General features: G+C 37.5%; 1 protein-coding gene across 20 annotated transcripts; it reads left to right on the forward strand.

Annotated features, from left to right (window-relative positions):
• Nucleotides 1–8,032: 8,032 nt before the first annotated feature.
• On the forward strand, nucleotides 8,033–84,849 carry LOC129771617 (titin-like). Of its 20 annotated transcripts, XM_055775432.1 has the most exons (14): nucleotides 11,226–12,291; nucleotides 12,410–12,494; nucleotides 12,713–13,358; nucleotides 13,585–13,698; nucleotides 21,191–21,330; nucleotides 48,137–48,274; nucleotides 48,400–48,526; nucleotides 53,965–54,603; nucleotides 54,781–60,260; nucleotides 67,171–67,473; nucleotides 67,534–67,677; nucleotides 67,739–67,885; nucleotides 83,809–83,878; nucleotides 83,946–84,849. In XM_055775432.1, the coding sequence occupies exons 3-14, from the start codon at nucleotides 13,175–13,177 to the stop codon at nucleotides 84,038–84,040; spliced, it is 7,581 nt and encodes a 2,526-aa protein (XP_055631407.1). In that variant the 5' UTR covers nucleotides 11,226–12,291; nucleotides 12,410–12,494; nucleotides 12,713–13,174; the 3' UTR covers nucleotides 84,041–84,849. The 20 variants fall into 20 exon arrangements, with proteins under 20 accessions (XP_055631408.1, XP_055631403.1, XP_055631401.1 ...); XM_055775433.1 differs by lacking the exons at nucleotides 11,226–12,291; nucleotides 12,410–12,494 and adding an exon at nucleotides 8,033–8,127; XM_055775428.1 differs by lacking the exons at nucleotides 11,226–12,291; nucleotides 12,410–12,494 and adding an exon at nucleotides 8,058–8,322.
• The last annotated feature ends 59,330 nt before the right edge of the window (nucleotides 84,850–144,179 follow it).

A 144,179-nucleotide genomic window follows, 5' to 3' on the forward strand; every position in this document is an offset into this window, starting at 1 on the left:
ACAATTTCCACGATGTGCTCGATTTTCGATTTTCAATTTGTACCCCAATATGTTCAAGAAAGACGTAGTCCTACGTCAAAAACATGATTACTTCTAAGGAAGAATATATGGGTAACACAATATTAATATCGCGACTACTTAAGCTATTATGATCTGACACACTTACTGTTCAGTCCGTCAAACGTACTGAAGAGAGAAAGAGAGAGGGGAAAAAGTTAAATCGTAAGTCCCCACTCCTTTTCCTGTTCGGGTTCAGCACTACACACAAATATAGCTTCCCGACCGAGGACGAGTCGTTATTCAACCGTCGAGCAAGTAGCAAGTGCAAAGTGCAAATCCAGAGCAAATAGCAAGAGTAGCAACTTATTGCAAAAGTAGCCATAACATCAGCAGCATATTTTCTACAGGAGTGCAATTCTACCAGCAAGAGAATAATGGCGCATTCGCATGCGCATTAATCGCATAAGTGTAAATATAGTGTATATATTAGTATTCAGTGATTATGATTATAATGAATAAAGTGTAAATAGTACTCAAACACCATGTGTTCATTCTGCACTGCTCAAACCCTTTCCGAAGCACATCCCAAAAGGTTAGGCCTTTCACAGCACGGAGCGGAGCCACAAGGGATCCCACCCGTCGAATAAAGCGTGAGAAACACGAGGGTTTCTTCCACGCACCCGTTGTCTCCATGAGTGGAACAACATAACAAAAATACAGTCCACCCCACAGTTACCAGCAGACGGAACACTTACACTATACGTACACACTTTCAAACCACTAAATCAGCAGCCAGTTAAATTCATTAATTGCATTTTTTTACATTACCAAAGAACATGCTCGATACACGATAAAAATGAAATCGAGCACGAAATGATTGGACAACAGCCTGAACATCAATCTGATAAAATATTTATCAACGTTAAACCTTTTGAGCCAGGCTTTCACCAATTTTTTGGGGAGAATAGAGTAAAATTATCCAAGATCATCTCCAAGATCATTCCGAGATCATCTCTCCATTGATTCTGCCAATTAAATTGCCTATTTTTGGCAAATGGAGGATAATTCATAATACTCACATTGTGAGCTATCAGCCGAAATGTAGGCAAAAACATTGCTTGCTTGCTTGTAATAAAATCGAAATAACATACCCATTTTAATTGTCAAATTGTTCACTTTTTTAGTATATTCATTGTTCATGTTTTAAGCAAAAAATACTGGATAAATTTCCTGTCTAATGGTATACAACGATTTTGCGTAATATGAGTTGAAATCCCTCAATGAATCGTTACATGCCTCATTTTCAATTCCGTAGAGTGACCTCTGAAGACGTAGTACTACGTCAAAAACTGTCGCAGTCATCTAACAGTATGATTAGTCTCCGCAATACAGTGGTCGTTCCATAACTGGGCTGGAAAGGCGAATTCCACCAACTGGACTGACATGTTAAGCGTCAACTAAATTCGAGGGGAATTTAATTAATGGTTTGATTTTGGCATCGAAAAAAATGGGTAGGTTATATCTATGATATAACTGCAAGGTTGACGTGGGACTACCTCATTTGTTTGTATTGATTAAAATTTTGATTGAAAGAAACAATTTCCGAAATCAATTGAGTTCAATATATTTTCTTTGTGACTAAAAAGATTGTATAAAGCCATGTAAGGTCAATTCATGCAATAGATTATGTTCTCCGTTACAAGTAAATTTAATGACAGTCCTTTTACGTTTGGTATGATGACATCTTGATTTTGATTGTCTGTGTTAGGAAAACACATTTCAGTCAGAACAAAAATGACCCCGATTTGCATGTATTTGCAATGCCGATTTCCCCACGTTCCATGGATTTGAAGTCTGTGTTAGGGAAACACATTTCAGTCGGAACAAAAATACCCCCGACTTTAATGTATTTGCAATGCTGATTTCTCTAACGCTGCTTTGTTTTGAAGTCTGTGTTAGGGAACACATTTCGGTGCGAGCAAAAGTCCCCATACTTTCATGTGATTGCAATACCGATTTCTCCAGGGCTGCTTGGTTTTGATGCCTATGTTGGGGAAACTGTAATTCAGGCCAATTAAAACGAGGTAGTTAGGGCGTTTAGATAACGCTAAACATTTTACAGTTAATCAATTGTTTATGTAATGAAAAATAACATTTTATTAATTGCGATAGAAGCGTAGAAATATTCCGTATCAATTGATGCAAACATCTTTCCGATCCAGTAAGAAATGTTCGAGTTATAAGCATTCGGAATCTTTCATTTTTTCCTGCATGTTCTATGTTTAGGTTTTCATTTTACCCCCCATATACTCTGGTTAGACGTAGTCCCACGTCAAAAGGCGCCAAATGAACGTTCCAATTTGGCCTTATAGATAGTTGAAGGCACAGTGTAACGTTTATAATAACATTTTATCAGCAAAAAATACAAATAGTTTCCGCTAAAAATTCATCTGGTTTCATCAGATGTTTTTGTTATGCGAGAATAATGTCAATTATTATAATATCTCAAATTATATTCGAATGCCCCTCACATCTGTTGACAGCAATTGAATATGGCGTCTATTATTATATAAATAGCTTCCTTTTAAGGCAGTATTCTAGTCCAGAAACTTGAAAAAAAACTTTTTTTTGTCTTCATACTTCCGAAGTTCATTCAAGAATATACAATAGAAAGAACTTTTCGAAAATCCTTTTATTTTCCGAGGTAGACCAATTTTAGTGATGCGGTATCTAATGTAGTTCGGGAATAACAATTTACTTCAAACGCGTATTTTTCAAGATTGGCCCACTAAAAAAGTTCGAATATTCGCTTCAATCTCATGGATGTTACTTTGAGTAAAGTATAAGATTTATATCGAATTTTCCTTGCCTTTATACAGGACATCTCGAGGTATCGAAACATTGTTCATCGAATTACAATAGTTTCAATCTCTTGCAGTCACATGCATCCAAAGCATTACGATGTGCACAACATGAACTGCTCATGCCTTGGTAAGTCGCCGGTCCCGTATTGCTTCACATGTATACAAAACATATGGTTATAATGTGATGCTACAGTCACTTGCACTATCTGTCAAACAGGTAAAAGAGATCGATTCATTCTATGAGGATTCGTGCGCAGAATCCTGCCGTCGGGAGGCTATGCATCTTGCCCTTATCTGTTTAGTAATGTTTTTCGATTCGTGAGGCGTGTTCTCATAAAATAGGATAATCATTCGTTCCATACCAGCGAAAAAGATTCGTGAAAGTTTTTGTGTTGATTTATTCTTCACGTGGATTATGAAACAGTGCCTGTGATGGCATCAAAATTTGAAATAGATATTTTATCTTCGCAGAGCCATTACTTTGAGTGATAACTATGTAACTAAATCTGAAATAGATATTTTACTTTGGCAGAGCCATTACTTTGAGTGATAACTATGAAGATCTGAGAAGAGTAAAGATACTAGATTGCAAACAACATAGCTGAAAAAATACCAATGTTTGATCACAATTGCAAAAGTGTTGTTGATTTTGAAATAGCATTATTTTCCTGGAGGGATATTTATGCCACTAGGGTCAATATTAGATAGCCGTTGTTGCGAGAGCGTGTGTTGCTATCACATGACAAACAATTCCGAAATAAATCGCTCCGAATAATATCGTATTACTATATTGTGGATGAATGTAAAGCCTGTAATCTTAGAAAGTGGGCTCGTGTCGCTTAATCAACATACTTTGTTTATTTCGATAACAGTACTGGGTAACGTTTGTTGCTTTTCTGATTAAAATAAATGCCATTCACAGTGTCCCCTACACTAGATATTTGCACTCGGAGAGATCGAAGGAAAGGTGTTAAGTTCTTGTGAATTTCGAGAAAACGCTGCAGAATCAAGTTAATTTTGGAATCCAGCAGCACAAACGTCTTTGAATATCGACAAATTAATGTTTGACGAGGACATTGGAGAAACGATCCGTTCCTAGTTTCATTTCTGAACTTTGACCGCTCGGTTATTTACACTTACCGTAGCGTAGTTGACGTGATATTATTAAGAAGTTGAGAAGCGTAGTTGAAAAACAATTATTTTGGTTTTAAAAGCAGCAACTTCAACTGCTTTTAAATCCAAAATAACAACAAGCAACTTTAACTGCTTTTAAATCTAAAATAATAGTTTTTCAACTACGCCTCTCAACTTCTTAATAAAAAAAACCGCATTGGAAAACTTGATATTATAGCATTAATCTGCCGTTGTACGCATGGTTGTCCCATGTTAGAAAAAACAGCAACTGATAAAAATGCTATCAAAGTTAGTCTACCAGATGGTTTAAAAACATAGTTTTATGAAGAAGGTAGTGATCTGCAACACCTTTGCAGAATATAAATCTCATTGTAACATTGTGTAACAAGGTGTACAAGTGGTCTGTTGAACTTTTTTTATGTGTTTGAGAATTAGTTAGTTCTTCCAAACATAAAATGACATAAAATTCTTGTATTTGAACCGATTAATTTATTATGGATCTACACAAATAACATGGTGGGACAGTTATGCCTAGAATATCAACATGGGACAATTGAGCTTGATGTTGTTTTTTTTAAGCTCCGAACAAACAAAAACTATTTTGTGTTTTTCCTTAAGATAAGACATAAAAACATCATTTTATGAAGAAAACTGAAAATTGTCAAAATGTAAAATAGAACACATGGGACAATGCGTAGAACGGCAGTAATCATATTTGTTTGAATTGTGATTTCGGACAAATTGCTTTTTGCATTTGGCTTTGCTTTTCGCAGTTCTAAGTACTCCAAGATTTTCTTGACATAAATTATTGGGCCTATTCCAGAAAACGAGACGAGCAGACGAGCGCTCGTCTCGTTTGTTTTTATATTCCAGAAGCCGAGCTCGACTAAAAACAGACGAGTAGCTCGTCTGGCTCGCCGAACGTTTGGCCGCGCTCGACGATGAATCAGTCGAATCGTCTAGTTTGTTTGATGTGTTTGTTCACCTTGTTTATTGAAAGCATTGGTAATTGCAAGATTTTACAGAATTTCAAAAGGACCTCTTCCAAACATGGTTGTGTTGTTGTAATTGTAAATGTAAACATTGAACACATATCCAGGGATGCTAGATGACTGTTTTGAATGTAACGCGGCACGAAAAGGGTCTTCACATATTGAACGAAAATGAGTAATTCAAAACAACTACTTTATTGGAAATACGTATATATATAGATTTAAAGCTTTTCTTGATAAATCGTTGATTAGGTGAACAAACATTGCTCCCAATAAATCCATAATAACAAAATGGCTGAGTGATTTGCAATTCTACCAGCAAGAGAATAATGGCGCATTCGCATGCGCATTAATCGCATAAGTGTAAATATAGTGTATATATTAGTATTCAGTGATTATGATTATAATGAATAAAGTGTAAATAGTACTCAAACACCATGTGTTCATTCTGCACTGCTCAAACCCTTTCCGAAGCACATCCCAAAAGGTTAGGCCTTTCACAGCACGGAGCGGAGCCACAAGGGATCCCACCCGTCGAATAAAGCGTGAGAAACACGAGGGTTTCTTCCACGCACCCGTTGTCTCCATGAGTGGAACAACATAACAAAAATACAGTCCACCCCACAGTTACCAGCAGACGGAACACTTACACTATACGTACACACTTTCAAACCACTAAATCAGCAGCCAGTTAAATTCATTAATTGCATTTTTTTACATTACCAAAGAACATGCTCGATACACGATAAAAATGAAATCGAGCACGAAATGATTGGACAACAGCCTGAACATCAATCTGATAAAATATTTATCAACGTTAAACCTTTTGAGCCAGGCTTTCACCAATTTTTTGGGGAGAATAGAGTAAAATTATCCAAGATCATCTCCAAGATCATTCCGAGATCATCTCTCCATTGATTCTGCCAATTAAATTGCCTATTTTTGGCAAATGGAGGATAATTCATAATACTCACATTGTGAGCTATCAGCCGAAATGTAGGCAAAAACATTGCTTGCTTGCTTGTAATAAAATCGAAATAACATACCCATTTTAATTGTCAAATTGTTCACTTTTTTAGTATATTCATTGTTCATGTTTTAAGCAAAAAATACTGGATAAATTTCCTGTCTAATGGTATACAACGATTTTGCGTAATATGAGTTGAAATCCCTCAATGAATCGTTACATGCCTCATTTTCAATTCCGTAGAGTGACCTCTGAAGACGTAGTACTACGTCAAAAACTGTCGCAGTCATCTAACAGTATGATTAGTCTCCGCAATACAGTGGTCGTTCCATAACTGGGCTGGAAAGGCGAATTCCACCAACTGGACTGACATGTTAAGCGTCAACTAAATTCGAGGGGAATTTAATTAATGGTTTGATTTTGGCATCGAAAAAAAATGGGTAGGTTATATCTATGATATAACTGCAAGGTTGACGTGGGACTACCTCATTTGTTTGTATTGATTAAAATTTTGATTGAAAGAAACAATTTCCGAAATCAATTGAGTTCAATATATTTTCTTTGTGACTAAAAAGATTGTATAAAGCCATGTAAGGTCAATTCATGCAATAGATTATGTTCTCCGTTACAAGTAAATTTAATGACAGTCCTTTTACGTTTGGTATGATGACATCTTGATTTTGATTGTCTGTGTTAGGAAAACACATTTCAGTCAGAACAAAAATGACCCCGATTTGCATGTATTTGCAATGCCGATTTCCCCACGTTCCATGGATTTGAAGTCTGTGTTAGGGAAACACATTTCAGTCGGAACAAAAATACCCCCGACTTTAATGTATTTGCAATGCTGATTTCTCTAACGCTGCTTTGTTTTGAAGTCTGTGTTAGGGAACACATTTCGGTGCGAGCAAAAGTCCCCATACTTTCATGTGATTGCAATACCGATTTCTCCAGGGCTGCTTGGTTTTGATGCCTATGTTGGGGAAACTGTAATTCAGGCCAATTAAAACGAGGTAGTTAGGGCGTTTAGATAACGCTAAACATTTTACAGTTAATCAATTGTTTATGTAATGAAAAATAACATTTTATTAATTGCGATAGAAGCGTAGAAATATTCCGTATCAATTGATGCAAACATCTTTCCGATCCAGTAAGAAATGTTCGAGTTATAAGCATTCGGAATCTTTCATTTTTTCCTGCATGTTCTATGTTTAGGTTTTCATTTTACCCCCCATATACTCTGGTTAGACGTAGTCCCACGTCAAAAGGCGCCAAATGAACGTTCCAATTTGGCCTTATAGATAGTTGAAGGCACAGTGTAACGTTTATAATAACATTTTATCAGCAAAAAATACAAATAGTTTCCGCTAAAAATTCATCTGGTTTCATCAGATGTTTTTGTTATGCGAGAATAATGTCAATTATTATAATATCTCAAATTATATTCGAATGCCCCTCACATCTGTTGACAGCAATTGAATATGGCGTCTATTATTATATAAATAGCTTCCTTTTAAGGCAGTATTCTAGTCCAGAAACTTGAAAAAAAACTTTTTTTTGTCTTCATACTTCCGAAGTTCATTCAAGAATATACAATAGAAAGAACTTTTCGAAAATCCTTTTATTTTCCGAGGTAGACCAATTTTAGTGATGCGGTATCTAATGTAGTTCGGGAATAACAATTTACTTCAAACGCGTATTTTTCAAGATTGGCCCACTAAAAAAGTTCGAATATTCGCTTCAATCTCATGGATGTTACTTTGAGTAAAGTATAAGATTTATATCGAATTTTCCTTGCCTTTATACAGGACATCTCGAGGTATCGAAACATTGTTCATCGAATTACAATAGTTTCAATCTCTTGCAGTCACATGCATCCAAAGCATTACGATGTGCACAACATGAACTGCTCATGCCTTGGTAAGTCGCCGGTCCCGTATTGCTTCACATGTATACAAAACATATGGTTATAATGTGACGCTACAGTCACTTGCACTATCTGTCAAACAGGTAAAAGAGATCGATTCATTCTATGAGGATTCGTGCGCAGAATCCTGCCGTCGGGAGGCTATGCATCTTGCCCTTATCTGTTTAGTAATGTTTTTCGATTCGTGAGGCGTGTTCTCATAAAATAGGATAATCATTCGTTCCATACCAGCGAAAAAGATTCGTGAAAGTTTTTGTGTTGATTTATTCTTCACGTGGATTATGAAACAGTGCCTGTGATGGCATCAAAATTTGAAATAGATATTTTATCTTCGCAGAGCCATTACTTTGAGTGATAACTATGTAACTAAATCTGAAATAGATATTTTACTTTGGCAGAGCCATTACTTTGAGTGATAACTATGAAGATCTGAGAAGAGTAAAGATACTAGATTGCAAACAACATAGCTGAAAAAATACCAATGTTTGATCACAATTGCAAAAGTGTTGTTGATTTTGAAATAGCATTATTTTCCTGGAGGGATATTTATGCCACTAGGGTCAATATTAGATAGCCGTTGTTGCGAGAGCGTGTGTTGCTATCACATGACAAACAATTCCGAAATAAATCGCTCCGAATAATATCGTATTACTATATTGTGGATGAATGTAAAGCCTGTAATCTTAGAAAGTGGGCTCGTGTCGCTTAATCAACATACTTTGTTTATTTCGATAACAGTACTGGGTAACGTTTGTTGCTTTTCTGATTAAAATAAATGCCATTCACAGTGTCCCCTACACTAGATATTTGCACTCGGAGAGATCGAAGGAAAGGTGTTAAGTTCTTGTGAATTTCGAGAAAACGCTGCAGAATCAAGTTAATTTTGGAATCCAGCAGCACAAACGTCTTTGAATATCGACAAATTAATGTTTGACGAGGACATTGGAGAAACGATCCGTTCCTAGTTTCATTTCTGAACTTTGACCGCTCGGTTATTTACACTTACCGTAGCGTAGTTGACGTGATATTATTAAGAAGTTGAGAAGCGTAGTTGAAAAACAATTATTTTGGTTTTAAAAGCAGCAACTTCAACTGCTTTTAAATCCAAAATAACAACAAGCAACTTTAACTGCTTTTAAATCTAAAATAATAGTTTTTCAACTACGCCTCTCAACTTCTTAATAAAAAAAACCGCATTGGAAAACTTGATATTATAGCATTAATCTGCCGTTGTACGCATGGTTGTCCCATGTTAGAAAAAACAGCAACTGATAAAAATGCTATCAAAGTTAGTCTACCAGATGGTTTAAAAACATAGTTTTATGAAGAAGGTAGTGATCTGCAACACCTTTGCAGAATATAAATCTCATTGTAACATTGTGTAACAAGGTGTACAAGTGGTCTGTTGAACTTTTTTTATGTGTTTGAGAATTAGTTAGTTCTTCCAAACATAAAATGACATAAAATTCTTGTATTTGAACCGATTAATTTATTATGGATCTACACAAATAACATGGTGGGACAGTTATGCCTAGAATATCAACATGGGACAATTGAGCTTGATGTTGTTTTTTTTAAGCTCCGAACAAACAAAAACTATTTTGTGTTTTTCCTTAAGATAAGACATAAAAACATCATTTTATGAAGAAAACTGAAAATTGTCAAAATGTAAAATAGAACACATGGGACAATGCGTAGAACGGCAGTAATCATATTTGTTTGAATTGTGATTTCGGACAAATTGCTTTTTGCATTTGGCTTTGCTTTTCGCAGTTCTAAGTACTCCAAGATTTTCTTGACATAAATTATTGGGCCTATTCCAGAAAACGAGACGAGCAGACGAGCGCTCGTCTCGTTTGTTTTTATATTCCAGAAGCCGAGCTCGACTAAAAACAGACGAGTAGCTCGTCTGGCTCGCCGAACGTTTGGCCGCGCTCGACGATGAATCAGTCGAATCGTCTAGTTTGTTTGATGTGTTTGTTCACCTTGTTTATTGAAAGCATTGGTAATTGCAAGATTTTACAGAATTTCAAAAGGACCTCTTCCAAACATGGTTGTGTTGTTGTAATTGTAAATGTAAACATTGAACACATATCCAGGGATGCTAGATGACTGTTTTGAATGTAACGCGGCACGAAAAGGGTCTTCACATATTGAACGAAAATGAGTAATTCAAAACAACTACTTTATTGGAAATACGTATATATATAGATTTAAAGCTTTTCTTGATAAATCGTTGATTAGGTGAACAAACATTGCTCCCAATAAATCCATAATAACAAAATGGCTGAGTGATAAAATCATATGCTCGAGGAAAAATATCAATCAAACCGAAAGATATATGAAACTTATTCCTTTTTGTTATGTTTTCTTTAATATTTTGGCACTGTGAAAAGAGTATCGATTGATCAATTTTAAAACTGTTTGTTGTTTTTCTCAAATCAAAAACATGTCTTCACATCTGACATCAAACCGAGAAAAACTGACTGAAGTCTCTCCAGTCTACCAAATAAAACATTTCAATGAAACTCACAGTTTCAGTCACAGTGACTGAAGCCGAGACGAGACGAGACGAATTGCTCGTCTCGTTTTCTGGAATAGGGTCCATTATAAGGTAGGGGAAAAGCGGTTAAAATGAACACCCTAAGGAATATGCCCATTTACTTCGTCCACATACTGCTACAATTTCCGTTCTTCGAAGAATATTATAGCTTCACTAACTGTTGTTCATGATATCAGACGGTTTTTATTATAAAAAATAAAAATAGTACATGTTTCATTAAAAGAAAATAAGATGTAAAACCGAGCATTTTTTATCGTGCGGTTAAAATGATCACATGGTGGTGGTAAAATGAACAAAAACACATATCATGCTAAATGGGATAGATTTATGCGTTGTTCCTTATCTAAATTTGTTTAAATCATTATTGAAATAGTAGGTACATGTATGAATCAAGCTGAGCTTATTCACCTAGGTTAGTAATTGGAATTTACTCATACGTGCGAAAAAGTAGTAAGAGACAAATGTTAGTCGTTATCCAGTGGTGGCTCATTTTGCCCCACACAACTAAGTAATTTCGAATGCGAATTAATCACTGAAACCAAACAAAACCAAACATTTACCTCTCATTGAATATGTGAACAGTTGTCCAAACTGATGATTTGTCGAAGATATCAGGTCGAATAATTTAAATTTCACGGGATATTCCTTAAATACGATGTGCACAAAATCACATCAAAATGGCTACCGTGAGAGAACATTTCTGTTTTATTTTTTTTACATTTGTCAGTTTCATGCATAACATGGTGTCTTAAACAGCTTCAAATGTTCTAAGAATAGGATGTTGTATCGAGTGCTGTTTCGTTTATTGCTGAATAAATCTGTAAACACATGAGAATGCAAATATTAATTCTTTTTTTTTGTCTTGGGTAGACTTTTTAATTTGTGGTTGTTTGTTCTCCGTGATTGATATGAATCAGCGAAATTTTAGGAAAAACATACTAAACTCCATTTGTGAGCAGTAATCCATATTTCTTACTTACTTTTGTTCTGGTGATTCGTACTATGAGTAGTCAACAATGTTACTATCCACGTCTTTACCAGGAAAGAAAATCTTGTCGCAAAAATGTTCACGATCTAATACAGTAGCGATTCTGAGCTCACAAATTGAGAATATTTTCAAAAGATCGGTAGTCAAACAAGACAAATCTAATATTATTTGTTATGCGGCGAATATATTTCTGTTAGTTTTTTTACGCTTTAAATAAGAGAGGACAAGTAGACATCTCATTCAAGATCGAGAAATTGTTTACTTTCGAATGACCGATTCATCAATGGGAAACGACAGCGGTGTGGGGAGCATACTTGTTGGATTTGGATTGAACATCCCTGAACTGTTATTCTTATTTTATGGTTGTTTCCTGTTGTTGCTGAAATTTAGCGTTCTTATTTAACCAAACTCGGTTACAAACAATGGCATTTCGTAATGGCCATTTGTACGAATTTGCCTTCATAGAAAAAGGTCATCGTCACTCGCATTCATTTGTCGGTCATATTTTGATGAAGTATCAACTAGAGGAACTCATCGTGGGGCCAACTGCTGTTCGAAAGGGATAAAACGGTCTGTGGCGTCCGCTGAAATTGAAACCAAGTAGAATATTTATCTTTCGTACTCGCTCTCCGCTGCGGCTTGAAATTGGCTCTCCACACTCAGCTAGCACCAATGTCGTCAGACGAAAACGTTTTCCCGTTTATGAAAATTTTAATCTTCGGGCAGTAATTTTAGTCTGTCGGGTTAGCTTGTCCCATCCGAATCACCCATCTAGCGAGAGCGAACATTTTCCTTTCAGTTTCATTCCTTCACTCCTGTTCTCCGGTCATTTCCATAATCATTTGCATTTAATTCGGTAATTGATAATTATGCGTAGTGTGTTGTGATATTCCTTCGGATTAGTAGTCTTCAAGTGATCGATATTGTTTTCGAAAAATATTGCGTTTTTAACGAATTATTCGTTTTTTGTGTAGCTCATTAGCTCTTTTTGTGAAGAAAAGTTATTAGTGACGAATTTCGACGTCAAATTATGGCAACCTAATTATAGAATACGAAAATGTATATACGTAACAACATTACACGTTTGCTGATATGTTTTTCATATTGTGACTTACTAGTTGTTCAGCCAACTGTGTGAATTTACTAATTTAACATTTAGTCGCAATTATTTGGCGATGGGATCATAAGCTACTTTTTTCTATTTATACCTTCTTGAGAACAACGTGTTAATTTGGATTTTTTTTTATTCCCCGTAAATATGTTGAAAACGAAAATAGCCAATCATTCGCTTACGTGATGAGACAAAAAAATAAATAAACGAAGAAGTGACTATGGGAAGTGACATGAAAGAATGTGATCGATTAGTATATTAAGAAGTTCATTTTGTCACACTTCAAACGAGAACCGGATCATGCATCAATTGCTGGTGAAACGGAGAAAATAGGCTGTACCGAAACAGTGAAGTGTGAAGAAAAGGTTATTGAATGTGCAAAAAACAAGCGGCAATAACCCAGTCATTTCGGTCAGTGGTGCGGGAAAAGAAAATAGAGAAATAAGTGAAAATCGTCGAAACACTGCGGTCGGTGCATCTCTTCGGTGAGGTGAGAAGCAAAACTAGAGGTGAAAACCAAAAGTATTTTTTTTTGTGTTGTTCACGAGTGCCGTGTTCTCTTAACTTGCGGAAGGCAGTGAAGGAACTGGAGAAAATTCGAACCTAAAAGGCCAGCATAACCGCCAAAATGGCAACGACCAGCAGTCGGAATGAGTCAAGCGGGGGTTTTCTAGGGCCCCGCAAGACGATGATCATTATGGTGACGGTGGTAGGCTGCGTAGCGATCCTGTGGCCTAAAGTGTTCTACCCAATGATGGCTGGCCCTGGACAGACCAAGAGCGTCATCAAAGATCATCGCGGACCAGGTGAGGGTATGAGTATTTTTGTCTCCTACATGTGCTGTTGATGTGACGTGCATACGATTAGTTATGACCATATGAATAGAAATGAGCATTCAGTAAACACAATGAGATTAATATTCGAGGTATATTACTACATAGAACAATGCATTTAAAACAGCAAATCTGTATGGCAGACTTTTCGCGTTCATTTATAAATTATGGATTTTTCTCTCTAAATTTTCTCGACAACGAGTAGGTTGTTGCGATGTTGTGTTGGATCAGGAAACTTTCGCCAACGCATCGATAAATCTCTCCAAGCAACAGAATTTGTTTCGTAAGCGGAACACAGGACCGGCGACTGAAGACTGCAGTAGGTGTTACATCCTGTTTGTGATGATAACTAACAAGAGAGTTTGAAGGAATAATTTTTTTTTCGGCTACTAACATTTGGAATTTATAAGCGAAACTTAAACCTCATCTCTATTATGTACAATTTGAAAGTAATGCACATTCGAAAATCGATCTAATAACTTGTAATAGTTGAAATACTAACTTCTATTTTCATCAAATCATCATGAACACTTTGGCGTCCGGCGACACCACAGTGGTTACGTGCGCATAGTATCTTAGTGGCCCGCAACAGTATTGTTTAGTATTGTTTGCATTCTGTTGGGGTTTTGTTGAGGTAAGAATAACTTACACACGTCACCAAGTTTTATGTTGTTATAAGTAGGGGAGGTGGGGAAATACGGACATATTAAGAAGAACTTCAATTATTTCTTTCGAAATTCATGTTTCTCCAAACCTGAATGCAATTTCTTGTATTTCAATATACTGTTTTTTGAATGAATCGGCTGAATGTTTTTCAATGTTTTCACTAAAAGTCGTATGACTAAAATTAAAACAGACGTATTCACGTATGTATATCTTCGAAATTTCATGAAAGTAGGGGAATGCTTGAGAACTTATGAAAACTAACGATGAGATTAGTAAAACTTCATAATTTATAATTTCCCGATAATGTCAATAACGGGCGGCGACAAACCAAGTAATCCGAATTAGCGCTGCCGGTGGCAAGCGAATATTTTTTGACGAAACGTGCGGACGTCAAAGTGTTAAGCTTGGTATTGAGTCCTTCAAGATGAATTATGACGTATTGTTGAATTGATATTAAAGAGAGGGTGTAGTAATCCGATTTTAAAACAATTGTTATTTTTGTTGCGAATGGGATGTTTCCGATTCTTGTAATTTTGTAATCAAATTCATTATTTGTCAGAAATAATTTGGAGATTGTCCAGAAAATATTAACCAAACATAAAACATTGTATTCTGTTAAGGGTGTTACGATATAAATTTGGTGAAACAAGAATTACATCCACAACATTTTCAATGTTATGACGTTATTTTTTTATTGATTACTTTAATAAAAAAATATATTTGTCGACCTGGAAACGAGATCCCCATTCAAACTTTCCACGCTTCTTCCGGTTTTGGGTCTTCTTCAGGCTCCGCTTGACAATGGCCCAATGTTACTCGATTGAGTGAAGCTCTGGTGTGATGGACCTGGTGTGATCTTGTCCTTAAGTACACTCTGCATGTTGTTGGTGACATACTAATCCATGTCCTTTGTTCTGTAAATACAGCGCGGAATAATCGTGTTGGCTAATCTTTTTATCTCCGCTGCGACTAATGGCTTCCAATTTTCCCCGATTCAGGATTCCTGGTTGTTTACAAATATTCCCCGATCACTTTTATCACGATGCGAACAATCGATCGTTAACTAGAAGAGCGGTGTGAATTTTTGCGAAGTGTGGAATTTTTTGCAATGTTGAATGAATGCCATTTTGATAACTGAAGAGCAAATGTCAACATCGAAATAGAAGCATAGTGTTATATGAAAACATCTACAAAATTAGGAGTGTTTAGTGTTTAGGCTTTTTGAATACACGATTGAAATAATTCTGCCAAGTTTGAGTTGTTGGAATTTTAATTGTAGCACATGTTTTATAGCTTTATGTTTGCTTGGTAAAAGCAACAGAATTACTTTCCAATCCCCAAAAACAGAGCATGTCTTTCTTGGGATGAAGAGCGACTTTGGGGAGTAGCTAACAGGGGTTCATTTTGCTAACCTCAAATTTATTCTTTAAACTTTGTTGTAAATGATCCATTTGTCATTATACGTCACGATTTGCTCCAATACGGAGTTTTTTGATGCGTTCATAAGGCAAACGCTTATGGGGATGCGATTTATTAAACGTACTTTGGTGAAATTGTGTGGAACCCATATATCGTAGCGATTGACGTCACCTGGCTTCAACAGATGCTCATGAACGGTGATCTGTAGTGAATATGCTAATGAACAGATGATCATACCTAATCAGCGTTTTCGATTGGTCATCAGTGGCGGCACGAGCACTCCAGACAAAACAGCCGTAATATGAGCAAAGCACAAAAATATGATTTATTACATAAATAATACAGACAGTCTGAATGAATTTGATGGAGATGGAGATGAATTTTCAGTTAATTCTGGAAGTAGTACACTGTGCTGGCATTGACATGCTTTCAATTACACTTTTCAAAGTAAAATTGAACAGACACCAAAATAATCTATTCAAATATCTACGTCCAGACCACAGCTTCAATTTTTTCAGAACTTAATCAGAACATTGTTCCTTGCTGGGGCGGATCTTGGCGTTATCTTGTTGAAAATGAGATTCGCTACTGACTTTCAGTCAATTACCGGTTGATTACTGGGTTTAAGGACATTTGTACAGTTGAAAATTCCTATTTCATGTGCGAAACAAATCTAGATTTTCATAATTACAATTTGTACCCAAATTATTACAGACCAGCCCTAAAGCTTGGTGTTGCTGGATTTGATTTTCGTTGAATAAGATTCTATTTTATTTCTGCATTTTATTCTTTCGTACTTCCTGTCCTTTTTCTTTTTTTCTTATTATTCTTGATCAGTGTCTTAGAATATCAACAAATATTCACGAGTAACGAATATGATTTTGTTCCAGTGCAAATGACTTTTTTTCAGCTTGAAACACACTGCCCTCATTATATTGATGACAATAACAAACGAGTTCATTTTGTTCATATCGCTGTTGCATGAACAAATTTGCAATAATGAATGAATGCGATATTGAGTGGGGTTCATAACTTCGCTGTTATTTATACTTTGGATATCAAAAGCAACAAATTGATATTCATCACATCCGAAACGATATTCGTTCTGGCAGTGAATTTAAGTTCAAAATAAATTTTATTTGGCGCGACGGTAGCAACGGCATATGCAGAATGGATACAACGAGTGGTTTTAGCTACCGTCAAGCCATTAGCGACATCGGGAATTTCATAAGGTATTTCCGAATACGGCATCCGGCAGCTGCCAAACCCAACCGCACACAGCAGGCTCAGGTTAGAAGTTAACAACAGTTGATATTCATTTAGCTGAAATGATATTCAGTTCTGACGTTTCCGACAATAAAGATGAAAATGAAACTGGGTGGAAAAAATAAACATCAAAACATATTAAAGGACAAAAGTTCATTTGCTCATATTCACTGGTTGCCTGGATCTGCAATTTTAATTTTCGTTTGGAATATATAGGTTTTCGATGCAACCTAGCCCGAACATCTATGCATTTGATCTTAGCGAAGATGATTTTTTCTTGATGTCTTGATTCATGTGGCTGATGTTTAATCGCGGGGGATGTTTCAAATTATAGAGGGTTGGAACTTTCTCAGTTCATTCGCCTATAGCCTTGAAGACCAGTTTGGAAAACGAAACCTAAACTCTCATATCCCGGCGTTTAGAAAAGCCATTCGGACACCAACTGCTGGCTGAATGCTTGTTGAATAGTGGATGTTTTGAAGAGAGAAAGAGAGATAGATAGAGAGAGAGAGAGAGAGCTTCTTTCTGAAAAAACTAATACCCACAGTATCGGTTTTACCCTGATTTCCCCTACATAAGCAAACGCCCGACTTGCATGGAAGAATGCTACTTGTTGCAATGTGGAAGAATGCGAGCGGCAAGTTGGATTAGAAAACCCTATTTCATTTGTTATATTATTTACTATATACAATACGCGTCATACCTTTTGAACAACTCGATTTTTTTGAGTTTCCAGAGATACGCAAGAGATCGATTGAAATGAAGTATATAGTGTATATATTGAAGTAGATACTATCTTCGTTTTCTAAGAATGGCTATTTGAACCTTATTGAATGGTTCAGGCGCGAAACATTCAGAAAAAAACACCAGTGTTTCATTTCAAAAATATACAGTATTACCAGTATTATCAGTACTTCTATGTATGAATCAAATTCTTTGTAGAGTCCAAACATGCCGAACTATTACTTAGCGTTTTTTAAATAAATGAATATAGGAAACCATTGAAACGCTGCTTTTATAATTATTATTCTATTACTATTCTATGATAGTACTATCATAGACTTGTAACAAATCCAGAGCAACTCTTCCAGACAGCAATCTCACTGAAACTATCGACGGTAATGTTTTAGCTATTGTCGTAAATACTAATAATACAGGCAAAGCAACCTGGTACCTACGTCAAGGTATGCGAACAAATCTTCATTGAAGCGATTGATTGTCAGTATATAGTGATGTAAGCATTTTCCAAATGAAATAAACATGTTTTGATTTACAAAATCTATGGACAGTTCATTTCATTGGAAATGTGTAGGGTTATGCTTGAAGGTGAAGGTGGAACGAAGGTACGTAAATAGATCAATTCACTTATCAGGCTGTGTGGCGTTTCACTGAAACCAGTCCTAGAATACATTTGAAAAAAAAAATAACAATTCAATACTGAAATAAAATGTATGAACGATGTGTTCCGATGAACAATTGCAAATATAAATATATATCGAAGGTGTATTTGCATATAAAGTAAGATCCTGATCATACGCGAGCGTATCATGAGCAAATTCAAAACACATGCGAATTGGGGATCTTTTGGAAGTGTATTCTTACTCATACTTTAGTCGTTGAGACTGAAAAAATGTTCCAGGGCATAAAAATAGCGAGGAAAGAATTGCGATCTTACCTTGTAGCAACGCCACGTGAAGTCACATGTTTAAACTTATTGTAATCAGTAAATTCAAAAAACCAAGGTGATTGAGGAGACCAAAGCAGACCATCTAACAAGTTGATTATTTTAACCATTTTAAAAACACTAAAAATGTTGTGCAAATCTGTGTTTGCACCTCATTCCTAGTTTTTTTTGATTATCTGCGATTTTTATAATCAACGATGACTTTGTTCCCGAACCTCATTGATAATTGAGGATCTACTATGTATGTTTTGCATAACGGGCGAGGGATGAGGGAGGGAGATGAAAGAAGTGAATGGCAGCCATTTGTGGCTTTGTTCCACCTTCACCTTAAATCATTCATTGCAATAATTTTCTATACATATCTTTCGATAGCAAATATACGGTACTAACAAGTTCTTCCGCACAGTAACTCGATGTTAATAATTCCTTAATATTTTCCTTCGTTGAGGCATTTTGATAGAATGTAATACTTTTCCTTTTACTATTTTCGACAGCGGAGGCAGTGTTCCGAGCTCTGCAATACAATTTTCTTAACCAATGTTGCTAAAACTTACATTATAGACCCATTGAACGTAAAAATAATGATTGTATTAATATCAACACAATTTAATTTTACTGATTTTCATGGTATGAAACGCTATGACTAAGGAATATCATTTTATCGAGCGGCTTCTATAGCTATTTCGATGATGTTGTCTGGCATCAGCGTCGAAAAAATAACGATACTCTCACCAATACCTACAAAACCATTGCGGAAAATTGAAGAATGAAAATTTAACTTTCAGAGCACTAGCTCGAGTTTTCCGACGTTTTTCATTATACATTGCGACGACAGATGAAAATTTAATACCTTGTGAGTACGATTAGAGTTTGGTTGATATTACTTGATGGGAAGTGTGCGAAAATTGTCATTTTCTACACACTGTTTCGCAAAATTATTGATGTTTTTGCATATCGGCGAGGAGGGGGGAGATGAAAGAAGTGAGTGACTGTGACTAGCAAAAAATTTTCAATGTTCAATTAACCATAACTCTTCCGAAAAAATATAATTATCTAGATGCAACTGGTTACATTTGACAGGGAAATTTATCTAGTTTTATTCACCTGTGATTGCCTCTGGGGTGACCAGCGAACATCAGAGATGTTCTGGATTTTTAGGGGGTATGAAGAAAAAACAACTTTCCCATCACTCGATTTTGTCCCAACATGAAATTTCATCTATATTTTTAATGTCTCAAGAGCAAAAACGAATTACGAATTTATTGCTGGCCGGGCAGTCAAGATCCGTTAAGAAACATACGGGATAAAAGGCCTTTTTACACAATTCGGGTTATGAATATCGCTATCTCTCACAAATCTTCTAAGCAGTTTGATTTGCTTTGCTTGTTATATCCCTTATATATTGTTTCGTAGAAGATTTAAAAATGTTTCAAAACATTGCGATATCACGCTCATCGTCATTTCCATTTTTTTATGCAAGAGGAGGAATTTGGTATCAACTCCACACTAACACGATTCAATGGGTTTACAATATTGGCAACATTTCTGGAACTGATTTCACGGAAATGCTAGCTTTGTCCTTTGTAGACACAGTAGATATGGAGGGATGTTTAGTACACTGGTCCCACATTTAATAATCCGAAAATTCGTTCTCAGGGTAATTTTAAGGTGAATATTAAACAGGCTGACGCGATACGCTTTGTGGTAACAACGCGTAAAGCAAACCGTTTTTGGTTTATTTGAAAGGTTTATGTGAAAATCCCCTTTATTCTGCGCGGCGAATGAGGTGAGATGGCTCAAGTCACTGCATTCCCGTAGGCGAATGGCGTGACTATAGTTTGTCACTAAGTGAGATTTGAAGTCGTGTCCTCATATGTTATCGATTCGGGTATGAAAAATAAGCGGAAAAGTAATGTAGCTTCCACAATGAAGCGAGAAACTTTACTATCTCACGCCACTCGCCGCGTGGAATAAGGGGGAATATGTCTTCACGATATTCTTCATGAAAAAAAAATAAATTATCAATTTATCTGGAAAATAATGTTTCATATGAATCTTATCATAAAATAGAGTGTTTTGGATTCAGAGATGACTAAAAGACTTGGTAGCTCAGTGGCCGCACCGTGGAATCGATTTTATAGTGCTGAAAACTTGCCGCTCTGCAGCAATAGATATGTTACGCGAAAAAGCGTCGAAATGGAGCAAATTTCAGCATTTATATGAATATTGAACGACGTATACCGCACCACATCCGAGAGCCGGCAGAGGATTACTTCCACCCTACCGAACCGGCTCTCAAATGTTATTTAGCGCCACTTCAGTACCGAGCAAGCTTCAAAATGACGGTCTGGTAGTGATAAAATATTAGTTACCAGCTTGTGTTATACTAAAGAAAAAGGATGAGATTTCATGCATGAAGTCTTTTGTTCGTGTTTCATAAAGCGTTTGTGTGCCCTTCTCCGACTTTTGCTACTACCAAGAGTGATGTGTAACTATTCGTTAGCCTTTTGTTTCGTTTGCTTATGTTTCAACTTATAGTCGAATAACTCGTATTGCCAAATCGCATTCATTTTTTTCTCTGAACTGTGAACTAACAAATTAACCAGGATACGCTTCAAATGACAACCGACTGATAGAATCTGAATCGGCATTATGAATCGCAGAAAATTGGTATCTCAACGTTGTTATTTGCTGTTAATGAATTAAATTTGAGTGGGTGTGTTTTTTCTTTCTTAATGGTTGTTCACCATAATAATCAGTTTTCATTATCGAACAGGTATTCGACAAGAGCGACCACCACACTTACGACCAGAAACCGTACATCCTGCGATGCGAGAACGTGGCAGGGCAATTCCTAATGCTGGATCGGTTCACAGCGAGCGGCCGCAATCGGCGCCAAGGATTGTTGAGGGCAGGGTAAGTAATGCTTTTTTTCTGTCGAAATTTATGCCACTGCAGAGATGGAATCGGGATTACGTTATCCTTCATCATCAAGTAGTGACATCACTTGATTATGCATTGCATTATTCATTATCCTTCATCATCAGGTAGAGGTTCTCAAGAGAATCTTTATTGTATTTATTTAATATATATGTATTTTTCACTAATATTTCGGAGCACCTCTATATTTGGAAACTATTTTTTTTGAATATTGACTATATTTGAAACATTTTCCTGAACTAACGAGTTATTTTTTGCTGTTCGATTTTTTCAACGCCCTTTTTTGACAGATAACGCGTGTGCCATGTTTCTGAATTAATGGACACATAGTGGGGAGAATATGGACAAGTTTGTAATATACGAAGTGTAGGAGTTTATCGCTCGTGAGAGGAATTATTTCATTCAACCAAGGTCTAAACTCATCACGATTGTCCGTTAAATGATGAAATAGTCGACTTAATCCTCCTAGAAGTGATATATATGATTTCAGCAGTATAAACGGACAGACCTTCAACTATTTTGATTTTGGATCCAGTCAGCTTCTAGACAGGTCATCTTTCGCGATTTAATTTTTGTTTATAGACGCATTCCTTAGGATTAGAATAAACCGATTTTTCACAGTACATCTCACTCCCACTAGGAACTGTCCGTTTTACCCCATCAATACAATTATTTCAATAATTAAAATTTTCCACTTGAAAATGAATTTACTTTTCGGTGTATACCTAACATCGCATCTCTGTTAACTTTCATACCGAAATATAACCATCAGCGAATTGAATTTTGAAATTTATCCACTCAACATTCTTAATAACGAAGCTGCAAGAATTACGTATGGTTTAAAAATTATAGAATAGAAAGTAGAAGGGGTTCTCGTTAATAGAAATTTGAAATTGATAATGGAACTATACAAATCAACTATCTGTCCATATTACCCCCACTGTCCGTTACACCCACACCTCCTCTATAACTATATAGCTGTTTATTAGCTCATAAAAATCGAAAAAATTGAGATATCAAAAACGGCTATGTAACGCTTTAGATGATGCATTTTTCGTGCTGATAAAAAATTTCCGCCAAATCGATCGAGCCGATCCTGAGATATCGATACCCAGTTGAAAAAACATGGTTTTGAGAAAAACGCATTTGAAAATTCGCACAGCAATCCTATGTCCCTTGGGGTGGCTTCATATCTTTGGCTGTAACTTTCAAATGAAATCAAATATCGAACAATCCTTTCGGGGCAACATTTCTGAGAGTATAAGCTTCCCAAAAATGAAAAAAAAACAAAAATTCGATTCTTTCGATTTTGCTGACCCCCTTAAGAAAATAAATGGCAAGAATTGATTTTGAATCCTCAATAATAAATTTAATATTTTTTTTTACATTAAAACATTAAATTAAATTTCAAAACCAAACGCTTAAAAAATCACTCTTCCGTACCAATTTTTTTCGGTTTATTTAGGTGCCACCAATCAAAAAATCTCAGCACTTGATACTTTATGACGACCCTTTTTCGTAGAAAGTATTTCGTTACTTTACGAACTGTAAACCTTTAACACATTGTTAAGTCCATTAGGATTGTAAATCTCAGTCCATCATATCTCTTGCATTACCGGCGATAGTGAATGGAACAAAAAACTGATAAGTGATGCTGCACGCTGTTGTGTCGTTACATTTTTTTTTCGCGCATTAATGAGTGTCGACCACGAGTTGCCACAACAACAGAAAGTCGACGAGAAAACGAGACAGCGTTGAAGTGCGAATATTTGCTCGCTCGCAAAAATGAAACTGAGCGAACTTCGTCTATTTTAAAAAATGAGCAAATTTGATTCCGTGCCAAATATTTATGGAGGAATAAGACTCGTTTGCGAAGACGCAACAATTCGCCGCTGTCGTCGCGAGAAATTGCGTTTGCTATATAGGGGAGCTGGGGGTAAAACGGACATGTTAAGAAGAACTTCAATTATATCTTTGGAAACTCATGTTTCCCAAAACTTTGATGCAGTTTCTTGCAATTCAATATACTGTTTTTCTACCTAATTGACCAAATATTTTACAGAAAAGTGTTTTCCAATGTTTTTTACTGAAATCAAAACAGACCGAACAGTACAACATTTTTTTCGATGTGGGTAATATGGGCATATAGTGGGGGTAATATGGACAGATGGTTGATTTGTATAGTTACATTTTGAATTTCAGATTTCTCTTAATGAGAATACCTTCTACATGTTATTTTATCCGTATTACCCGCGGTTCCCCTACTGACTTGGAGCCATTTCAGCGCGAGGCAGCGGTTTTGGTGGAAAGTGTTTTTCTTTGCGGTCTGTGTCAGGATGCCACTTTTTGGCGAGCGAAGAGGAAACATAACGGTGTGTCCGACGGCGTTTTCCTTCTTGGTGCCATGTCATATACCACTGGTGGTTCCTCATTTGAGATTTTTCGGAGTCTAAATATAACTGCATATTATTCGAAAATATGCAGTTAAAACGTTGCGTAACATTTTCGTTATAGATCATCTATGGCTGGAATGTGCACACTGATTGGAGGGAGCTGTAACGACTGCACAGTGCAAGTTGTACAACTTGCAATTAAAGGTTTAATTAACCACCCCAATTAGTAGCATCAACGTAATGTGGATTACACACCGTTAGCAGTTTAACCTTTTCTCCCTTTCGTTTGAGGATCGGTTTTGATTCGAAGACCATCTGTCGTTTCTGTTACATTTAAGCCATTTTTCGGCGAGGCGCCCGAATCATAGACGACATGGGAAACGTATCGCGACTTTGTTGGCGTATGTCTATTTTCAAACGGGTAGCGTCTGACTAAAATATCTTTTCGTCGCGCTCGCATTATACATACTCACTGGTGTCTGTTTTCAGCGTTGAATGACGTTAAACGTTATTACTTTTCGAAAATTGAAGAGTTGGGGCGTTAGATACGTTGATACGTGACCTTGAGAACAGAAAATCAAGATTTTTACGACTGTGGTCATAGTGGGTGGATTTTCAGAAGCGACATGAGTAGCAGGTGGGAGACAGGAATGACGATTTCTTCAAGTTCACGAGTCTGAACATGAGAAAAGTAGAGAATATTTAAACGATGATTTATTTTTTACATGAAATGAAAAGTTACGGCTCTGATATGGAGGATGGAGTATCAAATCGTAGTCTTTGAATACGTATACCTACGGAATTCACACAACTTCGCTTTCGATCATGCAAAAAGGACATATTAATTTCGTAATAACTTGCCATCATCGTCTTCAAAGAAAGAGTAAATAGTGTTGTGTTTAAAATTCTTAAACCTGAATAGGGTAAATGATCTTGGTTTGTCCAGTCGAAAATATGATCATGGTTTGCCCACTTTTTTTAATGCTCTAATTCAGCGCTCCTGTGTCAAATAAGGCCTTCGAATGTTTCGAAACATATAAATGAAATTGTCTTTTACATGATTTATAGTAGTTTGATAGTATATTTTTACTAAATCACATGTTTTAAAGGATTATAAAATACACCTTCTATTTGTGTCAATGCGCCCCTCATTCGAGCTAACTTTTAATCGATCACCAGATGATTATTTGGCACGTATTCAGACCTTTTCTGGATTACAACACTTATAAATATTGTAAACATCATGCTTGCTCACCATTTGTATCGGATTTACATAGCTAAACCATTAAATTAACGCATTTTGATGAACTCAATTCTGATCATGAGTTGTCCAATTCAATAATGTTGTTTTGTCCACATGATTTCTATGGCAACCGCTTGGCGCGCTGCAGTTTGTTTATGTTTGTTTATGGTGTGCTTCGCGCATAGCAGAAGTATGGTTTTTCTGTGTTGATTGTGTTGAGGTGAACACTTCTAAAATGCCCAAGAAAAGGCAATATTCTGAAGAAAGCCTAAATTATGAATGAATCAATATGATGACAGTAAACTCAAGCAATGATAAATGCAACATCTAATTGTGAATTCGAATGTTTTCATTCAAAAATGGAGATTTCTAAAACCAGACAAACCATGATAATTTTTTTGGGCAAACCATGATCAGAGGTGATCAAACCATGATCATAATTCTTCTTTAAGGAAAATCGTTAAAAAACATAAAAATTTGAATAATTTCAACACCTTATGGTAGTATTAGCAACTAGAGACTTGGGGCTTTTCAACAAACCCAAACTGGTATCGATTATGTGTGATTTTCATGAAGAAAAATCGATTTGCATTTACTAGTTGCGTAAAAACACCCCAAATTGGACCAACCAAGATCATTTACCATATGAATGTTGTAATATCATCAATACGTTGAACCCCAGATTGTTATTGCTGCGCTTTCCATTTAGTCCACATCAAGAGTATTTGAACAATATCAGTGTCGGTCCCCGCTCCCAAAAAAAATTGTATAAAAAAATAGTGAGAAATTCGACTAGAATGTAGTCACATATCGTAAAACATCCGAAAACAAACCATGTTATTTTTTATTTTCTTATTTAGTAACTGGCAGTCCCAGTGAATAACGTTTTTCTAAAGAAAAGCTCAATGTCGGCCCCTAAGAACACGGACCTCAATCAGTTATCTCTTAGCTTAAAATACACTAGACGTATTTCTCTCTCTGACAAGCACTGACAAGCTGCGACGAATGAGACAAACCACACACACCGGTCCAGCTATGGTGTGTTGGAGAGGTAGGGGACGTCGGGGTAAGACCTTAAGCATGGAGTACAATCAAACATAATGTATACAACATTGAATCATTTCATTTTGTTGGCATCGATCTTTAGGATGTTTCTACAATAACGTTGATTTTTAGGGAGCTTCCTATTAATTTCATAATTGTTGCCACAGATGCAACGCCTGAAACCCTACCTACCGATAATAAAAATTCTATCAGGCAGTAGGCAGTAAATACGCGACCGTAACCATGACCATGGTTTCCCGTGTAATCATGGAATATGTTAATTTTTACTAACAGCTCAGAAAGGAATAAACCATTGAATCGAGTGGAGGTATTTCTGGCAAAGAAATTAGAACGTAGAGAAATACTGAAAGCACTGTTGAAATGTGAGTTATTATCTATTCAAATTGAAATTTCATAAATGATTGTATCTACAAACTTGCAGCTTAAAGCAATACATTGCCGTTAACATTAATTGAAAATTCGTATAAATAAATTGCTATAAAGAGACAGTGCGATGTTTTGTTTTATTTCCAACAATAATGATATATGCTGTATTTCTATGATATTCTTTATGGCACTAAATTTCTAGTAAGCAAAATAATAAATCGGTGCTCTTCGCCATCTAGAAAGTTTTTTTTTGTTATTTATCATGACGTTTCACCTATACTCACGCTAAAATGGGCATACATAATTGAGGGTAATGCGATACACTAAAATGATTGATTATAGTTGTTTAATAGTTGATTGTCACAATACTCTTTCGCACTGGCAAGCTGCTGGTCTCTAATGGAATGTGAATGAGACAAACCACATACAGCGGTCCGGCTATGGTGCGGATCAAAGTCGCTGCGGTGGCTCGATCGAAAGCCGCGCCTGTTTTTTGAGAGTAATTGTGAATACTAGCATCAGCTCTACCAGACGAGCCCAATGTTTTTGTTTTCATGTGTTATCAAACGTGGATTGTTCACAGTGTTGTGATTTTTTTTTTCAAAATTAATGAACAAAGTATACTGCCTCTAATGAAACAAAATAATTCATAAAACGAGAATGTTGACGTTTGGATCAAGTTGTTCCTCGCGATTCCTAAATTCCAAAAATATATTTGTGATGCGTGTAATTGTATAATAATAACATCTAGTGAAACCATCGAAAGACCGCTGTATGTGTTTTACATCAAGCCTTCGCTGCGGATCGCCATTGCGACAACCATGCGGGAGAACCGCCCAATGTGTTTTCACGCTAAGACCGGATGGCATTTTGACGTAGAACTACGTCTTTCATGAAGGGTGCCAAATCAGAAAACAGGTCACGTTTTTATGAAATAAAGTTAACGTTAATAACTATTTTTGTCGTGAACGGATTCTGGCGATTGACATACAAAACGAATCGGAAATTCCCTAAGATTTGTTTGATATGCTATACATTACAATCCCATAGTCTGTATATGGTTTAAATTGATGAAAATTGGAAGCATTCTCATTTCCTCATACATTTCCTTTGTCCATTTATGTGCTTTCCCGAACAGAGCTGTCAATAACGAGCAACTTATCGACGAGCAACGAAGGGGGAATTGTAAGATGTAAAGTCTCCGTGAACAAAGGAAAAGAAGAAGAACGAAGGGGAATATTTGTCTAGAGTATAAACAGTGAATCTTGCTGAGGCAAACTTCATTCTTCGTGAGGAGACCGCCGTAATGGGGGGACCGTAATGGGGTCGGAGGAGTAATAGCAGGAAAGAGTAGAGTTTTTCAAGGGTCTTTTTGAAGGCTAGAGACGAATGAACTGAAGAAGTTTAAGGTCTCTTTAATTCATCATGAAATGGAAGGGAAGACAAACTTTCAGTATCGTTCTAGATAAGAAACAATGAACATCGCTTGTTTTTCCCTGTTTTGCGCCATCACATGTCTTCGTTTCGAACTGAGCTGTGCACGTGACCAAATTACTCATTCGCTGATGTCTCTGGCATCGCAATCATTGCATAAAACTGACGCCATTGCATTAATGTTTTGAGCTACACAATTGTGTGGGGAATCATCAAGCTATGCTATTGTTAGCTCACCAAGAAAATAAATGTTCTGGAGTTTTGTCAGTGATTTGGTTTCGTTTGCCAGTAGCAAAACTTTCTTCACTAAGGATGACAGCTGCGCTTATCTCGAGCATATATTGTTCTGCGAGCACAACAATAGGAAATATTCAGAAGATCGGAAAATAAGTTCCACATAAGGAAAACGGAAAAATTACATTCGTTATGCAGGGCAGGTACACGAGAAATTTATTTCTCCATTGGATTGCGACGGGCGATTGAAAGTGGGTTTATCTCGAGAATCAAAGATCTTGGGTGAAGTGCCCACCCACATTTTTTATTTCTTTTGTTTGTTTTGGTTGAAATAAAAAGTAAAATCTCATTTATCATGTTCTTTTTGAATTTCATTCATGTTGTACTCACGCTCCAGGGTTTCAAAACAATTGTTTTTAATTATTAGACCGGTTTTATCGACCCTAGCGTTGAAGATGGGCCACAGGTTTTCAATAGGCTTAAGATACGGGCATTGTGGGGCAAATCAGAGGGATTTTTACAACCGGAAGAATGACTCTGTTACCTTGGCCGTGTGCTTCGGATCGTTATCCTGCTAAAAAACGAAGCACTCTTCAAGGCAAGTCTTGATGAGGAAGACCTCGAAATTTTCACGCAGGATGTTGCGGTCTGACTCTGCCGTCAATCTTCACCATGGTGAGGTGACGAAAATTACTAGAGACTATGAAAGTACTGACCAAGCTAAACCAAAAAATGTGAATGAATAAGTTATGATGACGGAACGCCAGTGTTAGAAATGATTTGCGATAATTCTTTCTGAAAATTTTCTGAAAGAATAAAATTCAGAATAGCAAGAACAAACCAGTTAAGGGGGTATTCTAGTCTATGAATCCGAACAAAATACCACTAGAATACTCTCTTAAGGCTGTTAAAGGCCAAACAGAAGTATTATTTGAAGCATATCGCCGATATTTGTGAAAATATAATGTATTATTTTTTCTATTACATGGAAATGGTTTTATATTTTCACATAAAAATTATTTTCGAATCAACAAATAATAACCGCTGGCGCAAAATCGGGAGAATAAACAGATTTGTGCACTTAGTGAAGATTTGTTTCGCTTAACTTTGTTGTAAATGGTCCATCTTTATTTATCTGTCATGATTTGCTTCAGAAACTATGTGTTTTCGTCCAGCCACTTGTTGGCGATGGTTATGCGATCCATTGAATGTTTTTCAGTCAAATTAGGTGGAACCGTTGCGATTTATTTCACTGAGCTTCACTAGATACTCATAAACGGTGGCTAACCCACGTGTCGTGTACCGAGGATTATTCCTGATCGGTGTCACGATTTGGTTATCATCAGCGACAGTCGCAATTTCCCGGACAACCCAATAGTATACAAAACAAAATATAAACCGCGAAATATCAACACGGGGGTATCATGCAGATAGTTCCCATCGAGGGAGCAATGTTCGCATCTTTTCCACACGCATCGTTTGCGCTTGACTGTGACCTTCGCGCGTATAGCAGCACAGTAATTCAAGTTCATCATGTTCACAGGATTATGCACAGTCAAAGAGCACGTTGAGCCTACTCACCCACTGCAATGTGCCGGTTAAAATGACCCATCCACGTTGGCGAACATATCAGACAGACATCTTTCAAGGTATCAAGAAAAATGCTCTTAAAATTAGCTTCTCACGTCACAACTCTATCGGTACGTGTCGCGTTTTTTTTGTTAAGTGGTCCGGGATCGGGTGGAGGGAAAGCGGTACGACTGTTTTCCACTTTTTTTATGGTGGTTATGCCGACGAAATCTCCGATACACCACTGTGTGTACGACGAGGCGAAAGTTCGGTTCGAATGGGTCCGAAAATGAAAGGAAAAATGAATCAGAGAAAAATGGATTGGACATTACATCATCAAATGGTTTTTACTAGTTTCTTTTTGACATCGTTAAAATGATAAAATAACATGAAAATTATAGCAGCTGAAAATCTAAAAGGGCCGTTTATATAGAGTTGAGTTGGCTTCATTTAAGAGGGAACATATTATTACACCCAGGTTTTTTTTACGCGGGGGACGTACCTCGTAAAAAAAACCGCGTTAATTGGAAAATCCGCGTAAAAAAAACTCGTAAAAAAAACCACGCAAAAAAAAAACACCGCGTTAAAAAAACCTGGGTGTATATAACTTATCCCTCATCTTCTTCAATCATCGTGAAAAACTTGATACAATCAGAACATTGCGTGTAATTTGCTCTTCAAATTCATTTCATTAGTTCGTCAAAATATACCTTTCCTTATTTTTTGTACCTATTCAGTTGAGATTTCGATGCCCAACGAAAGTTCTCTCGAGTCGATTAGGAATCGAATCCAAAACTCTAACAAGTTTTGATTGCCGCTGACGTTGTTAAGCACTCGAAAGTGGCAACCTTTACCGGCACAAATATTGTAAATACGTGAAAGGTTGATTTGGTAACTATGTTATTCAATCATCGATCGCTTATGTCAAATGTATAAAGACGCAATAGTAATAGCAATTTACGATGAACGGTCCAACGGACACAACCACTGGACCATGTGTTTTTCGGCTTCTGCCATCATTAACACCGGCAAACCTCTGCAAGGTGGAAATTGAAGATTATAGCTACCATAAGTTTCCGTCAGATGAGTCGTCAGCAAGCAATGATCCGATAGAAATCATTTTTTTTCGGCAGTAAATGCTTATTCATATTTCCATTATGGCAATCCAATTAATATTCAACTTCTTGTGGTGTTGAGTGTAATTACCACTTTCTTGAGATCAACCGAAATTTCCGATCTGCGCATGCCCACTGTAAACGAGAGAACAAGAAAATATTATCTTCATTGATTGTTAGCATTTGTGGTGCGTTTAGTGGTGGAGTTTCGATAATAGAACAGATATCCGATTTTTGACCGGATCCTGAACGATTCTGGAGAAACAAGTGTTGTGTTGCTTTTAAAGTTCATCCACTTTATGACCCATTCGTACAACCTGAATGAAAACTGTTTAAAAGAAAAGAAACCAGCAAGACAAAACGAAGTCTTCCAGACAACTGAAATCGTCGAAAGGCGGACGCAATCATCCGCGGTATGCGGAGAAATGGAAAAATTGGCAATCGGTGCTGCACGCTAAATTTTGCCTTCGCTGATCTTTGTACACCGGTGTTTTACAATTGCATGGTTTCCTCATTTTATGTACAGCTGACGGTTTGCTTTTTCGTTTGTTTTTCAACATGCATTTGGTGGTGTGATGATTTTTTTTGAAGTTGTTTCGTCGTTCCATAGCCGAATCGCTGACAATCGAAGTGAAAAAAATGCAGGTACTTTAGCACAGAGAAAATTGGTTTGAAAGTATTGGTCAGCTGTCTTTGAACATTTTCGAGTTTTATACCACTTTGACTCCATTCAATCTCTAGTGTTGTGGCTTTAGTTTTCCCCGTGGGAACGCCGGTTAGATAGATTTTTAGATTTTATTTGATCAGTAATGTTCATTGTCTTGGAATAAATGAACATGTACGAACTGCTGTATTTTTTGTATAGAGCAGTGTTCGCGAGAGGTTCTAATTTTTCACTTTAATTGGAGAAGAAAGTGCAACCCATCGAGTGTTTGTTGAGTGTTGACAATCAACAAAGAAAATCAAAGAAAGAGCTCTTGAGACATTACTCGAGTAACAACAAAGTCAAACACTAGAAAATTAGGGAAAATGGGGGAAATTTGGACCACCTAAGCAAATCGACTAATATTTCCAAACCGATACGGTCTAAATAAAAAATGTCACATTGTATATTGAGCTACACTTGTTTTCTCTCAATCAATAATGTTTAATCATTATATCAAGATTCAAATTACCAAATATATCATAAAATAAAAAAGATGATTTTTGGACATTAAAATTTGATGCAGGGTAATTTGGACCGTCTGTGGGGTGATTTGGTCCAGTGTGTGTTTCATCGATAAAAACATACTTATGTTTATGTAAAGTAATACAACATAATATTACAATCAGTAACAATGTTCTGGAATCGATACCAGGTGTCTTGGCCAGATTCCAGACCAGAAAAATTGGATTGAGACCATCTCGAATTCTGCATGGATCTTTTGACTGTTGTTCGAGTATTTTCAAACACTTTCGATGCTAGGTCAAAGAAAATCCGTTCTTGATGGCCTGTGTTGCTTTTTCAAGCTCATCCTTCTTCCAACGTTGTCTGTCCATCCTGTTTTAGTAATTCGGTGGAATCTGGAATCAAATAGACCAAAGAAAAGTCTCAAACCTGTAGGACCAATTCACCCCACAGAAACGTGTCCATGTCACCCCACACAACATGTAAAAATTAAAATGCAATTAATTTCATTTATTGTTATGAAACTTACAGTTTCGCTGCATCAAATTATTCCTCTCCTGTAGACAAACAGAACTTTACTGCACAATACACGAAAAGTTTGTTTAATCAGCGGGAAAAACCTCAAAACCACGATCGGAAAATTCACATTTTTTTGACAATGAAGTGCTTGTTGTGTTTATGCTACCGTTTCCTTCCACCTGTCGAATTTTTTTACGTTAGTGACATACGGTTCAACAATAATAAAAAATCCAAGTTGAGCCGTACGTTTGAGGTAAAGGGGTGGTCTAAATCACCCCGTATGTCCAACTCACCCCGTGTTACCCTACTTATAAGGTAACTTCTGCACAACTGAGAGATCTGGGAATGATTCAAAAACTAAGCAATTGAAACAGAAGGATCAAACGGAGCCTTGGGGTATTTAGGTGATTTTTCACTTGTAGATAGTTGGTCTAATTGCAAAAAAACATTGTATGCGTTGGAATGAGACTACCTCAGAAGGGGGAACAAAAAAAAATAAGCCTGAACATTCATGGTTCGATAACTGGTGGGAAAAAAAACTCTCGGCCTAATTACAAGTATACACATGATAGAGTTGTTCTTATTCGTAATGATTCTCGATCTTATGTAACAAAGGTCGTTAAAAATAATCTGAAATCCACAAATCTACTAATTCAATGATTCATTTCTCAGGATAAAGCAATTCGCTTGATATTGACATGTGATCACCAAATTCACAAGTATTTATACTTAAATGCCTATAATTGATGTCGCTTGAAATGTTGCATACTAACGTTAATATTTATGATGACCCAGCTATATCCAAAACGCAATAACGTCTCGTTATGGTAACTAGAAGTAAGAGTAACAAGTAGACCAACATTGAAAAGTTCAATGCATCGGAAACTAAGAAGCAGCTTGGACTCTCGATTCATGGAAAGAATCCTCTCGCCACGATTTCAACAACGATGAACTGGTCGGTGTTAAGTCAGACCGGACCATGTGACATTTTTATGATTTCGAGAAAAACGAGCTTGAAGTTCAGTGCTCTGCAATTTTCAAAGCATTTAATTTTTTGTGCAATATTGTTCTCAGAAATGTTAGCTACTCTCTGGCAATACGTTGATGTATGACAATTGTAAGAAGTATCATTCCAAAAAAGGCACTTATTTGGCTCCCTATACGTACATGGTTCACTCTGACTGAACCAAATGTTGCACTTTTTAAAATTTGGTTCACTGTATGAGTTGAAAGAAAATGCACAGAACGGGAATTCAAATGATAATTCAAACAAAGACGCCAGCAAAAAGCAGTAAAGAAAGAAAATTGAAAATAAAATTAGAAATTATAAATTGGAGAGTTAGCTACGAAAATTGTGGTGAATCATCAATATAAGTCCTTTTGAAGATAAGATCAAGGGAGGAGGAGAATATACGAGAACCAAATTAGGAAAAAGAGTTAAAATTCTTCACGCGAAGAAACAAAAAGAGGGATATTGAAAAAATGCCAAATTTGTTTCGACCAATTTTTGACCGGTGTGTCCATCGTAGTGCTGCCTCCACCTTTCGATCGCCTCGCGTTCGTTCGTCAAGATGCCTCCTTCCTTGTTCCTGCACATTTCGGTCCGCGGCACGAATCTATTGTGCTTGGAGTTTAGTTTCTTGAAGAACTTCCGCTATTCTCGAGAACGATAAAGCAGCTCCATCTCCTCAAACTCATTCTCTGCCAGGCGGCGCTTTTCCCGAAAAAGATGTATTTGCTGTCTTCGCATCAGTCTGTATCGTTCCATGTTGTTTATACCTGATGACGGTCTCTGCTGTGCTGCTTATTGCTATTTTCAATCTTCCACATGTAGTTCATCTATCTACGCTACGCAGTTTTTTTTTTCTTCCCTTCGCTCACTCCCATCTCGAAGAAACTATGTTATGAGGTTCAAGACGCTGCGCGTATATTACAGCAACGTTCGGTTACTGCAGTCGTCGTAAGTGTTTTGGGCAGCGATCATAATCACGCTCTAGCTGCCCGTACAATTCTTCTTCATCGTCATCGGTGGTGCCTAGAGTGTGTGAACGTTGACGATGCTGATGTTGAAGAAGTGACCTCGCATCCTCAATCTGCACATTTTTTGTTGATCGAAGTTATTTTACTCCGCTTATCTTCCAGTTAAACGTAGTCCTACGTCAAAAATATGTCAGAAACCGGTTTTTACAAAACCCTAATTCAGGATGGTGCAACCTGTTAGTTGAATCGCATAAATTTCCGCTGGAATATGTAGAAATCGAGCTAGTGAAACATAAAGAGTCTGCAATGAGAAAATCCGCAAAGAATTTTGGACTATTTAGAGGTGGTAGAAGAGCTGTTATCACGGATTGCCTAATATCTAAAATGAAAACGGTTTACACGGATATATTTAGATTTATTCTTGCAGCGTATCAATGATTACTTGCTCAAAAGCGATATAACAATTAAAAAAATTTCAAACCATTGTACTGGGGGCCTTCGTAGCCACTTGGTTACGCGTTCGCTTACCAAGCGATCGATCGTGAGTTCAAACTCAGGGCCCTCAAATTGACCATCTTTGTGTTGTTATAGAATAACTACGTCCACGCAACCATCATCAGCGATGGAAATCGATCCACGGTCGAAATAAGATCGATTCATCCATACAACTGCTCTGCTCTGCAAGAAACATCGGGCTGCTGTTCTATAAATAACTCAACAATGATCAATATCAACTGTCTCCGCTGTCCGGTCTGCTGAACAATGTATGAACAGAAAGAATACCCTTACGTCTAAATGGCTACTACTGTGTAATTTACCATAATGTAATGGAACAGAATAAACACAACGCCTAAATGGCTACTACTAACGACTGTTTGTTAATTTACAATTTATAGAAACATAAACATATGTACATGTACACGATTAAAACCCGGCTCTGTTACAGCTAAAAATGCTAATGAGCCTAATAAATAAATAAATGAGATAAAAAAAAAACCATTGTACTGATTGTTCATACTTATCGGATTGCTGTTGAAGCTCACGGTGAACAGGCAGCATCTCATGACAACTGTGAACGTTGCGGCAACCTGTTGAACACTGGTGATTTAGATATGAGAGACAAGGCTTACGGAATGGGATGGTTACGGAAAATGGGGGTGCTTTATTGTACAAAGAATCTCCTCAAATTCAATTACAATTGTTGGAAGTGTTTGGCTATAATTGACAAAATGTTAACGAACGTAGAAAGAAAGGTGAGGAACACATGATTTGAGTAAATGGGTTCGCATGGGAAATTGAACTCCTGCTGGAAATTCATTAATCGAAGAGTTTGCTGCATCGAATCATATAACGGAAACGATTTGGGTAATGGGAGATTTATTTTGATAAATGAAAAGGAAAAAAAAAGAAAATTCTTAAAATCAGGATTCTTAAAAGAATAGTTTGATGTCAAATGTCTTAAAATTGCATTGAGATTTACTGTTATCTCAAAAAAATATTTTTGCCAAAAATCGACTTTCAGACGAAAAAATTACCGAGTGCCAAAAAATCAATTATTGATTAAAAAAAATCGAACAAACAGTAAATCTCGACGTTCATGCAATTTTTAAGGCATTTGGAATATTTTCTTTGAATCCCCATTTCATGTCATAGGTGATTTTTTGGTTTTTAACTCAACATTTAACTCGGACATTGACGTCGTGTGACACTTGTAAATAAAGTCCGATGCGTTGAAATTTTGCATATGGTGTTTTTCGCGGGAATCAACAATTTAGCAGGAAATTACGTATGAAAAACCGAGATGACCATTTCCATTTACACACTGAACCATGCGATCTGCCTCGTATTCCGAAAAAATGAGTCCAAGAGAGTCGAGATTTTTGACAAAAAAAAATTCAAGATGGCAGTTGATTTCGACGTAATTTAAAGTAATTTATTTTTAATAAAATTTGTAATTTAAAGACATTTGCGTCAAAAATGTTTTTTTGTGAAAACTCCGATTACATGGGTGGTACCGTACGGTTTCCGAAAAACTTAAACCTTGATGTCTTTGCGGCACTAGTAAATGAGGCCCGATTTAGCTATAGTTTTGCCTAGGGTGTTTTTTTTCGCCAGAATCAACAATTTTCAAGAAGTTTCGTTCGAAAATTCGAAGGTCACTTTTTTCTCATACATTGGCACTCTACTCTCGAGATTCGACGACAAATAATAACAGAATAATATATTTTGTTCGTAAATATGTTAGATATTTGAGCTATGCCAATAGAATGTTATTGATTGGAATATCTCTGGCTCTGGCCTAGCCATCATATATATAAAATAATATTTGTTCAGAGAGATTAAGAATGGGGCCATATATTTTTTCTGTGTGCATAAAATGCTTATACTTTTGAACGCATCAACAACACCGAAGAACAGATTAGCACACTGGACGTCAATCACATGTGTTGTGATAAAATTTTGCGAACACATATTTTTGCACGGCATTCGAATGGCGTGTTATCTTTACAGCTCGACTTATCGACTCATCGTTGCATTGATTTATAAAGCATGCCGTTTTTATCTAATTATAAAGTATGATGCATTCATGATGGAGTTAGACGAACTGCGTGAAATAATTTCATTTATTTTTTGTTTCGTTGGTTTATTAACACTGTTTTGTTATTAGCAATGCAATGATTACATTCTTTTCCCTACGAAATTTACTGATCGTCCAACGATGGAATAACATGCTGCCTAATTTGGAACGACCAGGAAACCGCTATTAGAGCGTTCGCCTCCAGCACTTCAACTACCGCAGCATGTAAACTACAAACCCACACACATGCACGAATCGATCGTCGATCATCAGTGATCAATTTGGTTCTGTGGGTTTCCACCGACCCGGCTCCAGAGAGCGATTGGTCCGCCAGTCACAAATCCAAACCACGTTGCAGCAGCGAAAATGATGATGAAGGTAATGATGGTAATGACGACTTCGCCAGGTTTTCTTTTCGGCTTTTGGTTTGCCGGTTTCCCCCGTTTCAATGATATCGAAACTGTGCGAGAGGAAAACAAGCATGCGATGAGAATGAGTCTTCAATCGTCCGCGATCTTTTTGAGGTGAAGGAGTGCATTCCGCATAGGCGCGCGTGTGTCAAGTGAACCACTGCAAGAAACGTATCGTGTGTGATATTGGATGCTCTGCGTGATAGTTGAGGCTGCAAATCGTGAATTGATGTCACGAAATTTCGACTGTATTAGTCGGTACGCTGTGGAATAATAACAAAGTGTCTGGCAAAGTGAGCTATAGTGAAACCAAAAGAGAATAATTGTTTGAACGTTTCTGATATCGTTCAAGCTACAAAAAACACGCACATCAAATATATAAAAAGTGAGTGATTTTTGTGAAAATTCAATACCACAATTGAAGTCGTGCCCATACCTAACTGTTTTTACCGCTAAGGAGGTGGTGTGTGTTACGAGCCGTGGTTCGATGGCGGAGTGATTAGACATGCCGAGAAATGGTCAACGAGCCGTATAAACGAACCATTTTATCGCCGCCTAGGAATCGGCAGTATGCATGTCCGCTACATGTCTACAGCGGAGCGAACAATTGAATTGATTTTCCCTACAATATGTTCAACGAGTTAATTTAAGCGTTTAAGCACGAAGCATCGGTTTATGAGCATACGCCTCAATTACATGAAGTAAAAACTATGGTTTGATTGTTGTTCCCGTGTTGCAGATGGTGTAGATGCTGCTAAACATCTTAGGTTAAAATTTCCCCATAAGCTGGAGGAGTGTTTCTTTTCTCATTTCCGTGGCCGGTTAATAGGTGATGATGGTGCTAAATACAACATGTTGGAGCTTTAAGTTCAAATACTTAGAGTTAAATGGAACTCTAAGAGAGTTTTTGTTTCGATTAGCACTGTTATACATATATAAATATTTTTCGAAAATATTGCTCAACGTAAAAATAACAGAGATCTACACCGTGTCCAGTATATTTTCATGAAAGTCCAAACTAAATTTTTCATGCCTCAGTGATTCACATTTTTCGTTTATGTATTTATTGTAAACTACAATCAATCACCCCCTATATTTCAGAACCCATAACCTCTCTCCTTTTTCACCAGCTCAATGGATTCTCAAATCTATCCGGGCGCCACGTACGATTTTCATTGACATATCGTTTCATATTCGTACAGTTTTTTTTAATGGATTGTCCAGAAAGCTCGCCCTGATTTTTAGGGTAAAAATAAAAAGGATCATTTTTATAGGTCGCCTATATATTTTAAATTTAGTTTCACCATATTTTATCATGAAACAATTTCACCCCAAATCAGTCAAAAAAAATCAGAACTTGCTTTTTATGTTTACCCTAAAATTACATGTATTACATGAATCTATCTAAAATCACAATTTATACTATTATATGACCATTTTAAATCACGACTAATTTTTTAAAAGGGGCTTTAGAAAAATCGTCACTTGAAATCCGGATGTCCGATTAAAATATGATGGGTTTTCCAATAAAAATCTACAAAAATAAAAAATGTATCGAGGGGGTGTTTTTGGATATAAACGTTTTTAATATTAAATAAAATTTTTGAGTGACATTTTTAACAGAGCATTTGAAATGTAATTTTTCCTAAATAGTTCCCTGATTTTACAAATCTTTGTCAAACATCATATTTTAATCAGACACTCGGATTTTGAGATATGATTTGATTAAATTGGTCATATGTTAATGAAAATTGTGATTTTGGATAGTTTCCATTATAAGTACCAAATTTAAAAACAAAAAAATCGAAGAGGGTCGGGTCAGCGGCCGGCTGATTTGGCGTGGATCTGCATGACTTTCTTCGGGTCAAGACCGGCTTTGGGGGTAGTTTTAAATGCCTTGACGTTGATGAAGCACTCCAGTTAACATCAATCGACAATTCCCGGGTTTTGATTATATTTAATATAGATGATTTACAAAAGGGCTTTGGCCCGAAGAGTTTACAGCAAGAACTAATTCTTGTTGAGAGATTTTTACGCCACAGTAACCAGGCCTTAAGTATAAATGATAATGTCGTAAATGGCAGCGTGTTGTTTTAGGGGTATAATACATTCCAAAACTAGGCTTGACTGACATGTGTATGCTTTCAATGCATTTAGAGCAGCTTGGTAATCTGAGAAAATACAAATATTGGCATGAATATATTTCCTAGTCAAAAAAATGTTAGAATAGCATGTATTTTTGGTTGGAAAACTATAGTCTCACTATCTTATCGGAATTAGCAGCTGCTGTAGATTTATCCATTTTAGACTCATCGGACGAACCACCTAATATAAAATATATTCTTATTATTTTATCCCTTTTGTTTATTTTTTTTACAGTGATAGGCATAACAATGTATAGAAACTTTTCTCAATTTCTAAACTATCTTATCAAAAACTGCAATTTTATAGAATTGTTTGTTAACTATTATTACCCTTTTTGTTAGATTTTATTTACTCCCTTACATGATTTACATGACTAACATGTTTAATCTCTTACATGACTCCTTTAATGTGTGCAAATATGCGTTGACAAAAATGAAAACCACCCCAAAAAAAATAATATTAAAATCACTCGAAACCTCTGAGTAAACCCTCGTTTCTTCATGTTATGACAGTTAGAGCTGTGCGGTATTGTTAGCAATCGATATTGAAGCGATATAAACCAAGTGTTGCTTACATTGTATTAGGGACAGCATTAGATAAGGATTTTCTCAATTTTGTTTGAATAAAAAAAACAATTTTGTTAAGTAAAAATAGCAATTGCATGAGTCTTTATGTAAAAACAACATAGCATTTCCATCACATTTAGCTGGATTCGATTCATAAAATTTACTATACTTCGGGTCGTTGTCCTTTTGAAAAACGAAGCTGTTTCATAGGCCAGTTTTTCGAAGCGATCAACAACAATCGACTTTTATGTGCCAACGTAAACAACACTTTGTTTATATCGTGTCAACTGAATTACTGTAAGGTTGTAAATAATATCGCACCGCTCCAGCTCTTATAACATGTGGAAACGAGGGGTTACCCAAAGGTTTTGAATGATTTTAATATTATTTTTGGAGTGGATTTTTATTTTTGCCATCGCATATATGCACAAATTAAAAGAAGTCATGTAAGGACGTAAACAAAATCTGACAAAAACGGCAAAACTTTTTAATTACTTGAAATTGTAATCGTTAATATACAATTCTATGAAATTACGGTAGCAGTTTTTAAGAAAATAGTCCAGAAAATGACAAAAGTATAATGAGATTTTTTATGCCTATTACTGTATATAGGCTCATTAACATTTTAGCTGTAACAGAGCCGGGTTTAAATCGTGTATATTTTACATGTTTATGGGTTCTATAAATAATGAATTACCCAGTAGCCATTTTAGGCGTAAGAGTATTCCTTCTGTTCCATTACATATGGTAAATTACACAGTAGTAACTATTTAGGCATAAGAGTATTCCTTCTGTTCTTCCATTGTTCAGCATACCGGACAGCGGAGACAGTTGATATGATCATTGTTGTGTTATTAATAGCACAACAGCTCGATTTTTTTTTCTCGTTGCAAGCAGAGCTTCCACAAAGTTATCCTAAAGGGTTTTTCAATAAGAGCGCTACAAAAGTTTTTTTTAAAATTATAACAAAAACGGTTTTGGATATCAATGAAATTCTTTATTCATGTGAAAGTATATTTGATGCCATTAAGTCCAGACGCTGAACCCAATTTTCGACGGTTTTCAAGCATAAATCGGTCGATACTGCTGCAATTTCACGTTCGTACGAAGTACGATTGATGACTGGCTTGTTGACATAGACCATAGACTTGACGTAACCCCACAGGGAATAGTCTAACGGCGTCAAATCGCACGACCGAGGTGGCCAGTTGACTGGGCCATTTCGTGAGATAACACGCTCACCAAACTTGGTTTTTCAATAAATCGATTGACTTGTGGCGCCGTTCTGTTGAAACCACATATTGTCCAATTCCATATCATCCAATTCGAGCCAAAGATATTCGGTTATCATTGAACGGTAGCGATTCCCATTCACAGTAACGTGCCAGTCTTGATCATCACGGAAGAAGTACGAACTAATGACGCCGCCGGACGATAAATCGCACCAAACTGTATTTTTTTTTCGGGATGCAATGGTGACTCATGGAGTACGTGTGGATTGCTGCCTAACCAATAACGCATATTTTGCTTAATGACGAAGTCATTCAGCCAGAAATGAGCCTCATCCCTGAAGATGTTTTTTTCGATGGAAATCCGGATCATGCTCAGTCCAATTCACGAACATACGAAGCGTCTGGTGGTCAAGAGGCTAAGAAAAAAAAAAGATTTTGGTTCTAGAAAGGAATCCGTTGTCGTTCTTGTTGAATACATTGTTCCAGCGATTTTTCAAATTATTAATCCCATCCCTGAATGATATTTTTGAAGGTCTTCAAAATACCGGTTTACTGCAATAACTTTACTGTCTGATAAAAACGCCTTTGAAATCGCAACAAATTGTACAACAAAACGGTGTATATTTTACCCAAATCGGACAATCCGGAACATCTTAAATAATGTTTTGAATTACACTAAAAAATAATGGATTTCTTTTTTCCCAACCTAATATAAATTTACATGACAAATAAAGCATTTTCTTTAACACTAGAACTACCAACAGTTGTTGTATACCTACACCCAAACTATCGTTGGCAGAATAAAAGTCCAAACGATGTCAACGGGGATCGAACCGCGTGACCACGCTATCCACATAACTACTGATGCTGTTGCATAAATGCGTGATGCGTGATAATATTACACCTCATTATAAAATGAAGTTGGAAAGTGTTTCCTAAGAGTAAAGAGGAGAGCATAAACGGGAATCTGTATCTTTCTCTGTCTGGGTCGTGTATGTAGTATAGTATGCGAAAAGTTTTAATGCGTGTTTATTTTCAATGTGTATCTTGTTTCGTTCGCTCATATTGCTCTTATATTGCTATAGCGTACATATCAGGGGTGGCCAAGGCGTAGTCCGCGGTCTACCGGTCGCCCGCGTAGCTACTCGAAGGTGCCCGCCAGGTGATCTTGGATAGTGTATCTTACTATGCATCACAACTGACATATTTATTATTATCTCTTCTATATTTTGATAACATCAGTGGAACACGTCAAATAACATTTTTAATTGCACATTTATTTCAATTTTACAAACAAATACCTAATCTGAATAACACGATAAAAAAGGTGGTAATTCAAATGGCAATACGTATAATTTTATTATTATGGTGATCGACTGCTAGCGATGTACATTAGCTCGATGAAAGTGGAGTTTTAAATTTTTTATTCATCCTTCAATTGTTCTAATAACGTCATATTTTTTCCGCTGATGATAGATGTTATACCTCTCTGTAATTAGGGAGTAGAACACTCTACTTCCGTGTCCTTGAAAAAAAAAATCATAAATCATACATACAAACAAAACATACATACATACGATTTTCTTCAAACATTCTTCGATATTTAGCTTTAAGACTCTGAATAAAATAATGTTTTACCTATCAATTCTATTTTAACCGATAATTAATTTATTTCTATAGAATTATTTTCATTGGATAAGTATTAGTATTATTCATGTTTTTCTTTCCGTTTAAACTTTGTTTCATCTTTCGATACTACATTCATTTTCTAGTGTAGACCGCAGCTTGACATTTGATCAATTAGTCGCCCGCATTTAATGAAATAAATCGGGATGCCAAAAAAAATTTTTTTTGTCAGTCTATTTCCGCCACTTCATGACATGCCAATCACTGACATCAGGGAGGCGACTCCATCTGTTCCTAACTATCAAACTCAACGGTGACCGGAATAAATCGCCACAGTAAACAACTGCAACAGAAACAACCGCTTAGAAAAAGTGTAGTAGGCTAGAAATATTTGGCGCGGGAAAAACATCATGTGCCTCACATTTCTATTATAAATTTATTCTCTTGTTCTCGTTTTTCGAAATTTATTCTGAGGACAATGTAATGGGGACGAAGTCCCCATTTGGCGAGGATAAGGAATCGAGGCGGCCCATGCCGCCAAGATGACGCAATCCGAGTCCACCGCCGACCCGCCGTCGGAAGCGGCGGTGTCTCGCACGCAAACCTGGGATCCACTGATTGCCCGGTTAGTTTGAAACATAGGATACGATCCTTTAGCAATGTCCGACCGAGCTCTAGCGAGCGTCGGACGGTATACGTCTGCCCGGGGCGTTACGTTTGCCTGGGGCGATACGTTTGCCCGGTTAATTCTTGTTTTGAAATACAATACCGCGCCACAATATTTATAGCCTACTACACATTTTATAAGCGGTGGTTTCTGTTGCAGTCGTTTTCTGTGGCGATTTATTCCGGGAACCCAAACTCAACAACTCATGAGCCGGGTCAAGTTCTTTCACTTCCCATCCGAAGGAAGGCGTAACCAGAGATTTTTCGCCTCGGAAAATCCCAACGACGCCAGCTGGGATTGAACCCAGGCCGATCGGGTTGTGAGGCTGTTACCCTAACCATACAACCAATGGCGTCGTCCACGATGCCAAACATGTGCTAAAAATTTTTGGGTGTTTTAATACCAAACCGGTTAAAATATAATAGTTTGAAAAACAGTTAACAGAAAACAATATATACATTATTCGAATATTATACATCTATTTGCATAAAAAAATAGTATTTTAATTTGAAGTTGTATACACTCCACAAAAAACAGTACGAAGTCGAAATTTTCAAGTGATTATTGATATGTTGTAACGTTGTGAAAAATCAACGCATGAAGATGAGATGTACATCATTTTGAAGCTTCAACTTTTACGAACACATTTTTATCTGGGTGTGTGTAGATGAAGTGGGCAAAAATATCGGGAAGAAATTAAAAAATCGATTTCTTTCCGTTCTTTTCACTTTTTTGTAGACAAACACAATTGTTTGCAAACCAACTCAATATCTAATCCAATTAATCTTATCAAACAGCTCACATTTGATTGTTAGTACGCTCCTTTAGGACCTTTCCAAACAGAGATATTTCTGTTTGAAAAAAAAAAATACCCCTTCGTCTTTGATGATGAATAATTGAATAAAAAATGAAATGATTTCTGTATTAAATATGTATTCCAAGTAAGGAAGAAACATGTTATTTGCAAGTGATTGAAAAATCTTGAACGAGAAATGGGGCTGAAAACAATTTCATATTATAATGACGAATTCTGGTAGCAGTACTACGAAACTTTTAGCAAAAGGAAATTTGAAACGGTAAATTTGAAAATCAATCAGTTCTGCGATTGGACCAATAAACGTTCCCTTAGTAGGAAAACGTGAATGTTTGAAAGTATTTATAACAAAAGAACCATTTTGGGCAAGACGAAGTTTGCAGGGTCAGTTAGTATAATATAAATATTCACAATTTACTTACACTGTAAAATACAACTGCAAATTTTACGAAAGACAACCCAATAGTCCGCAATATTTTAAGTAAAAAAAAATGGGAAGTGGGAGATCAAAATAATTTATAATAATAATCAATACATGAATTTAGAAAAGTCATAACATTATAAAAAATAAAAAAAACATTTCAACACAAAATTCTGCGAACAAACGATATAACCGGTTGGTGGTGTAGTGTTAAAAACATAAATCCCCGATAAATACTTGACAGAATGTATATCTAAATCAATCGTGATCCATGGGATGACATCATTCCAGGAGTATGAGTAGAACTGCAGAATGATAGCGGCATGAAAATGCGGGAAGATTCGGAGGTCATGAGGGCAATAAATCAATTGAAGCACCGACAAAACGTCTCGATGGTTATATGGTCGAACACGTCGATTTGTTTTCCTCAAAAATATAATAAAACGTTTTAGATTACATTTATAGAAGGGGCCAACACAACCAAAAAAACACCAGACCAACAAGTAAAACGCCGTGACCAAAGCTCTTACATGGAGACTCTGCATACAATTGCTCATCAAACTGTTATTGTTGTTATGGACGATAAAATCCATTTCAAGGTCGATTACTATCCATTAACAGGACTAAAATATTCCGTTGCTCCTTTCGAGTTTACCGTTCCATAGCACATTAACAAAAAGAAAATGATGCAATATAATCAGCTGCGGATTGATTGTATTTTACATAAACCGGCAACATCAACAAAAATCTGACTGTCTCATTAGGGTGCATCATTCTTTTGGACCAATCTATCTGAGATTTTTGGATTGGTACAAAGAGAAAAATATTGATTTCGTACCGAAAGATCTTCTAGAAATCCCTGGTTCACGACTTAGAGAACATTATTCAAAATATCATGCTGAATTTTTCTGCCGTTTCTGTCAAAAATCGAATTTACCGCTACTGGTGTGAATGAAACGCAAAAGTGATTCGTGAATCATTAGGCGCACGGTTTTGTGGGCATTTTGGTATGGTGGTATCATCGAGTTGTACTTTTTCAAAAATGCTCTGTTTCCGTCGTAAACACCAATGTTATCAGTCAACAATTTCTGAAATTGATTCAAAAAAGTTGGTGGAACATGCCACGCAAAATCCATTTACGCTGGATTTATCGAAATTATCCCGAAATGGCCCCTCTCAACTGGCCATCAAGATCGTGTGAATTAACACCATTTGATTATTTCCTTGGATGCTATGTCAAGTGTAGGATTTATGTCAATTAATCGGCATCTCTGGATAAATTTGAGGCTGACAAACGAGCCATTGAAACTGCATCGAGTCATTGAAAATTGGAGTACTCGTATGCATTAATGAAAAAAGTGATGGTGATTCTCTGAATTACATTTTGTTCGAATGATCAATGGTATAAGTTTCTCCATCAAATAAGGTTATTACGACTTATTTTTGGGCGAAATTTTTATGCCTCATTCTGATTTCTGATCTATCGCTCTTATTCGAGTCTGATCATCTGAAAGCTCCGATGATACGAGTTCACAGACAAAGAAAAAGAAAACAATTTAATTTTCACATACTGAAACCAAAATTTCTTAAAGGGGTATTCTAATGTAGAGGCTCGAATTTCGGACGTTTTTTCGAGCTCCGAAAAAATAAAACGAACAATATTTTTACTATCTATTGTATTGTTATTTGTTTATCTATCTTTCAACAATTACATTTCGGCTGAAAAGTTCATAAGGTTGACGTCGGGATGACGCCTCTTGTAAAAATCTACTTGACTATTACTAAGCACCATCTTTCAATGGACACGTGTCAAAATTTGTTAGCAATCGGTCGATTGGTTCGTGTGTTACAACATTGAGAGTGAAGCATCCGAATTTCGTGTATTTATGAAGCATTGCTTTTTGATGAAAAACATACAGTGCAAACCAAAGCCTGGCTTAACAAACGTTATCCGGACTCTGCTCCAGCTATTGTAACTGTGGAATATTACAGAAATTACCGAATTAACGAAACTGAGGCCTATTTCGCTGTATCGCCCTCGAAGGCAATTATGTTAAATAATAAAATTGAATTTTGCAAAAAAAATATTTTTACTAGGTTTCGTTACAAACTTTTCAGCCGAACTGTTTAAACAAAAATTGAACGAAATTGAAAAAAAAATCATAACGAAAATAGTTACAAGCTAATTAAGTGAGCGGGTTAACAAAAGTTGTCCCATGGGGTACAAGTTATCTGTAACAAAAAAAAATCGAAAAGTTTCTGAATTAGTAAAGATGTTGCTATCGCATGAATCTTGGACAAGTCAAAAACATGTTTTTTGACAAAATGGCGGCCGTCTGAAAAAAATGCAGCTTAAAAAGTTCTTTCTACGTTTCTCGAAATGAATACTAAAATTAAATATTTATGAAGTTTTATTAGTTCATGCGATCCAGATTGTATTCACATAAATTCGACATAAATCGGCTCAGTAGAACTTAAGATATCGTATACGCTAGTTTGAAAAAACTAGTTTCGAGAAAAACGCGTTTGAAGTTAAATGTTATGGCTGTACTAGATTAGATACCACATCACTAAAATGACTATAACTCGGTAAATAATGGGATCTTCGAAAAGTCCGTTCTAGGGTATATTCTTGAATGGCTAAATTTCAGAAACATGAAAAATATTTTTTTTCAAATTGACATACTAGAATACTACCTTAAAACTAATCTATGTGTGGTATTCATGGACCATACATAAGGGATTATTTGTTACCACGTAGTTACTCACCTGTTATAGAGTGTCTCAATTTAATTGCCTGACCTTCTGTTGTTTTCTCACGTTGGCTTTAGTCTGTATACTAACGGTATTTAAATAGTTTACTTTAGTCCGTCATACACTTCTTTGCCACGATCACTTCTATCTGTTTCCAATTCAGGAAACTTTTTAAACTCTCTACATTATTGAAGCGATCTTGAAGAACGAAATTGAAAGGCAAATTAACGACCGAAATAATAGAGTTACTTTCATCCTTATGGAATAATCAAAATCCACTAAAGTAACCCGAAAATATAGTATGGTATGGGTGGAATATACACAATTGAATATGTTACTAGTATAATCAATATCTATTAATGTCACACTGCATAATGCGTATACACATTCTTTCATATTCATATGAGCACCTACACCCACTCGACAAAAGCTTTCTGCAATTCTAATCGAATCCTTGCACAATTTCTATCAATTTCTTTGCAGCCCGGTCCCATACCTGGTATGCGCCCGCCTATGGGAGCTGGATCACATCAGTCTACAAAATCAGCCAATTCAATGGGGTTCATAATGCCACTGTATACCATCGGTATTGTCTCATTCTTCATCTACACAATACTGAAAGTAAGCACTTCGGGTTTTAGGCCGCACTTTCTCAACACTATATATACATTTAATTGAATCCGCAAAGAGCGAATGATTTATGTGTTCTCTCCCACTTCTTTTTGTTCCCTTGCACGACAATCTAGCTTATTTTCAAGAAAACGCCAACCGCGCCTTATCCCGAGATTAAGCCAGACCCGGCGTTCAGGGATGAAGTTTTCACCGCAGAGCCACAGTACATCAAGCGACCCGACAGTGGAACCACGAAGCTAGGTATGTATCCCACATCATCGCTCGTAATCCATTTGCGCTGTCAAAATGCACCTATTCTACATTATAAGCACATGCAAAAAGCATTCAACTTAATAACCATACGCCAACACAGCAACTCTTTCATACCAATAGCAACATATATTCTATCAAAAGCGTACAATCATTAATCCAATACCACATTTTTACTTACACGCTAAGTCTGGAAAGATCACAGCGCAAGTAAGATGAATCGTGCATTCGATATCGGTTTCCTTTTGGTTTATTTATTCGAATATTAAGAGAGAGAAAAAAATCACAATTCAAAAACAGTGTACATTCCAAAATAAGTTATCCCACGCGCATTCATCGAGCACTCGCCTATTCGTTCCATACGTTCTCTCTCTCTCTGTTGGTAGAGTTTCCAGACCAATCCACTAATCTAAATCTGCATCTAGTGGGAACCGTTTGGCAAGCTCGACGAAGCATGAAATTCTTTTTATTTTCATGACCTTTTCCGTTCAATGCACTTAGATCAGATATAAATATAAAAAAACTGTTCTTTTACTTTCGATAGAGTATTTACGATTTGTTTTTGCGTCCAGAGCAAAATATCTAGAAATGTGCTTTCGAAATGTTGCGTACGAATTTTTCAGGGGAATTTATAAATGAGTATAGAATGGAGTATGCGGGACTAATGTGAATGAAGTAAGATTATATTTTGGATGATTGCTAACACTGTACTTCTGGTAATATGTTCCCCCGTAGAGTAGATCTAATCGAATGTAACTTTAAAGTGGTGATGGAATTTTTCCCCGTAGCTGATTCTTTCCATGCGTATGTTGATAATGCTTTAATGCTGATATCTAATCGCTTTTCCCATTACTAATGCATCATATCCCATGTAATCGTTGAATAAGTTTGTTAATGATCGTTCCATTAGAATTGTACAGAACTAATTGTTGCTATAACTTCGGTTAACAAAAAAAAAGACAGTGAAACCCGTGGGATCCCCATAAAAATCTAGGAAATCATTTGCGTAACATCCATGTGTATCGAACGGTTAGATATTTACTGTGGTATGCTCAGCTACGACCATATCAAGCTCCTTTGATATTTTGAGACTCCTTTTTAAGGTGCGGAAAACAGAGCGCTTACTCACTCCAAACTTTTGAATACTAGGAAGAATGTCACATTGTTTTATCTTTTGTGAGCGCAATTTCAAAAATAGCTTTTAGGCTTATGTTGTTATAAAGCTAAAAAATTGTTGAAAAGATTGTTTTTTGTCACATCCCTTGTAGATATTAGATCTTGGGCTCAAAATTATTTCGGCAAAACCCATGGCTGCAGATCACCAAATCCCGCCATGTTCTGCTCCACCTGGCATAACCATGTCAATCTCTGGGTTACTCTTCTCCTTGTTCTCATCGGAATCGATAGCAACATCATCTTTGGGGAACTGTTCACCAGCATTCTAGCATCATGCACGCCGCACTCTTGATGAATATCTGGATGCTGGATTCACCGTAACGTTGCACCAGTTCGTGGTTTTACTCCGCCGTAAGATCAGTACACTCTGTCCAACTTCTATAAGACCAGGGTATGATTTTGCTGCTTTGTGTCATTGTAAACAAACAATGCTTCAATTTATATTCTAGTGTGTAGGTATTGGTGACTACCATACACTGCATGATTTTCATATGTGTGTACAAGCGCTGAGCGTAAACGAATGTTTTTGTATTTTCAACTGTCAAGTTTCTATAAGACCAGTTACATTTTCCGTTGTTTTAGTTGTTTTGATCAATTAAATCTGAAAATGCCGAAGGAAAAAGTTCTCACGGAGAGAGAAGAAAGACAAATCGATGCATTTCACCAAGAAAATGTTGGTATCAGAGAAATTTCTCGTCAGATTGGACGATCCCATCAAGTAGTGCTCAATTATTTGGCGAATCCTCAAGGATACGGTAAGAAAGAGAGAGCTCCACGTAAATCGAAGCTCTCTGACCGGGATAAGCGGGAAATAGCTAAAACAGGTTCGATTACTTCAAAATCGCATGTGCAAATAAAGCAATATTTCAACTACTCAACTGCTCGGATGACAATTCGTCAAATTTTGGTGAAAAATCCTCACATAAAAAGAGGGCTTAAAAGGTTAAAACTCCTCATCTTACACCATCTCACATCGGTAGACGTCTGAGTTTTGCCAAAGCTCACATGAACCGACAGTGGGACAAGGTATGTTATGACAAAGAATGTTTCCAAAAGCATATTTTGCTATATGCCATAACGAAAAGTTCTTCAATGTATAGGTTATCTTCACTGACGAAAAAAAGTTCAATTTGGATGGTCCTAATGGTTTCATCGGGTACTGACGTGATTTACGGATGAAGGAACAGTATTCCTCAACCAGGAATATTGGTGGAGGTTTGTGCATGGTTTGGGCAGGATTCTGTGCAACCGGAAAGCTTTTACATCATTCAAGGATTACACACATGTTCTGGAATCCTCTCTCGTTTTTGCGTGAATATCGTCACACAAAATTTACATTCCAGCAAAACAATGCTACTATTCATACCAGCAAGAAAACTAAGCAATGGATTAATGACCAAAAACTTAATTTTTTGGACTGGTCGGCTCGCTCTCCCGACTTGAATCCTATTGAAAATCTTAGGGGGGATCCTTGTACGCAGAATCTGGTAGAATCTGAGGGAAAACGATACACCACGACTGAAGAGTTCAAGGTCGCAATTTCGGGAAAATAGAAAAAAACGAAGAAATCCGTTCAGCAGAATTTGGTAAATAGTATTCCAACACGAATTTTCGCGGTTGTTAGTCGAAATGGCAAGGCGTTTTTCATTCATAATACTTATGAATTTTGAAGTGGTCTTAAAGAAACTGTACAGCTGAAATTATCATATTTAAGCACAATGAATGAACAAACAACTCTTTTGAACGAAATTGACGTTAAATATACTTTATTCTAAGCATTCAACAATGTATGAATGTATCTTGTTGAAATTCTAACTGTTTGTGTTGCAACGAAATAGAATCAGGGTTGCCTTATATTGGGTTGGGGAAAAAGAAATGTCGAATAATGTCAATATATGGCAACACTTGAACATATCTTGTGTTGTACTTATCGCATCGGGTCATACTATACGGCTATTTAAAGACGACAATCTGTGCTACAAGTGTCGTTTTGATAGCGTTGTGATTGTCCTTTTCAGTCTCAAGTTATAGCGCGTCAAAGATGGAGTCCACCAAGCAAGAAATTCGCCATATTTTAGGTTTTTACTACCTGCGAGGTAAAACTGCAACGAAGGCGGCCGAAAAAATTCGTGTAGTTTATGGACCCGATACTGTAACGATTCGCTCAGCACAGCGTTGGTTTGATCGATTTCGTTTTGGTGTAGTGGCTGTCGAAGATACACCCCGTACTGGGGGGCAACGAACTCGACCCATTTTTGAAGAAGATGGTGACTGGTGATGAAAAGTGGATCACGTACGACAACCTAAAGCGAAAAAAGTCGTGGTCGAAGCGTGGTGAGCCGGCCCAAACCATCGCCAAGCCCGGATTGACGGCCAGGAAGGTTTTACTGTGTGTTTGGTGGGATTGGAAGGGAATCATCCACTATGAACTGCTCAACTATGGCCAGACCCTCAACTCTTGACTCTTGAGACTTGCGAGAACTGGCTGTCTGAGTTTTTTGCAAATAAGGAGGGGGGTTTCATAAGGGGGAGATAATGAAGTTGCCTTCTAAATGGCAACAAGTTTACGAACAAAACGGCGCATATTTGACTTAAATTGGATAATTTTAAGTATGTTAAATAAAGCGTCAAATTTCGATCAGAAATACGACATTTCTTTTTCCCCAACCCTATGTATGGTGACTCCTAATCGGACCATTTGTTCATTAATCTTGTAAAAACCATAACTTAAAAAAGAAAAAGAACACATCTATGATTTTGAGATATTTTATGTAAAAAATCCTCAGCTTTCAAGAAAAAGTACAAAAAATATAATGCCCTTGTTCCCGGGACCATGAAAACCATAAAAAAAATAAATACAATCAATAATAACGGATAAAAAATTTAAATTTTCTGCAACTGTAGTATTTTTCTAAAAAAAAGACTATTTAATTGGTTTTAATTTGATATGTCGATGATCAGAATCGGCTCAGTTATTCAAAAGTAATGAATTTTTGAAAAAGACATTTTTGGAAAAAAGTGAAAAAAGTTGATTTTTCGGCCCATTTTAAAATGGAAATGGTCACCCTAACGAAAACAATAAAAAAATACGGGTCTAATTGTTTGCGATAAAGAACAAATATACCACTTTTCTCAAAAATCAGAGAACCACTATATCGGTTTGGCATGAAATGGCTGTATATCAAGAAGTTCCCCACTAACTTTGCTGATCGTAGATCATCCAATAGGTGCTCTTTGAGACCATGAAATAGTAATCTTCGATATTTTCAAAGAGACTCTGGAATTGAACATGTCTGTGGCCGTACCAGTAGACTGAAGTTTTGTTTTGTTTGATTTTTGGTGGCTTCGGTTGGCGATAATTATTTGATATTAGCGACAGTTTCTTGAGCCAAACTATTAGGGTATTCTGGTCTGCAACCAATTCCCACCTTCCATGTGTTACAATGGTGCTCCCGTGGCCGAGTGGTTAGCGTCACGCTTCACAAATGTCATATCGTGGTTCCTTTATTCGTCCTATTGTGGCTGCGTAAATTATATAATTTAACTCTAAACTCCAGCGATAGATTAGAATTAAGCGGGTGTTTTGCTGTCTATTTCCAGATTTTTCTTAAATTCATTCAGTGGTTATCAATTACTAATTTCCTGTGTTTCCACTAACCCATGATTGTACCATCGCTTTAACAAATTAACACAAATTTATTGTTCAATTATACAGGGTGGTTCAAATAGAGCTCCATAATTCCGCAGGGGGCGTGGTGGAGTTGGAGAAGGGGCAAACTTGAAACTCCATTTTCAGTCATTACAACGGTTTGGTCGGGTGAACATCGGGGCATCGTAATCCGCAACTTTCATGAAAACAATCGATCAGTTATTGCGACCTTCGGTAAGTTTAAAGGCCTTCTATTGAGTTCCCTTGGATTGGAAGATAAAAGGTAGCGGATTACGAAGCTCCAATACTCACCAGACCAATTCATTATAGTGATTAAAAATGAGGTCTCAAAACAAATACGACACTGGTTCTTCTAACCCCTTTCCAGCGCCGCCACGCTCCCTTTCGAAATCGTGGACTTCTTTATGAACCATGCTGTATAACTCATCATAATAACTGTATTAACCGAACTAGAAATAAAATGATCCTCTTTTTTAGTAACCATATCCACGAATAATCTAGATTTAGTTTGTTTACTGTTTTACCCCCTATTTTTGTTGTTTTTGTTTAGTTTTTTTGGATTTCCTTCCCTTTATCTTTCCAGGAGAACCGATTACCCACGGAGAAAACGATGTCCAAGCTACGTCGGTTCCGATGTCCAATGGTAGCGCTAGTTCCAGTCCGGTACAGGCGGAAATCAGCGTTAGCTACGTGCAGTTGGCCGCCCAACCTGAACGTCCTGCAACGACAGATTCGCTAGAGGCGATCGAAGAGACCGTTAAGCCAGTTAGTGTGGCTTCACTGAAGCAGGAATGTACCGCTGCTAGCGCACCGGAGTCTACGACAAACGAACTACAGGAGCAGACTAACGATGACTTTGTACAGCCCACATACGATCCCACTACCGAGAAGGTAGTGGATGGAATCGTTATCAAAAAGGTTGTACGCTTTGAAGACGAAAGACAGGAAAGTGAAGTAGTTAAGCAGATTGCTAGTCAAATTGTGACAGATGTTATACAGGACGCGGAAACGGGAGCCGAGCAGGCAACTGAAGCGGTAGCGGCCGAAATTGTGGAGGAAACTATCAAACAAGCGGAGGCTTCTGTTACACTGTTACAATCTGAGAAATCGCACGAAGAGGATTGTAACAGCAAAGCTGTTGAAAGAAACGATGAAATGGTCTCCGAATGCACGCCATCGGAGTTCACCGAAAATAAGGAACAAGATGTTCCCACAACAGAAGGTACGATAAAGAGTGTCGCGAATTATCTTCCTGACCAAGCATCTATGATTGAACCAGTTATCCCGAATGAAATAATTGATCCTGCGATCACATTGAACAATAATAAAATTAACGACAATGAATCTTCCGAAACCATTGCTAATGTGAGTAATCTATCCGAACCTTCTCCCGATACAGCTACCCATGTAGATCCTGAGGAATCACTAGTCAAGGCACGGGCAGTGGAAATGGAAGCAATGGACCAAGCGAAGGAAATTGAGCTCGGTGCTGAATTGGATGTCTCGGCACGAGAGGAAGTCGACCCTGAAGAAGCTGCAATCAAGGCACTTGCAGCGGAGGTCGAGGCAGTTGGCAAGGCTGAGGACGTCAAAGGGGTTGCGGAGGATCTCGTAGCGGAAGTACTGGAACAGGCGGAGGAAGTTGCAAACGAAGAGGTTCTTGAAGAGCCCGTCGCAACTGTAACCACGTATGTGTCTACACAGAAACTGGATGATGGTCAAATCGTGAAACGATTTGCTCTCGATGAACAAGTTGAAGCAGTTGAAACCCAAAGCTTGGAAGAACAGCTTATTCGGGAAAAGGAACAAATTGAAGAAGTTGAAGAAATTGACAAATCTGCTCATCGTACTAAAAGAAGCACTGACCTCGATATGAAGCCTGTTATACAATTGGACGATGAAATCGTGAAGACGGAGATCGTTACCGAGCTGAACAATGTAGAGCCAATTGTTGAAGATGTTGTGAAGAAGGTATCGTTTGAGGATGTAAAGGAAATTACAGTTGAGAAGTCCGAAAAGACAATCGAACCAACGGTAGAAGCTACAAAAGATAAGCCGCAACCATTTACTGAATCTTCCAATGGAATTACTGAGAAGCAGGAGACAGAAATTGAGGAAGCGGATAGCGATCCCGACATGGACGATTCTTTTGAGCTCCCAAGTTATGACCCGGCTACACAGAAGCTGGTTGATGGTCAGGTTATCAATCGATTCGAGTCTGTGGTGAGCTCGGAAGTGTCCACTTCCTCATCAAAGCCGATCGAGGAACATGAAAAGAGCAAAGTTTGCGAAACTATCGAAAAGAAGGAACTCTCTAGTGCTACCACTACCGATCAACAAACTTCCGATACCAATGGGTCTGAAGATGTTGTCCCATATGAAATGAAAGAGCCCGTTTGCGATGCAGCTCCAGCGGAATCGACCCCGACGAATGACCTAGTTGTTTCATCAGCCAATGAGACAGCAGTTGGAACGAATTTTCCTGGACAACTTACCGTTACAGAATGCAGTCTCATCGCAGGGGACAAACCCGAAGAAATCGTTCTCGCTGAACAAGTTGTTCCAGAGGTTGTGGCAACTACTTCAGAAACTGTGCCAAAAACGTCCCTAGATGAACACGCAACCGTTCAGAGCACCTCTGAATCATCAGAAGTTTGTGCGGAAGAGGAATGTTCACAAAATAATGAAGTAGAACTTGAGCTGACAGGAGATATTTCGATGGTAGTTGAGCAAATCGGCGAATTGACATCCGAATATGGGATGAAAGAAAACGAAAACCTTCCAGATTCGAAAATTTGTGAAAAAGAAAAGGTAACTGAAAAGAAGGAAACCCCAATAAGTGAGATCGAGCCAGTTCAAAACATCGAGGTTTCTGCTGAAATCATCCAGGAATCACCAGAGGCTGCGAATGAATCAGACATAGATGTCTCTGTATCTATAGAACCAACTACAAATGAAGCTTCGGAAAAACCGGAAGACATCCATCAGGAATTATCCGAGATGGTGCAGAAGGCAGAAGTATGTGTAGATGTAGAGCCCAAGAAAACTGGGAAGGAAGAGGTGGTTGATGCTGTTTCAAAATCCACTGAAGCTCCTGTGAGCGATGGTTTGACAGCAGACTCCGTTAGTTGCGAAACAGATCAGAAATCGATCAAGTCCGAACAATCGGAAATTAAATTTTTACATGTTGAGGCTCGGGAACCTGAGAAGGAACTTGTAGATTCGACCATTGAGGAGAAACGCACTGTTGAGCAGTTGTCAATTGCACCTACACTAGTAGAATCTGAAGAATCGATTGGCACTCCATTGTTATTGGAAACAAAAGAGGAAACGGAAGTGGGCCAACCATGTATAGCCATTGATTCGGAGACTGAGGCATTGGAAAACCAGGCAGAAGATTCATCCGAGGAAAAATTGTTAGCTGCCGCTGTTGAAGATAGTAAAGCTTCGAAGGAATCATCTATAGAAGCAGTGGATGTGGTATCGGAAAAGGAGGATAAACCTGCAGAGGAAACCATTGTTGAAGAACCGGTGATAGCTGTGGAACAAAACCTTGCTAGTCAAACCTGCCCTGGTGCTGAATCGAGCCATGAGACTACTGAGGATGTTGTCGAAATGTCTGGCGAAGAGAATCTGTTAGCTGCCGCTGCAAAAAGTAGCAGAGCTTCTGATGAGTCGATCGTAGTCGATCGCTCATCTGCTTCGAAAGCTGTCGAAGAACCAGCAACCGTCGAAGACAAAAAGGAAGGGACCATTGTTGAACAGCAGGTAATAATTGAAGAAACGGTTGAGCTTCCAGTGTCGGTTAAATTGGAAGAACAAAACATTGCTAGTGAATCCTGTGTTGCCCCTGAATCGAGCAATGAGACTACCGAAGAGGCCTTGGAAGTATCCAGTGAGGAGAAACTTCTAGTTATAGCTGCAGAAAGCAGCAAAGTTTCTGAAGAACCTATCGTAGAAGACTGTTCTCCGGCTTCAAAAACAGAATACGATACATCGAAAGAACCAGCAACAGTTGAGGCGATAATGGAGGAGGAATCCGTACAGAAGGCAATCACTGAACAACCAATAGAACTTGAAGAAACAGTTGAGACTCAACTGTCGATTGAATCGGAGGAAAAAACCTATAATGCTCCTAAATCGAACGAAGAATCTGCCCATTTTGTTGTAGAGACATCTTGCGAGGAGAAACTCCTAGCTGCTGCTGCAGAAGCTAGTAAAACTTCCGATGAGTCTATCGCAGAAGACAGTCCATCTACTTCGGAAACTCCTGACAAAGCGCCAACAGAACCAGCAGCAGTGACATCAGTAGAGGAAACCATTGTTGAGCAACCGGTAATACTTGAGGAAACGATTGGAATGCAGTTATCGGTTAAACTGGAAGAAAAGGTTGTAGAAATATCAGATGAGGAGAAACTGCTAGCTGCAGCTGCAGAGAGCAGCAAAGCTTCAGTGGAACCTGTCGAAGAAGACTGTTCGTCTACCTTGGAAACAGTCGATGTGGTATCGTCACAACCAGCAGCAGTTGAAGCAACAACGAAAAAGGAGTCTTTGGACGAAGCTGTTGTTAAACAACCGGTGGTTATTGAAGAAACAATGCCAGTCGAAACTCAGTCGACTACCGAAAAGGCTGAAGGTATATCTGGCGAGGAGGAACTTCTAGCTGCCGCTGCAGAAAGCAGCAAAGCTCCAGAAGAATGCAGTGTAGAAGACTGTTCATCTGCTCCGAAAGTACTCAACGGGGAATCGACAGAACCAGCAACCGTAGAAACGACAACGAAGGAGGAATCTCACCCGTTGTCAAAGCCGGAAGAACAAAGTACTGCTAGTCATACCGTACAGCATTCAGAAAAGTCTGTGGAATCCAAAATTCAGGAGAGTTCCGCGGAGGAAGTGATTGTTGAACAACCCGCATTTAAACACACAACCGTAGCTGAAACTGAGAAACTAATTTACATTCAACCATCGGAAACAGAAACGAAAGAACAATCAATCGTTACTCAACCGAGAGTTACTTCCGAGCAGGAGAAGCTTGAAGAAGTTTCTTCCGAAGAGACACCTCTAGCCGAAAGCAGCAAGTCGTTGGGGGAATCTATCGTAGAGGACTGTTCATCTGCTTCGAAAACCCTCAACGGGGAACCGACAGCAGCAACAGCAGCAGCAGTCACAACTGTGGAATCTCCTGAACTTATACAAGTAAAGATTGTTCATGTTCATGAGGAGACGACCGTTGTCGATGAACCGGAGCGTTCTGCCATTGAGGAATCAACTTGTGAGCCGATTGAGGCACATGTAACTGCATTTAATGTGAAAGAAACTAGGGAAGAGAAGAGCGAAACCCACGATCACGGAAAGCCAATCGATGAAGCGAGCACTGTTTCAGAACCAATGATCACTACGGAAACAGTTAACGATTGCTGCTCCAACGAACCAGTGATTCTGAATGGAGATGAGACTAACGTCGAAATGGTGACAATTAGCGACGTCAGCGATGAATCCCGTGTGGAGTCCACTAGCAAAGTGTTTGCCGGACGATTTTCCGGCCATGGGCCAACTATCGAGGAAATCAACGATGATAATGTGAAGGCCGCCGATGATGGGAAAACGAGCGAAGAGTTTGTCATTAAAGTTAGTCTCGAAAAGGCCGACACTTCGGACATGATTTCGGAAGTTACTGATGAGGTGATAGAGGGTGCCGAAATTGAGGAACCATCTGTCAAGATGGAAGCTTCAGTAAGTACCCTTGAAACCCTCGACGAGCTGGTGGAAGAGGATGTCCCGGTCCAGAAGCAAGAGAAAATCGTTAATTCTTCTGAGCTGATTGATGGTGTGAAGGATGAACAAGAACAGTCTGCCGAGAATAAAACGGATGTAGATCTACCAGCTGAAGCTGATACCGTCGCTGTCGAATGTCACACTCAAGAGGTTATTCCCTCTCATCAAGAATCCGAATTGCTTGAACAATCCAGAGAAGAACAAATTGTAGAGACAGTCAATGTGAAAGTTCATGAAACCGCTACAGATGAGCCAAAGCTGAAGGACAGCTTCAGTTCTGATGAACCGTCCGTCAGTGTTGTTGATGCAAATAAGGAAAAGCAACCAACTTCAGCCGCAAGCAGTGCTACTGAACTAGAAGCTAGCGAACAGGTAGGAACTGGAAAGGAACATTTATCCGCTGAAAAGCCAGAGCATGTCGCAAACGCAACATTAGTCGAGCGCATAATGACCGAGGCTACGGCTGTGGCAAACGAAATTGAATCAATTTGCGAATATATAATTGCCGAAAAGATCACTCAGACCACTGTGCCAGAAGCTAGTAGCCGAGAGTCCCCCGCAGCAGTAGAAGCCCAGGATCAGTCCACATCGGCGATAGTAAGTGAGCCCCAAACATTATCCGCTTCCGCTGCCAATGTAGTTGAATGCGTTGTTACCGAAGAGAAGATTTCTGCGACGAACAGCACCACGTCAACGGTCCCTGCCAGAAGTTTCCACTCGGCTGAAGCTAACAGTAGCCCTAACCAATTGAGCACGAGTTCTGATACTAATCAACCCGCTACCCTCACGATCCAATCACAAGCACCACCGTCGTCATCTCCATCTCCCGCCATTGAACTAAACTCATCACAAGTAGTGCAGGGAGATGATATGCTCAATAGGGTTGCACACACTAGCAGTCTCAATTTTATCGCAGCCGAGAAGACCCACGCCACCATTGCACACACCATTGTTGATTCGGAAAGCATCAGGAGTTATTGCACTGATAATTCACCGGCCAGCAGCAGCACCTCTGCCACCATCTCAATTTCGGAACATCACGCTAGCAACAGCAGTAGCAGCAGCAGCAGCGAAGCAGCCGCCATTGGCCAAGTACCGACAAATGTCAGCAACGTTACTAATCCTAAATTTCTTACTCTGAATCTAGTTAACTATAGTCCTAGTGATAGTAGTGGTAACAATAGCAATAGCTCAGCATCCGCTTTGAATGTATCGCGTAGTGTTGCGGGTTCTTCTGCCGACGCCACAACCGTCGTTGCCGCCCCGGAAAGTAGTGACCAACTGATGGAACTCGATCTGTTGCGTAGGAAATTGGACGAAACGGAACAGGCCATGTCGAAAATAATCGCCAATATGGGTGCCATAATGAAGGGCCAGGTTAGCTGATTTTGTTTTGTTTTTGTTGTCCCTAGTTCTGTTAAACACGCTCCTATTTTGTTTTTCTAAATTAAAAAAAAACACCGCCTGTTTGAGTGGGGTGTTAGGGTCACCCCTCAAAAAGGTCCCTTCTCCCAGAGATAGGAGAAAGTAAAGATTTCGTTAGGACAAGTCGAAGAGAAGAATACATTGCCGCCAGAATGAGAAGTTTGCAGATTTGAAGCACTGGGAGTGTTTTACTTGTACTTTGATCCATGTTTTGTGAGCTATAGCGCGCAGCTTAAAATGCTGCCTAATGGAGTGGAATTGTGATTGCAAAGGATATTACTACTATTTTCGTATGTGAAACACGCTTTCTCGCCCATTTGTTTAGTGTATCATGTATTAGAAACAAGAATAGTTCGAATAGTTAAGGCTATTCACGAATTAAGCCATTTTTTATGTTTTCATTTGATCGGAACCGCCGGTTGAATTGAATTACCCATTAGAGTACCTCCGAGTTTCACGGGTTCGGCTACGTGAAGTTGAGCGTTGTCATGCTGTAAAATCAATGAATCCACTTTTCACAACCCGTGATGATTCCATGAAGAAAACGCATCCTATTTTTGCCACTGGAGCACTTGTTCACAGATGAAAATTATTAGTTCCTTGCATTTGTATCATTCTCAACGCATTCAATCGCTAGGAATTGGCTGTTAACGCTGGAACAAATTTCTTGTCTTCCTTTACACGGACTGTCGTCAACAACAGTATCATCGTACCCCGGAACCCGAAACACTCAGTTCTCTCAGAAATTAAAATTTTAAGCTTTAATCACCGTTATCCTGAAGGAATCTATTTTGCTTTCACGCGTACTTTTTTTTTGAAGATTTAGCATTAGTATTAGCAGATCGATATGTTTTCCAGAAATAATTGACTCTTACATAGGAAGTCGGAAAAAAATTATTGCACATTCTTTTTGCTTGCCAAACAATTTTTTTTTTTGATTACCGAACAAGATATTTTTAGGAAAAATTTGTCAACTGTCAAGATACTTAAAATCTTCCAGAACGCAAGTTTTATCGTCCATAACAACATATGAAAACATCGTCAAATAATATCAATACAGTTTTGCGATCAGGAGCTTGTTTGACTTTGTATGACTTCAATCGAGAACTATTCTTTAACTTTTGGAGGAATCCTGGTGGCAGTTCTCCCATCTTCCCTTTATTCCGCGCGACGAATGACGTGAGATGGCTCACGCTGTTCCCCCAGGCGAATGGCGTGACTATAGTTTGTCACTAGGTGAGATTTGAAGTCGTGTTCTGGCGGGAAACTTCGCCATCTGACATCATTCGCCTTGTGGAATAAAAGGGTCTATGTTGTAACCTTTGCTTCAGGAAACTGAATTCAAATCACCAAGTTCTTCTGCTTTTCCCCGTATATGCAACGGAGTATTTTCATCGTAGCTCCAATTTTTATCCATTGCGGTTCTGCAGTTGAAAGTGTTTAGAACGATGAGGTGAAAACCCAGGGCTGTCGGATTATGATATCGTTGAGAAATTAAATGCTAGACAAAGCACCGCCTTCAAGGACCGCCCTCAATTCCGTCCAATTGAGAAACATTGAGCAATTGACAAACAGAAGATGAAGAAAAGTGTAAAGGTGGCTCGGGATGCGATAGAGTTGAAGAAATGGTGGAACAAATTCAAAGTGTTCGAAATAAGATGTATTCGAGGTATTCGAAAAAAAAGTTCGAGATTTCATTAGAATATAATAGGAATATTTTTTTCGATATTTTTATATAAAGTGCAAGAAATGACATTGATTTTGAGTTCTCAAAATTTTTATTTCGTTAACATGGTTTAGAAAGGGCATCTTCGTAGCCTGATTGTTTGCGTGTCCGCTACTAAGCGAACGATCCTCGTCCACGCAACAATCATCATGTGACGGTCTGCTGCGTCGGTTGGCACTATTAATAACACAACAATGGAAGCCTCATATCAACAGTCCCGCTGTGAACATTCGAACAATAGGAATATTCTTACGCCTAAAAAGGCGTCATGTGTCGTGTATCGATAGAATAGGAATAATCTCACGCTTAAATGGCTACTGTGTAATAAATTAAAATGTGTATCGATAAGATAGGAATATTCTTACGCCTGAAAATAGTTACAGTGTAATATACAACAAAAATTGTCGTTCGACAAAAAAAAATGTATACGAACTAATTCGGCTCTGTTACAGCTAAATTGCTAGATGAGCCTAATAAAATAAACAGATAGGATAAAAAACAGGATTTTGAAATAGATCCGTTTTTTGCGTCCAAATATTAATTGACTCAAGTTTTACTAACGTAGCTATATTGTGTAGTATTACGTAATATAATTATGTTCAATATATGACAACATTTTGTAACTTTGTCACACAGGGATGACATGCAATTTTCTTCAAGAATTTTCTATCGATACGAACAGATGTCTTCATAATCATATTGAACAAAAATTCAAAAAACGTAACTAAATTTCTCATACATTGATTTTTTTTATCCCATTTGTTTATTTCAGGCTCATTAGCATTCTAGCTGTAAACAGAGCCGAATTTTAATCGTGTACATGTCACATGTTTATCATATCTATAATTAGCACATTACACAGTTGCCATTTTTCGGCGTAATAGTATTCCTTCTATACCATTGCATATGGTACATTACATTTCACAGTAGCCATTTAGGCGTAAGAGTGTTCGTTCTGTTCTTCCATTATCCAGTTAGACCGGACAGCGGAGACAGTTGATATGATCATTGTTGAGTTATTAATAGAATAGCAGCCCGATGTTTCTTGCAGAGCAGAGCAGTTGTATGGATGAATCGATTTTATTTCGACCGTGGATCGATCTCCATCGCTGATGATTGTTGCGTGGACGTAGTTATTCTTTAACAACACAAAGATGGTCAATGAGGGCCCTGAGTTTTGAACTCACGATCGATCGCTTACTAAGCGAACGCGCTACCAATGTGGCTACGGAGACCCTCTACATTGATTGTTAAATCATACAAAAAAACTGATTCATATTGTTACATCGAGTCAGTCCAGAAAATCTGCACGAATTTAATTCCCACGCAACTCGTTACTCTATGAATAAGCGAGTCCATTTAGTTCACTGTTGGGTGAAAAGTAGCATTCGTCTCCTAAAATGAATTATCTTCCACTCAAATGGTTGCAAATCTACCGACAATGCAATTGAACTCGCCTCATCTGCACTTAAACCTGGTTAACTTTTTGCAGTTGTATGATGGTGAGCATCCGAAATTAAGAACGGCTTCAGTGGACTTCTGTAATCTTTAATGCTAAACGCTGTCTTGAACTTCCAAAAGCTTTGCGCTGTCATAATAATACAGATAATAAACCCGATTCTGTATTTCGATCCCCTTGACAAATTTCATTCCCTGTTTCATTCGGGTTGTTATTAAATTCGAATATTTTTCGTTCGAAATGTTTTGTTTTCGAACATCTTAGGGCGAAACGATCGGAATGGGGGGTGAGATAATCTAGTTCGATCGAAATATCACTTTCAAATGAAATGTGAAGCCGCCGGAATACAGAATCTGGATGAATGTTCTCACAAATCGCATTCCTGCTGTCATATCATTTTTTTATGAATATTCATTGAATTTTCAATTCGCAATTCGATCGAGATCGATATCTGCATTTTAAAATCCGTCCCAGATTCAAATCCAATCGACATATGAAAAATCGGCAACATTGCCTTAACGCAAAACAAACGTCAAAATAATTCATCCGTATCCGTCACTTGAGCAGGCCAGAATAGAGTTCCAAATTGTTGATTTGGATGCAAATTATTACTTGATGTTATTTAAATACTTTGAACTCGTAGATCTCACCCTTTCTCAACTCTTATTTTTTTTAAAGCACTCAAATTTTCTCAATATTTTTTCCAGCAGAAATCAATCTCGTATTGCAGAATACAAAAATCGATCTCGATCGGATTACCAAATGCAACATCATGTTAATTTTAAATCCGATTGAGTTTAGGAATAGGGGTAAACGACTGAATAACAGTTTCAACATATTTGGAACGCCTTCTTCGCGCCATGAAATAACATGTTCTTCAAACTTATTTAACCCATTCTAACCCAGAGGTAAATTTGTACCATCTAAGGTGAAAATTTCAAATTCATCATTTTATGGCACGAAGGTGGTGGAAAACTCAGAATCGCAACTTGAAATTGGTTTAAGATCAACTTATCTATAATATGAAACTTCATACTTCATTGAATATTTTTGTCGGATTTTGTGGAAGATATTACTGTTTTACACTTGTACGTAGCGTTTTGCTACGAGATACATGAATTTTCACTTATTTTAAAGATAAACTTTATGGAATAGATATGCTTACTTTTTCGTCTCCATCTGTCACAACTTTGCACCATTTAAACCACTGATAAATTGATCGAAACTGGTAGATAGTCTTAGACATAAATCGGTTTGAGGTGTTATTTTTCTCGTAGTGAAATATCAATGTTGAAATATTGAGTTTTAAAAATTAATTGATTTTTGAAAATGGGTATGAAATATGCGCATGAAATTTCATACGCTTAATTTTAATTTTATAGAGTGAGAATGTTTGGATGAATGTCTACTGACGTTATAATCATGAATGTTTGAATGTTTTCATAAGAATTGCATAGGAGAAGTGTTCTTGAAAGTTTTGGTGTTTTCTAGATATATTCTGTCAAATATATACTAGGAATTTGTAATTTAAAATCTTTCCGCTGAACATTTTTAATATTTTTTAAGATGGTACTAATGTCAGTGATCTTAACGTCAATTTTGAGCGCTCTCTGTCATCTAGTTTGTTTACAGCGTCATTGAGAACAATTTAATTAATTTTGATTCGGCGATTTTTGATTCGCCTGGGTTCAACAGTTTATAATATATAACGCATAGTTCGTACGCGAAATACACAGCGACTTTTCGATTTGATTCGCTTTCGATTATTGTAATGGGTCTTATTGTCATCCCCAGTAACGATCTTATGTAAGAACCAATTTCGTTTTTGATGTTCGGCAACTGTTAACACGAAACCAAACGCCATTCTACGTCCCTCTGCTTCAACTCGTATTGATCATTTCCAAAGCTTGCAAACCTAGGAATATTTTGTGAAGTTACACGTAATGATCCTGCTAGGTCATGTTGTCTTGTGCTTGACACAAGATGCTGCCAGATGAAGTTTTGAAAATGCTAAAATAAATAGACTGACTGTTGCTTACACCTTTAAACCCAACTTGAGCGTGCTTTTTCTCCATTAAATCCAAACTGAAAAAAATATCAAGCTGAAATTAGATAAATAGTACTCAAAAATTAGAATTGCTTCCAGCTAGTTCATGAATACGCAAAACCTTCAAGCCAGATTCGTATACCAATTCCTGAGAAAAGATGAAAGCACAACGATATATGATATCTTTTGTAATCACAATCGAAATAACGTTTAAAAAGTATAATGCAACATGGAATATTAATGCCGATTAGCTGACATAGTGGACATTTGTTTCCCGAAGTAAATAACCACGTAATACTCACAAAAGTGCATATTTCTGGATATTTTCTCTTTATTTCTTCAGCGACCATCATTTTGGTTTAATTTCTTTCGATCCTTCCGCAGCATCATCTTGCGCTAGAGCCTTTGATTTGGCATTTATTATTTTGTTACCACCTCAAAATTATAATGCAGTTTGATTTTTTTCCGAAGCAAAAAAAAATAATACATGAAATTAAATGATCTATTATTATATTTCTTTTTTTTCATATTATTAATGATAACATGTATCGCTATGCGAAACAAACACCCCCTCAAAAATAATAACACGTCGTTACACATGTACATTGAAATCACCATTTGCTGATAACAAACAAAAAACACACAATCTCTCGCAAACCCGTACACAAATATTATATTAACAGTCGTCACGGCTATTCAAGGTCTAATTAGTGCGGCAGATGAGCAGTTATTGAAGATAGATAGCATTAGGAGATCAGCGAACAACTTAAGCAAGGTTAGAGCCAAACAAACTGTTTTCGTTATGCCCCTGGTTTTAAGTTTTCTTGAAGTTATTAGCCCGCACTTCTGTTCCGCCACTCGTTCCGTTAAACCTAAATAAACTCCGACGTCAAATCCTCTAGATGATCAAGAGTCTCCAGCGTGTGAAAAGTAATGCGAACGAGCTACTAATTCGAGCACTAGAACAAACAAAAAGCCAGCAACTGAAGGCTCTTCCTGATCCGGACAGCATATTTAGTTAACCCACCCCCACTTTCGTTGTAACGCCAAGTTGACCACGTGTACATAATATTAGAGTAAATTGTCCTTTTGTTACCACTACTGATACACGACATCTTCCCTTAAACTTAACATTCTCACGCTATCGGCTTAAGACCTTCATTTCTATCCCAGCTATTCTCTCTTGATAAATACCTTTGAAAAATATTCTTATAACTTTTTTTTACTGTGATTTGTGTCAGTTTTGCTTTTGGGTTGCTTCTGTTTCGTACTAAAACATTATTCGGATTGTTTTCTAATTGTGGTATTTTCAAAAAACCTCCATCTCTTATGCGCATTCCCACATCTGTGAAAGCAGGAAACAGTAGAAACCAACAATGTAGCTGCAGCTGAGAAGAACGTTGACCAAAATGGTCACGCTGTTGAGCCCGTCGACGGTGAAAGTGTGATTCCTGCGAAACAACAACACCATGATGAAATTATCGATAGCAAAGAACAGGCAGAGAAACCCAGCGACACCGAGGTTGTACCAGATAGGCTTGACACTAGCGAAGATCGTGGTAACCTGAAGGTTATACCAATGGAGAAGAAAGCAGCTTACGAAGCAGGCAGGCCGATCAGTCGCGCAGTCACTCCAGTGCGGTCTGTAACTCTCGATTCGGTAAGAACTTCAGTATCCGTTACTGTACAGGTACATGATGCAGAATGATCGCTATTTTAGGCCACCGCCGAATCCGATGGAGCGGAATCGAAATGTGTTCTGCTCGACACAAATGTGCAGCAAACGTCCAAGGTCGTGGTCGCCGATTCCGATCTTGCCGTCGAAACGCTTGACGCCAGCCAGAAAACCAACGAGGAAACACCTGTAAGTAATACGTGTAGGTGCTAGTGAATCTTGATAACTCATTTTTCATTGTATACATCAGTTCGATTTGAATCTTATAGTAGTGTTTGAATCGTTATCGAACCTGAATCAAGGTCGAAGTTTGGAGCTCAACGTGTTGTTAGGATCCGAACCAACAACAGTTGTACATCCCTCAGCCACAACCCGAGTGGTATCACCAACGAGGGAGGTAAGATGCAACTCCGAGCTGTCAAGTATGCCTCTACTGACATCTGTTGTGTGATGTTTTAAATGAGACGTCGAAATTCGACGCCGAATGTCCATGAGATGATAACTGTTTCGCTGCTCTGGCATGAGTTAGGCTTCTAACATTCTGTGGACTAATAATTAGAATTACTAGATGCAATGTGTCGCGATCTAAGAGGTTTTAAATGCAATCGCTTCATACATTAACAAACCCTGCTGAAATGAGGGATCGTACACGATTGCATTCAAACAAACAATCCATTACAACGTATCACACTTTTTGGATAGTGATACTTTATCATTGATCATCACACTCAATCTACACTCATTACATATGATTTTGCTTTCATATACACTTTGTTTAAATGTATAAAACCTATCTGACAAACATCTTATTAATTTCTCTTTGAATGAGAAAGTGGGGCCCGTTATTTTTTTTCGCTTTATTTGACAATATTATATACATTTGATAGGCTCTAAAGCAGTGATCTTTTTTTTGTCTTTACTCAAGAGACTTTCAGCCGTGGTTCGTACTTCAAAATACTCATTTACAACGTCGAACTACGCATGGGTACCAATTTTTTTACTCCGAACCCGAAGGTGATGATCGCTGAGGGCCAAATCTGGTGAATATGGAGATATGGAGACGCCGATCTCAGTACCCGGATATGAATCCGGGTCAACTTTTTGTTGTTTTGGCATTCGATTTTGATTTCACTAGGTTCATAACGAAAGACAATTACTCACAAATGGATGTGGATCCAAATGAAGAAACAATAAAAAAAAAATCTAGTTTCTGGGAGTGACGCCCCTGGAACAAATTTGGAGTGTAAATCCAAAAGATCATGGTTATTAAATTTCTCACACTGCATTTACCCCTTGAACTTTTTCACCAAATGGCTTGCCAAACGAGCACTTTTTGGCCGAATTTTTCCAACGCAACAGTCGTATCCGCCAATGGTACACTCTCTCCAATCGATTTGGTACAAAATTGAAATCCCGGCAGCGTTCTGGAATCTTCTTTGACGTATGTTTCCTCATCCATGAGAATGCACTGGTTGGGATTGTTCAAAATATGCTCATATAGCTTTCGAACTCGTGTTTTAGCGCGATCTTGCTGCTCCGGTGTTTGTTTGGCCACTTTTTGCTTTTTATAGGTCTTTAGACCATGTCTATGTTTAATCCGCTAAATCATCCCAACACTGGTTTTGAACTTCTTGGCCAAATCACGAATTGATGCATTGATGTTCTTCTGAATATAATTTACAACTTTTCGGTCCAATTCGGGATTTCTTGGTCCGGGTTTTCGTCCACTTCTGTTGAGATCCCCGATTGTGCAAAATTTTCTTTTTAGTTTCCAAATCAATCCGCAACATTACGAAAACAACTTTATGACCGCGACTAAATGAATTGTAGTTCCGTTTTTGATATGTAAGCAAAGCGTGCTCTGACTACACGACAAAAAAAAATTCACCCGTTTGTGAGTAATAACGTGTTAAATGTTTAAGACTACTTTTGATAAGTAAGGCTAAGGTTACTTTGGATAGGAGTACGCACGAAAATTTGATTGTACGAATAGAAACAAACAATTTTGTACGATAGAAACAGACGAATTCGAACGAAGCAAGGGGGAAGCAATGTAACCACACCAATACAACTCAATGTGGTTGTTTACTTTCACTATTGCATACAATTTGTACGATCACTTCTCTGCATCCAGTGTCACCGCCGCCTAAGGCTTTTGTCTCAGTGTCATTCGCTCGCTTTTTTATCCGTGTCACTTGTTTAGTTTTGTCCTCAGTTACCAATGGAGACTTTTGTCCCGGTGTCATTCACTCGCTTTTTCACGACCACTTAACAAATCTAAGGTTTTCCGGTTACGTACCGGTTACATGGATATGGTTTAAGGTTCATCTAAATCTTCAAAGCTGAAATAAACAAATTGAGTTATTCAAAAAAGTTGTTTGATAAATGATAGTCATTCATTTTTTGACGTTTGAATCTTGGTTTTTCACAGTTCTGTTTTTGTTATCAAGTCAATCACAATGTCATAAAATTGTATCCGCAGTTGCACGATATATTCTTTGTTTATAATCATTAAAATAAACTTCAAAGCCTCAAGATAAGTTTAATGATACGCGCTATATAACAATACTAATTGGAATAATAATCTATCAATAATCTATCAAACATTGTATAAAAATAAGTTATAAATTTTAGTTTCATTAACTATGATTGTGAAGACATTTGCGCCATTCCATAACAAATCGATATAGTGGTTCTCATATATTCATGAAAAGTAGTAGTTTTGTTCTTTATCGCTAAATATTAGACCCATATTTTTTAATTTTTTTTAATGGGGTGCCCATTTCTATTTTAGGGTGGACAAAACAAAACATTTTTTTCCCTTTTTTTACAGAAATGACTTTAAAAAACTCGTCTCTTTTGAACTACTAGACCGATTCAAAAGATCGAGATATCAAACTGAAGTCAATTAACTAGCCTTTTTTTTTTTTGAAAAATAGTATACCTGATTCTGTTTTCGTAATTTTTGAATGTATTGATTTTTTTTTTATTGTTTACGTAGATTTGGACTAGAGAGCGCTATTTTTTTGACGTAGGACTACGTCTTACATTGAGGGTGCCAAATCAGAAAACAGGTCACGTTTTTATGAAATAAAGTTAACGTTAATAATTATTTTTGCTGCGAACGGATTTTAACGATTTGCATACCAATAGAATGGGAAATTTTCTATGATTTGTTTGGTATGCTATACATTAGAATCCCATAGTCTGTGTATGGTTTAAATTGATGGAAATTGGAAGCATTCCCATTTCCCCATACATTTTTTCAGCCCAATTGTGTGCTTTCCCGAACAGAGGTTTCAATAACGGGCAACTTATGCAGCCGCTAAAATAGAAACATCGAAAAGGAATAGCGAAAAGAGAATATTTGGGAAGTAAACTCCACCCGTGCATAGTGAGTAAACTGTCGCTGGCGTATAAGTATTGCATCTCCTCTGAGGAAAATTCTCAGAATCTTTCTGTGCCCGAAACAACAAAGGTCGCTTATTCTGCTCCTTTTGTGTTTTATGTTTTCCCTCGAGCTGTAAACGCTAGCGAATGTTTCACATGAAGTGTGTTTCGATTATTCATTTTTATCGCTGCAACTGTGTGCATCCGTTAGATGCGTGTTTGATGCTTGTTGAATAGCGATGCAAATAACTTTTCTATACCGAATATGACTTTTATGTATGTTACACTCTGACGGTTTATCGGCAACTAAATAATTAATAAAACAATGAGATATCTTCACAATGGTGTTTATATTTTATTTAGCACGAAGTCATAAACTAAAATGTTGGCGTCAGTTTGTGGCGTCAGACAATGGCGTCTGTTTGTGTATATGTCTTACTCGACTTCCTGCTTTCGCACAGACAGGGTAGAACTCAGCAACTCGTATAATTTTCGCTAGGCACAGGGTGGAAAACACACAAGGAAGCACATGGAAAAAAAGCATCTGAAAAAAAATGTTACAAAAATGTTTTGGTGGAAACATAAGACAATTCATATAAAAATGGTCGAGTAAAGATCAGTATTGTATTGTTTTAATAATCAACATGAAGTAGAAATTTTTATTCAAATTTTAACAATTTCAAACTGCCTTCGGGCCTATTGATTCGATAGAGATTAATCTGCCTTCCTAAATGAATAGTGTTACCAGATGTCGTAGCACCAAGCGTGCCAAGCGAAGTTACTGATGGTTGACAAGGCTACCATTCTATAGAATAATCTGTATTTCTACAACATTTTTAGGACTTTTTGGAACCAACAAACTGTAGCTACAGCTTACAAATCATTTGGGTTTCACACAGAATTTTTGAGAATAATTCAGATTTTTCAGAATTTTGGGAATAACGTTCCAATAATAGTTATGGCTAGATGTTGATAATATTTCTTCTCATTTCACTTATTTTATTGAAATGAAATGAAATTTGAATGACTTGATGACCAAACCTGTTTTACTGTTTCTTGAGCTACGTTTTGCTATTGATTGATAAAAAAATCGTGCAAAACTTTATCAGCAACTTTAAAAATTGTCTTCGGTACACATTTTGAAAAAAAACTTTTTTTGTGCGCATAAAAAAAGTTCCCCCCAAGAAAATAACTTAAATCCACGCCATTCACCGTTCAATTTCCTTTTGTTTCCCTGCTTTGCGTTGGGACACTTTGCCTCTTCTGTTGCGCGTGGCTGTTTTGCAAAAACTTAGAAAAACTCAGAGCATTTGATAAGAGGAGGGGAATGATTTCAGCAGTGGATAATTGAGACGCAAATATGCTTTTTTCGCACTGAAATGCATATGAACCATCGAAAAAAACTTAATGGACGATAACTTCGTCAAATATGCTTCTTTTCATACACCGCACAAAAACAGGTTTTACTGTATTTAATCACTGGTGCACAAGACCTTACAGATGCATAGTTGACGATTTCTGTATTGATAAAACATAGTTTTCATGTTGAAATATGTTTTCTTTATGTTTGCCTCATTTTTACTTTATTGTATAAAAAAATATCTGCGATTTTCTATATTCGTGGTGACCTTGCCACTATATTTCGCGGATAATGTGATATTTTGTACAATGTATAACGTCTATGTGTGTATTTTACCATTTTCAATGCGACAACTTATAGTTAGATTTAATAAATAGAGAAATGAATAATTAAAATATAGGTAATCGGGATTCTACTGTATTTACGTTGCGCAATGTAAACATACATGCCTTGGTAACTGAATAAACATCCATTACACCTCAATTGAATATTTACTACAGCTTGCTGGCTTTACTTGTATACCATCAACATCGTCTAATCAATAATAACTAGTGGTGAAACGGATAGTAGCTTCGTAGCTACACAGCTTCGAGGCCGGAAAGCCGGATATCCGGCGGACTCGTTTATCATCAAAAGACAGGGTACGTTTGTGTCTTCTACTCGGGAAATTCTCCATGGTTCCTTCGTATTTCCATTTGTTTATATTTTTCTTTGCTGTATAGTGGGTTCTTCCAACTATATCTGCTATTTGCCTGCAATGTATTTCCACCACAATTTCTATTGATTATCATTGTACGTGTAACAATATCTGTTTCTTTCCTCTAACTTGCCATTTTGATGAGAACTTTTTCAAACATCAATAAAAAATAAAAACCAATACTGCCCAAGGTGATTTGGAGACACCAATCACTGACGAAAAAAGTACGTTAATTCGCAAAGATCTTACGTACAAGGTTAATTTATTCGGAGAAATTCAAGGTGTACACTCAATTTTGCGATGCCTCGAATAAAGATGGTTTTCAATTTTTAGGAATAAGCAATTACCAGAAAACTTTTGCTTCAAAAGAATCAATGTATTCGAAATATTTTATACCAAATAAATCCAAAGTATCGTCAAGTAGCATTTTTACACTCAATTTTGCGATAGACTGTATGCATGGTGCTACTCGCGTGAAACGTGATGTCTATGATATACGCATACACACACGCGATAATATTTGTCTTGTGTGCCGTTTATGTTAGGTGTCGGATAGTATAATATCACCTTTGGTCACACGAATTGATCTGACTGTGAGCAAAAAGGCACAAAAAGCTTGAAAAAGTCCATTGAGCACTAAGGGGCTGTCCACATACCACGTGGACAACTTTAGGGGGGGTACGGGGGAAGAAATATCCACGCTTGTCCACGGAGAGGAGGGAGGGAGTATAGACTGAGTGCACGTGGTCAGGAAGATTATTTTTTTAAATACAATCATTTATACATTCAAAATTAAATTAAATAATACATGTTCAAGAATTTCAAAACTCTCCGTATTTATCAATAAATGGATTAAGCCGCCTGAGAGTGCTGCCAAGTCAAAAGTTTATATATTTTATCTACTTCTTCAGACAAATCTGTATTATAAAAATATCTCACGTAAACTGTGAATGACCAAGTTATTTCCTTTGATCGAACTTTTATAGTTACGGTGTATGCTACAAAATAAACGATTCCATAATGGTTGAGATGTCATGATATGCGTAAATAGTTTTTCATCAAATATAATTTTCTGTACATTTTGTTTTAATTCGGGAACAGTTAGTCTTAGGATAATAATGTCTATATAGTTTTTCATACAGAATTGCTTGTAACATAAGTATTATAGTATTTTAATTTCGTCAATTTCTAGGAAACAATATTAACATTTGCGTGAGATTGTTAATGCATCACTAGTCGTCAAACTTAAAAAAATGAGTGGGTTATATCCAAGGGATTGCTAAGATAGCGGCCTTTCTGTATCCAGCATAGAAACTCATGAGCATAGTTATCATAACCTGAAATTAAAAAAAATGAAGTGCTCCACGCGATCCTGTAGCAGTGATTTTAATTGCAAATCGCAAAGAAAGCTCCCGGGTGGGTATAAAAACATCGCTTGCCAAAGGAAACTATCCAACGTAATCAAATATCAACATATATGACTCCAAACAGTAAACAATACGTGAGCCTCCTTAGCGCGAGCCCTGCTATAAAGCTGTCTACGCTCAATTTGCATTGGTTGGAATAGGGTTGCTAGAGCCCCGGTTATATCTATAATATAACCGCAAGGTTGACGTGGAACTACCGTTGGCTTAGTATTCATTTGTTTGTATTGATTAAATTATTGATTGAATGAGACAATTTTCGAATTCAATTGAATTCAAAATATTTGCTGTGTAAGTAAATAATTTGAACAAACGCCACGTAATGTAAGGCACCTTGGTTTTGATGGCTGGAACACATTTCGATAGGAACAAAAATTCCCCCAACTTGCATATATTTGCAATGCCAATTTCTCCAGGCACCTAGGCCTTAATATCTGTGTTAGGGAGCATACTTCGATAGAAACAAAACTCACCCCCCCCCCTCCACTTGCATGTATTTGCAAAGCGGATTCCCCCAGATACATTGATTTAAAAGTCTGTGTTGGGAAAACCGTAATTCGGACCAATCAAAAAGTGGCCGGTAGGGTGTTTAGATATCGCCTAATATTTCACAGTTGTTTAATGGTCTATCTCAAGAAAAATAACATTTTATTCATTGCGATAGATACGTACAAACATTTCCTATCAATTGATGCAAACATCTCTCCGATCTATTGAGAGATATTCGAGTTATAAGCATTCGAACTCTTTCAATTCTTCCTGCATGTTCTGTGTTTAGGTTTTCATTTTACCCCCCAATATATTCCGGTTAGACGTAGTCTCAAGTCAATAATTGAGCCAGTATTCTGATAAGAATATACATGGAATTAGGTAGCTGATTCGGAATATTTTAGGAGGTGATAGAGGTTCATATTTGATGAACTGACTCTAATTTAGAAAGTACGATACTTAGAATAATTATGCTGCTCTTTTGAAAGATAAGAAAATTTTGAATGCAGTTGTAAAACATTCAAGAAGCCTTTAGAAATAAAGAAGAAACTTTTGGTGTTTTTATGGGCTTTTTTAATTTTACAAAAATGCATGATAAACAGGATAGTTTTTTATCAACCAAATTGAAGCACTCCAAACACTCTACAATTTCTTTCTTGATGCCACACTGTTTTCCTTCTTGTTATCTTCCTCTAATTTAAATGTTTCACAACAGAATTTTATGCAAAATTTCCTCAAATGGGAGCAATCTAATCGTGCAAACAGCGTACTTTTTGAATTAAAGTCAGTAGTAAACACTAGTAAACTGTTCAAATTTCATAAGTAATGTTTTGATAAGAATTTAAGCGGAGGAAAATCAAAACAACATAAATGGGAGAAACTAAAAAGCTATACAAATAACAATTTTCAGGCATGTAAGTAAAAAATCAATGAGTCGTGAGATTTTTGGTGCAATTTATCCCCACGAGCTCTTTGGATGCCGTCTAGACACTCAATGCAGAATAGTCAGTTGAAAAATAAGAAAATATATATTGTAAAAATTTTTAATACGCTATTAGTCCCCTGTGAAAATTTCCCGAACTATTGCGGAAAAGGTCTCGTATTGTTTTGACGACTAAAAGTGAATCGAGTGCGTAAATGAACCGTTATTTCCTGTGACTAATCGCATTCCGGAGTGAGCAAAGAACTACACTCGACAAAAAAGGAGCAAAATGCTACATCGAAAATTTTGAGTGATTTTTGAAACGCTGTAACTTTTTTTTTTTTTTTTATTAATTCGTTTATTTTTACAGGCTCAGTTACTTAAGTTTAAAGGAGCCGAATTCTTAAATATAATTTTAAAACTATATATATAAATAATTTTCTTACATCTATGGTTAGTAAGGTGGAAAACCGATTACTCGCGGTGTACTCGAGTTTAGGAGGGTGACATATTTTTAGGAGAAGGATGAGATATAAGGAAATTGTAACAATGTTGATGAACACTCATTTCTTAAATCTATTCGTATATCTATAGTGTATTTACATTTCAACTTATTCTACTATTTATAGCAAGGGGACGAATTACCCGCAAAGGAAGGAAAGGAGGGTATAAGGATGTAGGGACAATCACACACGAAGATCTATAGCTTTAAGGAAAACATATATATGGGACATGTAATCAAGGTCTAACCGAGCCAACACATCTCTCACCGGCACATTGGGCTGTCTTCCTCGGGCCCGAAGGGAGTTTTCTAAATTCGATCTGGCGACCAGATACACCTCGCATGACCAAACAACGTGCTCGATGTCGTGATAACCTTGGCCACAAACGCAGAGATTGCTGCTGGCAAGATTGAAACGGAAGAGTAGTGCATCTAACGAACAGTGATTGGACATGAGTCGGGAGAAGGTGCGAATAAAGTCCCGACTCAAGTCTAGACTTTTGAACCACGGTTTGAGGCTAACCTTAGGGATAATCGAGTGAAACCACCGGCCCAATTCATCTTCATTCCACTTGCGTTGCCAGTTAGCGATGGTATTTTTGCGGACTAAAGAATAAAATTCATTGAAGGCGATTTGACGCTGATAAATATCGCCTTCAATTGCACCTACCTTTGCTAATGAGTCAGCCCTCTCATTACCCGGAATGGAGCAATGTGAAGGGACCCAGATAAAGGTAATGACATAACAGCGTCTGGATAAAGCACTCAAAATTTCTCGTATTCTCTCAAGGAAGTACGGCGAGTGCTTTTCCGGCCTCACTGAACGGATAGCTTCGACAGAGCTAAGACTATCCGTTACAATGTAATAGTGTTCAACAGGTCGTGAGGCGACGCTGTCCAGCGCCCAATGAATTGCTGCCAATTCAGCAATATACACTGAGCAAGGATTCTGAAGACTGTGTGAGGTGCTAAAAAATTCGTTGAACACTCCAAATCCTGTGGACTCGTTTATAGTGGACCCATCAGTAAAGTACATATTATCACAATTGATACCCCCATACTTTTCATCGAAGATCGTTGGAGCGATCCTCGATCGTTGGTAATCTGAATATCCATGGATATCTTGCTTCATGGACAGATCAAAATGCACAGAGGAATTGATGTAGTCAGGGAAACAAACACGGTTGGGAATATACGAAGAAGGATCAACCTGCATGGAGATGAATTCATGATATGAACTCATGAATCCGGAGTGAAAATTTTGCTCGATCAGCTGCTCAAAATTTCCGATCACCAATGGGTTCATGACCTTACACCGGATGAAGAACCGAAGAGATAATAAATTGAAGCGATCTTTTAGTGGGAGTAGGCCTGCCAAAACCTCGAGACTCATGGTATGCGTTGAGGGCATACATCCCAACGCAATACGGAGACAAAGATACTGAATTCGCTCGAGTTTAATGAGGTGTGTTTTGGCAGCTGATTGAAAACAGAAACTGCCATACTCCATCACTGAGAGAATAGTTGTTCGATACAACATTATAAGATCTTCGGGATGGGCTCCCCACCAGGTGCCGGTAATTGTACGGAGAAAGTTTATTCTTTGCTGGCATTTTTTACTCAGATACCTAATATGGGCCCCCCAAGTACATTTGGAGTCGAACCAGACCCCAAGATACTTGAATGACATAGCATGAGTGATCGGTTTACCCAAAAGTTGAAGTTTTGGTTTTGCTGGTCTATGCTTCCTAGAAAAAACCACCATCTCTGTTTTCTCCGTGGAGAATTCGATCCCTAGCCCAATGGCCCAGGTTGAAAAATTGTTCAAAGTATCTTGTAAGGGTCCTTGCAGGTCGGATTCGTTTGATCCTACGACAGACACCACTCCATCATCTGCAAGTTGTCTTAGGCTGCAATTTTGTGTAAGGCAATTGTCAATGTCGCTTACGTAGAAGTTGTACAAAAGGGGGCTTAAACATGAGCCCTGGGGGAGTCCCATGTAAGAGACCCGACTTACTGCCGAATCTCCGTGAGAAAAGTTCAAATGTTTCTCACAAAGCAAGTTATATAACATATTATTCAATAGAGGCGGCAGACCCCGAGAGTGTAATTTGTCCGACAAAACCTCTATTGAAACAGAATCGAAAGCCCCCTTTATGTCCAAGAATACTGAAGCCATTTGTTTTTTTTCGGCGTAAGCCATTTGAATTTCTGAAGAAAGCAACGCAAGACAATCATTCGTCCCCTTGCCCCTGCGGAACCCATATTGTGTATCTGAGAGTATGCCATTCGTTTCAACCCATCGATCAAGGCGAAACAAGATCATTTTCTCCAACAATTTCCGTATACAAGACAGCATTGCTATTGGGCGGTACGAATTGAAGTCGGACGCGGGTTTTCCGGGTTTTTGAATAGCTATAACTCGTACTTGTCTCCAATCATCTGGAACAATATTATTCTCCAGAAACCGATTGAATAAATTCAACAAGCGATGTTTCGCCACATCAGGGAGGTTTTTCAGCAAGTTGAACTTAATTCTATCCGATCCCGGAGCAGAATTGTTACAAGAAAGCAGAGCAAGAGAGAATTCTACCATCGAAAACTCGGAATCAAGATCGCACCTATCTTGTGGTATATCTCGAACAATTTTTTGCACAGGAGCGGAATCAGGACAAACCTTCCGTGCAAAATTAAAAATCCATCGATGTGAATATTCTTCGCTTTCATTCGTTGAATAGCGATTTCTCATGTTTCGAGCCACTTTCCATAATTTTTTCATTGACGTTTCTCGTGACAAACCTCCCACGAAATTTCGCCAATAAGCACGTTTTTTCCCTTTGATTAAGTTTTTAAATTGATCTTCAAGGGCTAAATACGTTTGAAAATTTTCAGGGGTTCCACGTTTCCGAAAAGCTTTAAATGCATTCGATTTTTCTACATAAAGCTTGGAACACTGGCTATCCCACCATAGATTGGGAGGCCTTCGGCGAATAGTGGAACCTGGGATGGGTTTCGTTTGAGCGCGAACTGCGCTGTCATAGATCAAACGAGAAAGGAAGTTATACTCCTCCAATGGAGGTAAGCCATCTCTGGAATTGATGGCTAGAGCAATCGCGTCCGCATATTTTTTCCAGTCAATGTGTCTTGTGAGGTCATATGCCATGTTTATAGATTCAGAAGAATTCGACCCAATGGTGATGGAAATTTTGATTGGCAAGTGATCACTACCGTTGGGGTCCTGGATTACATTCCACTTGCAATCTAACGATAGTGAATTCGAGCAAAGCGAGAGGTCAAGAGCACTTGGGTTAGCAGGAGGTTTAGGTACACGTGTTGTTTCCCCAGTATTCAAAACGGTCATATTGAAGCTGTTACAAAGGTCATAGATCAACGATGAACGATTGTCGTCGTACTGTTCCCCCCAGGCAGTTCCGTGAGAGTTGAAGTCTCCCAAGATCAATCGTGGCTCAGGAAGGAGTGAGCACATGTCAACAAGTTGCTTGCGGCTAACCGCAGCTCTCGGAGGCCAATACAAGCTGACAATACAGAGGTCTTTGCCTCTGATGTTTGCATGACAAGCAACAGCTTCGATCCCTCCAATAGGTGGAAGGTCAATTCGAAAAAATGAGTGGTACTTATTGATCCCCAATAGCACCCCTCCGTATCTGTCATCACGGTCCAAGCGTATAATATTGAAATCGTGGAAAGAGAGATCATCTCGCGAAGAAAGCCAAGTTTCGGACAGAGCAAAAACATCACAATTGGAGTTATGAATTAAAAATTTGAATGTATCCAATTTAGGGATAAGACTACGACAATTCCACTGTAAAACAGTGATATCTCCGACCTCTCTATTTGAATTAGACATCAAGAGAGATAATCATTGCAAGGAGGGGCCATGTTTGCATCAATTGTTGCAAAATTGTCTTTAATACTGGAAGCATTGAGATAACAATGGTTCTGATGGAGTCGGAAACATTAAAACACGTGAAGATTTGATCCACAAGGTCAGACAACTTTATAAATCCCGATTGGGAAGTTGAACTGGACGGAAAAACAGGGACAGTTGGGGTTTTTGATGTCCCCTCGAGTGCTGGGTTGTTCAAAGATGAACTATTCCCATGGAAGCCAGGAGGAACCTGATTTTGCTTGTCCGCTGCACTCGATTTTTTAGGCAAGCTAACAGGGGGTATCACCGGGGGGACTTGTTCTTGAATTTTGGGAGTGGTCACATTTTTGCGCCGGGGACTCCCTTTGAAAATAAGCGGTGTGCCCCCGCTAGCTGTGTCCGCTTCCATTTCATCAACTGGCAACGTAGAGAAAACATTGTGTGTGTAGATTGGTTGTTGTTGCTGCTGGGCCAGTGGAGAAGCGCCCTTTAAAATTTCCGCAAATGTGCGTTTCGAGCGTTCCTTTAAAGAGCGCTTCTGTTTCTCCCAGCGACTCTTGTAAGTTTCACAAGCTGAGAGTACATGTGGAGCTCCTCCGCAATATGGACACTTATGCTCAGTCGCACTGCAGGATTCGCCCACATGTTGCTCTCCGCAAGTGGCACAGCGCTCCTTGTTGGCACAATAAGCTGAAGTGTGGCCAACTGACTTGCATTTTTGGCAAGTCATGGGCTTTGGCACGAAGAGTCGCATAGGCAGCCTCAATTTATCCACCATGACGTAGTCAGGGAGGGCGGAACCAGCAAAAGTTACTCGGAACGAGTCGGACCGCGTGAATTTAGTTTCTCCCCCTTCTTGGGAGACTTTCCCTAGTTGGCGGCAGTCCAAGATTTTAACACTCACCAAAGGGAGTTTTTTAAATTTTCCAAATCCTTCTTTTATCATTTTACACGTCAGACCCGTTTCAGTTACCACCCCCGAGATTTCTACGTCATGGGACGGCACGTAGACACGATACTCTAGGGTGAACCTCTGGTCGATCACAATACCGTTTGCATGTTTCCGGTCACTCACGATAACACGCAGTTTGTTCGGTCTAACTTTTAAAATTTCGATCACGGAGGAGTAGTATCTTGTCAGATCTTTCGTGATCTGAATAACATTCAGTGCTTTTCCGTTTGGTTTGGGCCGGAAGAAAACAACCCAGGGACCAGTTCCAGGTGCATCTTCTGGATAAACCTTGACACGGGGAGAGGATACAACAGAAGAGGAAGACGAGGACGAGGTTGGAACTGGCTCGGAAATATCAGAAGAAGGAAATGAAATCGATGGTGGGAGAGGAGGAGTGGGAGTTTTGGGGAGTTCAGGGAGGAGGGAGGAGGCAATTTTTTTCGAGGGGGGCTTGGTAGGATGAGCAGACTCGTCCCCAGACGAACTACATTCTGTAGGAGGGACTCGTTTATGTTTTTTCCCATTTACTTTTTTTGAATTGGTTTCAGAGTCGGACGTCTCCATTTCTGGAGATCCCTCATCATTCTCCATTATAATCAATGTTCTCTAATTTTCTAATCTTATATTTATATTTATTTTATATGTACCTCGTTGCACCAAATCGAACGGCAGACCACGTTGATACAGACGAGATGGTGTATCGGCCAATAATGCGATGAATCGGTATACCTCGGTGATAATACGGCAATGCAAGAAAAACAATGCCGATAATCCGACACCAGCAAAAGGTCACAGCGTCCGCTGTAGCAGCCTTTGTTCTCCGCTGATTGTGGCACTGGTATTCCGCTTTTCCACAGCACGGATCACACGCGACATTCACAAACCCGCTTGGGTGAAAACAAAAGCACTCCACCAGTCACGAAGCCAATAACGGTATTGTTGTAACGGTACAATAGACGCAAAAAACTCTACGTCTGGATGCCTCGGCAGCTGGTTAACGAATGTACGCTGTAACTTTGTTATAAAGTAATTCATCAAAGCAACAACCATACCTTGTATAAAATATTTTCAAGTTTGCAGTAGGCAGTTTTGACCATCGATTTGCTGTGCGTTCATTTTTTCATGAAGTATTGTTAATTCAAAATTGAAGCATAATTTTCCATTCGATAGAGAATACCTCTATATAAAATAGTTCTACTGAAATAATCAGGTTGATTGGAGTGTTATTGGGAGTATATTTTTAAAATCTATAAAAACTTTTGAAGCAAACCAAAAATTTTATTTTTTTGCAATGTCTTTTGTCTAGAACGCATCTAAATATCAAACTAAAAATATGTACGTACGATATTCCTAAACTAGAAATTTGTAGCTTTAAAATGTTGTATTTTTTATCTTCATGTAATCAATTATATCGAAACTACAGGCGTTCCGAAATCGCTAAATTACGACCCTTTACTCCTCAATCCTTTGTCAAGATCTATAGATAGCAGTACATGCTTCCTACTTCATCTTTTCTTTTCTTGAAATTCTTTTAATTTATAAAAAAAAATCTATACATAAAAAATTGTTCTGTTCGTTATGGTGCGCTTCAAAAACTCGAAAAGTTCGGCACTGATGATACTCATATTATGACACAATATACAATCCACTTCAAGGATTGTTGTTGTTACTGCCAACACCTCAGGAAGCTTTAAAATTTCCAGATAGAAGAAACACACTTCTGAAATAAAGCTGTAAACATAATTTAAGTTTCTAGTATTGAATATGTGTCTTTGGAATTGTGTCGTTTATATTCGGATGCGGATTATTCAACTGTATATTACGCGTTTCCGGGTTGGAAAGCCAGATAGCCTATATATTTTCGCAGATAAAAGAAAAACAAAGTATTTCAAAATTAAACTCATATGAAACATATGTTTAGTTTTGATACTCATTTCTTTGACATAAAACCTCAATGTGCCACAGCAAAGCGTGATTGGGTACAATTAGTAAAATTTGAAGAAAAATAAACTTAAATGGAATTTAAATTCAGTTTATGCGCAATTCAGTTATTTAGTCAATTATTCTAATGAAATAAGGAAAAATGTCCACGTGGACAATAGGGGGAGGGGTATGAAAATTTCCACGCTTGTCCACGGAGGGGTAGGGGGGAGTCTAAAATCGTGCTTTTTCTGTCCACGTGGTATGTGGACAGCCCCTAACAAGAATAACTGTCAGAAGAAAGAATTGGCATGGAAAAGCAGGATAGAAAACAGACAATGATATGATATGGATACACATTGCTAACAATTATTAGTCAACAAATTATTTTCACTTAGTTGAACGGAGGAATTTTAAACAATATTCTCATTCATCATCCAGATGATTTTTTTTTCTGCGTCTTTCAAATCAGGTTGCGTGCCGCATGCGGCCCGCCGGCCACAGAATGGCCACCACTGCTTTAGAGGATTAACACAAAGCACAACTCAATGTGAACGTTTAGTATTTAGTCTACTGATTTCTTCCCGTTTGATGTCTGCAGATACTTATGTAACCATTTGATCATGAACACAACTGCGAACCTCATTCTGAAACAATGAGACAGTACCCTAAATCCCAGTTTTCTCAAATAAATTTTAATAAAGTTTGTTTTACTAGGCCATTTGTTAGCCTGTTTCAAGTGTAGTAACCGACCATTTAATCTTCTCTGTTGCAGGTGGTACTTAGCGGAAAGATGAAACTTTCATTAGTCAAACTGGATGAAAGTAAACAAGAAGTCACTGATGGTCAGTTCAATCAACCATGTAAGCAGTCTTCTGTACTATATTAATCATTTCATTTTTACGTTTACAGATGCCGTGTCGAGGGTGAAAGATTACACTAGCAGCAGCAGCAGCAGCAAGAAGGAAGACGTGACCGATGGATCGCTCGGTTCAAATGAGGAGTGAACTCTTTTCAGATGACTGCCCGCCACCCGGGGGCAGCAAATTTTAGAGATTGATTCTGCAAACACGACGATGGTTGCACGAGCTCATATTTTTAAAAGAACAGAATTTGAGATACAAGCTAGAATGGGTTAAACTACAGATCTATAGTAATCCTGTTTCTACGGACTGATGTGAGCAGGCACATTAAAAAAATGAATACGCGCGACAACTGAACACTAGTGGCCAAATTGTTACAACCTTTTTTGCTCTCATGATGTTCATACGATACTGACGACACACAAAATCGGCTCATATTAAGGACGCCTCTGGTCCGACCAAAATATTGCTCAGATTATACATTTAGGTAGAAGAAAAAGATGTTAAATTGTGAAATTATTTATTATAGCTACATTCGAGAAAACTGTAAAACTTTATTGCTTTCATATATGGCAATTTACGAGATTGTTTATAATCTTTTTTATATTTTTACCAGCTTTTACGGTTTCATTTATCATCATGTTATCTTGCTTCAGTTGATCACTGATTTGGTATTGTTGAGAGGTGGACAAAAAATGTGTGCGCAGACCTACGGGACAAACGGTGGAACATGTATTGGCTTTGTTTTTTTATAGATAAGTTTATAGTCCAGGCCCCGTTCAAACGGTCCCATATACATTGTTACCAATATATAGCAGATATTCTGCCCAAATGTGAAAGTAGTTTGTGTGCATCCATTGAATCAATATCGTAGAGCAAATATAATACAGTTATGATATGCAGCAAACCTATTGAACTTGACGTAATAAAAATGGATCATGTTAAAGTTTGGAGTTGATTTTTTCATCAATACACCAGGCAAACCTTGTCTACCGCTTTGATTTTTCACTGAACTGTTTCTAGGCGTTCCTTCGCTTTCGCCGATCCTTCATGGTCTAAAACCAATAACCACTCCACTATATGAATGGCAGAAATGGTGCTACCCACCACCCTCTACCCAGACGAGAGGTGGCACAATAATTGGGTTGAGCTTTTTATTGCCTCTCGAGTGTTGGGTTTCCAACCAGTAGGTAACATGATATATATATTGCCGTAATATTGCGAAAAATTCCAAAGGTAAGTAATTTTCATTGATTATGATCTGATTATCAAAATTTCGTCGACATATCGACATATATGTGTTATTTTTTAAGAGTTAAAAAGTGATGTAGTGTAAGTAAAAATAACTCTTGACGATAATTGAGCGTATACTATTAGACAAACCTTTAAGCTTACTTACTTTACTTTTATTTTTTTGGCGACAGACCGATTATCGATCCAGGGCCAAATCCAGAATACGTCGCCATGATGCTCGGTCTTGGGCTGCTGTCCTCCAGTCCCCCTAACAACCACTGCGCTGGCATCCTCGTCAACAGAACACATCCAGCGTGTGCGGGGCCTGCCACGGAGTCGACGACCTCTATCGATTGCTAAATATAGCCTTCGCTGACCGTTCGTCCGACATTCTAGCTACATGCCCAGCCCACTGTATCCTGCCGTGTTTTATATGCTTGACTATATCTGTCGATTTGTATGCCTGGTATACCTCATGATTCATGCGCCTGCGCCATACACCGTCTTCAAGTTTGCGGTTTGGATGGACCGTAAGATTCTACGCTCAGACACCAAGAACTCGCCTGTCAGCCTCTTTCAGTGTCCATGCTTCATGGCCATAGAGTGCCACTGGGAGAATCAATGTCCTATAGATCGCAAGTTTTTTTTATCCCATTTATTTATTTATTAAGCTGATTAGTATTTTAGCTGTAACAGAGCCGAGTTTTAATCGTGTACATGTACATATGTTTATGTTCCTATAAATTGTAAATTACACAGTGGTAGTAGCTTTTAAGGCGTTAGGTTTTCTGTTACATTATATTATGGTAAATCACACAGTAGTAGCCATTTAGGCGTAAGGGTGTTCTTTCTGTTCTTCCATTGTTCAGCAGACCGGACAGCGGAGACAGTTGATATTGATCATTGTTGGGTTATTTATAGAACAGCAGCCCGATGTTTCTTGCAGAGCAGAGCAGTTGTATGGATGGAAATCTCGTGAGCGGTCCACAATGTGTTAAGATGAAAAAAAAATTTTTTTTACAAAATTTGTTTCGAGATAACAGTAAATCATCAACAATTCTCGACGTTTCATGCAATTTTAAGACTTTTGGCATCAGAAAAAAAATTCGAAAACTCCGAGGAGGCCCCATTGGTTGATTTTTCGGTTTTCTAAAAACTCAAACTTTGACCGCTTTGCGCCACTCTCCCTTAGGTCCGATTGAGCTGATATTTGGCATAGAGTGTCTTTTGGAGGTAATGAACATTTTGTATAGGGTAACTTTTTGAAATGGTAGGGTCGATTTTTTCCCATACATTCATTGGCACCCTAGTATTCGCGCTTCGATTTGTGTGAAAGTACGTACAATAGAATGTAAGGAAAATTTCCTGTGTATACACACGTAGAGCGCATGTGTTACACATACAAAGAAGTTAGTAATAAAAAACCTCAATTTGTTCGAAGTTCTGAAGTTTTATCAATATTTCTTTACTTTAAAAGTTCTGAAAATCATAAAAAGTGTCAAGTCGAGCTAACGATAAACACGATAGTGTACCACATTTTCACTGCAGGTAAGGTTTTATGTGATGTTTTATCGATTAATTAGTTTGAACAGATTTACTACTGAACAGAGACTGCCTTCTTATTCTACGTACTTTGGATTTGTGTAGCGATTTGTGTATGTTCAGGTGAAATAAATAGATTTCATAGAACAAAAATTATGAATAAAAATTAACTTTTCGGTATCTAATATGTAAAACGTTTCTTTGCAAGTAGTAGAAGAATTTTGAACAAAAATTGTATATCCAAATATTGTATCAAAGTAACGTTATGAAAAAAAATTCATTCAGATTTTAATAATTTTCTACATTTCACCCTTTCAAACTGTCTTTGGGCCTGTCTAGCTGATAAGGAGTACAGTAAAACCCCGATTATTCGCGGAATAGTCTGACTAGCTGAACGCCAAATCGCGGATAACGCTACAAAGGACAAAAAAAAGTTCCAAATACTAAAAACAGATGTTTCAGCATGAAAACTATGTTTTATCAATACAGAAATCATTAATCATCTACCATGTCGTGTACACCAGTGGCCAGATAATGTGAAAGCCATGACCAAAACAAAAGTGCATGAGCCTATCATTCACTGACAAATTCGGGAAAGGTCTATAGATTTACTATGAAGCTTGCTTTCGCGGATAATCCGCACCACGTCGCTCGCGGATTAGGATTGGGCGATTTTCAGAAGATCGATCTTTTCCATTTCGATTTTCGATTTTTTTTGATCGATTCTTTGTACCCGAAAAAATTGTGAAGATCGATCTTTTCCCTTCGGTTTTTTCGATCTTAGAGTTTTTTTTCAATGTACATCGATTTTAATCTCAACACCTGACAAATTTGATGAACATAATGTCAACATTTGGATAGCTTTCGAGGATGTCAGATTAGTGGTAGTGAATAGAAGTGAACTATCTTGAATCGATATTCAGAATATCGATCTTTTTCTCATCGATTTCCGATTTTTCGGATCGATTCTTCCTACTAGAAATAAAATTGTGAAAAAAGATCTTTTCATTTATATCTTACCGATCTTTTTGACCGTAGAAAAAAAAATTGTGAATTGTTTTTTTTGTGAACATTGATTCTCACCAAAAACCACTTGACAATTTTCATAAACATTTGATCCCTTTCAAGGCTGTCATATTAGTGGTCGTAAGTTTAGGAGAAGTAGTTTTGTAAGTTTGGTCATTACAAAACAAGTGGTCACAAGTTATAGTTTCACCGCCACATTTACTAGGGTGATAGTGAAATCGTCACATTTTTCACTGGGATAGTGACATCAGGTCCAGCTGAAGTGTTCTTTTCTACAACTGGGACTACTAGCAAGATTTCGACTAAATGCCAGGCTATGATTCGAATGGATTCAACGGGATCATTGTCAGTAGAATTCTGGATGAACATCAGTTGTTAAATTTCTGATAATAATTTTCAATTAAATTATTTGATAAAATAATTCCATGACGGTTCAAGATGAATAATCTGGAAAATATATTTTTTTCTGGGCTTTCAAGTTTTTTAGTGACTTTCATTTTGAGAATCAAACTGAAATGTTTGAGATGTTTGAATAGAAATGTAAAATGTTTATTTCAGGTTTAACACTCCTATACTCGCGCATTGGTCTGTCAGACCGAGAAATCAATAATTCGTTCATTTCTCATAAAATATCAACACTACGACTTTGCGATTCTCTCTAGCTTCGTTATTCGTCGTTCGTCATCGTTTAGCGTATCACATGTGATGGTACAAAGGGGACGTGTGTCACTTTTTTAACACTTTCGGTCTGACACACCGACGCGAGTATAGGAGTAACTTTTTTGGACAAGGGCCTTTTTTCATGTACTAGAATATTGTTGAATGAAATGTATAAATTAATGTTAGTGGCGTGGAATATTTATTGAATATAATGCATAAGATCATTACCGGACTATTCTTATTTGATTTCAGTCCCTTTTCTAACTGGATTGAACACGGATCCATATATTAACTATTCGTCGATATATTCGTCGTTAGATTCATATGTTCAAAAGCAAAATATAAATGTTTGACTTACGTATAGTTATTCGCTAAATATAATGGTCATTCATATACACACTTGTGAAAGAATTTCACTTGTGGAAGAATTGTAAACAGCAAACTATAAACTAATTGGTGGCTTATGGTAATTTTTAACAGTTACAGTTTCGGGAATATTTTAACTCGTGATCTTTAGCGTGAGAGATATGGATGTTACCACTACGCCAGATCGGCTCCTCTATGATGCTATGTTCTGATTCTTGCTCCAATGAAACCACTATCGATTAATACATTTTTATGTTATTTCATAGCTCTTTATACTCCCATAAATTATATTTAGTTGCTTACTTTTAATTAATAACAGTGAAAAATTCGAATTTCGTTATTTGTGTTCGAATATCAAAAACTACTCTGTTTGAGGAGGCTGAAATAGATGACTATTAAGACATAATAAACATATTTTTTGGAGTTTTTTTTTCATTTAATCATGTGCACTTCTTAAAATAAAAGCTAATAAAGCCCGAAAAATGCACAGTGGCAACATTACAGAGAAGTTCAATTTTCGGTCTATGAAACCGTGCGCGAGTATACGTGTTATGATTTTGCACGCGAGTACAGGAGGGTTCAAGAAAACACAATACTTATATAGAACAAGTAAACAAATTGGAAAAAAGGCATTTGATTTTTCTGAGATCGATTCAGCAAAGATCGATTCTTTGGTTCCGATTTAATACATTCATACCTCGCCTTACGGCCTAGACACGTTCCTAAGAAAAAAGAAGTATAATGAATCAATTATTCCAATACAAATTCATACAAACTCTATTGGATCGGTTCCAAGCTTGTTCAACGAAAAGCCGTATAAAGAGCGGCCGTATAGCGAGGTATGGGTGTAGGTGAATCGATCCAAGCGCCGTGTAGAAAATCGATCCATCAAGATCGATCTTTTTCTAAAGATCGCCCAATCCTATTCGCGACATAGTAGGTATGCTGTCGCCATCTAGCGGATATAATGAATGTATGAGGGAAAAGTAAACAAACCGTGTATTTTTGAATTGTAGTTTATAAAAAAACGAATACGTAGTGATAGAATGAAGCTTAGTACAGCTTCTACTTCAGGAACTTCAGGAACCGTTTATTTATTGCGTTGACACTCAATACAGACTCGAATAAGAGTACATTCATTGAGAGTAGCATGCTCAAATGCAGTTGTAAATTTTCTAACATTGAATGAAAATTATTTTGAAATATTGTTTGCATGTTCAGGTTACATAGTCCGGATCCGTGTATAATCATCACTAGAAGAACTCCTAAATCTTTTCACAAGAACCTTCAAAAAGTGGACCTCAAAAGATGAACGAATTGCCTTTACAATAAGGAAATTGCTTTTGTTAGTAATACTGAAAAATATGATCATAGCGCTGAACCTAACTGTCCCTTTATTTGTATAGCCGTTCAAGATTATAAATTAAGATGTTGGCCCAGAATAGTGTAACCTTTCATTGAAAACAGATGAAACCTGATACCTCGGAAAGCTTTAACGGCTCAGGATGGAGATTGAGCCATTGATAAACAACCCTACCTGAAATCTTCATATCAACGCGATGTATTCCTTTTCACCAGGTATGTAAAATTGCCCTCTACGACCAAACGATTTACTCCGCCAGTGAAATTGAAAATATGTCTCAGGCCCACAAATACATTGCATGTTGAGTTTTCACCCAATAATGGCTCCTGAAAAAAAGCGAACAAAATCATTACTTGACACTGTTTTCGCTCACGATTTTTTTAACACTTGTACAAAACTCGTTACACTTTTTCTTAGAATATTCATTTGATATGGATAATTTGATTTTCATTGATAATTTTGTTCCGGAAGCTGTGTTTATTTTTCCCGCCGCAGAGAAAGCGTCATTTTCTACAGCAATAAAAAGATGTTTCTAATGTTGCTGGTGTATATATTTCGACCTAATTAGCTCTGTAAAACATTATTCTTCCATTCAACGCTTACCATTATCAAAATCAATCAATTACATTTGTGAAACTACTTGTTAAAATCCATCACAGCTTTTCGTATTGTTTATCTTTGCTTCATATAAACTGGCTGTCAAACTCAACTTTGATGTCTCGAATCGCGGATATTCGGGTTTCCACTGTAATTTACTCCACGAAACGAGTGTCGCCACCTGATGCCGATACCAAGATGTATCTTCGTCAAAGCGAGTTGTGTCTTGCAGTACTAGAATCATATTCAGTTGCATACAATGTTCTCTTAGTTGGGCGCAAGTGATTGTTTTATAGAAGCTTGCATTGTATTTCTTGTACCATCAGAGATGCCAGGTATAAGGACATGTTTTCTTTTCACGGGGTATATATTTAACTTACAGGGAAGAGATTAAGAGACGAATTAACTGCAAAGTTTAAAGCCTCTCTGATACAAACAAGAAAGAAAGGAAGAGATCGACTTTTGTGAAAAAAAATTGAAGGTATTTCCAAATATGAATATTTCCGATACCTTGACAATCTTTTCTAAATTATGTAAAGAATGAATAAAAGTATAATTTTTACCGGAACTTTTACCAAGCGACCAGTTGAATTTGTCTGTTTTCGGAAGTTGAATAGTATTACACATTTTTATTGGCCGAGGAGAAGACATACGAAGACATTTTTCCGTGTGAAGTTGTTCGACAAATCGTCTGGCAACTCTGTGTATCATACAAATCTACGCCAAATTACATTATGAAAGATTGCGTACATTCTTCTCATCACTCAACAGTAAATCGCCTAAAAGTATGCAGCAAACATGTTCATCAATCTAGTGAAGGTATGTTTTGATTCATTCCACTATTTTTTTTTTGTTTCTAAAGATTATTTTACATTGGTATTCCGATTATAAAATGATGTTCAATAAATTTCTTCGTTTATAAAATTGACGACTGGCCATTGGCAGCAACATCTCAGATTGCACTGAAACTTCGTGGGTGTAAAGATATTGGTCATTTAAGCAACTTTGCACACTTGAAATCTTCAAGTAAAAATTGAACTATTTTTACAATAGGGTCAAAATTTGTTCTTCATATTTTACAAAAAATTATGACCTCAAAACTATAATATCTACAAAATTCTGGTCAAAGGATGTAGGAAAATGTAGGAAACTGTTTAAATTTTTATTTAAAAAATACAATTTTTTTAAATCACTCTGAAAAAATATTTTGAATTGGAAACTAGTTTTCCTCAAAACGTATTTTTTCAAATTCTCAAAAAAAAAAAAAAAAATAGGTGAATAGTCCTTACAGTTTCCAACAAGTCACCCATACATCGGAAGATGGGCACTTTTACAGGCAAAAGGTTTTCAAAAAGGTTTTCATGCTTTTTCGAAAAAAGTACAACTAATCATAATTTTGTTAAGGGGGGACCCCTACCTGTAAGGTCGGAAAATAATGAATTTTCGTTATTTTTTTTCGAATGTTAGGCATATAGTGAAGTGTTCGAGTATTTTGGTTATTGCTTAAGGTATATTTGATGATGTATTTCCCATTTTTTGAGTGCATGGATAATGATTATTACGCTGTTGACAGCTTGATAGGTAGATAATGTCTGAAAATCGGTACCTTGCTGGTGGTATCGGTTCTGAAGTAACGAGGTGTCGCAGAACGAATTCCAACGAATATTTCGAAATTTTAGGACAATACCTAGTGCGTTACATGAGGGTTTTTGAAAATTCGGAGAATTGCCAAAATGGCGTCCATTTTTGTTAAAAATAAGTTACTGTTCATCAAAAATCGCTGTTTAGAAGCTCATAAAAATCATAAAGTATGAGATATCAAAAACGGCTATGTAACGCTTTAGATAATGATTTTTTACAAGCTGATATTAAATGTCAGTCAAATCGGGTGAGTAGATCCTGAGATAGCGATACCACCAGTTTAAAAAGCATGGTTTCGAGTAAAATGCGTTTGAAAGTTCGTACAGCAATACTATATCCCTTGAGGTAACTTCATACTTTTGGTTGCAACTTTTCAACGAAATCAAATATCGAAAAATACTTTTAGGACAACATTTCTGAGGGTGTAAGCTTATCAAACATGCGAAAACAAAAACTCGATTTTTTCGATTTTCCAGACCGTGGTCCCCCTTATAAGTCAAGATGTGTATCAGACATAGTTTTAGATCTCATTAAAATATGAACTTTTACCCAGGACATCAACTTTTCTATCTTTTATAGTTTCTGGAATACATGGCATTTTTGTTTAGAGGCTGACAAAATAATGTTTTACTCATAACCTTTCTGTGTGTGAATTCTCGCGTTTGACATGTTCTTGACATGTTTCTAAATGGAAAAATGTTAGCAGAGCATGTAAACCACATTCATTTTTACATAAAAATGTTACATGAATAGTAATTTTTTAAAAAAAAAAACAAAACTCTATCCCTGTAGAAGTGTCTATCTTTCGATGCATAGGTGACTTGTTGGAAATTGTAAGGGTTATTCATATCTATTTTTTCAGAATTAAAAAAAACATATTTTTGAGAAAAAATAATTTAAATTTTCAAAATTTTTTTTCAATGAATTGTTTTTTAAAAATTGTTCGATATTTTTAAACGAAAACATAAATAATATTCCACATTTCACATTTTTTTCGAAAAATCTTTACTCTAAAACTATAACACCTACAAAATGTTGGTTAATGAATGAAATGTGGGAAATTAGTTAAGATTTTATTTTAAAATATCAAACAAATTCATTAAAAAAAATTAATTGAAAAAAAAAATTCAAAAACTAAAATTTGTTTTTCTTGAATTCTGAAAAAAATAGAAAAGACTTACAGTTTACAACATGTCACCCATACATCGGAAGATGGGTACTTTTAAAGGGAAAAAGTTTTTCCAACAACAACTTTTCCGTGTTTTCTCTAAAATAAAATACTGTTAATGTTCAATTGGTAACATTTTTATGTACACATTATTGCGATTTATATGTTCTGCAAACTTACTTCTATTTAGAATCGTGTCAAAAACATGTCAAAAACGAGAATTTACATACAAAAATGTTACGAGTAGAACATTATCTTTTCAGGAGTGTACATACAAAATGCGATGTATTCCAGAAACTATGAAAGATAGAAAATTGATGTCCTGGACTAAAGTTCATATTTTATTGAGATCTAAAACTTTGTTGAATACACTATATCGCTATCTTGACTTTAAACGAAATTAGGGTAAGTTGTCACTTTTTTTCCAAGAAAAAAAAACATGAAAAAAATATGTTGTAGGATAAACTATTTTTCCTGGAAAAGCGATGTATAGGTGACTTGTTGGAAATTGTAAGGGCTATTAATTTTTTTTTGAAAATGTTAGATTTATTTTATTTTTAGTTTCCAAGAAAAATGAATTTCAATTTTTAAATTATTTTTTTTTCAGTATTTTTTTTAAAAGAAATGTTGGGCATATTTTTTAATGAAAATTTTAACAACTTCCTACATTTCATCCTTCGATAAGAATTTCTAAGATATTATGGATTTCAAGCTATAATTTTCAATGTCAGATCTATGCACGAGTATAGGAAGATTAAATTTATATCTCGTTCTACGCATAGCAAACTGCTCGTTTAACCCTATATAAGGCCGTGGCAACTATATTGCCACCCACAAAACATATTGACGTAGGACTACGTCTTTCATTTCTATACCGGGGTGTAAAATCAAAGTTTCGAAAACGAAAGCGTTACGCCGAAGACCGAGATTTTGAGTGTTAATAGCTCCTAAACAACTGAACGAAATGGTATGATAAACACTTCATTCGAAAGATAAAATGTCTACGCGTTCTATACTTGTTACTTTCTGATCCAAAAACTTGTTTCAATAGTCTTAAATTTGCTTTCAAAATAGGCTATTGAAATCACCAATCGGTATATAAGCGAGCGCCGCTCGGAAATCCACTCAGTTCTAATTGAACAGCGATTGGAGCATGTTGTCGCTGTTGTGGTGAAGCTCTTCATTTATCATGAAAGCGCGGATGAACGGTGTCACCAAGAGCCTGTTTGTGCACCTTAGGCCAGAAGGGAATCCATCAGGAGGAGAGTGATGCTACAAACGGTTCCCCGGGAAGATCTCGAAGCAGCCGCTACACACACACACACATACACGCACAGAATTCTTTCCGTTTGGATCGAGAAAGATCCGGAAAATAATCTGCCAGTTCCTCTAGGAATTTAGAAATACATTCATGTGAAAGAGTTTATTTGAATGTTTTCTATCCATGTAACACTGTGACCAAATATGTTTCAATCAAGTGCTATTAACAGATGGTTATCGAGTTAGCATTAACCACTGGTGGGCTTCCAGTATCGAGGAAAATGTGGAAATATCTAATCGTTACTGAAAATAATCTGCCAGTTCCTCTGGGAATTTAAAATTACATTCATATGAAAGAGTTTATTTTAATGTTATCTATCCATGTAACACTGTGACCAAATACATTAGGTTTTGTGATTTTTCAATCAATCGCAATCAACAGGATAGCTTCTGAAGATTATTCTTCCCCATCAGTAGGATATTTCCGTATCCAATATTGGATGCATAAAACCTTGTGCCTCCAACGTAACGCTCTCGTTTTCGAAGTTCTCCAAATATTCATTCATTCAGAATGAATTCAGATTCAACTTCATACAAATGATCTCTAAATCAACGATAGTCCTACGTCACCCTTGCGGTTATACCATAGATATAACCCACTTCCTGTTTTTTTTCGATGAACCAAAGATTTCTAAAGGTATCAGGCAATACTCATAGTTTTTTAGGGCTGCTTAAAATGTACGATATTAATTTGGGAGTCATTTTAATGTAAAAACCGCGATTTTGGAGAGCCGGCAGAAATATTCTGTTGAAAGTCGTTGAAAATGCAACAAATTGATTAGTTTTTCACTGTAAGGTTCTATTTAGGCTATTTAGGACTGTGTAAGATCATGAAATTTTATCAATAAAATGAATGGTGTGTTTGATGAAAAATTCAAATTTTAATTTTTTTCTTCGAAAGTCTATATTAAAAAAAACATGTTTTTTCGAGTACTGCATTGATAAGCATATCTTTAATCAATTAATTATGTATTGTTATGGACAGCTTCACTTCTAATTCGTGCCACTACTTGCCAACTGTTTTTCTTTCTTTCTAACCCAGCAAATGGTTGCAATAAAAACCAGCTGTGAAATGCATTGTTATGCTTCCCAAATATCCTAAACCACTAATGATTACGATCTCTCCTCTTCTCGAAAACATATTCCATTTTTATAAGTTTCGACGAAAATTTCTCCTCGCGCTTCTTGTGCATCCGCGGATCCTTTTGTGGTGAAGGAAAACTGTTGCAGAGGAGAGATGAGAAGAGAAAAAAGGCATGAAACCCACACTCAATAATTTCTCCGACAAGAGCCCATAAAACATATCCTTTCTAACGCCTGGGAGGATAATAGCCGTAACAACATCAGCAACGGGAGCGTGGCTTTCAGAAGTCGGATGCACCACGGATAGTGGTACACGAAAACGCGGATGATAGAACCCGCGACGTTTCAGGGTGCCTCTCGCATTGTCAGGATTTGCTGCGTGGAGAAAGCAACAGACAGGCAATAAAAATTAATTATTTAATTTTATTCCTACACTTTCTTCATCTCATTCTCGAGCTAGTTTCGAGTCTCGTGCGGTTTTTTTCCCTGTTCTTCTACATTTCTACAGACCATAATCGTAAACCTTATTGGCAATTATCGTTTGTTAGAATCCTTGAGCATAGGCGGGATGTGCGCGACAGCTACTTGTGGTGCGGAATCATGCACATGTGATAATCTCGTATCCTTTTTCTTACCCGGAGAGCGCACGTTCCGATAATTTCACGCATATCGTGTGCTGTGGGGAGGCGGCTGTTGTTTTTTTTCCGAGTTTATTGAAATCAGATATAGCTAGGACTGGCAATATATCGCATGATTTTTTTTCTGGGGGTTGAGATGATGAGTTAATCACGCAGCGTCATTTTATGGGTTACTGTACCCAGAATTGAATATGGTACTGAATAAATGTCTCATTCGTGATACGTTGTCGACAAACAACGACAGTTGTTTTGTCACTATGCCATAAGCTCAAGCGTGAATAATGAATCCAATAGAAAGTTTCCAGAAAGCAACAATTTGTTTCCTAGCAAATAACTGTATTTCTACGGAAACTTTGCCACTGCTATTGAATTCATGTATAAATAATGAGTGACACATGACATTTCCCAAGGGAAGAAAGGCAACCGTTTAAATGTTGTGAAGGCATTTCAATCCAGACAAGTACAAATAATAATTATAGTGGGTGTCCCTCCAAGCTTCTTATTTCGAACCCAAGATAGGTTTTCCATAGAAAAAAATAAACGTTTAAGAGTTCAGCAATTCAAAGCAGTTTTCTGCGACAATAAATGTTTGAAGCAATTCTCAATAATTTGAAATAAAACTGAGGACTCAGGTCAATGCGTTCGCCATTGAAACACCTGATTCACAGTGACCAACATAACGCGAAGATATCTAACGGCAATAATGGTGAGATATTGAGATATTGTTGTTCTTTTTTGATGATTAATTGTTCAATAAAAGATGATCGCATCGAAAATCGAAAGGCAGTTTGGAAACTACAATAAATTCTGTACAAGGATAGTTACACTTTTTTATCCAATATATATATTTTTATGAGGGCTCATATGGCGTCAGCCCAACGGGGCCGGGAGTTCAATATTTCGACAATGTTTGCTTACAACTATGTTAGTAATATGTAACCGATTACTCGCGGTTGGCTCGAGGTTAGTATTACAAGTGTCTTCGTAATTGTGATGTTTCTGTTTCCAATGCTCTGTACGTGTGCCTGACACGGGATACTTCCTATTGGGATGCAGCTGACCATTAATCAGCAACGCCCCCCTAGTCTGTACCCCATTTCTAGCGTGGTGCGTCTTTCTCGACTCGAGGAATCCAGGATAGAATGGTCACTATCCGGCAGAATCATCAGCTCGTGTAGAGTTGTCATGAGCGGTAAAATCCTCAGCTCTTGGTGAATTATCAGTGGGCTGCACAACCTTCGGCCTAGGATTGGGCGATCTTTATAAAAATATCGATCTTGTAGAATCGATTTTCCAAACGACGTAGAGATCGATCCACTGATTAAATCGGTACCAAAGAATCGATCTTTGCCGAATCGATCTTTGTCAAATCGATCTTCAACACGTTTAGCACCGATTTTTTTCTTGCTGTGCTTTCCATTCAGCGCACATCATGAGCGTTTGCACAATATCAGTGTCGATCCCAGTTCCCAAAGATACTTATTGTATTAATAGAAAATAGTCAGCAATTCGAGTAGAAAGCAGTCATATTTTGTAAAACATCCGAAAACAAACCGTATATATTTTTATTTTATTATTTTGTAACTTGTAACTGGCTCAACGTTGGTCCCTAGGGACCGAAACTGGGCTCAACGTGTTAAAAAATTAAAAAAAAATTGATTTATTTGCGTACTTATATGAATGTTGCTTTTTCTTCAAACTGGGAATGCTGTTCCTCAGCATTAAGCATTAAGTAGTCGTTTAATTGAATAAATTAAATTAAAAAGCATTATTTGAAATTCAACAACCACACAGAACGATACAGTCCAGAACTCAGTTGACAATGATCCCAGTGATTCTATGCGCAACTGCTTACAGTACATCTCCTCAGTAGCTGACACTAGTTCTGTCTCTGTCAGTATTTGTACAAAAGTAAATCGCAGAAGAAGTGATCCAAATGTTGACATTAGGTTCAAAAAATGTGAGGTGACCTTTGGTGAAATAAAAAATCGATTTATACTGACAAACAAATCTACAAAAAGTTTTTCTGAGATCGATAAGATCGAAAGCAAAAGAATCGATTCTCTCGATTTTCTCGAGTATAAAGGATCGATCCAAAAAATTGAAAATCGGAATGGAAAAGATCGATCTTCTAAGAATCGATTCGAGATCGCCCAATCCTACTTCCGTGTATCTGTAAAGAGTATGTGTATGTATTGCCGCGACTAAGTAAGGCAGCGGTTACACTGGATGCAGAAAAGTGATCGCACGAATTGTATGCAATAGTGAAAGTAAACAACCACATTGAGTTGCATTGGTGTGGTTACATTGCTTCCCCTTTGCTTCGTTCGAATTCGTCAGCTTCTATCGAACAAAATTGTTTGTTTCTATTCGTACAATCAAATTTTCGTGCGTACTCCGATCCAAAGTAACCTTAGCCTAAAAGTTTATCGATCGGATAGGAGGAATATGATACAGGGATACAACGGACGAAACATCATTAAACGTTGACATCGGCGTTTCTGAGGAACAGGTATAGATGCAGCAGAAGATCAGGATCACGGCTACCCAAGATATCTCCGACGGGGATATCCGATTGTTTGCCTTGTGCCCTGAATGCTCTGGAGAGCTAAGAGCGGTCAACATGGAATCCGATTTTTTTAATTATCAAGCAGTAGCTATCTGAATGATTGTCTGAAATATGATTTAAGTCATCCATACATATGATAAGTAAGAGATGCAATTGTTTTTCTATAATAAAGAGATTTTCAGCCGAAGAATCAATTTTACGATCGTGTATATAACAAAACACATTCTTGTTAAGCCGAACTACGACTTAATCTGTAGTGATTATTAAAATGGCGTTTTTCGCATTCTATACGATTTAAGATATACAAGATGTATACTTTGATTGATATTATATACGACTGTGATTCGATCCCATTTTATATACGACTCTGAATATTCAAGTTATACGATTTAATGTTTGCTGCTTAACCATATAATCTCTACCTCTACCTTTTCAGGTTTCACAAAGATAACTCTCTGCCGTCGCCCAGTTTGGTCGCCCTGAAATGTTTTTTTTTATTGTAGAATCATTTGACGATGTTTGATGATTCATTCTTGTGCTCGTAGAACAATACATGCTCGAGATAAGCACAGCTGTCATCCTCAGTGAGGAAAAGTTTGGCTACTGACAACCGAAACCAAATCACATACAAAATTTCAGAACGACATTTACTTTCTTAGTGACTAAATAAACCAAATAAACTCTATCTGTTAATCTTAACAACCTCGAAAAGAGTAGCACTGCTTCATAATGCACAAGGGAGCAGAATCAAATAGGGTTTCAGCGTAGTGAAGATGCACTATTTTGCGTTCGAGTTATGAAGCACACACGTACGCCTACAAATATCCATATATCGATGGCTTGAAGCAACTAACTATTGCCAGTCTAGATTAGCTTAGCTGTCATCCTTTGTGGACAGAGTTTTCCTACCGTCATGCGAAACCAAATCGCTGACAAAATTCCAGAACATTTATTTTCTTGGTGAGCTGACGATAGCCTAGCTTGATGGTTCCCCACACAATTATGTAGCTCAGGACCTTAATGCAATGGCGTTTGTTTGATGCAATGATTGCAATGCCAGAGACATCAGCGAGTGAGTAATTTGGTCGCGTCCACAGCTCAATCCGAAACGAAGACATGTGATGACACAAAACAAGGAAGAACAAGCGATATTCATTGCTTTGAATACAGAACGATGCTGAAAATTTGCCATCCTTCTTTGCTTGAGACTTTAAACTTCTTCAGTTCATTTGTCTCTAACCTTCAAAAAGGCCCTTGGGAAATTTTACTATATAATATACTTTATAATATTACTCCTCCACCTCCATTGCCTTGAGAAAGGCATTCGATCCCTCACCGTCCAGCTCGCCCAGCAACGATGTTGTTCAGTCGGTGTCCTCACGAAGAATGAAAGTTTGCTTTTTTGTTTTCACTTAAATTCTTTTTATTTCTCAATTTGGTTTACATTATAATATAATACTACATTTCAAATGATCAACCTAGGGTTCTATATCTTTAAATTGGTGAAATTTTGCCTCAGCGAGATTCACTGTTTACACTCTAGGCAAATATTCCCCATCGTTCTTCTTCTTTTCCTTTGTTCACGGAGACTTTACATCTTACGATTTCCCCTTCGTTGCTCGTCGATAAGTTGCTCGTTATTGACAGCTCTGTTCGGGAAAGCACACAAATGGACAGAACAAATGTATGAGGAAATGGGAATGCTTCCAATTTTCATCAATTTAAACCATATACAGGCTATGGGATTATAATGTGTAGCATATCAAACAAATCTTAGGGAATTTCCGATTCGTTTGGTATTTAAATCGCCAAAATCCGTTCGCGGCAAAAATAGTTATGACCGTTAACTTTATTTCAGAAAAACGTGACCTGTTTTGTGATTTGGCACCCTTCTTGAAATACGTAGTTCTACGTCAAAAAGAGGTCCGACTCTACTCTCAGTAGCTTCGCTTCGACTAGAACTGAAAAAAGTGACTTGACTAGAAAATGAATTGACTAGCGTTGATTAGCGAGGATGACTGGTGAACTAGTCCAGTCAGTGGTTATTTTAACTGACTCGACTAATGAATACAAATCTGCCTCTTCATTCAACTGACTTCAATCCACACTTCCATTTCCCCCTGACACTAATTCATACCCGCGTACGCAATCTTATTTTTACATCCATATAAAGAGGAACGAAAACATGATTTCTGATGCAGAAAAGAAGTTACCCCATCAATGGACGGTTTATTGTCTACCCATCGTGAATTCAAACCAACGAACTTAGACATTTATCAAGTATGCTAGAAAGGTCCTCGCGTTAGTATTAGTTAGAATTAGCCGTGCAAAATAGCGCACACACACTGCACGTTATTTTATACGTGTAAGTAATTTTCGTGTACGATACAAAAGAATCTAGCTCACCTGTAGCGTATGTCTAACCACGTTGAACTCAAAAATCGATACATGCACATGTACATGGGAGAGAGAAAGAGAGGAACGAATTCATTTTGGGGGAAGTCACTTCAAAATGCGATGAGGACAATTTGACTGGGAAGAATGAAATGGTATAGTCGAGTCGGTAGAGGGAGATAGCGACTAAACGCCCGACTGACTGTTCAGTCGTTTTGGCGGAAAAACTGCGTGAAGAAGTCGAAAGTCATTACTAACGAACTATGGATGTAGTCAGTCAGTTAGTCAGCTGACTATCCTCAGTTGACTATGACTACGCAGAGCCCTGCTTCAGAGAACATAATCCATACATGAGGAATAACACACATTTACACAATTTGCACACAGATTTTTGTGAAAAGTGGTCGATTTGTTCTTTATCGCAAAATATTATACCCTTATTTTTTTATTTTTTTATTAGGGTGCCATTTTCCATATTAGGGTGGTCCGAAAAATCCATTTGTTCGCCTATTTCCCAAAAAATGACTTTTTTTTCGAAAATTAATAACTTTTGAACTACTGTACCTATTCAGATGATCGACATATCAAATAAAAGATAATTAGTTGGTATTTTTTTAAATATTACACTTGCAAAAACAATGGATTTTGATTTCGTAATTATTAATTGTATTGGTTTTTTGTTGTTTTCTAGGTTTTGGACTAGATCAGAGTTCATCGGAGATGTGTTGTTTTTCGTTTTTAAGTTATGAATTTTCAAAGTTAACCAATGGTTAAAAAATTAAAACTTTTCCCCCATTTTCCAAAAAAGACGTTTTGAAAAAATCATATCATTTGAACAACTGGACTGATACAGATGATTGATATATCAAATTGAAGCTATTGATAGCCTTCTTTGAAACAATATTACATTTGCGAAAAATTAGAATTTTCGTTTTTGTAATTATTGATTATGTTAGTTTGTCATTGTTTTCTCGGTTAAAAATAGAGGACCCTATTTATTTATATTTTTTCTTGGAAGCTTCATTTACATAACATATCCAAAAATCAAAGATGTATCGTTTTTTTATTTTAGTTAGGATTTTCAAATTGAACTCGTTTTCAGTCTTCGTTAAATATTCCTATGCAACTAGACTAGATCTATGCGACTATTTCGGTACGATTCATAAAGGGTGTGTCACATCAAATTGCATCACGGAAAAAACGCTGTAGAAATTTAATTTTTAGGAATTATATCTTCAGCTTTCGCTTATAATCAGATAAGAGTGTATAGATCACGTTGGCCATGCTTCACTGTAAATTTTTCGTAAATTTGGAAAAATGTCGTCGAACGAAAAAGAGCGTCGTGAATTAATCCTGTGCACTCATTTCGAGAATCCGGAGTTGTCACATCGGGATATCGGTAAGATGCTGGGAATCGTCCAATCCACGGTCAGCAGAGTACTAAAACAATACTTCGAGAACCTAACCATCGACCGGAAGGTGAAGAACGGCAAAAATGGATGCTCCGTCAGTGAAAAAGATCACAAGCGCGTAATTAAGCATTATTGGGCGATTATGAAGCAGGCCCTCCGGAAGAACCCAAAAGTTGTCAAATCGGAGGCGGACTTCAAGAGAAAATGGATTTCTGTTCAAAAAAAACTACAACCTGACGTTGTATAGAACCTTATGGACGAGGTAAAGAGGAAGGTGCGAGCATACGGGCTTGGGCTCGAAGTATGAATAAAAAGAAAATGCCAAAAGTTGTTTAATAGTTTTTATTTTACTGTCTAAAATTTTCAAAAGGATCGGTCTACTGGGCGAATTTCTACAGCGTTTTTTCCGTGATGCAATTTGATGTGACACACCCTTTAGTTTTTGAGATATAGATTATCAAAGATTTCTCATACTCAAATCAATACGCCCTTTTCAAAAGTCAAACTGACTTAAGTCAAAAAAATCCCATTTGCTGTGGAAAACTCATGTTTCCTCCAACCCAAACGGAATATACTTCCATTCGAATCAAAAATACTCATGTTTTGTCATTTGTCGATTTCATTTGGAATTGCTCAATAGTAAGATTTTGGCATATTTACTTCATTCATCTTCAATACCATAACCGTATGCTCGCACCTCCTAACTCCACTCATAAGGATCTGTACAACATCTGGTTGCAGCTTCTTCTGTACGGAAGCCTATTTTCCTTCATGTCTTCTTCAGATTTGACCTCTTCGGGATGCTTCCGTAGTGCCTGCTGCTTCAATACTATACACTCCAAACTACTTCTACTCAAATTTTCAAGAGAAAATACTCGATGGGATTTTATACAGCGTTTTTTTCCGTGGTGCAATTTGATGTGGGGCACCCTTTACAAGAAAAAGTGGAGACAATATGCATACATGGTAAATGCTTGAGAATTAGTTTATATGAATATACGACCTATATGTTCCCCTAATACGACCATGAACATACGTATATACAATTTATTCTAGATAAAAAATGGCAGAAAACATTCGCGTAAAATTTTTAGCTTCACGAATCGCGCTTCTGTATATACCAGAACATTTATGTTTGTAGAAATACGAATTTTTCAATAGATTTTTAGTGGAAGGAGACCCATATTTTTTTATTTTTTCATTAGGGTGCCATTTTCCATTTTAGGGTGGTCAGAAAAATCCATTTGTTCGCCTATTTCCTAAAAATGACTTTTTTGTTGTTTCCATGGTTTTGGACTAGAGGGCGCTATGTTTTTTTATATTTTTTTCTTGAAAGCTGAGGATTTTTTACATAACATATCCAAAAATCACAGATGTGTTTTTTTCGTTTTTAAGTTATGAATTTTCTAACTTACCCCATTTTACAAAAAAAAACGTTTTGAAAAAAACATTACATTTGAACAACTGGACCGATTCAGATGATTGACATATCAAATTGAAGCTATTGATAGCCTTCTTTGAAAAAATATTACATTTGCGAAAAATTAGGATTCTCGTTTTTGTAATTGTTGTAATTATTGTTTCGTAATCGTGTTAGTTTTTAATAGTTTTCTCGGTTAAGGATAGATGACGCTATTTATTTATATTTTTTCTTGAAAGCTTTATTTCATGCGACATATCCAAAAATCAAAGATGTATCTTTTTTAATTTGAGTTATGATTTTCAAATTGAACTCGTTTTCAGTCTTCGTTGAATATTCCTATGCAACTAGACTAGATCTATGCGACTAGAATCCAATCTTTTCGGTATTATTTCTCCAAAAAGATTAGCTCATTAGCTTCAATTTTATATGTTGATTATCTGAATCGGTCCAGAAAGTTATGAATTTTAAAAAAAAGTAATTTTTGGAAGGAAAGGTAAAATATGAATTTTTGGACCATGGGTTGATTTTGAAAAATCATTACTTAACACATTAAGGACCGCACAGAAGTCTGTAAGACGTAGAGGAACCATACACAATGAGGTCATGACATCTAAACAGCGTGTGGAAAACACGGGTTATTTCGTGATCTATCAGTAACAGAAGGACCCGAAACACGAGAAAACTCGTGAGCGGTCTTCAATATCTTAAAAACGAAAAAAACATACCTGATTTACGGATATGTTATGTAAAAAATCCTCCGCTTTTAAGAAAAAAATTAACAAAGTATAGCCCAAAGATTTGAATATAACAAAAAAAAACAAATACAATCAATAATTACGAAAACAAAATCCAAATTTTATAAATTTTTTTTGACGTAGGATTACGTCTTTCGGGAACATATTGGGGTACAAATTGAAAATAGAAAATCGAATACGTCGTGAAAATTGTCCAATTTCAAACGCTTATTGCTCAGTCATTTCATGATGGATTGATGAAAATTTTACGTCAATCGATTTCGGCACTCTATAATAATTTTTTATATTGAAGAAAATAATATATGTCATGAAAATAACTATCGAACAATTGAACAATCTCAACCCCTATCCTAACGGAAATACCCACTTCTGATTGGTCGAAACTGACGAAACATACGGCGGGTCCCTAACAGAGACATCAAAACCAAGCTGCCTGGTGGAATTCGGCATTGCAAATACATGAATGTAGAGGGAACTTTTGTTCCTACCGAAATGTATTCCCTAACAGAGCGTCAAAACTAATCTGCCTGAGGGAAATCGACATTGCAAATACATGAAAGTAGGAGGAACTTTTGTTCCTACCGAAATGTATTCCCTAACAGAGACATCAAAACCAAGCTGCCTGGTGGAAATCGACATTGGAAATATATGGTATTCGGGGGCATTTTTATATTGCAAGTAAGGTGAGTGTTACGAGTAATTCTAGCAAATAATATTTAAATTTGGAACTTTGATGTTGGTTGCTTGGTGAAATTTCATATAAATTTCCAATCGCGTATTGTGAAAAATTTAGCACAAGTGTAAGTGTAAAACTGTATATGGCAGCAGTTGTGTTAAAAATGACTTGATAAACCAAACGATTTAGTTCAATTTTCATAAATAAAAACCAAGGTGTGTTCCCGCTCGAGAACGGGTCGTTTGGTCTAAGTTCTCTGTTCTGTTATGTTCATTTTCACCAAAGGAAAGTTTATACGGCGAGAAAAATTGCAAAAGTGATGAAATATTAGAAAAAGTGATTGCTCTACATATAGTTTTAGGTTAGTCCAATTAATATTCGCATTAGGTTGAATAAACACTCACAAAGTAAAAATTATAAAAGAAAATTACCTTTTCCGTTTCAAATATGTTTTCTCGATATTAAGTTTTTTTGTCTATATTTCATCCATACATAACACTAGAGGCATCTCGTCTAGGATCACAGAGGGCGCTTTTCATCATATCTCGTTCCACTTCAGTTTTTGACGTAGGACTACGTCTAACCGGAAGATATAGGGGGTGAAATGGAAATCTAGGCACTGAACAAGTAGGAAAAAATGCAAGATTTGGAACGCTTATAACTCGAGCATTTCTCAATAGACCGCAAAGGTTTTTGCATCAATTGATAGGAAATATATCTACGCATCTATCATAACGAATAACATTTCATTTTTCTTGAGATAAATAATTGAATAATTGTGAAATATCAAGCATTGTCCAAATGCTCTATGTGCTCATTTTTGATTGGACCATTTTGTGCTCCTCAAATCGTACCGACCAAAACGGGCAACCAGAGCAGCAGCGAAATAGAATGAAGCACGATTGGAAAGGAAAAAGAAAAAAATGAACGAAACATTGGTCGCAGTCTCACACATGCGTAATTCTCGAGCCAGCCAGTCAGCTTAAAAATCCCCGCTCCGCTGCCGTAACGATCATTCTTTGTGTGGACACCGACTGGACAACATCGTTGCTGGACGAGCTGGACGGCGAGGGATCGAGTGCCTTTCTCAAGGTAAGAGGTCGGAGGTGGTAGCGCTGGAGTAGAGTAGAGTAGAGTTTTCAAAGGGCCTTTCTCGAGGCTAGAGACGAATGAACTGCAAAAGTTTAAAGTCTCTATAATACAATACCTTCCTTCCTTCCGTAACGATCATTCTCATTCAAACCGTACACCACATCGGTTCGCATCACAACACATCAACAAACCAACCCAAGCAGCCATGTCTGGGCATGGTAAAGGAGGAAAAGTGAAGGGAAAGGCAAAATCCCGCTCGAACCGTGTTGATCTGGAGTTCCCCGCAAGGGTAGCTATGCCGAGCGAGTTAGTACCAGTGCACCAGTCCACCCAGCCGGCGTTATATAGTTTCGGCCGCCGAAGTGATCGAGTTAGCTGGCAAAGCTGCTCGCGACGATAAGAAAACCCGCATTCGGAACAGAACACATTCGGTTCGGTGGACATCAAGACAACAGGCAGTTGCAGCGAGTGGCAAGCGCAATCGCAATACGGCACCAGGTAGCAGAAGAAAAAAGTTTGTTCTTTATACAAACTGCTTTGGTGGCAAATCCAGAACAAGGCGGCATCAAGGGCGTTCGAAATGGTTTTTTTTTCAAAACCACGAGTACTAAGTTTTCTAAATTGGAATAACCATTCCATAAAACAAGGCGCTTTTCAGGGCCATTTAACCTTCCAAAAAAGAGTTTATGAAATACAGTTCAATGCTTTCTAAAACATTATCCAAAATAATAATAAAACACAAATTGATTTTTTCATAATTTGTTTGCCAGGATCTGATGAGTATGTGAATTTGGCAGTTGTTCTGAGCTTATTGATAGTTGGGGACTTTCCTGATTATTCAATTTTCACCAATTCTTAAATTGTTTCCAGATTGAAAGTACAGTAATTTACAATTAGTTCGACATGTAGCTAATTGGACGGACATGTAATGCGACTTATTTAGTTGGACATTTTTGTAAACATAGAGATCCAAATTATGACCCCACATTGAAAGTCGACACTGTACCACTGTCATCGCAAATGTTCAATTACAGGTTAAAATTACCTCCAATCCGATACTGAGTGGTGGTAATGCGACGTGCCATTGAATGTAATTTACTGTAAAATATGTCACAAGTTGGAAGAAATTTTTCAACTGTGAAGGCTGTGGCGAGTGGCAACAAATCGCTAAACAGAAAGGTTTAGCCGAACAAGATGGGGATATCGAGTGATAACAAAACAATAAACTCTTTAGATTGAAGATAATTTTGTGATCCTGAAAAGGACCCTTTTTAGCCTGCATGTGAATCCAACGAGCGAACAAATCGTAATGAATGTATTTTTTTGCCATCGCTCCCTTTTAACGCTCATTCGTTCGTCTCGTTGGACTCGTCCCTCTGGCTGAGTCTGCCGATTTGTCTCTATCCTGTGAGTGTGTACCGCTAGAGTATAAAACACGCGGACCCCAAAAAATATCTTATTTTCTTTCAAACCGTAAACCCGTGTGGTATCGACATTGGCATCGTGGACGTAACAAAGGAGGACAAGTTAAGGGAAAGGCAAAGTCTCACTCGAACCGTGCAGGTCTCCAGTTCCCTGTTGGTCGCATTCACTGATTGCTCCGCAAGGGTAACTAGGCCGAACGGATTGGTGCCGAAGCACCAGTATACCTAACAGCGATTATAGAGTTTCGGCCGTCGGAGTGCTCGAGTTGGCTTGCAAAGCTGCTCACGACAATCAGAAAACCCGCATCAAGAACAGAGCAGCTTCGGTTCGGCGCTCATCAAGGCAACAATTAGTTTCAGTGAGTGACAAAGTGTTTCTCCGGCACGTCGCATTAAATGTAATTTACTGAACAACATGTCACAAGCTGGATGGGAAGACATTTTCCAACTGTGAAAGCTGTGGCGAGTGGCAAACGCAATAGCTAAACAGGAAGGTTTAACCGAACAAGATGGGAATATCGAGTGATAACAAAAACACAACACCAAAGGTTCTTTTCAGAACCATCAACATATTCATAAAGAGTAAACAGTAAACTAATCCATTTTTCAGGTAGATAGGTAGGTATTCACGAAGGAGAAGAAAATAAAACAATATATTTAAAATATATATTTAACAAAAGCTGTCCCCTTTGTATAGTCCTACGTCACTCCGGTTATGTCCCCGACATTACCCATCCGTCTTTTTTTTTATCTGATACTCACCATCCAACGACTATCCTTCTGTCATCATCACTCGGTAAACACTGGTAGAGTGAACAAACAATACCCAACAACCAAACAAAGCGGCCTTTTTCAGGAGGCCACCAAATCATGATCAAAGAGTTTAACGATGTAATTCTTCAAACATATCCAAAATCACCAGATAGCCTAACGGAATCTTACGTCAACAATGCGGTCGTGTCTCGGACAGAACCCTCCTGTGACTTTTTATTTTAAAATACCAACTAATTATTTTTAATGTGATATCCCTCATCTGAATCGGTCCAGTAGTTCAAAAGTTACAAATTATCGAAAAATGTGATTTTTGGAAAAAAAAGGCGAAAAAATGAAGTTTTCGGACCATCCTAGAATGGAAATGAGCACCCTAATGTTTTGCGATATTGTTCTTTATCGCAAAATATTAGGGTGCTCTACCACTTTTCACAAAAATCTGAGAACCACTATATTGGTTTCATCTAATACACCACTTATTCTATTATTATTTTTTGTTATTTTTATTCATTTATTTATTTATTCAACAATACTTGTCTAAGAGCCTTTGGCTCATAAAAATCTGCATGATCCTACACAATACAACGAATTTAAACATGATTTTCTGCCCGCGCTCGAAAATCGTGATTTTGTTACATAAAAGTGACTCCCAAATTAATATCGTACATTCTTAGCAGCCTAAAAAAATTGAGTATTCCCTGATACCTTCAGAAGTCTTTGCTTAAGGAAAATATTGAACTAATATCCCAAGAGCTGCGAAAAAAATATGTTTCGCAGGTGACAATACAGTAGCCACGGCCTTATAAATATATTGCCGGTCCGATTGGTTTTAGAAGAGTTCTCTCGGTTACCTGTTCAGTTTTCTCAAATTTAACTCTCCACCGATGAAAACAAGTTCGATGAAAAGTACACGCGATAAATAAAAGAATATATATGGGCGGTTCAATTAGTTTTACTATTTTTTCTTCTCAGAGTACCTAACGTGAGTCGCGTGTTGTGACACGTAAGATTTTCGGAATTTCGTTTCGTCGAGTAGCCGATAGTTCCCGTTTACAAAATCACATCACTTACAGTGGAACCCGATTATCCGCGAGTGGATGATCCTTGGTGCGGATTATTAGGTTTACAAACTTTCGCCGTGAACTGAGAACCGTTTCGTTCTATTGTTTCATTAAACGTAACTTATAAAGTCTGCTTCATTTAATATTGGAACAAATTCTTTTGCTCATTGTGGCGCTCCTAGTGGACGGATTTGGAAACTTTTTTCACCCACGTGTCGGGAAATTCATTACCTTTCACCATGTATTTATGTCATAACACCAAACGATAGCATTTTGTAAACAACCGCCATGGAAGCCAAACGGAGAGATAAAATTGTGCACAGTTTTCTTGAAAATCCATTGTTGTCGGCATCTAAGCTAGCTAAACAGCTTAAAATGCCCAGAAATACCGTATGGCGTGTTATCAAGCAGTACAAGGAAACATTGACGACGGCTCGGAAGCTGCATTCGAAGCGTCGGAGTGGAACTGTCGACCGGAAACTGCGTGGGAAAGTCATCAAGGCCGTCAAGAGGAATCCCAATCTTTCAGACCGCGATTTGGCCAATAAGTTCCAGGCCGCTCACAGTACGGTGCGACGAATTCGTCTCCGGGAAGGAATAAGGTCATTCCGAGCCAGCAAACAGCCAAATCGGACGCTGAAGCAGAACAATGTGGCCAGAATCCGTGCTCGAAAGCTGTACGACCAAGTGCTGACCAAGTTCGACGGATGTATTCTGATGGACGATGAGACCTACGTGAAGGCGGACTTTGGGCAAATCCCAGGTCAAAAATTTTATTTGGCGACGGCTCGGGGGGATGTACCTGCAAAATTTAAGTTCGTGTTTGCGGATAAATTCGCCCGCAAGTACATGATTTGGCAGGGGATATGCAGTTGTGGACAGAAAACCAAAGTCTTTCTCACTGACAAGACAATGGCATCAGAAGTCTACAAAAAAGAGTGCCTACAGAAACGGATTCTGCCGTTTATTCGTGCCCACGACCGTCCAGTAATGTTTTGGCCGGACCTCGCAAGCTGCCATTACAGCAAAACGGTTATGGAATGGTACGCAACGAACGGGGTCAGCGTAATACCGAAGGACCTCAACCCCCCAAACTGCCCCCAGTTCCGGCCGATAGAGAAATACTGGGCAATCACGAAGCGGAGGCTTAAGGCAAAGGGAAAACTTGTTAGGAACATGACTCAAATGAAGAACTGGTGGAATCAAATCGCTAAAACGGTGGACGAAAAGGGTGTGCGCCGCCTAATGTGCCGTATTACGGGAAAAGTACGAGAACTTCTTCGAAACAGCAATGAATAATTTTTTTAATTTTTTTTATGAAAGAGTAAAGAAAATGCTACATTTGTATGAAAAACAAATTATGAATTCGTTAATAAATGACTGAACTACACGCAATTGTTTGTGTTCCAATATTAAATGAAGCAGACTTTAAGAACAGATCGTAACATTTAATACCTGTATTACATTTGTAAAAAAGTTAGATGAGTGAACAACAGTCCCAAAATAGTTCAAAGTTCCTTTTTAGTCCAAAACTCTTGTAAATATGCGAAACGAACACCACATTATATTAATTATTTTATATCAATATGGCACTCCAAAACATGACTATTTTGAGACAAAGAAAATTGCACTACACTATTTTATAGCCCGCAAGCGCCGTAAAATATTTGTTCTAGATCATTAGTTCGTCTCGAACCGAACGACGGAGTGTCATATTGCTAGCATAACAACGATACATTTCGGTTTCTTTGTGTCACTACGCACAGCGATACATAAAAATATCCTTTCGTCCTGCCGTCGTCGCGACGGGCTCGCAGACAAGTCGTAAACAATAATTTTTATTGCCCAGCTTCAGTCGAACAAACAAAACCATCGAAGCAGTTTCGATGCCGTATAAACCTATTTTATCACCGGACACAGATATGTAATTCCGATTGTGATGGAAGGACTTTCCAATCATGGGCGAATCGAGCGATGACGGCACGAATAGCGAACAGCGACATGTGGCAAATAGTTTCGCTTTCGCTGAAGGTTAGGAATGTCGTCCTGCCTCCGTAGATGTGAAGCACGTGTCGCAGCCTGAAATGCTGGCAGGTAATAAAAGGAAGAAGAGAAAATTTTACTGGTTCGTGTTGATACGGAAGCGTGCTAGAAGATGAGATAAAACAAACAAACGTATCCAGACACAGAAGGAATCTGTTTGGCTTATGAGACAAATGTCACCCATCAAATAGTGAGGCACAGATGATCACATGTCGCCAGAGGATGGAAAATCTAAAGCAAATACAATTCTTCTGTCAAAGCTTGGATTTCGTCAGTGAAGGAAATGTGTTAAATCTCTCGTTTCGACTTGCCTTTATCCATAGAAATAAGTCTTTATCGAATATCAAATCTTTAAATCTTGACGTATGCATCGGAACAAAACCTTTGAATGTTTGAGCCTCCGAATAGGCATTTTTCTTTGAATACTTTCTTCGTCGCAAAGGTAGGTGAATCCAAAAGTATCGAATTTTTGTGCTAACATGTATCATTGCTAATTTACAGCTGCCACATCGGTGAACTGGCTAATTGTGACCAATGCCAAATCTCTTGGCCCCTGACCGTCTAATTCAGGCGCATGCCGTCTGCCATGAGGTCATATTTCCGGCGCAGCTCATGTTTTGTTCGGTCGTATCGTGAGTTGGTGGAACCGAGGAACAACGAACGCTAGGGTGTTCATGTAGTCTGACACGTAATTCAATCCGGTTTGGCCTGACAGTAGGCAACAGTTCAAACAATGGGGAAGGTTGCGAGCCATCGTGATGAGACAAGGTGCTGTCATGTCCCATATCTGTAATATCCACATACGAACCCTATCATGTTTGTATATAGAACTATATTCACTTAGAATCCGGAATCTCTCCATATATAAAAAAAGGTTGAGGAGTCTCAATAAAGAAAAGCTATTGTGCTTTCTGGAGACAGTCACCTATGCTAGGATCCGATAGAGTCTAAAATATTTGACCAGAATGTAATTTTGCATTATGAACCCCGATCGAGTCAATTTGACCAAGATTCTATACGACATCAAACGTGTTTCGCTATACACCATTGACGACATTGAGCTTCCTGTTCTGTTTCTGTGAAGCAAAGATGGTAATAGATTTTCGGGAGGTAAAACACACCTTTGAAATTAAAAATAAGAATGAAAATTTACTTTCCCATATTAAAATTATTTCCGTAACACTATAGATAGGTTAGTAAATCGGCTATAGCTAACGAAAAACCCAAAGTTTTAGAGTAGCTCAGTATATCTACATTCTTCGCTTCTGAAAAAGGGTAATGAAGATGGTGGAATTTCGAGCGATAGAGCATGCGCTGCCGAAACTATTTCTCAAATCGTGACGTCAGTATTAGTGTTTATATTCGATTGCCTACCACATCCATATGAAAATACTATTTTCAGTATGTGTTTTATCAATTAAAAACATACAGTTTATTGGAGTTCCCGATGACTATGAGCATAATGTGACAGCGCATAGTGGATATTTGTGAAATCAATTAGAAAAAGACAGATAAAAGTGATTTTTGTGAGCCATTTCCACTCCCCCACGCTCATAGAAACAAACGAACTTTCATTATTTTAACGAAACCAAGTTGATGATTTTAAGGTTCTCAGTGTCGATGTGTATGATGTGGGTAAATAATCTTCGATTAATCAACATATCATCGAAGATGTTACTGCTTTCGAGGACTAAGCATACGACTGCTCTTTGGTTATTTTTACCACATACAGTCAATCGCAAAATTGGGTGTACATCACGTGTTGCTTTGTTATTTTTCAATTTTTCGGGTAAATAATTTTTGACGTAGAACTACGTCTTTCATTAAGGGTGCCAAATCAGAAAACAGGTCACGTTTTTATGAAATAAAGTTAACGTTAATAACTATTTTTGCCAAAAACGGGTTTTGGCGATTTACATACCAAACGAATCGGAAATTCGCTAGGATTTGTTTGATATGCTATACATTACAATCCTATAGTCGGTATATGGTTTAAATTGACGAAAATTGAAAGCATTCCCATTTCCTTATACATTTGTTCTGTCCATTTGTGTGCCTTCCCGAACAGAGCTGTCAATAACGAGCAACTTATCGACGAGCAACGAAGGGGAAATCGTAAGATTTTAAGTCTCCGTGAACAAAAGAAAAGAAGAAGAACGAAGGGGAATATTTGCCTAGAGTATAAACAGTGGATCTCGCTGAGGCAAACTTTCATTCTTCGTGAGGAAATCGACTGAACAACATCGTTGCTGGGCGAGGAAGTTTAAAGTCTCAAGCAAGGTAGGAAAGCAAACTTTCAGTATCGTTCTAGATACGAAACAATGAACATCGCTTGTTATTCCTTGTTTTACGTCATCACATGTTTTCGTTTCGGATTGAGCTGTGGACGCGACCAAATTGCTCACTCGCTGATGTCTCTGGCATTGCAATCATTTCATCAAGGTTCTGAGCTACATAATTGTGTGGGGGATCATCAAGTGATTTGGTTTCGAATGACAGTAATAAAACTCTCTCCACAAAAGATGACACCTAAGCTAATCTAGACTGGCAATATTAACAGAACGGGCTTCTGAGCGCAAAACGGAGATAAGTGTGTATATATTTAGTTTCTTCAAGCCATCGATATATGCATATTTGTGTGCGTACGTGCGTGCTTCATAATCCGTACGTAAAAATAGTGCATCTTCGCTACGCTGAAACCCCATTTGTATCTGCTCTCGTGCGCATTAGCCCTGTAACGATGCAGCAATCAACAACATGCAACAATAATTTTTTATGCTATGGTTGACGATTGTTTAGTGTTGCAAATTTTGCAGTCGAAATGATAAATATAAACAAGGAAGGAAAATAGCGGGAGGGAAATATTTACGGTAGGGTATTGGTAATGAATCTCTGCTGAGGCAAATATTCAGCTTTTTTCCAAGCAGTTAACATTGTTTGTTTTCTGTCATCATAAAGGCTCCTTGGTGCCTTTGGCATTGCATAAATGCATTGAACTGACGCTATGGTGAAGCATGTGTTTAGGCTGTGCACCAAAAAATTATTTGGGTAATACCAAGTTATTCAATAAGTTATAATAAGTCATTAATTTATTTGGGTTCGCGTGCAGATAGAGTTTATTTCGCTTATTTAGTAAAAATTTAGTTATTTAGAAAGTAAATGTTGTTCTGGAATTTTATATGTGATTTGGTTTCGCTTGGTTTCGTTTCGCAGTAGCAAAACTTTCTCCACTAAGGATGACAGCTACGCTTATCTCGAGCATGTATTGTTCTACGAGCACAAGAATGAATCAATTATCGTCAAATAATTCTACAAAAAAACATTTCAGGGCGACCAAACTAGTAGAATGGTTATTTCGAAGTTTTCGTAGCATTATAAAATAATATTCGCAGCTATAAACAAGCGACTTGAATTAAACTACAGCGTAGTTCTACGTCAACAATGCGGTCGTGTCTTGAACACAACCTCCTATAATTTTTTTTATCCCTTTTGTTTATTTTAGGCTCATTAGCATTTTAGCTGTAACAGAGCCGAATTTTTAATCGTGTACATGTCACATGTTTATCATATCTATAAGTAGCACATTACACAGTTGCCATTTTTCGGCGTAGAAGTATTTTTCCTATACCATTGCATATGGTATATTACTGTAGCCATTTAGTCGTAAGAGTATTCATTCTGTTCTTCCATTATTCAGTTAAACCACCGGACAGCGGAGACAGTTGATATGATCATTGTTGTGTTATTGCAGCCCGATGTGTCTTGCAGAGCAGAGCAGTTGTATGGATGAACGGTTTTATTCCGACCGTGGATCGATCTCCAGTGCTGATGATTGTTGCGTGAACGTAGTTATTCTGTAACAACACAAAGATGGTCGATGAGGGCCCTGAGTTTTGAACTCACGATCGATCGCTTACTAAGCGAACGCGCAACCAATGTGGCTACGGAGACCCCCTTGTAAATAAATTAAACCGACTTATGGAATGTTGTCCCAGATCTCCTTAATGATTGTTTCGAGTTCCGCTTTGTTCCCTGGATTTTTATTCTTCAGATGGTTCTTGATTCCCCACCATAGATGCTTCAAGTCCGGTGATTGTGGAGGTGTTTTGAGTTGTTTGGAACATTATACAACAGGCACTCCCATACGATGAGATCAGTTTGTTTCGGTTAATTATCCTATTGAAAGTAGTAATCACTGGGACCCAAATTCTGCACGGGAGACTGCAGGTTATGTTTCATGATGTTAAATGTAAGCCATTCTGCCATCGCCGAATCGATAAACTCCATGGTTCTAGTTCCAAAAGCCGCCATTGTACTATACATCAACTGACTGCTGCCGCCTTGTTTTTCTGTGAGAACCAAGTGTTGAACCTGGAGCACCGATCCTGGTTTCCTGACTTCCATCCGATTTAAAGAGTGTTTTCATCTCATCCATATAGCGGACCTTGTTCCAGTACTCCTTAGGTCTGTTAACATATGCCTTAGCAAACTGTATATTCACTTTTGAGATGAAAGACATTGTTCCTGTGTGCCAGTGTAGGCGCTGACAGGTTCTCCAATGGTGCCGGCTAAATCGGTATTCAATTGAGGAATGTTTGTTTTAGGGTTCTTTCGAAATGTTCGCACAATTACCCGTTCATCATCAGAACACAGGATTCGTTTATGTACTCTACCCGAAGATTGTTCATGGTCCTACGTATTTCCACTTGCTCATGATTTTGTTTACTGTAAAGTGGGTTCCTCCGACAGTAGCCGTTATTTCCCGCAATCTGTTTCCTCGACAAGTCTCACTTGTTACCATAGTACATGTAACAATATTTGTTTCTTTTCTCTTACTTGCCATTTTTATGAAACTTTTTCAAACATCAATAACCTGTGTTGTTTTTACAGATTGACGAAAAAAATGCCCTAATTTGCATGGTCTTGCTTACAAGATTTGTTTGTTTGGAGAAATTTAAGGCGCACACTCAATGTTGCGATGTCTCAAATTGAGGTAGCCAAAATACTTTCCGCTGAATTTTATTGCGCGTATAGCTAATTCAATGTGTGAGTAATCAATATGCATCAAAAGAATTAATGTATTGAAAGTTGATGGGTCTGGGATTAGGGGCACGGACGGGATCTTGACATCGAACTGTGATTCTGTCTAGTAATTGTATTTGAATTGAGATTTTTCATTGTTCAAAATCTGTATTTTTCTCTCTTTTGGTACATCAAATAGAAGCCCTGAAAAAACCGTTTCCTGTATCAACTTGTAACCTTTAAACGGGTTAGATGAGATAACGTGGTAGAATCCGGAACCACATTCTATTCTAAAATGTACACAAAAATACCATTAAAGACATTACTATCCTTTTCTTCTCTTTATTCAATTATGCAGAAGAAGACAAGAAGTCATCATTTATCATTTTCCAACACAAGTCTAAGTAGTTAAGATCTACATAAATATAAGCCTAAATCAAATAAATTTAGATAAAAACAGCATTTCCCGTTAGTTGTCACTTTGTCCGGAACATTGTTTGTAGGGGGTTGTAATAACTTTATAGTCAGGTGATGCATATTGAATATCATATGGCCATGAGTGCTCTCTTGGGAAGTTCATGTAGCTGCTGTAAAGAACTTATATCATTGGGTGCTAAGTTCAGCATATGTATAGGAAAAAGAAAGAAGAATGAGTAAGTGCATTCGAGGAAGTGAAGCTGGCTTCAAAGGAAGACATACATATGTTAAGATCGCGACATCTCAAACTATCATAATCTGATATGCGTGAATATACCCTTTCGAACATCTAAATCAGCAGCCAGTTAAATTCTTTAATTGCATTTTTTCACATTACCAAACTACATACTCGATATCATGATGTCCTGGACCAACATTACATAAATTGTTAGCAGCAAGACCTACACGATCAAAATGTGAATTGAGCAAGAATTGATTGGACAACACACAGTACAATAACTGATAAATGCCTATTATCGACAAATGGCGAATAATTCATAATATGCATCGATTAACATTGTGATCTAACGCCCGAATATAGGCAAAAAGATTGCTCGTTGCGTCAGGGAGGTAAGCGAGTGGTTAGTGCAATCGGAAAAACATACCCATTCTTATCGTCCAGTTATTTAACTTTTTCACTATATTTTCTGTACGTGATTCAAAATTGCTGGATAAATTTCCTGTCTAATGGTATACAACACAACATATGTAGCAATAACGATTTTGAGTAATATGCGTTTGAAAACTCTTAATGAATCGTTACATTTTTCGTAGAGTGACCCCCCTATATAGAAATCAAAGACATAGTCCTATGTCAAAAATATGTCGTACCAAATAAATGGAAATTATCGTCAACTAGCATGCTTACACTCAATTTTGCGATTGACTGTGAACAATAGAAATAAGTCACAATACAATTGTCATCTGTTAAAAAACAAACAGTTGCAAGACTTCATGGGAGTTTTGGCTCAAATCATCATGAATCCGTGAATATATCTTGAACATTGGTTTGCTTGTTCCATATACCCTTCTGAATCGTTTCGGACGCGTAAGGCATATGCTGCAGAAAACAGATCTAAACTTTATGGACAGGAATTATTTGGTTGATATTTTTAATAAATTAGTTCGATATGCTTTTAAGCTTTCTACTTTGGTACCTATTTGATTGAAAACATAAAAAAATCATCGAATAAAATGCTTTTCAAATGAAGCGAATAAGAATCAAACTTCGGACACTAAATCAAATTTCGGACAGATTGAATTCAAATTTCGGACACTTTGTAATTTTTTGGACGAAAATTACATTACACTTGATTATATTTTATAGTTTACTTACCAAGCAATCACAGTAAAATGTTAACGATGATGAGAACTGAAGAAGCACGGGAGAAATTTAAATATTTATGAACGAGTAAATTCTACGTGCTCACGCTAAGGAAACGTCAAACACAAACGATAATGAGTAGTGTTGTAAGATTTTTGCCGATTATGTTATAATTCAAATGTAGTTCTTATGTGAAATGATAATGAAACCATGGGATTACTCTAAAGAAGAAATTGAGATATTAATTTGATAGTTAATATCATCAGTGCATTAAGCATTTCAAGATATTAGGACAAAGTGTCCGAAATATGATGTTGTCCGAAATATGATTCAGAACGGTACACTTCATATTGGATACAAATAATTTCGACACCATATTTCGCTCGCAAATACAAACATAATTCGCCTACTGCTCCACCTCGATATGTACTTCATTGGATGACACTAATATAAAATTATAACAGTCAGGAGAATAGAGATGATGATACATATGAACACATACAGACATGACTTAAGAGATAGATACGTTTAGGGGAACTGGGGGTAAGCCCGTCACTGAGGGTAAGACACCTTTGATTTTTACTAGAAAACTCTAATTAACTATGTTTTTGCAAACTGCACATTCATTATTTTAGACGTTTTAAATCAAATCCAACCTACCGTGATTCGTCATATGTTAAAATATTAATAAAAACAAACACGAGTGCCGATGATGTGCAATTTTTCGATAGTGGAATTTAAGCTTTTATTCTCGAACGAGATTTCAAATCCTTTTTCGTTGTTCTACAGTTTGTCCCCTGGATTGTTAACTATCACTGGGATTCAACTTGAGTTAAGTTAAAGCAATAAATTAATAGAAATAGTCTCCTTAAAAAATGTATGCTGCTGGGGTAAGACCGTCACCCTTTGAGTGGAGTAAGCCAGGCATGATTTCCAGTTAGTTGAATTTTCCATCTATCGCAGCTCCCAAGGAAATCAAATTGTGAGAGTGGGTTCCAGGAGAACCTCACCCTTGCTAAAGAGGCTATCGTTGGTGAAGTTTCTGTCAAACGTGCTTCCAAGATTTTGGAATCCCCAAGTCTACATTACATGATCACGTTTTGTGAAAGGTAATAAGCTAAAATCTAGAACCTAGATTCCATCGAAATAGTAATTGAATTGTGGTATTGTTTGAGGTGCCTCATGATAGATTTGCCTAATATCAAATTCCTTTCTTTTCCATATTCCATGTTCAGCGGAGTTTGTTTCCACCATATCTCCGGAATCAGTTGAGCGATTTGAACCATATTCGATAGTGATATCTTGAATGAGAACACCTTCTATTTGGCGGTTGCCACATTCAAACTGGTTCAGCTGGTGTCAAAAATATTTATTGACAATTTTAGGGGGCCGGTGTTACCCCCATGGGGTGCCGGTTTCACCCGCACTGGTTGGTGAACTCTGTTTTTATGTCAGCGTTGAAAATTGACTATTACTTGAAAAATGCCGTTTAAAAGTACTGATATACCTTATATCTCATGGAAAATAATCACGACAATGATTCTGTGAGGGAAACATAACAATATGTATCTTCTGATCTCGCAAAACAATACTTTCCTTAATGAGGCCGGGCTTACCCCCAGTTCCCCAACGCGAACTTTATTATTAACGAGGAAATAAGTTGGCTTTAAAAAGCACTATGAGACACGCCTAGTTCTTTTCCAATGCGGCAAGAAAGCAAGTAACACCTAAAACAGAAACCTACGAGTTAAAGTTGGATTTTAGAAAGAAAAGCCTAGAATATTTCAGAATCAGAATAGAAAAGTTTCAAGTTAAATGAAAATTGCGGATGAAAAGCCGTTAAAGAGGCATTGTAGTCCGCCTCAAACGGTCCCCGTGGCAAGACCAGAGACTAGACATTTGTGTCGAGGTCTGTCTGACCAAGAGCATAGAGTAACAGAGGCACTCAGTTTAGTAGATCTCGCCATTTGTGGTGGCTTTGATCACGAATGGTTCATACGTTTACCACAAGTGCATATGACCTGCTAAATCAGATACTTCGAAGCGAATTTCGACAGCCTCTTCCATTTGAAACGGTCATCCACAGCAAACTTGTCCTTACCCTTGATATATTCCTGTCAAGATAACTTCTTAAAATCCGCTTTGATTCAGGTCTCATAATCAATATCTCGTTAGCAGCTTCGTGTAGAGTTTGCGAGCGCGAATTTGGCAATACTTTGCTGGAGTTCAAACCGGATCGATTCTTGGCTCTCTTCGCGAAACATTAAGTTTTTTGGCCGATATGTCAGAATTGTGTTTGAATTGAATAATCACCGTTATCTCGTTTTTTTTTGTACATTATTCCTGGTCTTCGTCCAGTTCCTGACTTGTGGTCTACTGTCAACGGTTCCTTGAACCTTTGGAGAACTATTGAGACGGTGAAATGATACATATTCAGCATATTTCCCAAGGCGCGATTCCACAACCTTCACCATGTGGCGAACAATATCATTTCGCGAACGGTTTGCCGATTTTCTTCCACTTCGAGCGGAATCTCACTGAAAAACTGAGCAGATGTGAACAAACATTCTAAATAGATACTGGACAAAATTTAATTAATTTTGGTTAAATATGAAAAAAGTTTGTAAGTACCGCAAAAATTATCAACTCACTCTTTATGTAATACATTTTCTGGAAAATCTTTAACGAAATTATGTCTTATAGTGATTGTATATTAAAACGATAAAGTTTTAGCGGAAACACTAGGAAATTTATGGAAAATAGTTGAGTAAAACTCAAGACAACAATTTTCATTCAAATTTTAACGATCTTAACGATTTCCTTCGGACCTGCTAATTTGATAGAGAGTAAAGTGCTCTACGAATACGGATGGATCTTGATGTTTGTTATGCGCCAAGGCAAGATTTCCACTTTTGCACAACTCAATTGGATTTGAGTCGAATGGATTGCAGGATGCAAAAGTTAATTTCGATGGAATCCCGGAATCAACTTTTGCATTCATTATAGAATTATTTAGATGTGATTTCAACGAAAATGTGAACTTTTCTTTGAGTACCCCGCATCCTATTTCGACCCCTGAAGTGGCCAAATGACTCGGCTTTTTCATGCTCATATCCCTTTTTGTAACGAAAACTGCCAGAAATTTTGCCAGATCAGTATTTTTTTGAGAAAATATGTCAACGAAAAACGAATATTAACATGCTTCGGATTCTAGCCGTTTTCTTACTTTTTGCCTGGTGGCTGCCCAAAATATATATAGACGTATATTTTGACGTTTCGAGTAAGCATCCTTGGTACTTCGTAAAAGTCAAGTAATGCATCAAAATCCGAACACTTAAGCGCTTACGATGATAACTTCAACTATTGAAAAATATTGACATATTATCTTCATTGTGCAGTGATTTGGAATCCGGTTCATTCGTTAGTATTCAGTTTTTTTTCTATGGAAATACTCTCCAAAGTGTGGCGTTTACTACTTTCAGCTATTCAATTTCTATGCTTGCGAAACCGTTATTTGTTTATATTGTTATGCTGCAATCATAATGATTTTCCTTGCAAACAAAAATAAATCTTAGAAAACACACTGCACATAAACGAATGTTACCAAAGTACTTAGAATGGATAGTGATATGACGTCGGTTTTTTGTCAATCACAGTATTTATTGTCTTTATTGCATAATTCACATTTTTTATAGAATGTCAATAAAAGCATTCGCTTCACGACGTCGAGAAAAATCAGTTTTGGGAATATTTGAAATCATAATAGCATATTTTAAAAATTTATGAAAAAGTCAGGATTTATCTGACAAGACATGTTATTTTTCGATTCTTCGTCTTTATGTCCCATTCAAAACAAACTTTCATTTTTAGTTTTTCTACTGAAAGTGCGTTCCCTATTTGTACAACACACATTTGAAGTCTCAATTCCGACCCTACATAGCTTTGTTTCCCTATCACTATCACCCCATTTGCCACAAAAACTAGTTCCGTAAAACACATTTAGAAAGAACCAAAACATTATCCACTTTCGAAAGAAAATATACCATTTATTATTCCGCTGGTTTCCTCGATCCCGCTTAAGGATTCAACTTTCTGTCCCGAGCACGCGGCAAACAGTCAGAGCAGCATTACCGGAAAAGCGGAATGCTTAATGGAGTGTTGTGTCAAAGCCATTAACACACTTGGAAAAACAAATTTTCTTTGCTCCGTACGCACGGGCATGACCCTAGGAATGGTTTTAAGAGTTCTAAATTGAGATTGAGTAAGTGAGGGAGGATTTATCGCGAGTATCGCGAGTTGAAAATTGCGCTGTATAACTAGTTTGGTTCCATTCCAGAACTAATGGTGACTGGAAGCGCGATACAACATGATTTATACACTCGACACTTCTGTACCATATGAAAACCTAGTTTGGCGTACAAACCTGGAAATTTTGAATACAATGAGATTGATCAATGAGGTAGCCTGATGCCTGGCTTACCTTATGGCTGATTTTATCATCCCGACAGCGAAAATCGTGCACAAGCCAACCTTATGGCACATGCTTCTGGTAGCACAGTTTTAGCTTTCTTTTTTTTTTTGTTCAAGGATCCGAGGTAGCATATTTTTTCTCCTTTTTATTAAATTCATCTACGAAGACCCATCGCAGCAGCGGAGCACCCGACTGCGGCAAGCATGACGTGTGCCAAAAATCCTTCCAAACTGGAACATGTGGTATTTTCAGCTTCCTGAACGCCAGAAGTATTAATTTTTATAGCTTTTGTTGCTTCTTGATACGGATCCCGTCGAAACGCCCCCTATTTAATCAAGAACAAGATCCTTGACAGGAAACGAATGCAATTGAATTTTAGCAATTTCGATGCATCTGATGTGGTTTGGAAACTATCGCCAGATTGGGATGAGTCATGCAGTTTCACCGCTATCGGGAAATTGAGACGTGTTGTTTAGCGCGTACAAAAACATCGATCGCTTCCCTGCGGAAGCGAGCAAGAGATTAATCACCTAATAGGATGCTTCAGCACGTGCTATATGCGATATCATCAGTGACTGATGCGCACGATGCAATCTGGTGAAATACGATACAGCGGCTCTTGTCTTCTCGCTCTCGTCGTTATCCTCTCCGGAATGACGATTGGACCGGTTTAATCATTGGTTCGGTTTTGTTCAAAATAATTTCGGCCAGAAAGTAAAAGATAAAGCTGATCACTACAGGACCATGATCATCAGTTTTTCCGAATCAAAATTGTGTACCCTTAATGGGAAGGAGCCTAAAAATGATTGTTAACATACAAAAATTCCAAGTTTCGAAAATTCATAAAAAATCGATGTTCCACAAAGTTTGTCAAAAATAGTTTTACCATCTTGTACCCAGTTTTAGAATTTTCTACATGACTTGTATTTTATATGAAACATTCTTCAAAAAAAAAATAAAAATATGTATTTTAGATATTGCAAATTAAAGTTCTTTTTTGTAAATAAAAAAAAGAGTACTATTTTTTTTTGCTCAGTGTATATTTTTTACACGTTTGGACATCAATACTCTATAACTCTTTCTAAGAAACTATTTCAGTAGGACTCATAGTTTTTGAGATATAAATTATCAAAGATTTCTCTTACTAAAATCGATACGCCCTTTACAAAAGTTACATTTGAGTATAAAAATCCCAAATGCTTTTTTTTTGTTATCTGTATTATAGTGATTTTCAACTCATTTGGCTGGTTCGTCACTTGTACTTCCATTTTTGGAAGAATGTCGGGAGTGAGAATTGAACTCGTGACCTTCAGCGTGAGAGGCATGGATGTTACCACTACGCCAGATCGCCTCCTACAATCCCAAATGCTGTGGAAAACTCATATTTCCTCCAATCCAAACAGAATACAAACTTTCATTCGAATCAACAATACTCATGTTTTGTCATTTGTCGATTTAATTTGGTATTGCTCATATATGGCCTCTCGAAAAATGGATTTCCTTACCAGACTTCATCCGGACCATGTGCTAAAAATTATCTATATATATATATATATATATATATAGGATTGGGGAATAAAAAAAGTATTTCTGATCGAAATTTTACACTTTATTTAACATACTTAAAATTATCCAATTTAAGTCAATATACGTTGTTTTGTTCGCAAACTTGTTGCCATTTAGAAGGCAACTTCATTATATCCCCCCCCCCTAAAAACCCCCCCTCCCCCTCCTTATTTGCAAAAAACTCAGACAGCCAGTTTTCGCAAGCCTCTTTTGAGGCCAACTTAGTACCACCAAGAGCGTTTTGCATGAACCGGAAGAGATGATAATCACTTGGAGCCAGGTCCGGACTATACGGTGGGTGCAATAGGACATCCCATCCGAACTCCCGTAGCTTCTGGCGGGTCATCATAGATGTGTGAGGCCGAGCGTTGTCCTGGTGGAAAACAACACCATTCCTATTGATCATTTCTGGCCGCTTCTGGTCAATCGCCTGCTTCAAACGGTCAAGCTGCTCACCGAGTTGAGGGTCTGGCCATAGTTGAGCAGCTCATAGTGGATGATTCCCTTCCAATCCCGCCAAACACACAGCAAAACCATTCTGGCCGTCAATCCGGGCTTGGCGATGGTTTGGGTCGGCTCACCGCGCTTCGGCCACGACTTTTTTCACTTTAGGTTGTCGTACGTGATCCACTTTTCATCACCAGTCACTATCTTCTTCAAAAATGGGTCGAGTTCGTTCCGTTTCAGCAGTGCATCGCAGGCGTTCCCAAAATATATATTTTATTAAGGCACATGTGGCGTTAGCCTGACGGGGCCGGGAGTCCAATATTTTGACAATTTTTGTCTTACAACTATGTTAGTAATATGTAACCGATTACTCGCGGTTGGCTCGAGGTTAGTATTACAAGTGTTCTCATAATTGGTATGTTGCAGTCTTCGATGCTCTGTACGTGTGCCCGACACGGGATACTTCCTATTGGGATGCAGCTGACCATTAATCAGCAACGCCCCCCTAGTCTGTACCCCATATCTAGCGTGGTGCGTCTTTCTCGACTCGAGGAATCCAGGATAGAATGGTCACTAGCCGGCGCAATCATCAGCTCGTGTAGAGTTGTCATGAGTGGTACAACCTTTGGCTCTTGTTGAATGATCAGTGGACTGCACAACCTTCGGCCCGTGCATCTGTAAAGAGTGTGTGTATGTATTGCCGCGACTAAGTAAAAGTTTATCGATCGGATAGGATATGGATATGAAACGGGGACACAACGAAAGAAACATCATTAAACGTTGACATCGGCGTTTCTGAGGAACAGGTATAGATGAAGCAGAAGATCAGGTTCCCGGCTACCTAAGATATCCCGGACGGGGATATCCGATTGTCTAGTGCTCTAGAGAGCTGAGAGCGAGCAGCATGGAACCGGATACATGACCAGACAACATGCTCGATGTCGTGGTAGCCGTCGCAGGCGTTGATTCGGTCTAAAAGATTTTTTTGCGTCAACTCGTATGGCACCCATACATCCAGCTTTTTTTGGAATCCAATCTTCTGCAAATGGTTCCAAACGGTTTTATGGTATATAACCAGTTCCTGGCCAATCGAGCGAGTGCTCACATGCCGGTCTACTTGGATGATTTCAACGATTTTATCGGTTTCCACGACGGTTGGCCTACCAGTACGGGGTGTATCTTCGACAGCCACTACACCAGAACGAAATCGATCAAACCAACGCTGTGCTGTGCGAATCGTTACAGTATCGGGTCCATAAACTACACGATTTTTTTCGGCCGCCTTCGTTGCAGTTTTACCTCGCAGGTAGTAAAAACGTAAAATATGGCGAATTTCTTGCTTGGTGGACTCCATCTTTGACGCGCTATAACTTGAGACTGAAAAGGACAATCACAACACTGTCAAAACGACACTTGTAGCACAGATCATCTTTAAATAGCCGTATAGTATGACCCGATGAGATAAGTACAACACAAGATATGTTTAAGTGTTGCCATATATTGACAATATACGACATTTCTTTTTCCCCAACCCTATATTAGAACGGAAACTTTTATGATGAAAAATCTACTCTTAAAACTGATACGTTTTATTAAGGTTAGCATATTTGAGTCTCAAAAGATACTGTACGGTTCTTTTGAACTGAATTGGTGTGAAATACAAGCTACCTGAGATACTAAATAATGTGTTAATTTGAAAAAAGTCGCTTGTAACGTGTTTTATTTTGTACGCGATTTTAGGAATTTAGGCGGTTTGGTTTTACACGGATATCGGAATTTACTCGTTTCTTACGCGGTTTTTTTCACGCGGATTTCGAAATGTACCCGGCGATGTAACTTTTGAAGAAATAAGTATGTGTTGTATCATTGATTAGTAGCTGAGAAATAAAAGGAGAAGCAGATATCATGATTGTAGCATGCAAAAAAATCAGTCAATCAATTGTGGGTGGGAACATGGGTTGCATTTAAACTAATAATTCACTGTTTGTTAGATTTTTACAGGGATTTTGGAATTAACGTGGTTAATTTTTACGCGGGTTTTAGAATTTGCGCGGTTTTTTTTTTAATTTACAACTTCTCGAATGTTAAAAAACAATTCCGCAGACTGAACCTAAACTGATAAAACCTTAATCCTTTTTTCGAACACATTGGGTCTGATCACGAACATAACTGCCACGTACGCCTTCACGTCACTTACACTTCACTTGATCTTTTTGTGTCTAAAGGGTGTGTCACATCAAATTGCTTCACGGAACAAACGCTGTAGAAATTCGCCCAGTAGACCGATCCTTTTGAAAATTTTAGACAGTAAAATAAAAACTTTTGGCATTTTCTTTTTATTCATACTTCGAGCCCAAGCCCGTATGCTCGCACCTTCCTCTTTACCCCGTCCATAAGGTTCTGTACAACGTCAGGTTGTAGTTTTTTTTGAACAGAAATCCATTTTCTCTTGAAGTCCGCCTCCGATTTGACAACTTTTGGGTTCTTCCGGAGGGCCTGCTTCATAATCGCCCAATATTTCTCTATTGGGCGAAGCTCCGGCGCGTTGGGCGGGTACATTTCCTTTGGCACGAAGGTGACCCCGTTGGCTTCGGACCACTCCAACACGTCCTTTGAATAGTGGCACGAAGCGAGATCTGGCCAGAAGATGGTCGGGCCCTCGTGCTGCTTCAATAGTGGTAGTAAGCGCTTCTGCACTCCTTAAGGTAAACCTACCCGTTTACCGTGCCGGTCATCACGAAGGGGGCGCTCCGCTTTCCGCAAGAGCAGATCGCTTGCCACACCATGTACTTTTTGGCGAACTTGGATAGTTTCTGCTTGCGAATCTCCTCCGGAACGCTGAAATTGTCCTCTGCGGAGAAGAACAACAGGCCCGGCAGCTGACGAAAGTCCGCTTTGACGTAGGTTTCGTCGTCCATTACCAGGCAATGCGGCTTCGTCAGCATTTCGGAGCTTCCGGGCTCGCGTCTTCCCCACCATGTTTTGCCTTTCGTCGCGGTTAGGAGCCTTCTGAACCTTGTATGTACGCAGGCCCTCTCGCTGCTTGGTCCGCTGGACGAATGAACTTGACAAATTCAGCTTATTGGCGACATCCCGGACCGAACTTCTCGGATCACGTCTAAACTGCTTAACTACGCGCTTGTGATCTTTTTCACTGACGGAGCATCTATTTTTGCCGTTCTTCACCTTCCGGTCGATGGTTAGGTTCTCGAAGTATCGTTTTAGTACTCTGCTGATCGTGGATTGGACGATTCCCAGCATCTTACCGATGTCCCGATGTGACAACTCCGGATTCTCGAAATGAGTGCGCAGGATTAATTCACGACGACATTTTTCCAAATTTACGAAAAATTGACAGTGAAGCATGGCCAACGTGATCTATACACTCTTATCTGATTATAAGCGAAAGCTGAAGATATAATTCCTAAAAATTAAATTTCTACAGTGTTTTTTCCGTGATGCAATTTGATGTGACACACCCTTTATCATCATTGTCATGGACAGTTGCGTGTTGAAGAGTTCATTCCCGTTTATAAGAGACATTCCAGTTGCATAATTTCGGGCGTTTGAACGTTATGTCGGTAAAATTAATACAGTGTATGAGATAATATTACATTTAATTAAGCGTATGTTTTAGAATGACAAGTTTGTGATCATTCCTCGATGATTCGGTATTTCAATGCCAACTATTCAGGCTTATACCATGATTCATTTGTTTGGTGCGTTAGTTTGCTGAATCAAACGCTGGTTCAAAGATGAAGGGGAATACTTGGTTGCTCGTGAATAATGTAGTTGTTGAACATATGGTAATGTAATTTTATTTTCTCTCTCTATAAATAACTCTAGAGATGAAACATAACTATTATGTATAATAATGAACATCTAGCATATTCTTTTCATAGCTCTGTCGTACTCGTTTGAATAGTGAAAAGCATTTAGTATAGGTCATGGTTAGAATCATTTTGTAAGAACCATTTCTACAATGTTGTTGAATAATAGTACCTTCTTTAACTCATAGAAAACCCGAATTTATCCACCTCACGATCAGTATAACCTGAGTTACTCTCATATGCGATTCTAAATTTCAATCCTTTTATCCTTCCTATTCTCGTGTAATTTGATATACGGGACACGAGGTTTGATTTAATTATTCAAACGGAAACTGGTTAACACGTTGAGCTCAGCGTCGGTCCCTAGGGGCCGACATTGGCCTTTTTGCCAGGAAAGCGCTGACTGACTGGGAATGACAGTTACAAAATAATAAGATAAAAATGTATACGGTTTGTTTTCGGATTTTTAACAAAATGTGACTACAAAATACTTTTAGTCGAATTGCTGAATATTTTCTATTTATACAATAAGTTTCTTTGGGTACTAGGATCGACACTGATATTGTGCAAACGATCTTGATGCGGGCTGTATGGGAAACGCAGCATGAAAAAATCGGGGCTTAACGTGTTAACAGCATCGGTCAGAAATATAATCTTCATATGAAACTTCTGATGGTTTTCAAAGAATTTTCCTAAAGCAGAAAGTGATGTAGATTTTTTTTAGATGAAAATTATGAAAAAAGAATTTCAAAACAGTATCTTGTGAATGCTTTGCATGATAGATTCATTTTTTCCTTGCTTGAAACTTATTATCAGTTTAGTTCAGTTCTTTGTTTTTTAAGAAACATAAAATTCTGCAGTTCATTTGTCTCTTAAATCTTTTATCACTTCTTTAATATTCTTTTAATCAAAGCATGTCTTCAAAACAATATCGTTGAAAATATTCATAACGTTGTTCAACTCCATCCAAACTCCTTTTGCGCAGACTGTATTCCAATAGGTGCTGGGTGGACGAACACTCGTATGATTGTTGGGTATGCGGGTATAACGCACAATTCGAATGATGAACGATTTCGATACTGCGGCACAAACTACGTTTTATTTCTAATAAATATTTACATTTTATTCTAATATAACAAAAACTCTACAATAACATGGATGACAATTCAACTGGACTGACTGGACAATCTTTTCCTTTTCATCTGCCTCTCTATTGCTTCTGCCTTTTTTCCACAACAAAACAAAAAGAACAAAACTGAACTACTCACATACATACAAGACACTCACAGTCGCTACCAATTGTGAATACTCTTCGTTCTCGGGATACTTCAATTGCGTTGTGACTCTTTAGCATAGTAGGACAGTTAAGTACTCAGACTGGTTAGAATACCAGTGATGTAGTGCTGGGTGGATGATAGCTTTCCAATAAACGTAAAAAGGAAAAAAATAAAGTCCTTATTCGTTGTAACTATCGTGCGAAGGTTTGTATTACAAAAACCTGCTCTACAAAGTTGGAAAAACTCCACGGTTATTATTTAATACACCCAGGTTTTTTTACGCGGTTTTTTTACGAGGTTTTTTTTACGCGGATTTTCCGATTAACGCGGTTTTTCACGTGGTACCGCGTAGAAAAATACTAGTGCTATTTCACATCTCTCCCTCAGCTCACATTTATCTCTTATACTCCCTTAGAACATATTACGGTAATTAGTGCTTGGAGCGAAGCTTAGCGCTTATGAAGGAAATTAGCGCCGCATCTTATCATGATTCTTACGTGGATTTTAGGTGTTGGATAACATGGAGCTCACGGGGCGGTACAACGGGACGGGTTTTTTACGGGCAGCGATTCGTGAACGTCTTTCCCTGTCTACTTAACTCTGGACGGTCCAACAGTGGTACTGCACGTGCATCGGTAATAGAGTGTACAAATCAGAAGAGAATCTTCTAGTAACAGCAGATGACTTCATTCGTGATAAAAACCGAATTATAGCTACCAGTAACCAACGAAATAGCAGGAATAAACTACAAGTTTTCGGAAGCGAGCAACACTCAACTTTTCACTTCCGTTTAACGTGAGGATAGGCTCATTTGATATCTATCATTAGGTGACATGGTTTTTTTTACGCGAATTTTCCAATAAACGCGGTTTTTTTTACGAGGTACGTATTCCACGGGTATCCACCTGGGTGTACTCAAAATATTAATGAGAGATGATGAGTTGTTGTTTCTCTCACACTGTTACAACGTATTTGGGCCAGTGACCTGAATTTACATTTTCTGGTGTTGCAGCTTTCTGTTAGTCTACTCCTAAAAATGGAAATAAAAATTGCTATTCATTTAGGACAAACGGAAGTAGAGTTACTCACCTTTTGTTTCAAATTTGTTTCAATGGGCAGCAACGAAGTCTAAATAAACAAATTTACGTCCTCTGGATACGTCAGGATTTCGTCTAAAAATGCCACCAAGCGGGTAATTTGTTGTTTCCTAAAAAAAGGCAAGACAATATTCATAATGTTAGCAGAAAAGCTAAATAAATACGAAATTAAACTTACTCCATTCCACGTGACTAGCTTTCACAATCTAAAACACAAGTGACAAATATACCAGTTCTTCTCCGTGACATGACAGTATCGTGGCATTCATAATAACACCGAATTCATCAAAGTTGTCACGACGGATGAACTCTCTCGGATTCTACACATGCGGTGGCAGCCGTAATAAGTTTGTGTACAATTCACTTCGTTTTCACCGTGAAGTGACGTTCGTGATCAGGTCGATTTTTGTCATATAAAACACTGCACAAACACTATTGAACAAACGAAAACAAACATCCAACGGGCTATTGTGGCCATAAGGGGTTCTGTGTCGTCTAATAAACAATGACTCAAAAAAAATTTACACCTGCCTTGTACGATCCAAACTCGACTTTGCGAGTGTGGTGAGGTGACCGCAGCACGATCTACAAATTCAAAGACTTGAAAATGTTCAAAAAAAATTCTTAAAATTTGCGCTGAGAAATCTGGGATGGAGAGAAGAACACCGGCCACCATGTAAAGATCTCTGGTAGATCTGGATACCATGAGCAGCAGGCACAAAATTGCAGACATAACGGACGAATCATAAGCCCGCGTCTCTACGACAGGATTCGTTATAACACCAGTCCCGTTTCTCTTCGTCGACGGAGGATGTTTGACCCACTCCTGAGGAACAGAAACTACACCCAGCATGAACCGACAGCCAGATTTATGCGTGAGTTCAACGTGCTGCAAAATGTTGTTTCTGTAAATATGACATAAGAAGAAATTCGAAGAAGATTTAGATTATATTGAGGACACCAACTGAATGTATAAGTTTTAAGTATGTATTTTTTTCTGTTTTCTGTATTCATGTTTAATTTTAGGAAGGGTAACGGGGTTACAGCCTATAGTCCAAAATAAACAAACAAACAAACTCACGCTCACGAAGTTGACGGGATGGCGCATAAAACGAAACACTGGACATCAATGATGGACAGTCGATGTTTCCCGGAATCAAATCGAAAACGCGGATTTTACGCGGATTTTTGAATTCACGTGATTTTATTCACGCGACACTATCTCCCGCGTAAAAAGCGACTCCAGTTTATTGACTGAAAACTCTTATTAAACTTGTTGCTATGAAATATAGTGGTCTTGAAGAAGCAGTACAATACAGTGAAGTCCCGTCCCCTACTTAACAGTCATCAGTCGAAGTTTCACTTAAATTTTTCTACAATGTATCAGTACACAGAACACATTGTTTTAAATGGGACCCAATTAGGCATATTGCACGTATGCCAACGGCGTTTTCCAACTAACGAGTTAAATATTCAAGTGGGAATCTAATTGGCGGAACAATGAACGGGAGTATTCTTGGAAATTGAATTTAAACGTATTCGCGATGGTTTTGACGATTATGTAACGGGTGAGCGTTTCAAACAACTATTTCAACAATTTAAAAATTCTAGTACATAATAGAAGATGACCACGCCGACTGGACTGAGTACCTAATATAAAAAGAACTCAAGGGTGTTCACACATCTGCGCTTGTTTTGATTAATAACGATTCATATTTTTTCTTAGTTCTAAATATCAACAATATTCACATTAACAATAACAGCTAGGCCACCGACGTTGGGTCGTAAAAATCTGATGCAGGTTTTTTTTTCGTATCTTCCAGTGGAGATTGATGGTGGTCACCTAAAATCAGGTGTAAGTAAAAAATGTCCAAACCAAGGAACCTGAAAGCTGCAGCGGCTGCTGCTTCTCTATATGTCGCACCGGTGGATGGGGACGAAATTGAAGAAAAAGTGATCGAGTAATCGAATAAGTAATATGCAATGATGTCTCCTTTATACGCCGTCACATTTTTTTTTGCGAATAAATCCTGCCTCTGATGAGCGTCGCGGGAATCGCCACGGTTTGTGTGGGAAATATGTGGTCAATGTGGCCACAAAGAACGATCGTGATGTGGCAGACCAACCCGCGTTGCGATGGGTGGCGGCTGCATAAGAAAGACCACTTCGGGGATCTTACGACGAAACCTGGATGAAGATGATGCTCCCACAATTAAGAGGGACTGTGACTTTATTTCGTTCGTTCGTATTTTTTTTCTCATCTTGGTCCACTTCTCAGAGCCAATCGAGAATCGACCCTCGTCGGAGGTCCTGATGGAAATGTATTCCTGGTGGCAGGCACAGCGAAACATTGGAAAAATATAAATCTGATTACAATAAACTAATGATGTGAAGCATGCTGCTGCATTTAGAGCCAGACACAGAAACGTTCGATCATCAATTATTGGCTGGCGCTTTTGGACTTTCCGATTTCACACTGCGCTGTCGGTAGAATGTTGTCTCCAGAAAGAACCGAATATTTTTCACTGGAACTCCCAGTTACCTCTTTATCATCAGCATACAATGTTTGCAATTATCGCTGGTCGTCACATTGCTTTAGTTAAACGAGCCGTGAATATTTCGTAAATATCGTAATCGTTGGATTGAATTTCATCATATCAATTACAAAAAGTACAACTGTTAGACTTAGGTGAACTACAAAGCAATGTTATTGATAAATAATCGCATTTCAACACAGGACAACAAGGTTGTTAACGGAAAACTTCACAAATTCATTGAAACATCTGCGTTCAATCGGGCAAACCGCAGTCTTTTGAGTATCATGATATTCGAGCCTTTCATCGCCATACAGCATAATATATTGCTCCATCACTCGCACATGTTTGCTTCGAACGATATAAAACGGAAGACTTCCGATAAAAACAGACTCCCGCTCAGTCTCGGAAATCCATATCCTTCGGAATATAATACAAATATTGAATTACTCGGTAGAGGTTGATTCCAAGCTTCCCCGAATGGTCGATCAGTATGGCTGCAAATACAATGGATGCATTTTGGCATAAGCGATGGGTAGACAACAACCCAATGGAGGAAGCATACGGAACTGAGTGCATGAAAGGTGTACAAACAGGGAAAACAACAGCATTGAAACATACCGTGGCACGTTCCATAGGAACCAGAATTTTTACCTTGAAACTCTAGATCATCCTCAGCTGGAGCCCGGTGGGGATCAACGACAAAAGCGTCAGAGGGTTGATTGAATTGTTGGCTCTTTGTGGCAGCAGGTGCACCTGATGGAAGGTGAAACTTGAGCTGTTCCCGAAACGCATACACTCCTTCGGGGGGTTATTAATGCCACTTACAGTACATTAAGACCGGAATCGCATCGGCGCGTTCTATTTTGGCTGAAATGATGTGATGAAACATGACACTTAACCTACCGTGTCAGCAGTTAATCTGCTTATAATGAGGAATAACGCAACATGAAATTTGCCCCTAATGACACTCAATACAAGGATATTTTCTCGAAATGTCCGGACTGACCGTTTGTTCGGCACTCCATGAGATCAGCAGTGGTAAGCTGACGTTATTCTAGTTTGAACTCGGTGTACACTTGACCGCAATTAAATTCGATACTGCAGGTACGTACTTTTATGTAATTATTCACTGGTATTGACTAGGGAAGCTATCTCATGCTATTCGTCTTTGTTTTCTTAATAACTTCCAAACAATGAATTGTGAACAGCACACAGTTGTTTAGTTTAGTTAGGATGTTCCGTCTGTGGCCATACGCATAAAATAAAATTTTAGTTACCCCCTATTTTCAACCATAAGAATTTGAGAGCATTATTTCAATATACTAAAACATATTAAAATCTCCGTCGAATGACGATAATAACTTAATGATGTAGACACAATTTAACTAGTACTATGTTCATGTTTATTGTATGGTTTCGATGTTTGTTATATATTTTTGTTATATTGTATATTTTTTTTTATTTTCAACCCTCCTATACTTGCGCATACGGTCTGACAGACCGAGAATCAATAAGGTGGCTGAATTAAATGACTATTAATACTGAGTGAAGGTAAAGAAAAATATATTTTCTGGAGTTTTTTCATTCAAATTTATCTTTTTTTTTTAAATAAATACCAAAATAAATACCAATAACTCTCGAAATAAAAACAAATAAAATTCAATTTGCTTATCAAATTGTAACTATATATACACTCTGTACAACTTCTATAAGACCACCCTGATTCTATTTTGTTGCAACAGAAACAGTTAGATATTCAAACAAAACACATTCATACATTGTTGAATACTTAGAATAAAGTATATATTTTTTATTTCGTTTAAAAGAGTTGTTTCTTTATTTATTGTGTTTAAATATGATAATTTCAGCTGTCCAGTTTCTATAAGACCATTTCAAAATTCATCAGTATTATCAATGAAAAATTCTAAACGATCGACTTATTTACATGTCAATAATTGGCAACCTTGCCATTTCGGCTAATAACCTGGAAAATTCGTGTTTCGATTTTCTCCCTATTTTTTCCATGTTTTCGAAATTGCGACCTTGAGCTCTTCGTGGTGTAATGCTTTCCCTCGGTGTAGATTCTGTGTACAAGGATCCCCCTTAGATTTTCAACAGGATTCTGGAGTGCGAGCTGGACAGTCGAAACAATTAAGTTTTTGGTCCTCAATCCATTGCTTAGTTTCCTTGCTGATATGAACATGATATGATATGTGAGAATGATATGATATGCACAGAATCCTGCCCAAACCATGCACGAGCATCCACCAAAATTCCTGGATGAAAAATACTGTTACTTCTTCCGTAAATCACGCCAGTACCCGTTCAAACCATCAGGACCATTCTAAATGAACTTTTTTTTCGTCAGTGAAGATAACCTATACATTGAAGTGAGACAGTGACCATGTCTCACTGTCGGTTCATGAGAGCTTTTGCAAAACTCAGACGTCTTCCAATGTGAGATGATGTAAGATGAGGAGCTTTAACCTGTTAAACCCTCTTTATGTGAGGATTTTTTACCAAAACTTGACGAATGTTCACCCGTGTAACATTTAAATTGAAATATTACTTTATTTGCATTAGCAAATTTGAGGGAGCTCTGGAGCTCTCTTCTTCTTACCGTATCCTTGAGGATTCGCCAAATCCTTGAGCACTAATTGATGGGATCGTCCAATCCAACGAGAAATTTCTCTGATACCAACACTTTATTGGTGAAATGCATCGAATTGTCTTTCTTTTCTTTCGCGAGCGCTTTTTCCTTCGACTTTTTCCAGATTTATTGATCAAAACAACTGAAACAACGGAAAAATGTAACTGGCCTTATAGAAACTTGACACTTGAAAAATACAAATCCTTTGGTTTACGCTCAGCGCTTGCACACACACATATGAAAATCATGCAGTGTATGGTAGTCACCAATACCAATACACTAGAATATAAGTTGAAACATTGTTTGTTTACAATGGCACAAAGCAGCACGATCATCACCTGGTCTCATAGAAGTTGGACAGAGTGTATTACCTTGAAACGTAGTACAAGAATTTCTCGAGTTTTGTTTGTAGTTAGACAAAAACCTTTTTTAATAGAAAATGGCAAATGCGTACTTTTGCCACATAGAGGAGGCAAAGGTGCGCACCGTACGTGGCAAAAGTGCGCGCTTATTGAATTGTACTTCTGAGGTGACTTGTTACAAAAATAAATGCTTTATCATTACCAGCGGAAGGAGCATCATTACCAGAGTGTGTAGGCACCATCCAATAGGGAGGAGGGGGGTGCTGTGTACGATTTTTTATGGGTGGAAATGAGTGGGTGTTATGGTCGAACATACCACGTGGAATTTTTTGGGAAGAAGGAGAATGACAATATATGATATCTGAAAATGTTCAACATTTGAAACAGAATTTTATTATATCAACAAACTAGCTGACCCGGCGAACGTCGTCCCACCCACAATTGATATATTGATAAAAATGATTTCGAACACTCAAGTTCCACAGAAATTATTTCTAGAATAATAATACATAATCTATACTTGCGGTATATAATTTCTTTTTTGGCGTACAAACCTGATACAGACTAAGACACATCAATCCTGATACTGACTGTATAAATCCATTGCTCCGTTCTTGAGTTAAATCGTGAGGAACGGACACCAAATCATTTTTATTAACATAGATAGAGTTTATAAATACATAGTTACCTTCACTTGATTTATTTGAAACTCATTGTTGAAAAAAAAAACAATATTTATTTGAAGTTCATTGTGAAAACATAAACATAAACGAAACATAACCGTTATTGAATTGAATGCATGGTGAAAATGAAAACATTTTTCATTTGAAATTCATTTTGAATTATTTTTAAGCAATTGTTTATTTTTCCTCACCTTGGATTCGGTTCTGAGGATTCCGACGCTTTGCCTTGGAGCGCTGTTGCTTCGTTGCGCTGTTGTGGGATACGAAGAGATAGACGATGGTTCCTCATGAAGTTAGATACCAATCTCTTCCTGCCAGTTTGGCAACTTGATTGAATTCGTGCTGGAGGTTGTTGGTTTCTGCAAAATCAAACGCCAGACGACGTCAATTTTTGAAAATCATACCATAGAAAGCATTGTCCAGTGCTCTGCAGTGGTCCGCCAGATTATCAGACTGCTCACTCGTAAATACTTGTCTGAACCGCCCTAGGTGCTCGCTGGCACATCCTAGCAGAAGTAGAAAGAAATGTCAATAAAAGAAGATTCAAATCATAAATCACTCACTTCCTCAGAGCGGATTCAGAAATATCGAGGTCTGCCACAATCCAACGCTTCGAGACTCCTTTCCGAAGCCTCTGTCGGGCCATTTGAGCATTTCTGGAGTACATTTCTTTAAATCAGTTTTCTTATTGTTGGTCCCGTTAAAAATTTATTTGAATACATTTTATAATTTTTTTGAGAGCTAAACTCTGGTGCGAACTTTTACCCCGCAGTCACTGCGCACCTTTGCCCCACAAGCAAGTTTTGAATTAATAGATTTTTTAAAAAAAGCTCTTGTACTTTTTTACAAGAACGAAGACGCACTATCATCTACTATACAATGAAGGTTTCGTTGACAGTGTAGTTTCTAACTTTCCAGTTATTTTAGGTAAGTTGATCATCATTTCCAAAACTGAAAAAAATAGATCAAAACATCGCAAAACTCATTTTACCTCATAACTTTTTGCCACTTTCATGAAATGTATCTTGTTTATATGTGTGAGCTGCTAGTGGGATAATGTATCAAACAAATTCGCTGTTGTCGAAATTTTATGCTCGTTTGCTTCAAAAAGGCTAATGTGCACTTTTGCCCCGTGCGCACCTTTGCCCTACACTACTCTAACGTCTAAAAATACAAAATAGCAAAATTATAGAGACACGCACAGTCCGTGAGTATATGAGTTACGATTTTGCGCGCGAGTACAGGAAGATTAACCTGTTGTAGCGATGAGAGCAAAATTGAAAGTTTACAGGTGATTCTGTGCTACAATGGATATGCCAAATACAGATGAAATGATTAAAATAAGACTCATTTCCCAAAATATACGTAGGACAACGTCTAACAAGAACATATGGGAGTATAATGAAAATCTAAATACAGAACATGTAGGAAATAATGAAAGATTCCGAAAGATTCGACCATTTCTTAATAGATCGGAAATATATTTCTAAGCCTCTATCACAATAAATGAAATAATATTTTTTTTGAGATAAACTATTGAATATTTTTGAAAACGAATTTGAAATTCAATATTTGTAAAATGTCAAACATTATCTAAACGCGCTAAATCACACTTTCGATTTGTCCAATTTGTGTTCCTCAAATTGTACAGGCAATTAGTGTTACAGTGGAATACAATTTGAATACATTAATACGAGAAACGAAAGATAACATGGCAAGCCCCACTGTTGTGTTATTCTTCAGCTAGTGAGTTTTGATCATTTTTGCTACTGTGCTTCGAAACGATAAATATTTTTGTGAAATTTTGTTCGCCACGACCCTTTTTGGAGCATAATTTCATAATGTTCGATACATTCCAGAGTGGTGTCCGAGATGATAAAAGTAAATCTGATGTTTATAGTTCATTGCCGGGGGTGAGCTTGTGTAGATTAACGAGTGCTTTTGGGCTTGTTGGTGACTTTTTCCAATCGATCGTCTGAGTGCGAGCCTCAATAAAACGATGAGAAGGAATTGAGAAATTGTGTGGAAGTGAAGTAGGGCTCATAAAAGTCCAACCAAAGTAGAGTCCAGAAACACTATCAACATCACCAAAGTTAATAAGAGTACCGGTAAGTTTCTTCGTTTTTGTTTTGTTTTCAAAAATAAATGCTTTATTCTCTAAAAATGATTACAAATTTAATATTCAAAGTATTGCCCATCGCTAGTCACAACTTTTCCCCATCTTTCTGGAAATTCACGGATCCCTTTGCGGAAATAATTGGCCGGTTTGTCGGCTAATCACGAATCGATCCAATTTTTGACTTCATCGAAATTGAAGAAGTGCTGGTCCCACCAAATAGACAGCATAACCTTCTGACCGTGAATATTCCGCGCGGCCGTCGATGTTGATACATGGCCGGGGTATCATAACGTTGCCCGACATTTAGCATTGTCGTAATGGACAAACTTTACATCGCCAGTAACGATTCGATGCAAAAAAAAACCTTTCTTTTATGCCGTTGGAGCAGTTGTTCGGACGTGAAAAAACGGCGTCCGACGTCTCGTGGCTTCAATTCATACGGCACCCAATGTCCTATCTTTCGGATCATTCCCATTGCTTTTAAACGATCGGATGTGGTTTGTTGAGCTACTCCAAGTGTATCTGCAAGTTCTTGTTGCGTTTGTGACGGATCTTGATCGAGTAAAGCCTCCAATTCTTCATCTTCAAACTTCTTGGCGGTCCGGAACATCGACGGCCGCGCGGAATATTCACGGCCAGAATGTTATGCTGTCTATTTGGTGGCACCAGCTGGATGTGGTGTACTATGAGCTGCTAAAACCGAATGAAACCACAACGGGGGACCTCTACCGACGACAATTGATGTGGCCACAATACGAGCAAAGACTCGATAAAGTTATTTTGCAGCACGACAATGCTCGGCCGCATGTCGCGAAACCGGTAAAAACATACTTGGAAACGCTGAAATGGGAGGTCCTATCCCACCCGCCGTATTCTCCAGATATTGCTCCGTCCGATTACTACCTTTTTCGATCGATGCAACATGGCCTGGTAGACCAGCACTTCTCCAACTTTGATGAAGTCAAAAATTGGATCGATTCGTGGTTAGCCGGCAAATCGGCCAATTATTTCCGCAAAGGAATCCGTGAATTGCCAGAAAGATGGGAAAAAGTTGTGATGGGCAGTACTTTGCATATTACGGACGTTTTTATATACTATCTTTACGATCAAGCGTCAATTTGAAGGAAGAAAAAAGAAAATAGACATCAATATATATTTACCTCAATCTATATATTTATATAAAAATGGATTTCTGTCTGTCTGTCTGATTGTTATGGACTCGGAAACTACTGAACCAATCAACATGAAAATTGGTATGTAGGGGTTTTTGGGGCCGGGGGATGTTTTCGTGATAGTTTGAGACCCCTCCCCCCTCTCTAGGGGGGGCTGCCGTACAAATGAAACACAAATTTCTACATTACTCGGGAATTAATCAAGCAAATGAAACGTACGGGGTCGAATAGAAAATCAATCAATGAACAGTTCTGTTATTGGACCCATGAACTTGCTCATAGTAAGAAAACGTGAATGTTTGAAGGTATTGATAATTGATATTGATATTGATAACAAAAAACAAATTTTGGGCTGACGAAGTTTGCCGGGTCAGCTAGTCACTGCAGAAAAGTGGAATATGTGGATATGGAATATAAATGCAGCCGATTTTTGTGATTTTCCTGATAAAATTCGAAATGCGTCAGAATGACGCGTAAACCTAGTGTTGAACTTGTAACCATTTTTGCAGAATCAAGCATTAATTTTTGAAAATAAAAAACGAAGAAACTTACCGGTACTCCTATTAATTATCGACATGCCCAACTTACTATCAAATGCATTGTAAATATTGAAAAGCATTGATTTATTAATTCAATACGTAAATCGGTCAACAATCTTCCTTAGCCGAAATCGAGAAAAGGAAGTCGACGTCGATGGATAACGTGTCATTTCATAGCACCTATCTGTTCAACATATTCACTTGATGTATCTGTGGTTGAATTTTCCTTCCCCAAACTAAATTACCACTACGAGCCATTCCAAATGAAATCGACAAATGACAAAACATGAGTATTTTTGATTCGAATGAAAGTTTTTATTCCGTTTGGGTTGAAGGAAATACGAGTTTTCCACAGCAATTGGGATTTTTTTGACTCAAGCGTGACTTTTGAAAAGGGCGTATCGATTTTAGTAGGAGAAATCTTTGATAATTTATATCTCAAAAACTATGAGTCGTACCGAAATAGTGTTCTAGAAAGAGTTATAGATTATTGATGTCTAAACATGAAAAAATATACTCTTTTTTTTATTTACAAAAAAAACTTTAATTTGCAATATCCAAAATACATATTTTTATTTTTTTTTAAATATATTCATTTAAAATGAAAGATTTTTTAATATCGCTACGTTTTGTGTTAACCCACATGTCTTCGAATGTTTTCAACGTAACTCCTAAACATATATTTTTACCATAATGATGTATTTGGAAAAGTTGTTGGAAACAGAGATCGAAATGCTCGCCGATTTGAGACGAAAAACATCAATTTTCACCCAGAGGGAAAAATAGCTGAGAATATAGGGGGCGAGAGAATGTTATACGCTCACTTCGATTCTCGCGAGAAACGCAAAACCGATTTTTATTTTTCGGTGAGTTATGATTGCCGAAAAATGGTTTCGTTTTCAGTGATTGCTTGATACTGATAATGGTTTTTCACTTCTTCAGTACAGCTGAAAACATGCGGCAATATTGGGTTTCATCGTGAAGTGAACATGAGATGGAGTAATATTTGTACAATTCAGACGCTGCCCAAATGCAGCTCCAGATTTTCAGTACCAAATGAGAGACGAAAAAGCATTTTCGTTGAACTTCCGAGATAGAGATTTTCCACATCTCTTTCTCTCTGAAAAAGAATTTTCGGTGAAAAGGGAGAGACGAAAATATCAACAATACACGGTTCATCGAAAACTAGATTGATTGACTGAATGTTTATCGCGCAGCCGAGCGAGAATTTCGATCTCTGTTTGGAAATTATAAGCGAATTCATAAAATTTCATGAACATGACGGTATAACACGACAAACATATTAAAAGGGAATATTTACTATAAAAAAGACAATAAATTAAAAATATTTTTTTAAATATCTCGAGAATGGCTACATCTAGAAGGAAAATATAATGAGCTTTTTTGTTTTAAAACACATCAGAAATCATAATTTGTGGCTAAAAATGATTGTTAACATACAAAAATTCGAAGTTTCGGAAATTCATAAAAATTCGATGTTTCACAAAGTTCGTCAAAAATAGTTTTAGCATCTTGGATCCATTTTTTAAATTTTCTACATGACTTCCATTTTATATGAAAAAAAAAAAAATATGTATTTTGGATTTTGCAAATTAAAGTTTTTTTTGTAAATAAAAAAAAGAGTACTATTTTTTTTTCTCAGTATATATTATTTTCATGTTTGGACATCAATACTCTATAACTCTTTCTAAGACACTATTTCGGTACGACTCATAGTTTTTGAGATATAAATTATCAAAGATTTCTTCTACAAAAATCGATACGCCCTTTTCAAAAGTTACGCCTGAGTCAAAAAATTCCCAATTACTGTGGAAAACTCATATTTCCTCCAACCCAAACGGAATACAAACCTTCATTCGAATAAAAAATACATGTTTTTAAAATCTGCATTTTTTGGACGATTTCATTTGGAATTGCACCTACAGAGTACCCATTTTAAGTTGATAGGAGAGATAGAAAAGAATTCACGATGAAAGCTAAATTTGATTCCGAACATGCGTTCAAAATATATGTTAATTTTTTAACTATTCGTGTTATTATGATGCAACACTTAAAATTTAAAAGAGTAAAAAATTGTTTGTGAATTCTTGACAAACTACCAGTACCTTTATAACGGAATACTCTGCTCTATGTAGAAAAAAAACAAAATGAACTGAAGATTTACACTGATAACTGTGACAGATTAATCAGGACGTTGTACTCATTTTCGAATTCATTCAATATTGTACAAAGCTTCGTCGTCTGCGGACTACCAACCATATCCTGATTCTATCTTTTCTTTTCAAATATTAGAAACGCGTTCATACCTTCCTACCACTAAACGGGGCAGGCAAGAATAATTGCGGTGGCGCCCATAAATATGATTTGGCTGGATTGTGGTAGCCTGTTTTGACCTGTTCCAGAATTCGGACTTCATGGGTATGGAAAAAGGA

This window comes from Toxorhynchites rutilus, chromosome 2, assembly GCF_029784135.1.
Source record: "Toxorhynchites rutilus septentrionalis strain SRP chromosome 2, ASM2978413v1, whole genome shotgun sequence".
NCBI lineage: Eukaryota > Metazoa > Arthropoda > Insecta > Diptera > Culicidae > Toxorhynchites > Toxorhynchites rutilus.

Coding starts and splice junctions, on each gene's coding strand:
- LOC129771617 (XM_055775433.1), top strand. CDS start 13,175: ATGGCAACGACCAGCAGTCGGAATGAGTCAAGCGGGGGTTTTCTAGGG. Junction 67,474..67,533: donor GGTCTGTAACTCTCGATTCG/GTAAGAACTTCA, acceptor TCGCTATTTTAG/GCCACCGCCGAATCCGATGG. Junction 67,678..67,738: donor AAACCAACGAGGAAACACCT/GTAAGTAATACG, acceptor TGTATACATCAG/TTCGATTTGAATCTTATAGT.